General features: G+C 41.1%; 2 protein-coding genes across 11 annotated transcripts in view; both read left to right on the top strand.

The window, feature by feature from the left end:
- The first annotated feature begins 24,873 nt into the window (after nt 1-24,873).
- sema4c (sema domain, immunoglobulin domain (Ig), transmembrane domain (TM) and short cytoplasmic domain, (semaphorin) 4C) lies at nt 24,874-133,785 on the top strand. 3 transcript variants are annotated; one of them, XM_061672963.1, is made up of 17 exons: nt 24,874-24,951; nt 25,068-25,326; nt 82,209-82,417; nt 104,335-104,489; nt 107,445-107,507; nt 109,535-109,633; nt 111,731-111,827; nt 112,199-112,318; nt 114,983-115,134; nt 121,956-122,131; nt 124,650-124,794; nt 125,111-125,324; nt 126,940-127,055; nt 128,099-128,256; nt 130,032-130,123; nt 130,362-132,581; nt 132,682-133,785. In XM_061672963.1, the coding sequence occupies exons 3-16, from the start codon at nt 82,294-82,296 to the stop codon at nt 131,255-131,257; spliced, it is 2,607 nt and encodes an 868-aa protein (XP_061528947.1). In that variant the 5' UTR covers nt 24,874-24,951; nt 25,068-25,326; nt 82,209-82,293; the 3' UTR covers nt 131,258-132,581; nt 132,682-133,785. The 3 variants fall into 3 exon arrangements, with proteins under 3 accessions (XP_061528947.1, XP_061528949.1, XP_061528948.1); XM_061672965.1 differs by lacking the exon at nt 24,874-24,951 and having other exon boundaries at nt 25,049-25,326; nt 128,102-128,256; XM_061672964.1 differs by lacking the exons at nt 24,874-24,951; nt 25,068-25,326 and adding an exon at nt 75,417-75,516.
- An 8,642-nt stretch (nt 133,786-142,427) lies between these two features.
- Nucleotides 142,428-144,179, top strand: part of cdca2 (cell division cycle associated 2) — a 55,487-nt gene continuing 53,735 nt past the window's right edge. For 4 of the 8 annotated variants that reach the window (XM_061672955.1, XM_061672960.1, XM_061672961.1 and 1 more), the window contains exon 1: nt 142,428-142,493. In XM_061672955.1, coding sequence (XP_061528939.1) covers nt 142,482-142,493 — 12 coding nt within the window. In that variant the 5' untranslated portion in view covers nt 142,428-142,481. Of the gene's footprint in view, nt 142,511-142,544; nt 142,840-144,179 lie in introns of those variants that run through there. The other 4 variants (XM_061672958.1, XM_061672959.1, XM_061672957.1 and 1 more) reach the window with 4 other exon arrangements.

Genomic DNA, 144,179 nt, shown 5'->3' with positions numbered 1-144,179 from the left:
TTAACACGTCACCATTTTTCTCATTAAATATATTTCCAAAGGTGCTATTGACATAATAATTTCACCAGATGTCGGGAACAACCCAAGTAATCCATACATACAAAGAACAAATAAGATCAGAAATTAAGTTGTGTGTAATAATGTGAAATGACACAAGGAAAAGGATATTGAACACACCAACTGTATTTATTTAATTCTTTGTACAAAAGCCGTTGTTTGTAATGACAGCTTCAAGACACCGTCTGTATGGAGAAACTAGTCGCATGCATTGCTCTGGTGTGATTTTGGCCCATTCCTTCACACAAGCAGTCTTCAAATCTTGAAGGATCCATGGGCTTCTTTTATGGACCTTGAGTTTCAGTTCTTTCCATAGATTTTCAAGTGTATTCAAGTCAGGTGATTGGCTGGGCCATTCTAGCAGCCTTATTTTCTTATTTGAAATCAATTGAGAATTTACTTGGCAGTATGTTTTGGATTATTATCCTGCTGAAATGTCAAACCTCGTTGCATTCACCTCTTCCTCGTAGATGGCAACAGATTTACGTCAAGAATGTCTCGGTACATTTGCCCATACATCCTTCCGTCAATAAGGTGAAGTTTACCAGTACCATTTGCTGAAAAGCCGTCACACACCATCATGTTCCCACCTCCAAACTTCAGTGTTGGTTTGGTGTTTTTAGGGTGATGTGCAGTGCCATTTCTCCTCCAAACGTGGTGTGTATTATGGCATCCAAAGAGTTCAATTTTGCTCTCATCCGACCAGACTATATTCTCCGAGTAGCTAACTGGCTTGTCCAAATGTTGTTCAGCAAACTTTAAATGAGCTTTGACATGCTTTCTTTTTTCAGCAATGGGGTCTTGCGTGTTGAGCAAGGGGGTGGATTGCTGTTTGATTATTAATAGATTCAAGGCTTAGGTTCTTGGCTTTCCATGCCTTTTGGCACCTCCCTTTCTTCATGTGTTAAGTACTTCTTCCCTGTGTCATTTCACATTTTTACACACAACTTAATTTCTGATCTTATTTTCAAGTTATTGCAAGTGAGGGTTATGCCACCAAATATTAAAGGTTAATCACTTTACTTTTAATAATGTCGGTTCCAATACTTTTGCTCACTTGAAAAGTGAGCGGGTTCAAACAAAAGGTGGTCTGTCCCGAGTTGTTTAACACATTTAGATGTAAATACCATGAAATGAAAGCGAGAATTCTGAACTTTTGTCTCATATTCATCTTTTGATCTGAATCCTAAATGTCTTCAGTATACAACAAAAACAAAGGAATTGACCTTGCCGCTCCAATACATTTGGAGGCGACTGTATATAAATAGATAGATAGATAGATAGATAGATAGATAGATAGATAGATAGATAGATAGATAGATAGATAGACTATATAGTATTGTCTGTATGTATATGTGTATATATATATATATATATATATATGTATCTTCATTCTTCATACAAGTGCATTTTGTAACACATACATTTTGAGACTCACACCAGTCCGTCTGTCAGAGCAGCAGACAACAACCGTGCTACAGTACCGAGTCACACTGTTCACCACGCTCAAGTCAGCAGTGCATTCACATGCTCCTCAGTACAACGGGGGCTCTATGCTGCTGTTTCCCCTGGGACAAGGAGTTCAAAATCTATCCAAAGGGCTGCGGCTGAGACAACAGAGGCCCATGTTATCCTCCTGCTGCTGCTCTGCTCCTGGCCTAGTGGAGGGAGCACAGGGGCTGCTGATGGAGAAGAGTGTTAGGTTTCAAAAGGTGTTTCCCCGCCGCCCCCCTTTCGTACTCCAAATGGATTAGGGCGAGTGTATGTGAGCTGTGTGTTTATTATTGCATTTGGAGTAAAATATAAGCACACAAAAAGAAAAGTGTGTGTCATATGAACATGTTTTCCCGTGTGTACGCAGCATGAAATATGTCTATATTAGGGTGAGGAGAAAGTTACATGGAGTCATTATGTCACAGAGTCAATTCAACTCATATGTGCCTTGTTATCCTGGTTTCTTCTGACTGGGCCACAAAGCTCCATCATAGTGCTTCCATCACATGGTGAAAGTGAAGCCGATATCCAGGGGATATCACCCAAGGGATTGACCGAAGGGATTTGAGATCAGGAAGTGTTTGAGTGAAAGCAGCAGGGTCTTCCCTCCCCCTCCTCTATTGTACTTTCCCTGCCAGCTTAAACACATCTGTCCACTCCATATCACCCTCTCAACCCCCACATCCACACTTTGACTCCAAAACCACTGAAATGTGATTTGATGGAATTGATGTGAGCTCAAACATCAATAAGCATAATTGGACAACATTAAACAGATTGGATATAAAATACTAAAGTAGAATTAGTGAACTAGGACAGGGTCTACTTAAGAGTACTGTGCATAAGTAGAAACCATGGAAATGAGAAATGACACACACAAAAAATAGTCTTTCAAAGAACTAATTGGTCGAAATGGAATGTATCACTGTTTGAATGGTATGGTTAAATAAAAGATGCTAATTAGTATCTGTATCGAAAACATTTCTTGATTTTTAACAAAACCAAAATTTTGTCATTCCGATTTGGCTTGAGAACAGGGTATTCACACCTTTAACACCACAGTAATGAACATTGTACGCAACTTTTAATTGCATTGGCATTAACATTATTTATCATTTGAATCCTTCCAATGTTCATCAGCAAGCACAGCACACAAAATTAAACTGGATGAGCAGCGGCTGCAGGATCAGGACTGTGTCCAAAGGTTGAGGCCAAATTGCATTTTGTTTAGTGTTTTTCTCTGATGTCCCTAATGTTCTCATCCAAATCAGGTAACCCTGTGTAAGTCTTTTGTGAATAACTATCAGACAGAGTTTCACAATACATAGAAACGGTTTGTTGTAAACTTAAAATACCCTTACATCTTAGTGGCAATACGTATTTTCTAGCAAACTATTTTGGTATATTTTTAATATCTTAAATTGTGCAACTTTTTTTTAATTATTATTACTGACAGTACGTGTCATTTCTACAAACTACAGCTTAAGATTTTGGTTATAATTTCCGTGTGCCTTGTTGCCTTTAGTTATTATATTGGTCATCATTGTAGCTTCTAAACTTTTCTTGTGTGGTGCAGATATTCTAGCATTAAATTAAATGACAAAAGATTATTACAATTTACTAGAGTGGCTTGTATGGCACTTTGTTTTAATGATGCACTGTACAGCCTCAGCCACTGTATATCGTTGGTTCGCTGCCCATAAAAGTACTAATTATCACTTTTCTTTTCAGTGATGTATAGATACTCTAGTTTTTTGTTTTTTTTTGTTTTTTTGTGTTTTGTCCTGTTCGGCTCTTAGGTCAAGCAGAATGGAAGATCTGTATCCCTGTTATGCCAGAACAGTTTTATTGTGTCACAGTGGAGTTTTTAAGTTTCCTCTGTGGTTTCTTAGTATTATAATTGAAGTTTATTGAGAATCAGAGTCCAACAGAACAAAGTTTCTAGATGGGAGAGAGAAACGAAGACAAAAGACAAAGCACTAATTGTAAACAGGATGAGAAAAGTAAGTCATTACATTATCAAGAACAATGAAACACTAAATATGAGTGTTGCATGGGGCTATAGTGCTACACCCTGTGAGGAAAGGACAGGACAAGCTAGAACAGGACAAGGACAGGAGAAGAAGCATGTAGGACAAGGGTCGTGAAACCGGCTGTACAACTGAATGGGGTGGGATTGACTATGTACATTATATAAATCTATAGGATGAGAGTATGAGTGCGGGGATACACAAGCAATTTGCATATTCATGAGTGATTTGTCGCAATAAGTGAGTGGCCCCCACACCCAGTGAAAGAGTCCTAGGGGTGTGTGCCTGCGGATACATGCAAGTGAATTGACACCGTTTTACATCCACAAAGACTGACAGAAGTGTCCTGTGATTGCTGTGCCCACACTGCGGAGGCTGAGGACCCCACCCAATCAATCGAGGGGCGGGATCGGGCTCAGGGGTCCATCCGAGAGCATCCCGGTGGACGGGACACGTCCCACATCGAGGAACCCAGGGCGGTCCACCGGCCCCACCGAGGCGCCCCGACAACTGGCCACCCGGTGGGGGCCGCAGGGACCCAATACCAGCTCCCCAGACAACGCCCCTAACTCCACCACTGCTGTTCACTGTCAAGCGGGCTGGCTATCATCTGGCGGCCAACGCTAGCTACTTCTCGGCTAAAGCCTTAGAAGGAGAATGCAGGTCATCTTAAGGCTTCTTTATACTGGCGCGGACGGCGACTGCCCTGACGTCACTGCGGCTTTCCCGCGCGTAGTTTGCCTTTATACCCGAGCGCAATCCACGCGTGCAGTTTTGAAAATGTACTGCAGTTCTCCTCCAAGTCGGTGGTGTCGCTACGGCTGGTATTGGCTAGGACGCCACTGGGTGGACTTTCCTCTGCATTTTTTTGGCCATTTCTGTTTTTACTTTCCTTTCCGTAAAAAGGAACAAAGCAACAACAATGGCGACCATGGAAAATTGTTTGCTTGAATAAATTGACCTAGATGACCAGATGATACGTTTAATTATGCTACAAAATTGATCGAGTAGGCAGCGGCGTAGATGGTACATTTAAATCCTGGCGGCGATGCCAATCAGGTTTCAGGCCAATGTGGACAAAACATGATGGACGTAACATGACGTGAGGGGACAGGTTGGGCAAGAGTGACAGCCTGTGATTGCTGTGGATACCTTACGGCCAGATTTGGAAACTGTCAAAAAAGCTGCCATGGCTGTGACAGTGCAGATGACAAACCTAGTCAGTTGTAATAAAGCAGCAACACAACGAAACGAAGCATACATTTCCCTTGAATCTCACGGTCCTTTCAAGTTCTGTCACATTCTGCCGCATTTTTTGTCATAGTTCTCAAGGCAATTGAGAGCATATGGTAGCCATTTTGTCGCATTAAGTGATGTTGCGTCCCGGCGTATAACAATTTACAGCCATGGCGTCATACAATGCATTGCGTTCTAAAATGGTCTGACACAGAAAGTGCATGCAGGATTGGAGGGTGGGCATGGCAAGGAAGCTTCATTCGACTCTGCCGTGGCCATAAATATACTCCAAAGTTGCCCAGTGTCCTCTCGTCATCTGTAGAAAGTCTTGACAAAACATGAAAAACATGTAAGACCTTGATCAGAATGTGAGACACGAGAGGGACCCCATGAAAGGGGCCAGAAGGGAACAAACTTGCATCCGTAGTGTGCCGTTGAGCCTCCAGGACAGAGTAACCCCTTCTCTCCACAGCCCAAGACTTGAATACGGAGGATGAAATGGCCAAAATCCCATGGTGCACTCCGTCTCGGCCAAATAGGACAGCCGTGGCCACCGGGAACATGGTGTAAACTTAACATTCGGGCATTGCAGAAAAAGCACAAAAATCTGCAGATATGGGTGAGTAGCTGCATTTTACAGAATAATTTTAGTTATGTTCTCCAAAAGAAATTACAAGTAGGTGAGTTTGCGAATGGCAAGTCTCCAATAGGGTTTGCTTTGCACAGTAATCCTTCGCCTATTCACCCAAATTCACATATTGACGATGTTTAACCTATCCTCCGTTGTTTACGAAAAAACTCACTTATGTGCAGTTTTTTGTGCTCTATAACTCTCTTCGATGGCACAAGATTGTGATATACCCTTGTCTGAGTAGGAATTAGTCTCCAGAAAGTATCTTCAAAATAATATTTCTCAACTAAGCGACACGTTTTGTTTGTTGCGGAGGAGCCTGGGCTGTTAGTGGATGTTAGGAGTCTGTGCAGATACACAGTGACTTCAGGTGCATTGCTTAAAAAATCAAATAATCTGTAAATTGTTTATTTTTAAGCATAATGTTGTAATATGAGTTTGAAATGATATTCAACTGTTTGAGATCATAATTTGTGGCATATTTACAGTTTAACCTATATATATAGGGAATTTGGATTTTTTTTTTTCTTTTGGGTGGGGGTCAATAACGTGTTTTTTTTTTTTTCGCTCTGGGCTTTGTTCTTATCCCCCATGAATAACACGTGATTACTGTACAGTCGGCCATGTCTTGTTTGAAATTGAACTATCTCTTTACACACGACTCCCAAGTTGTATTCCTTTTGTAATGGCATTCGATAGATAGAGAGAAGCAATAATTTCAACATTACTTGAAGGCAGCAGGATTACTAGTGGCAATGCCCAGCCCCCACCCGGCTCCCCTTTCCTCTCAGGGTCTTACTGAGAGAGTTGTTAGAGAGCTGGTTGTGTTTTCTTTGTGTGGCCAGGCCTTGCTATCACATTACTGCACACATGCTGATGCAGCAGCTCCACCTCCACCCTGGCCCAACGCCATCCTAGCCTTTTTTTGCACAGAGGCAACCAATAATGGAGGGCATTACTGTGTCAATTTGAGTCATGCAAAATCACAATTTATCATGACAGACAGAAGGCATTACTTTTGTTATCACCAGTTACAAATGTAATCTTAAGCAGGAATTATCCAAGAACCACAACCAACCTCCCAACTGCCCAGCCCCCCTTATTAATTTTTATAGAATTAGTCATTGTCATCTGATGAATCACACACAGTGGCTGAGTCTGCCTTTGCCTGGAGGACTGACTTTTGATACTATTAAGGAAAAAGAAGAGAAAATAAGATGACTTCCACTTTTAAGGAGGATATATTTGATAATCCTATGACTATCATGTAGGGCTATCACTATCAAATCCTTTTAGAATCGATTATCCGATAGATATTTCGTCGAGTACTCGAGTAATCGCCGCCACCCCTCCGCCCCTTTTTTTTTTAGCTACGACTAACATGCGTTTTATTCTTATTTATGAGGGCTGGACTTCTATCCTTAAACTGCATATGCTGGTACTGAGTGTATGGTATAAACGCTGTACAGAAATTGAGACAGCAAAAATAGCCTTTGCTAAACGCTTACCAGTCGCGATTAGTATGAGCACTAGTGATTACCATTTTAGGTAAAAAAAAAAAAAATTCAAATAAAAAATAACACTAACTATCATTCATCTCATTCATACATCATGTTGTATGCGTATTGCACATCTAATAGTGTCTTAAAAATCACTTACAAACACTTCTCTGTTGTCTTTGGAAATGTTTTTCACTTGTCCAACTGTGCAACTGTATGCAACAAAAGTCCGTGCGGTAAACATGGACAGTGCCCAAGTGGTTCCGGGCGACGCGAGTTGGGTCTGGGCTGGTTTTATTAATATTTTTTATTGCCCCGAGGCAGAAATTGTTGCGTCGACCAATTTTTGTAGTCGACTTAGCCGAGTTAGATGATTTTTGTTCACAGTCCTACTATACTGTAATAGCCAGATAACTTTGAATATGTTGCAACACATTAACTCTAGTTTTAAAATCTGCAAAAACTACTTCCTCTATTAAATGTCTCCAATGAAAGGTAAACTAAAGTAGAGTATAAACTTCATGCAGTGTAAAAGTGCCTGTAACAAAGGACAATAATAACAAAAGAAAAAGAATGGGATGGAAACCATGAAGTAAGCTGTGTGTATGCATTGCGGGTTTGCATGATTTGGGTTGAAAATGCCCAGAATGTCCTTTTTCAAACTATTCCAGTTGGTCTTTTTCCCCTGGCATTTGAGACGGCCCAACACAGCACAATTCTGCTTCCGAAATGCTTGGGAGTTTTTCTCCAAATGAATTGAAGCCTTTTATTCATCAGAGTTTTGCAGGTTATGCAAAGCTTTGCACAAGACTCAGCCATTTTTTCTTGAGATGAGTGGGTGTATAGCAGCTCGGAAGTGGGTTGGAACTTGAACAATGAGTAACATTTTACATCACAAACACACGGAAATCTGTTCTGGCCATTTTGCAAGCCTATGACGTTGATTGTCTTTTCCCTTCAATTGACAAAGCGTGTAGATGTCAAACTTAAACCAAGTGACAGACTCATTTTGAACTATGTTATGCATAAAACAGTAGGAAAAATATTTGGATGGAAGGGGACCATTAACAGTGATTAACTTATATTTACACTGGTCTGACAGTTCAAGGTAATGCTCCTGAAAACATTTCCCCTACTGTTACAAAAGGGTTTTGTGACCGCAATGATCTGACTCCTGTAGTGATTATTGCAATTCTAATTGATCTCAATAGAAGAAAAAAAAAAAAACACATTCTAAATTAAAACAAATTGGAAGTCGAACAGTCATTTATCTGACTTCTAATCATAACAACTTTTGACATATAAATGTGAGAGGCCCCAAAGAGGATGTTAATGGACAGTATAGGGCACACATGAAAGTGAAAATCATCAGCTCTGAGATGGTACTGTAGCTACAGTAACGTCTTGTGTAAAACATGGCAGCATAAGAAAATGAAAAGGGATCAGTGAAGCGTGTTTATTTTTGCTCCCTGCAGACAAGGCCTCCGTTGATGGTTTAGGATATGCTGCCCATTTGGAGACACAGAGTGGTTCAGACCTGGCTTTTCTTTCCGTAAAACCAACCCCCCTCTAAATCCCCTCCAAAAGTCATTCAGACGCTTGTAAAAGTCAATAGCCACGCGATGTGTTATAAAATAATCCACACTTTATTGGGATTGCCATGGGAGGGTAGCATGGGGGGAATGAAGGTTAAGTGGTTATACAGCACAATGCACCTCTTTCAAGATAAAGCTTTGGTCAGCCACTGTACTTACTGCCTGATACACGCACGCGCACACACGCACACGCACGCACTGAGAGAAGAGTTTTTGTTAACTGCAGCTTAAAATCAGGGAACACAAAGGTAGAGTGTTGGGGTTTATGTGCGTGTGTTAATGTGCTCCATGTGAAGAGACATTGATGTGATGTGATTCAATGCCTATAAGAACATGCTGGTATTTTAACTTTTGCTGCAACAATGGGTCTTAAGATTGTGGCCAGTACTGCAGTCTGTCTGTTAATGGTACCAGAGGTTTACACGACTGAGGGATTACGTATATCATTTACTGTATTTAGGGTGCTTTCAAACCTTAAATTTGCTTTCTTCGATCACAATCGGTTAATGGTAATGTACATTTGTTCATTTCCACCCTCGTTGTTGTTTTTTTCTCAGATATTTCCGAGCTGCAAGGCACTGACTCTCCTCACCAGTGCATGATTTGCTATTGACGCCTTTACTCTGGCAAAACCAAGTTTATAAGGCAAAAACTCATAAACTTGGCAAAAAAACAAGTTTATGAGACTTGTCGTCAACCCGGATTCCAGTGTCGCACCAATAGCATATGGGCAATGTAAACTCGTCGTTCATTGGTTAGGCACATTCCTCACTGACATTTCATTGCAACATTTGAGGATACAAGTCTAGAAATGGCAAAAATAAAGATATTAAATGACGTGTATTATCCCTGGTCTCCACTTTGCTGCTGTGATCCATGTTCATGTGCTCCTCAATCTAGTATCGAATGAAATGTGTCCCCTTACCATGGCCAAGGCGTGACCAGTACTTCCTGTTTCTCATTTGATTGTTTCATAGAAATTGTTTCAAGTGTTTTTCATTGACAATTTACAACTCACAGTCACGTCACTGCATTAGCGTAAGTTAGTGAATTTGCTCCAAGTTCGGTTTGGAATCACGTCATATACCAAGGACCCCCTGTAATGTGTTTTTTAAAATCAGAATTAAAATACCATACACAGTACATAGTGACGAAACTTAATCCTCTGCTTTTAAATCATCACAGTCATGAATATGTTAAACACACACTGAGTACAACAAATTGGAGCCAATGAAGTACTGTGCAGTGGGAAAGAGTCATACATCATTCTCATAAAGTTACACAAATGCACCATCTTCCTGTAAACATACTATTTTACTTTAGTGACAATATCTGACATTTTTCCAGGAGCCTTGACATTTTGCAACATGGGAGTATGTCAGAATGTCATTTCAGACACAGGAAAGCTCTCAGTCAAGGTGTTTTGACTAAAGGTCATTGAATAAATGTGTCCCAGCAAGTTCAAACATTGTGGAAGGCATTTCCCACATCAGAGCTGAATGCCGCTCTGCCCACGTAGCACTCCGCCCAAAGGACAAAGAGCTTAGGGAAAAATTGATAGATTAGAAAAGGCCGCTGTCAGTCATTTACTATTGGTTTTCCTATCAGAGACCCTCAGTGTTGCTATTTTACTGGGAACAACATAAACATAAAGGTTGTCGTGCTTAAGGGGTTTTATAGCTGGTATAAGTATTGCCTCAGTTTTTCATGGCCGAGTCATCTGCCCTTTAGGATTTCAAAGATGCCATGGAAAGGCATTCATACGCCCAAGCCCTTGAGAATGCAAGATGTGGGGTAAGGCCTGGAGCTCTGGCAGACGGACAGAAGCACAGTGTTTGTCCATCATTGTCCAGACATCCGTGGGGCTGTGCAGGGTCACTGCAACGGAAAATGCCCCAGGAAGTACTGTCAACATCACGCATTTGCCTCATCTCTGACAAGATGAACCTGTAAAATTAGCAGCCAAAAGGGACAGTTGTTTCAGTGGCAGAGGGACCAATTTGACAGGGCTATTTCTCAGGGATTGGATTAAAGCAGATGGCTCCCTGAAACGTCAAACCGGTGTGATTAGATTTCCACCATGGAACACTGATTGAAGAATGATTGCATTAGTTTTGTGGGTGGGGTACAGAATAAGCTAAAAAAATAATAATAATTTTAAAAAAATATAAAAAATAAAAACTGGTGTTGAGCAGTATGCCAGCGTTATAATCCTGGGAACCCTGTTGCTTGCACGTGTATGCCTTTGCCAAGCCAGCGTCCATTGCCATCAAAACTGTTATCTGTTATTACAGTTGGGTGGATGTAATCATGCTAGTCTGGGATGATGATGATGTTGAGCCGATTAATTTATTGAACAAAATGTTTATTTTGGGGATTTTGCAGTATGTGCTTACTGTAGGAAGTATCTGAAACAGCTCTGAGGATGACTACAAAGCAAAATGATAAATATTGTTGCATTAATACTAATGGTCTTTGCAAAAGCAGTCTGACAGAGATTAAGCTCTTTTATGCAAAATAGTTTTCTTTTGGACAATGTTCCAATAGTGTTAAATTGAAAAACTGTGAGCTTTTTTTAATCATTACAGGATGATTTCATTGGGTTTATATCGCAACAACTAATAAGAAGCGGCGGCACGGTCGACGGCTGCCTCACAGTTCTGAGGACCGGGGTTCAAATCCCAGCCTGTGGAGTTTGCATGTTCTCCCCGTGCCTGTGTGGGTTTTCTCCGGGCACTCCGTTTCCTCCCACTTCCCAAAAACATGCAGGGTAGGTTAATTGAAGACTCTAAATTGCCCGTAGGTGTGAATGTGAGTGCGAATGGTTATTTGTTTATATGTGCCCTGCGATTGACTGACAACCGGTTCAGGGTGTACCCCGCCTCTCGCCCGGAGATAGCTGGGATAGTCTCCAGCGCACCCGCGACCCTAGTGAGGATCAGCAGAACGGAAGATGAATGAATGAATAAAAAGAAGCATGCTAACCAAATTGGTACTCCGAGCAGCTTTCGAATGTTGCTGATTTGATGATGATGTACACTGCCATGGAGTTTCAATGTCGATTCTCAAGGACACTACTGATGCTTAGAGAGCTTTGTGTTTTTCAACAATCCCTGTGCATGCAAGTGGCTCGGAACAATGTTCAAAGCCAAGCACCAATAAGCCTTGGCTGGAACACACCCTTTGGAAAGTGCCCCTTTTTGTTAAGCCAAAGATGTAATTTTTTATTCAAAAACTCATCTGAAATAATAATCTAAATGCAGGCATACTAAGATCCAAAAGACAGCAGAAAACAATTTGCATGTGTGCCAAGCTGCAAAAGAAGACAATACATCAGTCTATTTGCTGCAAGGATACTGATGAATCAGAGGAAGAGTAGGGCTGATGTTTATAAGAATTCTCCAGCTCAGGGGCCAAAGGAGAGGGGCGATACAGAGGTCCCAGGGGGGCAAACCGTGCCGACCTAAGGTAAAACTGGTGGACTCCTGCATTTAGCCTACAGTTTCACTGCCATTTAATAACACCCTTGAACTCTTTCTCCTTACATAAGACAGTAAATCACCATGCTATTATCCCATCCAGAGAAAATTAGGAGCAGTAAGGCAATCTGTGAAAACATCTCAATGAAACATACATCCAATACTGATTTATGGGTGAGTGACAGGGTGAAATGAGGCACAAGGAACGTAGCTGTGAACCAGTGGTTTCTCGATCCCACACACACACATTTGATAAAATTAAGATACTTTCTCGTTTCGAAATGAGCTACCTGGACTTGAAAGCAGGCTCCTTCTTCAGTTTCTAATCAAACACCACTATTTCATCAAATAAATGAAGCATCTTGGTGAAGTGGCACTGAGATGTAACTCATTTTCTACCATCTCAAAAAGACTCTGATTAAAACCTTGCTTGTCACTTTCGATCTGGCTTGAATGAATACACAAGTTGGATCCAATTATGGTCTTTGAACTGTAATTTCCTTCTTCCGTTGGGAAAAGGCAGGGGCCACTCATCATACGGGACATGCTTTAATACACTCATTTCAATAGATATGAAGCACCAGTCAGTTGCACGGGCAATGAAACGTTTGGGCCATTCATTCTGGATGAAGCCAGAAAGGTTTACCCATGAAATTACAATAATATTATATATGTGACAGAAATAAGTTTTTGTAATGAATAAATAAATAAATAAATAAATACAATGTTATAAAAATACCTACACTATATAGACTGAATATGACAGCACTGGTTCCCTGACATTTGCATTTGATTCCTCTTCTGTTCACTGATAATGTATTGTATTCATCTATCAAAATGATGGTTCAGTATTGAGTAAAGTGGAAGTTAAATGGTTCTAAATTCGTACAATCTGGTGTCCCAAAACTGCAATAAATATTCATCCATTTACAGACCTGCTTTTTCTTTGGCCTTTTTTTTTTTTTTTAATGTCATGCCACTACCGAAAGGGTACCAGTGATGGTAAAGAGGAAACGTAGGGTGATGACCAGAGAAATGGAAATGAATTGTATTGCAGTGTTTAAAAAGAAGTGGTGCACATGTCTGTGCTGGCAGCTTAGCAGTGTGCAGAAATCTGCTCTCCACAGATGACACATAGTCAATATTTTTGTTGTGTTTATTTTGAACAAAAAACAGATATTATAAGTACACGTGAAAAAGGCAAACAAACAATATACAATCAAAACAATTACCAAAGCAAATAACAAAGAAAGAGAAAAGCAAACTGTAAACATTTAACTCAATCACTAGTGATGATTAACTCACTTTCTCATACATGTCCGAAAGGGTGTAGGAAGAAATATAACTTAACTGTTCCTACCCCTTTAGTCTCCATTCCATTGTCAATATCTGCCATTTTTTTCACATACTACTGCCATAAGACAATATAATATTAAATACAATATACTACATGCAGCGGCACGGGAGTCGACGTTGTTGGGCAGATTACTTTGGAAATGTAGTTTGTTACAATAAAAAGTGAACCTCTTGAAAATGTCATGGTAGTGTAACTATTTCAATTACTTCCTCAAAGTGCAAACCTCAGTTATGTTGCATATACCCATCCCATGGGTGCAAACACACCCCAAACCATTACTGATGATGGCTTTTGAACGTTGCGCTGATAACAATCCAGATGGTCCTTTTCCTCTTTGGCCTGGAGCACACGACATCAATGATTTCCAAAAACAATTTGAAATGTCAGACCACAGCACACTTTTCTACTTTGCGTTAGTCCATCTCAGATGAGTTTCTGGGTGTGGTTGATATCTGGCTTTCGCTTTGCACGGTAGAATTTTAACTTACATTTGTAGGTGTAGCGACAAACTGCGTTAACTAACAATGGTTTTTGGAAGTGTTCCTGAGCAATATCCTTTACACAATGATGCAGCGCCGCTTCGGCAATCGAAGGTTACGGGCATTCAATGTTGGTTTTCAGCCGTGTCCAATACATGCAGAGATTTCTTCAGATTATCTGAATATTTTGATATTACGGACCGTAGATGACGAAATCCCTAAACTCCTTGCAATTGTACATTTAAAAACGTGGTTATTAAACTGTTGGACTATTTTCTCACGCAATTGTTCACCAAGTTGCTTGTAAACAACTGAGCCTTTTGGGCTGCTCCTTTTATACCCTCATTACACTACCTGTTTCCAATTAACCTGTTCACCTGTGGAATGTTCCAAACAGGTGTTTGTTTGTTTTTTCCTCAACTTTCCCTGTCTTTTGTTGCCCCTGTCCCAGCTTTTTGGGAACTTGTTGCACGCATCCGATTAAAAAACGTTCATCAGTTTAAACATTAAACGTCTTGTCTTTGTAGTGTATTCAATTGAACATAGGTTGAAAAGGATTTGCAAATTAGTGTATTCTGTTGTATTCCTGTTTCACACAATGTCCCCCTTTCATAGGAATTGGGGTTTGTAATATAACATTTGATTACATTTGAACTACTTTTGAATGAACGCTCCTATTTGCGAAACATTTCCAGGTTTTAAGACCTCCATCCATCCATCCATTTTCAACACCGCTTATCCTGGTTTTGGGTCACGGGACCCTGGAGCCTATCCCAGCTGACTTCGGGCGAAAGGCGGACTACACCCTGAACTGGCCTGCCCGTCAGTCGCAGGGCGGTTTTAAGACCTGATAGTGTTAAAGCCTTTCAGCAGCACTTAAGACTACACAGACGATATCATAAGACTCCACAAGATTAAACTTCAGTGGCTTTTTTTTTTTTTTTACTGCTAGAGCAGTTGTATGCAGTACACCTACTAGAAAGTTAACAAATCTGTAAGATTTCACAGTCAAGACTTTCAACAGTCAATGCAAATTTGGAGCAGGACTGAAAGCACTTTCTCAGTGTCATTCATTCAACAAGGGGATTAAGAACGTTTCTGCCACCAATATGGCCACCACGCAGGCACATCGCTGCTTTGCCAGGCTGCTACGGCACGCCGGCCTATCTAGTTTTCTAGTCATACATGAGGCCAAATGGCATATGACCAGAGAGAGCCAATCACAAGCGTCGGTTTTAAGAAGACAGATGTTGATGTGGCGACAGGCAAAACCTTGCTACTTCCATGCTTTGTGGCGCCATTTTGCAGTTATACAAGCTAAACGCTGCTCTTTTCTTACATTTTCTCACTTCACTAAGACATCTGGGGACTTACCAACTGTGTAAGATGTTTTTGTGGTCTATCATCTGATTGCTTAATGGAGCTTTTTTATGTCCAAGCTAAAAGAGTCTTCAATTTCTTGTATGTTTGTAGCGAGTTTGTAAATGTAGTTAAATCTCCAAAAGCGAGTGTAATTTAATTACATAATTTCTACCACGAATATAACCCATTACAATTACGGAAATTCTGTATTTAAATTACATAATGTCGTTACATGTAGTTTGTTACTCCCCAACACTGGAAGTCACCCTAGTATCACAGAAAGGATTGTGGTCAAACAGTAATGTACTGTTATCAGGTCAGCTTTTCAATACTTACAGTCAAGGAGAAGAACTTTTAGGATGATATTCATTGGGACAGAAAAGTCTTTAAAATATGTCCTTCCCCTGAGATGGGAAAGCCTGGCTATTTTGGTTGTTTCACAACCAGAGGGTGAGGTAACATTGTAAAAGTGCTTTGAGTACCTCAGAGGTAGAAAGGCATTATAAATGAAGCCCATTTACCAATCGATGTCTCTAAACTATAAGCGCTCACTCAGAATTGGCTCTTTCCCTCAATATCTCCCGGAATAAATTCCGTCCCAAGTAAACCCTGCTTGTGGAAGAGGACAGAAAAAAGTCAAAAAGAGAAAATTATGAAAAGATGATCTTCACAGGAGATGACCTCTGCTCTACCTCATAATACGATGTTACCCCACCTTTCTGGCAGCACATCTGCTTTCTGAATGTGCAACACACTGTTCCTAGTTCAAGTTGACAGTTCATCAACCTTGGCTCCATCATTTGTAGGACAGATGTCTCGAAGTGGAGTAGAAAAATAAATAATATTGCGTAATCTGCATTTTGAGTACACAAGTTGGTGATCTGCTATATGGAAGGAAATATGTTCATGTAATGTATTCTGTTTTTCTTTATGTTTAACACAACGTCCCGTCATTGGAATCGGGGTTGTATTTAGCAGCCGTTGTTAGCTACATAATCGGGAAAATTTCCTCCTCTGTTGTTGCCGGGGAAGATTGACCTGAATCACTCAATTTAATCCCTCCTATGTGTAGTATATAAAGAGCGGCCTCTCCTGAGCCAGCCTGATGAGATCTTTTGGAAAGCCAACAGTGTGGATTAAAAGTCAATGTGCACATGGTTGACATCTGGTGGAAAACAAAAGATGTTTAACAGCTAAGTATCTTCAGCTATAGTCTGAACATGTAGTCTGCAGAATGATGCTTTGTGCTTTGGATCAGCACTTTTGTCTGGGAAGTCACCATCCTGAGCATTAGGTACATCTTGACAATTTGATGTGGTTCTGTATATAGTACAAGTACTAATTTGACAACATGTTTATTGTTGCTGTTGCTGTTTGCAGGCGGGCGCAGCTTGCAGTGTTGTACCTGAACGAGTTCAATGAACGAAAGTTCATGAACTAGTTCGTATTTTGTGCGAACGTGAACTAAACGTAGGGAATTTCTGCCTGATGAAGGAATTGAGAATGCGCTCCTTCTACAGTCAAAGAACGGTTTTCGAATCAAAGTATATTTTCTTTTACGAATGCTAGGTTTTGATAGGACTTCCAGGAAAAGCCGGTCTGAAAAATGAAATCCCAGTATTTTGAGGGGAATAGCCCATCACCAACATAGTGAGGAAAAGAAAAACAAAAAAGAAAAAGAACAAACTTCATTTTTGGAATGGTGAACTGTACTTTGAACTAGTTCGCAAAGAAAACGATCTTTCCCAACGCTGGCAGCGTGATTGTCTAGTGGTTAGCACATCTGCCTCACAGTTCTGACGGTCAGGGTTTTGAATCTTGGCTGCGTTCTTCCTGCATGGAGGTTGCATCTGCTTGAGTGGGATTTCTCTGGGTACTACAGCTCCCTCCCATATTCCAATAGCATGCATGTTTGGTTCAGTGAAGACTCCAAATTGTCCATAGGTGTGAAAGTGAGTGTGAATTGTGTGTGTCTGCCTTGCGATGATTGGCTTGCGATTAGTCCGGGATGTACCCCGCCTCTCGCCTAAAGTCAACTGGAATGACACTCAAAATCGCCCGTGACCTTAATGAGGACAAGCACTGTAGAAAATAGATCAAATGGAAACCTGCTACGTGCTATGTTTTCTGCATTCAGCAGCATTGCAAATGACTGGGTATGCTGGACTATGTTAATGCATCACTGCAAACTGTAACTACAGTCATATTGTAAGATGAACAAATCTCTGGCAAAACTGAGCATTTTAAAAGAGAGCAAACCGTACGATAAGGCTTTTGTCATGGCCTGGTGAGCAGTAAACTCCCTCTGATAATGAGAGGAGGTTGCATTTTAAATTAAAAAAAAAAAAAAAAAAAAACTTTTGGGACGTTTCGACAGTAATTACAGCAGTACAGAAGAAGCTTAGTCAGCTGATTGTGGTGAGGAGGAGCAGAAACAAATGACCTGTTGTTGCTCTCCTTCTACTGGACAGAAGGCACCGCCCTAAGCACAACATAAGTGGTGGGAGGAGCTTCCCATTATGTCTCTTCCTTTATATCATTGGTGACAAACTCAAGGCCCGGGGGCCAGATGCGGCCCGCCACATCATTTTATGTGGCCTGCAAAAGCAAATCATGCTTGTCAACTTCGGTGATTTTTGCTCAAATCTGTACCCAAATTCCAAATTGTCATAATAATAAACAATAATGTTGAGATATTGCATTTTTCTGTTACCAAACCCTTCTTCCACAGTAACTTAAACAATACTTGAACAAACTATTATCCTTGTCTTCTGATTTCAAAACTAGTTATCCCTCAATTTGTTGTGTAATGGTAATCATATGTTTTGGTGATGATTAAACATTTATATAGTTTCGCTGTTCTAACGGCCCTCTGAGGGAAATCATAACTACAATGCGGCCCGAGACAAAAAAGAGTTTGACACCCCTGCTTTATAGGAACGCGTCCTTCCTTGCCATTGTTGAGATGCTGCTGCTCTCAGATCACTTAAATAGTCACACCGATGTTTGACACACATGACCTTTGTCCATATTATGCAAAGGTTAGTCCAGTTCTTTCATCCTGCTTCATGGAGAAAGTTAATCTCTCAAATGTTGTGTATATCGTAACCAAAAGCTGTACGTGAAAGTTAATAGAAAGAGGTTTTGGTGTAAACTCATAAATGACATATTCATGTGGCGCGTCAGTCAATAGCGTTTTGCACTTGTTTTGTTTTGTTTGTTTGTTTTGCGTTGTCTTTAGTTTTGTTCCATGTTTTCCTGTGTTCCATGTTTGTCGTGTGCTCATTTGGTTGTTGTGTCCACCTGTTCTCGTCAACCTTCTACCATCTGTCGACCAATCAGCTCTCTCCATCCACTCGTGTCTTGTCCAGGTGTTCCTCGTGGTCTCGTCAATCTGTTTGTATTTCGTTCCCTGGTTTCTTTCAGTTCTTGTCGGTTCATTGTCGTTGTCAGGTGTCATTGTCACTGTCTGTGTCATGCCATAGTTGCCAGTTGTGTCGTTCAGTTATTTCACCAGTCATGTCTTGTTTCTTGTTTTGGGTTTACTCAAGTGTTTCTTTGTTATTTTGTTTAGATTTTGGACTTTGTTAATTTTGCATTTAGACTTTTCCATGGTCCTTTGGAGTAAAATATATTTTTTTATGTACTCCTGCACTATTGCGTTGTCTCCCTGCTTCCCTGCACTTGGGTCCTCCATGTTTTTGCCTTGCCTTCGACCCCCCCCCAAACGTGACACTCAGTGCTTTAAGCACAAGGCTATGGCTCAAGGTTTTGCCTGTCAGCGTGTTGACATTACTGCACAATGACTCACAAACAGAAAGGCAGATACATTTGAGACTCCTTCAATCAACCTCACTGCAGGTGTTCAAATGAAATAAAACAATTACAAAGCAATGAAAAGCTCCTGTTTGATTAAACAAACATAGCAAGTTGGCATGAAATGTGATACAAGTTGAGATGTATAGGAATTCAACGATGCATCATCAACTAAACACAGAAGCTTCACCTTGGACAAAGACAATGATTTCATGCATAAACATTGCACTGGATGAATTAAAGAAGAAAATATTATCTTGGAGGAAACTGAATAAACAACAACAACACATACAACAAAAGAATAGCAACTCTTCAGTGTATTAAAATCCATTTCAAAATATACTGTATACTGTATTTCCATCATTAGGTCAATGATATGGTGTAGGTTAGCACTAAATACAGCAAATTATAGCTGCTTTGTACCTGCAAAACTTGCAGTTAGAAACTAACCCTTGTGGAAGAGCTGATAGAAACCATTTTGAAAACGGCACACACATTTTGGGGGGGGGTGATTACATGGATGACATGGATGGTGATTAGAGAAAGGTTCTGTCTCCCTTTCGGGGACAATCAGATTAAGAAACAGTAAGTTTGGTGCAGTATGCATTTTATTGTTTATCGATTGTAAAGAATCCCGAAATATCCAACTGGAATTGTTCCATTTTTTTTTAGCATCCCTTCATCGGGATGCCGATCGCAATGGTACGCGTCGATATGTTTGTGGAGGGTGGAGCTAGACGCTGTTCATCAATTGATGGAAAAACAATTGCACTGTGAATACGGTAATACTACTAATATCACTCTTCACATAGCTGACACATCCATCAAGGTTCCTCTTACACACCTGCAGATGGAGACTGGAAATGGATGTCTGATCATGGTTTACCAAGCCAAACCATACCGTAGCAAACTGAACTAAATGTAATGCACCACTTGGTCGAAACCTGCCTTTAGGGATGACAAACTGGCCTTTGATGCTAACATTAACATCTCACAGCACACCCGGGTCCCGCATGTGCTGTTTCATCTGCAAAAAAAAAAAAAAAAGGCAATACGAGTTGTTCCTTTTTTAGAAAGTGCCGTAGATGACATTTACTATCCATAAATCTCATTTAAAAATAGCTTATCCAGTCTTGACTTTTACTTATCTACTGGTAACATGAATAGTCTTCTTGCAAATTTTGTCATTGACTGAATTGAATTATCTTGAGACGTTTACATGCGGCAGCATGGCGAATGAAGGTTTAGCACAACTTTTACAGTTCTGAGATTTGAAGCTCAGCTCTGACTTTCTTGCGTGGTTAGTATGTTCCCCCCATGCTTTGAGTGGGTTTTCTCTGGATAGATTGGCAAACTCATTTCAAAAGCATGCATGTTATGTTAATTCAAATGCTAGATTGTCCATAGGTGTGAATGCTTGTTTGCCCTGCAACTGACTGCCGACCAGTCCGATGTACCATCCCTTACGCCCAAAGTCAGTTGGCATAGGCTGACTATATGTACCTGTGTATATATTAGGGCTGTCAATCGATTAACTTTTTTTTTATCATGACATCGCATGATTTTCAGAATTGACTCACGATTAATCGCAAATTAATTGCACATTTTGCATCTGTTCCAAATATACAACAAAAGGATGTATTTCAAGTCTTTAGTGTTTTTATTAACATATGAGTGGACAAATATATAACTTTATATTTATTATTGCACTATTTAGAATTCAACCCCACCAAAAAACTAAATGGGCATGTACTGTAAAATTAAACACAACAAAAATAATTGCACTCATTGTATAGAGGTATGTACAATACAACACATACTTAAATCTTAATGCTACCACATAATCCATCCATTCCGTGTACCACTTTTCCTCACTATGGTCGTGAGAGTGTTGGAGACTATCCCAGGTGACGTTGGGCGTGAGGCGGGGGTACACCTTGAACTGGTCGCCAGTCAATTGCAGGGCACATACTCTATACAGTAGATAAACAAGCATTCAGACTCCAAATTAACACCTACAGACAATTTAGCAGAGATGTCAAAATGACTGGTATTCAGTACTTAACTAAAAGTACTGATACAACTCTGGTAAAAGTAAAAGTACTGAAGCCACTCCCTTAATTAAGTAAAAGTACAAAGTACACACTTATCAACGTACTTAAGTTAAAAAGTAAAAAGTAATTTGACATTCTTCAGCCCAATAATAAAATAGTGTATCTCTCCAGATGATTGGCATGCTTTCTCTGGGGGCACCAATAGACATTCATTCATTCATTAACGTAATCATTCATTCATCTTCCGTACCACTTCTCCTCACTAGGGTCGCGGGCGTGCGGGAGCCAATCCCAGCTATCTCCGGGCGAGAGGCGGGGTACACGCTGAACTGGTCGCCAGCCAAGAACGCAGGGCACATACAAACAAACACCTACAGGCAATTTAGAGTCTTCAATTAAACTACCATGCATGTTTTGGGTCTATATATCATGATCCCCAAAGTTGGCACCCATCCCTAAGCGAAACCATACCCGTAGCTACCACCTCTGTCACTTCAAAGGATGCTGATCAGTCATTTTTAACTGATCAGAGCCATTCCTCTGCAGTGAGGTTGGTCATGTTTGTTGTAGCTAGTGTCAGTAATGTGGACTCATTTATGTATACAGTAAATGTCATCAGTCAACCAACTGCCTTTACTCATGTGAGACATGTTGAGAGCAATTGCATTTTGGCTTCTGTAAATATACTTCTGTGAGGTTTGCAGAAATTCTAAATGGGCAAATGTTTTGGTGGGAATCCGGCTGCCAGATTAATTTTCATCAGGTCTATTTATTTTTGCGTCAGTCACTGGAATAAACATGGATTTTGTTTCATGGTTTACTTTTGTGTGTTCATTTTCAAAGAGGACCAACGTTAACATGATGCCTAACTTTTTAACATGAATCCCACATTTTGTCAGTGCACTGCTTTTCCTTTTCATCTTTAAGATGCTTTAGAATCCTAGTCAGGCTCCAATGTTCTGCCTTTATTTCAAACTCTTTACCTGTCAAACAAATCTGTGCCAGAACATCTACCACCCGATGTAAATTTGTAATCATGGGTATTGCACAATAATTCTGTGTTTATTATGATGCATTGTTTGCGCTATAATCTGTCTTTGTAAGGATTTGAGTTAGAATCTTCATAGCGTTACTGATAGTCAGACAGAAAATACAGTACATTCAAGCAGCACAGACAATTTACCATTGATGTGATGCATGTGCTAGACTACCCGGACAGGAATAAACACTAGTTAGTTTGCCAAATGTGTTCTTGCAGTTAACGGAATTATAATAGATATCTATGCAGCCTTTGGGAACAGCCTGTGTGCCCGTGTGTTTATTGATTTGGACTGGGGTTAAAAGCGCCCATGATGTCCTGTTCCATACTTACAATGGGACAAAATAAATGCACGTAAGGGATTGTAATTTGTATTTATTTATTTATTTTTAAAGCACAAACCTCCAATGTGTGGATATTATTGTTCCACAGTTGGGAAACTTAATCTTGAGGTCAGGATTATGCAGCTGGTATCATAGATTTAGTCTCTTTCGTGCAGACTGCAGCCATCACGGAAGCAAATCATCAGCAATTCCATTTCTGAGCTTCATCAAAATTCCTGTTGAGATACCGGATTGCAAGTAAACACAATTCAGGAGGCGGGGACCATTGTCTTTGAACTTCCCTCCATTGCAGTCCATGTTATTTTATTTGTGGTGTTGTTGTGTTTTTCCAATGACATTCACTTGGTTGCAAGGAGGTCAGAATTGTCTTGCAACCAATGAACAGATAGTGTGTCTAGTTCCACCTACGTACGATACAATAAAATATCTTACCCTTGTATCCCAACGGAATCATGTCAAATCATATCAAAATGTTGTTTTCCTACCCTCACAACTTTTAGCATGGTGAAAGAATAAAGGTCCGCATATCTGTGTGGGTTTTCTTCAAGTTTTTGGTTTATCTCATTGTCAAGTACATGTCTTGCATGTTAGATTTATTTCCAGCTGATGTTCAGTCGACCCCCTCAACACATGACCTCAGATAAAACTGCACAAATTTTGATTTAAAACTTTAATGAAAGGTACAGCACAGTGTGTGGTAAGCACGTCTTGACCACAGCAAGTAGGTTAGAGTAGCGATTCTCAACCAGTGTGCCGTGGGAAATTATACAATTTAACGTAATTGCTCCAAAAATGATTTATTTACAAGAAACAATGTATCTTTGTTCCTCTATTTATGCCAGTGAGGCATAGTGACAGACAGAGCAAATAAATGCTCTTCTATTAGATGGCAGGAAACACATACAGTACAGTACCTGATGTATCCACTTTTTGTGACATTTTGATTTGTTGGTGTGCCGTGAGATTTTTCAATTGTAAAATATGTGCCTTGGCTCCATAAAGGATGGAAATCACTGGGTTAGAGTCTTTCCTTGGCTGTTTCTGTGTGGAGTTTGCATATTTGCACCTTGCTTGTGTGGGTTTACTCCAGGTACGTTTTCCTCCCACAGACACAAAACATGCACGGTACAGTAGGTTAATTGAAGACTCCAAACAGGGGTGAAACAGTACCAAGGTTATCAGTATGATCATGATACGGCTAAAAGAAATCAAAGAAGTATAGCTAAATGCACCGAAGACATTGAAACTTTTATTTTGAATACACAAATATATATAATCGGCAACCCTATGCGCATTTTGCTCCAGCTACAACCAAAGTACCGGCCTATTTCCATGAATGCAAGACCCCGCAGAATCTAGTTGAAGACAAAAAATGACTAAAGAGAGCACCGTCTAAATTAAACATAACAGATTCCTCGGATGGCGGCACGGTGGCCAACTGGTTAGAGCGTCAGCCTCACAGTTCTGAGGACCCGGGTTCAATCCCAGGCCCCACCTGTGTGGAGTTTGCATGTTCTCCCCGTGCCTGCGTGGGTTTTCTCCGGGCACTCCGGTTTCCTCCCACATCCCGAAAACATGCATTAATTGGAGACTCGAAATTGCCCGTAGGCGTGACTGTGAGTGCGAATGGTTGTTTGTTTCTATGTGCCCTGCGATTGGCTGGCAACCAGTTCAGGGTGTACCCCGCCTCCTGCCCGTTGACAGCTGGGATTGGCTCCAGCACGCCCGCGACCCTAGTGAGGAAAAGCGGCTCAGAAAATGGATGGAGATTCCTTGAAATTTTGCACATTGTAAAATATAATAATAATATTCTAATTGATTTGTGAATGTGTACACACACACACACACACGCAAAATACTTAAAAAAAAAAACACCAATGAAAGTCTAAAAATATGTGTTACTCCAAAACCTAGTCTACAAGATTTCAACCAAAGGTGAGCCAAATAAAAATTCTGAAAATTGTTCTCGGGTGACAGTTACATGGATCATGAGAAAGGGTGTCAGTTTCTTTGCAATCATCTTTTTCAACTGGGGTGGCAACTTTCTACCCGTGCCAATTGCTCATTTAGAACTGTGGCGCGTTCAAATAAAAGGTCTTACTCCAGGTTGGGAGCGCCTCCTGAACAAGCCTTCACTTTCCACACGGTCACACGCACACAAAGGGAAGTGGTCGTCACCGGGCAGCTAATGACCGCTGGGGGCTCCTCTCGCCTGTGTTGGGGTCCTTGTTCGCAGAGGCCAGTGGGCGGGGATCCATTTGTCTGCTTTTGAAAAAAAATAAAAAAAATAAAAAAATACGCCCAAGTCCTGCTGCGATGCGTGTTGCAGAAGCACACGCTGCGCCACGCACACAGACGCACGCGCGCACGCACGCACGCACGCACGCATTCCCACTTGCACGCTCATTTTCAGCGACGCGTGCAACATCACGGCTATACTCCAGTCCGACGTGCGCCTCGCTTCGGCAACTTCGAGAAGGTAGAGGCGGGTTTTTAAACTCCTTCTAGACTCTGGATTATAAAATCACACTCAATTGTCTTCCCTTATTTTTTTTTTTCCCCCTCCTCCTCCTCCTCTGGTTTCCTGTTACAAAGCCTCGGGAGGGGAGTTGCGTGCACAGCCCAGTTCCTCCGTACAAACTCAATGACAGGATCGGAAGCGCTGATTTCTCTCCATCGTCCGGACATTTGATAGCAGAAAAAGAGGGCAGAGAAGACGTTGGGGAGGATGTGCAATGATTTAGAACTCAAATAATCATAATAATAATACGAGAAACCACCGCGGTGCCGAAGAGGAAGAGGAGGAAGGTTCTGTCATCGCCCCTGCCATTGGCGTAGTAATATTCATAATAAGGTAAGTTTTGTTTTCATGTTAACGGTGACGGTGACGGTGACGAGGCGGGCGGCGCGTTCCAACTGTTTCCAATGTGGGCACACGGTACATATTTTTGCTGTTGTATTTGTAAATGGTCTTTTTCTTTTCGGGGTTGGGGATCGGTGTGTGTGTGTGTGGGGGGGGGGGGGGGGGGGGTGAGGGGGGGCGGAATCGGTTGCGGTGCAACTTTTGTCGCCATTCATAGCGCAGTGTAAACAAAACGCACTGCGGTCAGCAGCGGTTGGAGCGGAATCAACTCGGGAGCCTCCATCACTTCGAAATGCAACATAATGGAGCTCTGATGTACCCACCCTGCTCGCTCGCTATCTTTTCTACTGTCACATGATGTTAATCATAGTAAGATTGAATGTCTGCCAACTTTCAGGCGCTTTTGTTGTTGTTGTTGCGTGCGATTACATCAACAGTTTTCTTATCGGGCAGGATGCTTTGCACTTCCAGTCCACACAGCATATCGTTTTCAACTTAACATCACATGAAATCATACATTTCATTTTATGTCAGCCTACATCTTGGACTCTTAAATTAACACTTGAAATTTAACGACCTGTTGTCCTCATGGTGTTTTGCCTTAATAAGGGAAGTATTAGCTTTGCTTGAGTGCATGATTATTGTAATTATTGAGATGGGGGCAGGCGTCCACTCATAAAGTGGTGGCTAGGAGCGGGGGGGGGGGGGGGGGGGGGGGTTCCTTTTACAAGCTGAATGGTGCCATAGCCTGTTAACTAACAGACAGCGTGGTAGAAGTTAGTGTTAAGGGATGGAGGGTGTCTTAATTTCAATACTTTTAAAATGGACACTCTACTTCCTGTGTGACATGAGATTCACATGTTTTTTTTTTTTTTTTTGCTGACTATTGGATTGGAAGGAGCAGAGAATAAGCCATTTGAAATTCTGTGTACTTTTGTAATTTGACAACTCAAGTTCAAAGACCCTTAAAAATAGTCATAATCCTTGTATATGAATAACCACAGTAGACGATGTTTGCTTGAGGAAGGATGGAAATCAGTTCCCCGTCATCCGCATGATTCCCAGTTTGGGAGGAAAGCCTTCAAAATCAGTTTTCGTTCAGGACAAAGACACACACACGGACGGCCATTGGCCCCAGATGTTAATGAGTCCATTGCGAGCGCTATAGGACTCCTGCCGACTCGATATCTTCATTGTCGCACAGACAATGGACTCCACATCCTGACAATCAGCCTTCTTCCCATGTTGCCTCACATACCCTTCGTGTTCCTCCCTCTCTCTCTGTCTCTCTCTCTCTCTCACACACACACACACACACACACACACACTTGCCCCATATATACAGTACACGCACAGTATACAGTATATCCACTAGTTGAAACAAATTTCCACATGCAACATACGCACATGTAAGTGAGCCTGTTCTTGTGGCTCTGTATTGTATACATTATGTGCTAGTATTGGGAACGCATTATACTTGAATATCCTTCCACCATCCATTTTATATACCCCTTATCCTCATGAGGGTCGCAGGTCAACAAGCTTGACTTTGGGCGAGAGGCAGGTACACCCTGGACTGCTTGCCAGCCAATGGCAGTATAATCGATTAATTGATCATTAAGCGTTTGGACAACTCTGTGGATTTGATTGTTAATGAATTGTGTTAAATGAAGTCAAATTGACTGCATAATATCATTGTTGTAAACAACAGAGGTTCTGTTGTCTCAACGAGTTTGCAGTCTATAGAAGGACCACATGACGTCAGCTAAGGGGAGTTGAGCTACCGAACGACATTGCAAACCTCCTCTGTGTCAATCCACGGGGAAAAGAATTCTGCTTGATACGACACTGATGTCATTCACTGAAAGTTGCTTTCATCCCATTCAAATTGATATCGAAAAAAAATAACAACTCGTCAGCTGAACGCCCATTGCTAATATAGAAACGGCCCCGCCGAGTCGCTCGATCTGTTTCTGCATGCACACCATCCAGCTGCCTTCGCCTCTGTTGATTTTATATGTTCCGCATGTGTACACATACTGTATGTGACAGAAACTGTGTGTTTTGACACCAAAGGGTCAACATTGCATCATGTCCGCTACATCGTCACTGTGCCAGATGTCTCCTGCCTGCTCTATATTTAATTGTCATCAGTGTGTCACATGCATCACGTCAACGCAAGAGATACTGGAGGCCACATGGCGAGCAGATGAATGCACAGTTAACTCCCGTGATAATGGGATGATTCCAGGTTATGTAACTTGAAACGATTCACATACAAGATCACACACACACAGGGCATTCAGTCATTGTTCATGCCTGATATGTCTCGGTGCGAGCAAGATGCATCGGAATTCGCTAACGAATGGTTGGAAAGGCTTTTTTTGCGCTCATCCTTTGCTGAGCAAGCGCGCCATCTCCCACAGACAAAACAACAGGTCTTGATGCTTTGATTCATCCTCTGTCTGCATTTCTTTACCTTTAAAAAGCTTGTTTAAAAGGCAAATTCGATTTTATTTTAGCTGTTGTGTGTTTTCTGCTTGCTGCCATGCGCACATCAACTCTGGCACCGCCTCAACAGTGTAACTCGACGCAGTTTGCTGTGACACTTCACAGTGTGTGCGTGCGTTTACGTACCAAGTTATGGTTCATGTCAGGCAAGATGCAAGGCCTGGGGAGTTGAACAGATGGGTCATGTGCGTGTGTGTGTGTGTGTGCACGTGCGTAGGTGCGTGCGTTTGTGTGTGTGTGTGGGTGTGCCAGAGGGTAACAACAGGATGCAAGGCCGGGCTGGACGGCCTGATGTTTAGAGATGAAGGAGAACGAGCAGTTTGTATATATGTTTATATGTTATATGTTATATGTTTGTATATATGAATATTGTGATAATGGGACTTGTCAAGATGTACTTGAACATGCCAGCTTTATTAGTGCGATGGATTCGTTCATTATGATGGCGCATACACTCGCCGGACACCTCATTAGGTACCCCTGCACACATCTTGTGAAATGCAGTACTTAAATCTGTATCAAACATGTTGATTTTGCTTCATTGAATAATGCTCCAGTTTAACTGACATTGTCAGAGAGGTGTTGGTTTGAGAGTGTGTGTATAGTCTGCAGTGGTCTTAAACTGCAATACAGCGTCATACGAAGACCTGTTTGACATTTCTATTTAAACATGTATTTGACCGAGTTACTGCATGTTAAAACTTGAAATAGAATATACAGTACAACAAACTAGTAAATTTAAAAGATGTTTTACCCTCACTCACAGCACACTGCACAAACTGTCGTCCGCTCTGAGCACTTAAACGCCTGTTGAGACATTTCTGTCAGGCCGCTGGATGAATCCGGAGGGTTTTGGCAGGGGCTGTGATTGCAGTTGTTCCGAGACAAGAAGCTTTTGCTCCTCATGCAACTTACCCTTCCCTTTGATCTCTCTCTCTCCCTCTCTCTCTCTCTCTCTCTCTCTCTCTCTCTCACTAATGCCAGCATATGCCTCCATCTTTCCTCCTTGTTGCTTGTTTTAGCTCACTCCCGGTAGCGTACTGGGGTCCTTTTTGCATTGCCAAAGAGTGAGCACTTAGCACTTATAGAGCGCAAATTGAACTGATCAGACAAGTGTGTGGTCAGCGTATTTTTGAAGTGAATGTGCCTAAGGAAAGCTGTGTAATAATCCATATGGTGTCTCTAATTTCACTACTTGTGCTTTAAATGTCCCATCAGAAGCAAATCAATTCAGTTAAATTAAATAAATTCTTGTCTTTATCATCTTCCAAAAGGCTTTTGTAAACTCACATTATAGGGCATCTGGCTGTAATAAACATTTGTCACGCTCTATGAATGATGCAGCCAACCCACCCGCCCCCCTCCCGACCCTTCAGCAGTAATCAATAAATGAATAAACCTTGAGGGCGGACTGTTTTCCAGTAAAGTCATACTGGTGGAAAATTCAATATGGTCCACACTCATGTTCCTGGAGGCAAATCAGAAGAGCAAGTACATTTGGACGAACAAAATCTTTGGTCAGAATGAAAGCACCTGACCCATAATTTCCTCTGCTATCAGGCTGATAGGTGTAATTTCCAAAATTGTCTCAACACTATGGGTAGGAGTATCACAATCCAACTACTGTTGTCAGACACATTTGAATGGTTATATGAAGCGAAATAAGCTTGGTGGGGCACCTCTACACTTCTGCATAATGTATAAATGGTTGGATGGAACTAGGAGAGGCCGGAGCTCCTTGTTTTTTACCAGCTGACCACTGTTGGCCATCTGCTCCCCACCCGCCCCACTCTATTTTTGTCTCTCAAGCTAGACCACATCACTATTTAATTTTCTGTATAATAATGGACCTCTGCACCTGCAGTATCACACTTTAGGGTCTTCCAAGACTGATTTAAAATAGAATATAGAGCATCGTAATGTTTGCGTTTTGCTCACCGAAGGAAGAGCACAAAAGACAGCGACCTTTAAGATGAGCGTACCCATAAATGTTCCAATTTATGTCTTATCTGAATATTCACTATAGATGTGAGAAGTTCTAAGGTTGGTGCCAGGAGGTCACTTTATCATCGTTTGCAAAGAGACATTGACGTTACAGGACTTACCTTGTCTTCAGGGCACTGCACTGTTCACTGTGTATAGGAATTGAATCTGTAAGTCCTCCCTTTACTATCAACAGTCATATAAAGAAGTGACTGAGGGGTACAATTACTAGAACATTTATCTGGCCAGGTCTCTAGGCTGTCTGCTCTAGTTTTTAACCAAAAACAGACTTTAGAAGAAACAAACAAAAAAATAATGTAGTAGTACAACTTGGAAAACATATGAGCTAAAAATGGTGGTGCCCTCATTTGGAGAGGTAGGACGGCTTACACGGTCCTACCAACATAAACAAAAAACCTGGCTGATAGCATTTTTTTGTGTAGGAATAGTGATTTTTTTTGGGAGGTGGGCAACATTGAATGAACAACAATTTACTGAGAGGATATTGCGATATGGAATAGCTGTATGGCAATATCCATGCAGACCTGAGCCATCCCTTTTCTATACCACTTATCCTTATTGGAACCTTTCCGAGCTGACTTTGGGCAAGAAGCGGGGTACACATTGGACTGATCACCAGTCAGTCACATAGCGCATAGACAGTGTTGGGGAGGAACCAGTGTTTCCACAGTTACCATGAAAAAGAAACTTAGTTCGTCAGATTAGTAGTAAGTTTATTAGTTACATTCAGCAGATGCCGACAACACCGCCTCAACATAAAAATGACAATCGGTTCTGCCAATACTTTATTGGGAGTGCATTTTTAACAGTAATGTTTAAGTATAACGTTTTGATTTAAAAAAATAAATATAGGCAGCCTTTTTTGACTTAACACAAAAACTTGTTTTTATATAGAAAATAATAATAATGACAGTCAGTCATATATATAAAATGCTAAGTGAAATCCAGTAAGGCTGTCCTGCATCGGAGACGCATAAAAGAGACAGGACTCTAGAGTGCTTCTAATTTGGTCGCATATCCACCCTAATTTCTGAATGGTGCAGCAAAAATAAAAGAGGGCGCGTACAGGTGCCCAGTCATTTGAGGAAGGAAAAAACATTTCCGCGACTTGAAAGCACACACATGAAACCCATCGTGGTCTCTAAACCAGAGATAGTGAAGGGTGGGGACCCTCCATCTAATTGCCCGTGTGCGGCTCTGTGTGCATGTGCGCGCGGGTGTGTGCGTGCGTTTGAAATGCAGGCGTTCGTGTACACAAAGCTTGGTTTTCTGACGGCAAGCCAGTAGCTGCACTGTTACAGAAAATGGAGCGGCATTAATCACTATCGTCACTATGTTTGTCGTGATAGTTTTAGGGAAAATATATCGTCTTAAAAAATTTGCTATCGTGACAGTCCTAAACATATATAATATATTGAGAGGGAGAAAGAGCAATGGATAACAGAATAAAAAAATAGAGTAACAACTGTCATAAAAATCTGCAATTTTGCAGGGCCACGAAGCAAGAACTGTGATATAGTGGCGGATTACTGAATCTATGTTCCATGATGATAAATTGCAGGGACTCATTGTGTCCAGGTTGGGACTCATTGTTTCCGTGACATGTGCATTCCAGGACTCACATAGTCTCAAGTGTAAAATTATCTATGATATATATATATGTGAAATTATGTTTTTTACTTCTTAGATCTGAATCGTATGCGTAAGAGGTCAAGAGTGAGAATGCAATTGTTTTGTTGCTAGATTCACAGAGAGACTGTGGGGAGGTTACAGGCATGCCTGAAAATCAGTTGAGACTGAGTAGACAGACAGTGTTGTGACAGAGGAAGACAAAAACAATATTTTGAAGCAGATTTTGTATAGCATACATTTGTTTTGAGTGGTTGGTGCATGGCCTTTTGTAAAGCTTTTTGACCTCATCATTTAGTTTTTGCGTTTTTGAAGTTATCATTTATTACTTTAATAGCTATGGGATGGTGACACAGATGTAATACACAAAAATAATGTCCTGTTTTTTATTAAAGGGATATAGTTTTTTTTGTTTTTTTATCGGCTTCATCGATTAATCGGCAGATTAATCGGAATTTAAAATTAAAATTATATATATATACAAAACCCCAATTCCAATGAAGTTGGGATGTTGTGTTAAACATAAATACAAACAGAATACAATTATTTTAAAATCATGTTCAACCTATATTTAATTGAATACACGACAAAGACAAGCTATTTAATGTTCAAACTGATAAACTTTATTGTTTTTAGCAAATAATCATTAACTTTGAATTTCATGGCTGCAACACGTTCCAAAAAAGCTGGGACAGGTGGCAAAAAAGATTGAGAAAGTTGAGGAATGCTCATCAAACACCTGTTTGGAACATCCCACGGGTGAACAGGCTAATTGGGAGGTGCCATGATTGGGTATAAAAGGAGCTTCCCTGAATTGCTCAGTCATTCACAAGCAAAGAAGGGGCGAGGTTCACCTCTTTGTGAACAAGTGCGTGAGAAAATAGTCGAACAGTTGAAGGACAATGTTCCTCGACGTACAATTGCAAGGAATTTAGTGATTTCATCATCTACGTTCCATAATATCATCAAAAGGTTCAGAGAATCTGGAGAAATCACTGCATATAAGCGGCAAGGCCGAAAACAACATTGAATGCCCGTGACCTTCGATCCCTCAGGCGCAGGCACTGCATCAAAAACCGACATCAACGTGTAAAGGATATCACCAGCTGGGCTCAGGAACACTTCAGAAAACCAATGTCAGTAAATACAGTTCGATGCTACATCCGTAAGTGCAACTTAAAAATATATTATGCAAAGCAAAAGCCATTTATCAACAACACCCAGAAACGACGCCGGCTTCTCTGGGCCCGAGCTCATCTATGATGGACTGATACAAAGTGGAAAAGTGTTCAGTGGTCTGACGAGTCCACATTTTGAATTGTTTTTGGAAATTGTAGACGTCGTGTCCAAAGAGGCCAAAGAGGAAAAGAACTATCCGGACTGTTATGGACGCAAAGTTCAAAAGCCAGCATCTGTCATGGTATAGGGCTGTGTTAGTGCCAATGGCATGGGTGACATACACATCTGTGAAGGGACCATTAATGCTGAAGGTACATACAGGTTTTGGAGAAACATATGCTGCCATCCAAGCAATGTCTTTTTCATGGATGACCCTTCTTATTTCAGCAAAACAATGCCAAACCACATTCTGCACGTGTTACAACAGCGTGGCTTCGTAGTAAAAGAGTGCGGGTACTAGACTGGCCTGCTTGCAGTCCAGACCTGTCTCCCATTGAAAATATGTGGCTCATTATGAAGCATAAAATATGACAACGGAGACCCCGGACTGTTGAGCAGCCATAAAATTCAAAGTTAATGATTATTTGCTAAAAACAATAAAGTTTATCAGTTTGAACATTTAATATATTGCCTTTTAAGTGTATTCAATTAAATATAGGTTGAACATGATTTTCAAATCATTGTATTCTGTTTGTATTGATGTTTAACACAACATCCCAACCTCATTGGAATTGGGGTTGTATATATATATATATATATATATATATATATATTAGACTTTACACCGATCTGATCGGTCTGATCGGTATCGGCCGATAATTAGCATTTTATGCTGATCAGCTTTAATGTCATAATTCACCGATTGATCGGCTCTGCAAAAGACATTTACTCCACGTCGCCGTTGTGTACAGTATATTCGAATCCAAAAGCTAGCTTATTTTTAGCCTTGTCGTGTGTCTTTTGACATAGTACAGTAAATATCTGATCACCAATAAAGTTATTTTTAAAAAAACATGTCGGCGGTGTGAGACAGACAATACGTAATGCCCGGATCAGACTATAAGACAAATTTGGTCTTTCACGATTGCACTACTGAAATAAAATATTGTATTCCCATACCACCGCATCCCGTATTTTATGATCACTGGGCTTTATCTTGTCCACTCAAATGCGACCAGTTACACTCGTTATTATTGCGACAACAACAACAATGGATCGCGTCCTGTGTATTACAAGAACCAAATGGGGAAAAACGTGTGCTGTGGTCACCGGTGCTCGGGAAAGCATTTCACTTCAATGATTGCTTGAGGTATGTTCCCGTACTTTTAATACGATACGGCTCGCAAGCAGGCAACAAAACGTTATGTAGCATAGCAAGCTAGTGCTAGCACTAACAGTTGTTCGTAAACATTCCCGGCGTTATGTTGAATCATGCTCTAAAGCTTCGGTGTGTGTGAAGTAATTTAATTACAATAAAGTAATTTAATTACAGTAGGTTAGCACCTATTATTTCTGTCATGTTGTAATGTTGGTTTGACCTGACTGATTAGACAACATGACCTGAATAGAGAATACTTTTGAAGATACTCAATATATAGTACACAAGTATATACAGTAAATGAGCAAGTCATTTAAATCGACACATTGCGCCATCTTGTGATCAGATCGGTGATTGGTTATCATTTTTTTAAACTTGCTGATCGGCCCCAAAAATCCTCATATATATATATAATATAAAATAACTATATACTATATATATATGTATCAACCGATTGCAATGTGCAGGCATCCTTGTTATTTTGATTTGATTTTCGTGCCTTCCACAAACATGGAATGCGCTTGTGAATGACTTTTACTGCAAAAAGTAATTTTTCTACTGGAATAGTACAATCTGATGATAACCCTTATCTCTTTACCCATTTTACTGTACTGTATTGGCTTTTCATCTTTCTTGTTTTATTGGTTTTCCTTGGTCTATCCATCGTGGCTGTGATTGAACACTTAAAGCCCGATTGGAGAGATGGTCAAATTCTCAGCGAGAAATGTTGTACATGAGCCAACTGTATTTCAGGGGCACTGTGTAAGCTATTTATTCTGTTTTCAGAGCCCAGTTACTGCAAGTTTTATTTGCACTGACTCAGCATCTGTTTTGAGGCCTAGTATGTTCTATTTTTTTTTATTCTTATCCTATTATTTTGTTTGTGGTGCCATGTCAAAACTATTTGAACTCTCAATGAATGCTGAGGTGCCTATTGTTTAAAGTCAGTGCCACTATTTGTCTCTGTGTCTGTACTCTTGTATGTTTTTGCATATTCAGCCTATGCATTGTTTCCTAGATAATGTGTCCAACAGATACAGTCAACCAGTGTGTGTGTTTGTGTGTGTGTGTGTGTTTTCATGGTGGTATCAAGAGCATGGTATTTTGTGTTCATGACAGCCTTTTTTGGCATTGTTCTGGTCCAAAAGAGCACATAGTCCCTACTGTGGAACTGCCCGTTAGTGGGCAGGAAGTGCCGGTAGCATGCTGCTTGAGCGCACCCACATACTGTAATGCAGACTCTATTCTGCGTATGGAAGCCCCTCCCATGCTATCGCCTCGTAAAGTTTTAAGAAGACAATAAAAAGTTGCCCTGTGGCTCGCAGGCTGGTAAGCTGCAGCTTATCCAGGAAGGAGCTGCAGGCAGGCTAATGGCCTCTCTCCAGGGTGGGTACTGCACAGGGGCCAGTGCAGGCTTATCAGTTGCAGGAAGGCCCCTGCAAGGCAGCTCTATTAGAGCTTCCCTGAGCCCTGTGGGTGTAGCGTAGCTCTGGGAAAGTGCAAGCAACTTTTGCCTTTCCAAGCTGTGATTTTTGTGTTGTCCTTGCGTACAGAATGTTTAAACACCCTTAAATCTAAATACACATTTGGCTGTGTTTCAAGCTTAAGATACACCATGACCTATCTAACGTGTCTCCAAACTCAGTCTCGAGCCTTCTTAACAATTGAAAAACTGATAACAGACAAGTGTGGCTCTTTCTAACTTTCTCGTGAATCCCCGTTTAACGTGGGCAATACAATACGTTCCAGACCCACCTGCGATACATAAAAAAACGTAACATAGACTGACCATCTAGTTTCACTCTTCCCACACTCTTTAAACACATTTAAACTTATTAAAGCACATGTTTTAAAGTATTCCTTAGTAGTATTCGTAATAATATAAGTACTGTAGTACTTTTTAAGTAATTCCTTTGTTCTCATTCTCTTGCTCACACAGTTCTCCAAAATTCAAGAAGCAAAGCGGGCTTGCTTCAAGCTGTTTATTCGTTAATCCCAGTTGGAGTTTACTGTAAAATGGACACATGAAACAAAAGATAATTAAACATTGTAGATTTAATAACCAAAATATTTGCTTACTCATGACATGTAATTCAAAACACCACAGACAGGCTAACAGAAATGATCATAGCTGTTACAGTAATCATAAACCTTTAAACAACTCCTAATCTGTAATATGCATTAAGTCACTTAAATATGCATGGAGTCACTTAAATTAAAAGAGAATTTTACATGATACATTTAAATACCAAAATGTTCAACCAAACCATACAGTACAACATTACTCATGGGCATATATTCTCTCTGCTTCATAGGAGACCTCTGCTTTTCTTTTATAATTACACTGCATTTACATCCTGTAGAACTTAGTTCTTCCCGGCATGCAGCGGCCCAATGTGGTACCGGATTGAAGGCACCCATCTATCCATCCATTTTCTTCACCGCTTATCCTCCCAAGGGTCGCGGGCTGTTGGAGCCTATCTTAGTTATCTTCGGGGAGGAGGCGGGGTTCACCCTGAACCGGTTGACAGCGAATCGCAGGGGACATAGAAACAAACAACCATTCGCACTCACATTCACACCTACGGGCAATTTAGAGTCTTCAATCAACCTACCACGCACGTTTTTGGGATGTGGGAGGAAACCGTAGTACCCGGAGAAAACCCACCCAGGCACGGGTAGAACATGCAAACTCCACACAGGTGGGGCCGGGATTTGAACCCCTGTCCCTAGAACTGTGAGGCAGATGTGCTCACCAGTCGCCCACCGTGCCGGCGCATTGAAGGCATGCGACTGTAAATTTGGACTTACCTCTGTAGTGTAGGAAAAATAAACAATTGCTGGAAAATCTGAGACATTGTGGTTGTGCAAAAGATAAACCATGATATAGTGGATGTTCACTGTACTTTATTCTGGTATGACACCGCTTTGGGTAGCGTCAATAAATAGTGACATTGTGTGAGATCCTGAGGTTTGTTTCTTCTGCAGAATTCATTTTTTTATGAGTATCTCTATAAACATATCCAAAGTCAGGAGAAACAATGTCTAGTATGGTGTGCGGAAGGTGAGGAAAGGTGCATTCCCTCTGATTGACTAATTAGATTCCACCTCATTTATGCCAGTATGACAAGTCTGGAAACATCGAGACCCACAAGCCACTGCTGCTTTTCTTCATTAACCAATAAGCGATACAGTGCTCACAGCATCTGCTGACGCCAATCCTGTCGCTGCCTCTGTGTCCTTACAAAGATTTATGAAACACTGCTCCCTTTTGTTCCAAAAAATAGAACTTGTTGAACTAAACTTGTTGTTGGTTTTTGTTGACGATGCAGCACTCTCACCGGGACTATCTCCCTTTCACTATATTAGCTTTTTCATTTCTGGAGGGAAAGTATGGGTGGGAATCACATTATTTATACAAATTTATACTTATCCTGTACAATAAACATATTTATATTTGTTTGATAAGCGATACACTGGAACAAATTATTTGCAATAAATCATTATTTCACGTGTAATGATACCATTATGTCATTGAAGAATGGAAACCTTGTAGAAACACACAAATCACATGACACTTAAATCATTGAAATGAGTGGATCTGATAATAGAATTTATCTCATAATATTACCATAAAAGCTGAAAGTCTACATACAGTTGCAATACCTTATGCTGGTGTACCAATACTGTATCAACATAACAAATACTGTATCATAATCTCTATATTTTGTTTCAACTTTAAGGGAAAGTGGTCTGCCTACGTGAGACAATGTGCATCAGTCAGTCATTTTCTTTGTTTCCAAGTACATTATGGACAAATGTAGCACAGCTGTGAATTGCAAAAACAATTTACAATTACAAATTTAAATGTGAGTTGGGCGGCACAGTGTGACAGGTCGTTAGCATATGACCGAAGTTCCGAGGTTGAATCTTGGCAGGGATGGTTCAGTTCCCTATTCCTATTTGTACTCTGCCTCTCACCTGTGACCCTGAACAGGATAAACAGTAGAATATGGATAAATTGATATACTGATGGGTCCTTTAACTGTCCTGACAATATCCATACCTTCTCTTTCTCTCTTTCATCGGAGCATATCTGTAATTATTGATATACAGTATTCAATGTCCTCCCAAGTTAGCAATATCCTTCTTCATACCATCAACAATTGTCATCAGTTCAGCGTCATACGGTGAACCCTCTCCATTTTGTATATATTTAAAAATGCTTCAAACTCGAACTAGTTTTAGGCTGACTTTGAAAAATGAACAGTTCTTCCATTTTAAAGCATCTTTAACCCATGGGTTAATAAGGCTATCACAGGTTTACATCTTATTGGCCCCTCCCTGACTCCAGCGCCTGCATCCCCCCTGAGCCCAGCTGTATCAGCAGCTGCAGCTATAAAAGTGCTATTGTTGAGGTGTTAGTCTGGATTGTGTGTTGGGGAGGGGGAAAGTGGCTGGAAGAGAGACATAGTCTTTCAGCCCTGATTCCACTGCAGACTCACCTTTGACCCTAGGTGGTTGCTCTGCTCTAGTGCTGCTCTTTTTTTCCAGTCCACTGCCCTTAGCTAGATGACAGACTGTCTGAGGAGTCAGATAGATAGAGCTAAATAAACAGAGTGACACGGGACATTCACTGGGACGAAGCCACAGTGATGACGGTGGAGATATAACAGTGGAGAAAGGCAGAAATAATATGCAGGCAGGTGGGAGAGAAAACAAGATTTGGTTCAGTTGCCAGGTTAGTTGTAGCATGCCCAGACAGGCGCTCTGACGAAACAAGATAAAAGACGGCCCAGGTCATTTATTGTTTCTTGGTCTTTTGATTTCTCCCCTTTATACCGGTACTGCTCCTTGTGCATTTCAGACTGTAATCTCATCCATTCAATTTATCCACTATATGGACAAAAGTAGTAAAACAAACCTCCTTATCTAATAATTAATCAATCAGATGTTCAGCAAGACCACCTCATTCCTCCTAAATCTTAATGCTTGAGCATATCAAGATATTTTACAACTGGATTTCTTCAGTGCCAAATCAAAGCCTGGCTAAATGGAAGGAAGGGAGGGAGGTTAAGAACGGAGCCACAAAAAAAAAAAAGAAAATCACACAAGTTAAATGCATGACTTGCTGTGGTATCACTCACGAGGGGAGACAGACATTTTGGACAATTCTATGTTTGCAACTTTGTGGCAACAGTTGGGGGAAGGCCCTTTACTGTTCTAGCATGACTGTGCCCCAGCGCACAAAGCAAAGTCTAAAAAGGCATGCTTGGATGAGTTTGCTATGGAATGACCAGATAGACTTGGCCTCAACCCCATCAAACACCCTCCCCTGGTGTTATTGGTCCTGTTCATATTTTATGTTGCATTTCAAAGCTCTGTCTTTATGCACATTATCTATTTTTTCAGTATTACACTGGACCCTCGCATACTCGCTTGGCACCCGCAGATTCACCTATTTGTGTATTTTTTTCAATTTTTTCTTCTTATCGGAGGCTTATCCTTGCTTATTCAACCATTTTTGGGCTGAACATTTTTTTTTAATGCAATTATAATGGGCATCCAATATCAGTGGATTTTCGCAATTCGAGGTCAATTCCTTTCCCCTGTGAATAGAGGCGGTCCACTATATTCAATAGTGCACTAATTTTGGATCAGTTGCATCTCTTGGTTATCTGGTTCTCTGTACATTGGTACTCAAGTTTTTTTCTGCATCAGGTCTATACTTGTTTCCAAAGCTTCAGTGACTAGTTTATGATTTTTCGTAAACTACCCTATTTTCATAAGGCGCACCAGATTGTAAGGCGCAGTCTCAATTACGGGGCCTATTTCTGTACTTAAGCCACACATAAGTCGCACCGTATTATTCGGCGCATACTAAAACAAGGTAACGGAAGCAAAACGGTGAGTTTGGTTGAACTTTATTCTACTATGTATTTAAAAATACACTCACATTATTTTTTCATCAATCTTTTGTCACAAATCCATCAAAGTCCTCATCTTCTGTATCTGAATTGAACAGCTGGGCAATTTCGCCATCATACATGCCGGGTTTCCTCTCACACTCGTTGGAGTCAGTCTCGTTGTCGGCTGGCTGTTCATCCATGATGCCGGCTTTCAATCTTTAATCAGAATCAGCTTTATTGGCCAAGTATATTACAAGACATACAAGGAATTTGTCTCTGGTAGTCGGAGCCACTCTAGTATGACAACGAACAGCCACTATGACAAAATATACATTTAGGACATAAAAAAACACAAGTCAGTAGAGTCATTAAGCAATGAAAGTGCTTAATGCTGATATAATGGCATTGTGCAAATGATGCAGAGTCCTCAAGTAATTTAGAACAATTTAAAGTGACTAATAGTGTGATGATCTGGTAGAGTGACGATTGTGCAGAAGGGTTTAAATCCCTCTGTCATGTGTAGTATGGTCATCCTCACTTTATTGCCATTGTAACAATTTTGTTAATTTGTTACCATTTGGATTCACTTCATCCCCTTGATTGTACTTAATATTTTACCGTGCCATGGTTTTGTACCTATTACTGTAGATGGTTTAAAAAAAAAAACAACAGGGAGGAGAGAAAGGCACTCTCTTTAGTTTAACTTTTAGCCTGAAGCCAGACAAGCTGCAATCAACGCACAATGACACACACACATTCAACTCATCTCTGCGTGTTGTCAAATAATCAATAGCATGCCTCTTAAAAAAAAAAAAAACAAATAAAAGGCTTTAAACTAATAGAAAGCGACAATGAGGAAGAAATGGGGAGGAATCTCTATTAAATCCACACAAAGCCATCTTGCATTGTCTGTGCCCGATCAGTTCCTCCCCTCTTCCTACAGCAATGACTATTTTAGTATTAAGAGTTAAAGGAGGTAGAATCTTATCAAATTACATCAACTGAGTTAAATCTATTCCTTTTTAAGATTCATATACTGCCAGTCTTCCACTGCTCTGCCTCTATTCATCTCACTTGTTTATATTTCTACTACATAACATATTTGATTTGTGTACCAGGGTTAGCGTTCTTAAATAATTAGTTTAACTCCCTCTGGGACATGGCCTAGCTTTTTAATTAATTAATTTTGAAATTCAGTTAGCTGCTGTGCGTGTGTGTGTGTGTCTGTGTGTCTGTGTGTATGTGTTGGTGTGTATGTTTTGGATAAGGGAGATGTGGTTGATTTTATATATTCTTTACCAGGTGTTCCCCTGACACACTGATGGATAACCAGAGTGGAGGTGTGTGTTTCTCTGAGGGTGTGTCTAGGTACACATGTAACTGACTACAGTTTGCAGTAAATATAAACACAATGGACATTTTTAGACCAGATTGCACAGTACAGTCATACTAAGTAGCAGCCACTTATTTGTAAATGCTGGTTGGGCCTTGTGTGCTGAATTAGTTAGTAAAATTCTGTGTGTGTTCAGAATTGAAAGGGGACATATTAGAGACAATTTACTTTTTAAATACTTGTCTGCGAATAGTTGGGTCTTTGGAGGTTTGCCCACCCATCAAGTGCAAAATTAAAGTAGCACTAAACAGGCCCAAAAAATGTAATTTCAATTTGACACACCACAGAGAAGGGTAATGTTAACAAGCCTGCCAAATTTGAATGAATATTTTTTTTATGTAAAAGTATGTAAAATCAGGCTTCAAAACTTGAATAATAAGTGCCACCCCTTTGCTCTCAGACACTCTGTGCGTGTCGAATAGATGCGCTAAAAGGAATCAAACATAATGAGGGGATGATATAAGACGTCAGAAGGCTCAACTTCAAAATCAAATGATGATTGTGGACTACAATCATAAAAATAAGCACACAAGTCAACTCACCCTCGTTGTTAGTGACATAATGTCACAGCCGAACACAGCACCTGACGACAGCGGGGCGGTAGAAGGAAGCCCAGGTAGTTAGACAGTGGGCACGACCCATTTACTCGTATCAAGCCATGTTGTCTTTGGTGAAAGTTTACAAAACTATGCATCTTAACATGAGCACTGCAGAAAAAAACACCTGAAGGACTCCAAGATGGTGAGAAATACAATTCTCTGGTCTGATGAGACCAAGATAGAACTTTTTGGCCTCAATTCTAAGCGGTATGTGTGGGGAAAACCAGGCAACGCTCATCACCTGTTCAATACAGTCCCAACAGTGAAGCATGGTGGTAGCATCATCATGCTGTGGGGGTGTTTTTCAGCTCCAGGGACAGGACAACTGGTTGCAATCAAAGGAATAATGAATGCGGCCAAGTACAGGGATATCCTGGACAAAAACGTTCTCCAGAGTGCTCGGGACCTTAGACTGGGTCACCTTCAAACAAGACAATGACCCTAAGCACACAGCTAAAATAACGAAGGAGTGGCTTCAGAACAACTCCGTGATTGTTCTTGAATAGTCCAGCCAGAGCCCTGACTTAAACCCAATTGAGCATCTCTGGAGAGTCCTGAAAATGGCTGGCCACCAACGTTCATCATCCAACCTGACAGAACTGGAGAGGATCTGCAAGGAGGAATGACAGATCCCCAAATCCAGGTGTGAAAAACTTGTTGCATCATTCCCAAAAAGACTCATGGCTGTATTAGCTCAAAAGGGTGTTTCTACTAAATACTGAGCAAACGGTCTGAATACTTACGGCTGTGTGATATTTCAGTTTTTCTTTTTTAATAAATCTGCAAAAATTTCAACAATTCCGTTTTTTTCTCTCAATATGGGGTGCTGTGTGTACATTAATGAGGAAAAAAATAACTTAAATTAGATTTTAGCAAATGGCTGCAATATAACAAAGAGTGAAAAATTTAAGGGGGTCTCAAAAAGCACAGCTTTTTCATAACCACTACATGGCGGCATACATTTGAAAAAGGGGAACGTGTATTTTGTTTTCCCCTATACCTATGTGTAATGCGCACTATTGACTTTTGACAATTTTTGGGGGGGTTGCGAATGTGTATTATACACGAGAAATTACGGTACTTCTATAAAAAATGCTTTAGTAAAAGTTGAAGTGCTGATTCAACTGCTTATGTAAAAAGTACAGACTCTGAAATAGAATTAAGTACAAAAGTAAAAATTCATGTTTACCCATTTTGATAACTTAGAACAACCCCCAAAAAGTTCTGGACACAGCCTAGACAATCAAAAACAAAACAGAATAACAAAAAATGCAAAATTAGCTTAAAAAAAAAAACATTACCGATTTGTGTTTTTTCAGATTAGACTGAGAATTTCTGAATGCCAGAAGCTGGTGATTTTTAGGCCAGTACAAGACACAACATATTCACTACCAATAATTCTCGAGGCCGACAACATATAATAATTCTCTCAACAAAGTCCATCCATCCATCTTCTGAGCCACTTCTCCGCACAAGGGTCGCGGGCGTGCTGGAGCCTATCCCAGCTGTCATCTGGCAGGAGGCGGGGTACACCCTGAACTGGTTGCCAGCCAATCGCAGGGCACATAGAAACAAACAACCATTCGCACTCTCAGTCACGCCTATGGGCAATTTAGAGTCTCCAATGAATGCATGTTTTTGGGATGTGGGAGGAAACCGGAGTGCCCGGAGAAAACCCACGCAGGCACAAGGAGAACATGCAAACTCCACACAGGGGGGGGGGGACGGGGATTGAACCCTGCACCTCAGAACTGTGAGGCTGATGCTCTAACCAGTTGGCCACCGTGCCGCCTCAACAAAGTCCATTGATGGATAATCATCTCCGAATCATCGCTGCTCTCTGGTTCACATTTCTCTGTCGCTGCTGGCCCTTTTTTTTTAATCTACTTTATAAATTCCTACTTTATAAGGTCAATCAATCAATCAAGACTGCAATTGTCATTAACTTTACCTCTCAATCCTTACATTTTTTTAATACATTGGTTCATCGTCCACTAAGGTTGATAAAAGCAACGAACCTAATTTTAAAAAGTAAGAAGTAGAACGTACAGATATGTATTTTCAAATGTAGTGATTAGATATAAAAAGCCATCAGAAAAATAACTATTCAAATGAAGCACACATACTGGAAAATACCTACCTACATACAATAATGAATTATTTGTTCTTCGTTACTTCTGTTAGCACAGATAAGCGTTAGCCTGCGTTCGAAAGCCATACTTGTCATTTGCACGAGACAAACCCCCCCTATACCACCCACCCCCCAAAAAAAAAGATTTCAATCAGAGTGTGACAAGTGGATGATAAGTGTGATGCAACTCTTCATCCTTTGTGTATGCGGACAGAAGAATGTCAGACACCTTTTAGTGAGAAACCTGGGACCTGTTTTAAATTGTGAACAAATATTGCATAGTATGTCTCCTTTTACTTGTGTCTCTAAGTGAGTACGTAGTACCTGAGCTTTTAGCTACGTGTCCATGTGTGTAATTTGTCTTTTGCTTCTGCTGCATTTGTGTTGTTCTCCATCTGCTGTGCCGCGTTATTGAACGCCTCATGTATTATGCAGAATCAACATTGTCCATTTGTAAGCTGCATTCACTGTGGAGTATTGCATGAGGTTTAGGCTTCATGAAGATTGTATTTGTATTTGTTGGACCACTTGAACTGATTGTGGTGCTTTGATGCGTGCTGCCAGGTCCACAGCGTCTGTCACACTGTTTCTTTCTCTGTTGTAATATGTATGCATTCGCTTTGTGTCTGTGCGTGCTCCTGCCTTTGTTTCACTGAGCCTGCATGACTCTTTCTTTGTGGCTGTAATGGGAATGGGAATTAGTGTGCGTGCGTCCTAATGTATTTGTTCCTCTGTTGATAAATAGTTCTACCTCTGTGTGTGTGTGTGTGTGTGTGTGTGTGTGTGTGTGTGTGTGTGTGAGTGTGTGTGTGTGTGTGCACAACAGAAAATATCCAGTGAAACATTCTGACACAAAACCGTGTTCACATATATTCTCACGCTACATCACACACACAAATACATGCACATGCAAATGTCAAGTATAAAGTGCATGTTGTAATAGTTTATGGTGATGATTTATATGCCTGTCACACAAAAGTAGACCAGGTGTTTTCTCCTGATTATAATGTTAACCTAAAATGACTTTGGTTAATAACTTTATATGAAACTGCTACTTGTCGCTTTTAATCACCTTATTCTTCTTCTTTCATTCCAGGAAAATGTTGTCCATGGGGTTGGGGGGGGGGTTGTTTAACGGTGTGGACCTTGGATAAGCAAAAATGCGCACTAGCGCTTTCCACAAAATGTATTAAGTCGTTCAAACTCACTTTTAGTTTCATTTTTTTTTTTTTTAATTCAGGCACCGCTGACCAAACAGGACATCTCAAACGCAGGTGAAAAAAACACTATCAATGAATTAAGCCAACAGCAAAATTCCACCAAATGGCGCCAAAGTAATACTTTGCCCTGAGCACAAAATAAATGAATAACGGAGAATATGTTCCCCCCACAAAAATCCATGAATGTGCGGATTTGCAAATGCCGAACTGCGAAAATGCAAGGGTTCACTGTACTTAAAAAAAAAAAAAAAAAAAAGCAGCATAAAACAAAATCTCTCTGGACCAGCAAATTACCCACCCAAAAGAAACAGAAACAGAAGTGTAAAAAGGAAACAGCCCCTTCAATAGTATATTTTCCAATGATAGATACAGTAATGTATAATCTATAATGTTCTCATTGGTACATAAGGGAAGCATCAATCTTCTCGGCAGGATGTATTGTTGATGTGTACAATTGAAAAAACAATTTGAGTACCGTATTTTCACGACCATAAGGCCGTGGTCGTGAAAAAATTAAAAGGCGCAGCCTCAGTTACGGGGTCTATTTCTGTATTTAACACACACATAAGGCACACCGTATTATTGGGCGCAGGCATGGTAAAACATACACTAGCTTAAAAGATACGGTAGCATGCATGTACACTAAAACAATGTTTTTAAAAAGGCAGCGGGATCAAAACTGAGTTCGGTTGTACTTTATTGAAGTATTTAACAATGTACTCACGTTATTTTTTGATCAATCCTCATCTACAAATCCATCAAAGTCCTCATGTTCTGTAGCCGAAATGAACAGCTGGGCAAGTTCTCAATCAAACACGGCAAGTTCGAGTCAGTCTCATTGCCGTGCGAAAGCTCGAACAACAGTGCAAGCAGACATGTTAGCCCAAGCATCCACAATTCATTCACTAATTGTGGCGTAACTCGCCCGGCTCTGCCTCCTAGTCTTAGTAAAGCTGTGTTCGCCATCTGTCATCCATGGCTCCCACGCCGCTCACTTCACTTTGAACGCCCTGTTTACACAGATGTCCAGCGGTTCGTCAAGCATCCCGGAATGATTGCAAGCCCCGAGTTATTGCACTCAGTCGAATGGTGACTGTAGAGACGCTTCTCCCGGCTGTTCTTTGCTCATTAATCCATTGCTCGTGTTGGTCTTCCAACTCGGGCCACCTCGCCTTGGTTCCGCGTTTTGTTTTTCTTTTTTTTCCGCGGAAACTCAGGTTCGTCTTGTTGACTTTGGTGAAGCTCGTTTTCCTGCTTCCTCCACTTGCGAACCATGGATTCGTTGATCTTGTGGCTTTAGCGTCCTACTTCACGCACCCTTCCCCTGTCCTCAGCCACGTCCGCTTTTCCTCTGTGTAAACAGCGTGACGGCAGGAAATGCCAAAAAAAAAAAAAAAAAAAAAAAAAGTCAAGCGGACCGCTCATCACACAACATTTATAGATGTTGGAACTCAGTGCACACATAAGGCGCACCGCATTATAAGCCGCCCCGTCCATTTTGGATAAAATTTAAGACTTTTAAGTGTGCCTTATGGTCATGAAAATACGGTATGTACAGTAAATAAAGCAAAGCATGGAAGTACAAGAACATTTATGAAATGCCTTGTACCGAAAACTGCAATAAATTGTATAGAAGGGGGAAGATAGTCATTTAAAAAATGTGAGAGCGAAAAAAATTAAATGTGAAATGATAGCGTTGGAGACTAATTGACTTGGTTGGATTCTGCATACCTACTGCAGGCTTTCTCTAAACGGTGCATGCATGAACACTCACACACACGCTACCATAAACTGCAACTTTTTCCACCGCATTAACATAATGTCCTACTTTTACCCCATGAAGCTCATTCAGTCATTCTGGTGGGCAACCATATACAGGAGTTTGTTTTTTTAGCTTTATTGTTAGAGCGTTTTTAAATGTTGTTTTTCTTTGAACACATTCAGTATCTCTTAATTACAGTCTAATAAAAGGAAAAATAACAGATGGTTTTTATTGATGCCAATTTGTATCTGAAAGCTGCCAACATTTCTGTGTCGTTAGCCCACCACTGGTTTGGGCTGTGTGCTGCTGATGTGGCTTCCATTAAGCAGACCGAAGACAATTTTCCATCTCCAACCGACTGCTGAGCTTTTATTTTTAGTGTTGACAGCATGTGAGGGCTCAAAGTGTGGATCACTTTTATTCAGAGGCAGGTTTGCAAATACAAGGGTACCTTCCCTTACAAATGGCATTATTTGTGACAGGTTTTTAATAAATAACAATAATACTGTGTAATATACAACAACAAAAACTGTAATACAATATAATAAAAGAGAATGTGAAGTGAATGATGTCTGGAGCTGCAGTAAGTCACCTTGGCAGTGAATCACGCAATTAGTTCAGGTTTAGCGTCTGCTCCATGCCCCTTGCGAATGTTTTCATTTTGTATTTGTTTGTCCCATTCAATAAATGGCTGAAAGTGAATATACGACTGTGGCTCTATTTCACTTTATTTCACTTCACTTGGCGTATCTAAATAAGTCAAGGTACCAGTGCACTGTTATTTTCCCACAGATTGTATGTTGATCTGTGAATCTGCCAAGTTGACTTTCACGTTACAGGTTTTGCCTGTCAAAAAAGTTACCAAAGAAAATTAAAATCTGCGCCAAAGGGGCAATAATGATTAGACAGTCAGAATTAATCTCACCCCCGATACACGGCAGTATGTGGTGTTGAACTGTTGGATATTTTGTCTCAACATCAAAAGAGTGGAAACCTGAATTATCAATGTGTCAATAGTAATAGACTTTTACTTTCATGACATTTCTAATTCATCATCATCACACTTGTTTAGAAAGTGTTTACCACCAGAAAGGTTACTGAGCTTGCAGAAATGTTGAATTGCCACTCACTTTCTAAAAGGCATCAGTATTGCCAGAATTTATTTTTACTCCTGTGTTCTAAATGTACATATCGTAAAACAATGACCACCTTCCAAACAGAAGACGATTTGAGTGGATGTCAGGTCAGAGGATGGAAAATAAATTAAATGAGGTAAGTCTATACCAAACTATTTGTGACAAAAAGCTAGATAAATAAACAAAAATAATAGCTTCATAACAAAGCTCCTTGTAATGACATCTTTCATGAACAGCACATCTTATTCGTAATATTTTAGTAGAATTCTATAAAGCTGATATTCATATAGCCAACTGTGACTGAGATGTACAGTACAGTATATGAAGCAACTATATTTGTAAGCAGCACCTCAGTGGTGAAAGCTGCCAGCTCGTCTGCAAGAATTTTGCTTGTTGTTTTTTTTTTTTTATATATATTGGATGTCACAAGTTGGTGTAAATGTTGCTTCAGATTTTCCATTCTGACAAGAATAAACTGCAAGGAGGGAGAAAACAAACATTTGTTCATTTCAATGACAAAATCAGGAATTGTTGTAAAACCTCTGAACACCTTCAGGTACTCCTACAATATGTACTTCAATATATTCCCATTGTGTGTCCGACACAGACACACAAACACACATACATATTATACATATCAATATATTACTGTAATGTATTTTTAAAATCTCACTTTGTGCAAATGGGCACATTGGATATGGCTACAATGTAACAGCATGATCACGTTTCAGCATCTCATCTTTACAAGTCTTGACACTTTGTAGCATTGGCTACAGGCCTGCTGTGCGAAGTCATGACAAGATATACTGTAACCCTTGTTGGTCATGGTGCTTGTGTTGACAGTTGTTTACCAGTTGGTATGCAGCAGAACATGGTGCTGAATGTTAATGCTGGCATCGGTTCTCTGTTTTTCGAGGAGCCATCAAACCTACAAACACATGTATGTAATTACTCATTGAGTCATGAGAAAACACTGAAACACTGTAGAAAAAAGTGTTTTGGATGGTTCCAGTTGCATAATTCATAGCACCAACAGTGTGCTCAGTCAGCTGATTTGGGTTTGTCTCCTTTCCAACTTCCCCCTGCCATCCAAAGCAAGCAGAAATGCTATAAAACAACCTTGGTTTGGTGAAATAATAATTTCTTTGTCACTGTCATGTTAGTTGCTGCTAACATTTTCTAGACACTTTGCATCACTTCAAAACAATGATCCATTGTTGCTACAATGCAGCACATGCAATGTTAAGGAAGATCTCTTTGGAAAATCTGATTTAACATAACTATTGACAGTACAGTATCTTCCTTATGTAACATACAGGCATACAGATACTTCTGTAACATGATGGGAGTCACATGATGAGATGCTGCATCATTGTACAACCCCAATTCCAATGAAGTTGGAATGTTGTGTTAAACATAAATAAAAACAGAATGCAATGATTTGCAAATCATGTTCCACCTATATTTAATTGAATACACTACAAAGACAAGATATTAAAACTTTATTGTTTTTAGCAAATAATCATTAACTTAGAATTTTATGGCTGCAACACGTTCCAAAAAAGCTGGGACAGAGTCATGTTTACCACTGTGTTGCATCACCTTTTCTTTTAACAACATTCAATAAACGTTTGGGAAGTGAGGACACTAATTGTTGAAGCTTTGTAGGTGGGATTCTTTCACTTTCTTGCTTGATGTACAGCTCCAGCTGTTCAACAGTCCGGGATCTCCGTTGTCGTATTTTACGCTTCATAATGCGCCACACATTTTCAATGGGAGACAGGTCTGGACTGCAGGCAGGCCAGTCTAGTACTCCCACTCTTTTACTACGGACCCACGCTGTTGTAACACGTGCAGAATGTGGTTTGGCATTGTCTTGCTGAAACAAGCATGGGCGTCCATGAAAGAGACATTGCTTGGATGGCAGCATATGTTTCTCCAAAACCTGTATGTACCTTTCAGCATTAATGGTTCAGTCACAGATGTGTAAGTTACCCATGCCATTGGCACTAACACAGCCCCATACCATCACAGATGCTGGCTTTTGAACTTTGCGTTCATAACAGTCTGGATGGTTCTTTTCCTCTTTGGCCTGGGGGACACGACGTCCACCATTTCCAAAAACAATTTGAACTGTGGACTCGTCGGACCACGGAACACTTTCCCACTTTGCATCAGTCCATCTTAGATGAGCTCGGGCCCAGAGAAGATGGCGGCGTTTCTGGGTTTTGTTGATAAATGGCTTTTGCTTTGCATAGGAGAGTTTTAAGTTACACTTACGGATGTAGCGCCGAACTGTATTGACTGATATTGGTTTTCTGAAGTGTTCCTGAGCCCATCTGGTGATATCCTTTACACATTGATGTCGGTTTTTGATGCAGTGCCTGCGCCTGAGGGATCAAAGGTCACGGGCATTCAATGTTGGTTTTCGGCCTTGCCGCTTCCATGCAGTGATTTCTCCAGATTCTCTGAACCTTTTGATGATATTATGGACCGTAGATGATGAAATCCCTAAATTCCTTGCACTTATACGTTGAGAAACATTGTCCTTAAACTGTTCGACTATTTTCTCACGCACTTGTTCACAAAGAGGTGAACCTCGCCCCATCTTTGCATGTGAATGCCTGCGCAATTCAGGGAAGCTCCTTTTATACCCAATCATGGCACCCACCTGTTCCCAATTAGCCTGTTCACCTGTGGGATGTTCCAAACAGGTGTTTGATGAGCATTCCTCAACTTTCTCAGTCTTTTTTGCCACCTGTCCCAGCTTTTTTGGTATGTGTTGCAGCCATAAAATTCTAAGTTAATGATTATTTGCAAAAAACAATAAAGTCTTTGTCGTGTATTCAATTAAATATAGGTTGAACATGATTTGCAAATCATTGTATTCTGTTTTTATTTATGTTTAACACAACGTCCCAACTTCATTGGAATTGGGGTTGTACAAGTAATCCAAGTTAACCTATTTAGTAATCTGTCACATGGGCTACTCATGTTTGCAGCAAGAAGAAGAACAACAACAACAAAACTGTCTCTTTGGAAGTTTAGTTGCCTCCATTGTTCGTCTAAAGCCCCTTTTTTCACCAAGGTCAGTTTGGGGGGTAATAACTGAGCCACTCTTTCCATTTTTGGTACCCTTTAATTGGGGAATTAAGCGTCATAAGTATATACATAATAGACTGCATCCCTACACATTTCCTAGCTCTTTGTTTTTCTCGACCCTGCTATGAATGCTATTATTTTAAGTTTGAGCTATTTTTTAAAATCTATGTTTTATAATGGGTACACATTGAGGTTACCAACAGGCGGAACATACTTTATTTACAGCACTTGGAGACGTCCTTATCAGTTTTCAGCCTCAAATTATCACAGTTGAGCTTACAGTCTTATGGAAGTCAACAAGTAGCATCACGGGATGTCATGTGTCTTGTGTTTGCAGCGGTTCCTTCTTTGGAATGGTCAGAGGACACTTTTAATAAGCCACCAAAGAAAAAAATCTGACTTAAACCAAAATCATGCGATGATTTGAATGAATTAATCACAGGAAAACCCTGGCATACAAGATGTTGGTGAACCAGAACATTCGGCTAACAACATGATGAAAGAAGTAAGACCGTGTTGCTTGCCTTCTGGATGGAAAGTTGTTTGTTTTTTTACCTGCCAAAGAGCACGGTTGGGTCTAAAATATGCAAAAAACACTTAACACTAAAGCCTGTGATATTACCTTAATATAAAACATGTTGCAGGGAGTACAAACACCTGAGCTAACGATAGCACTAATAGTTCTAACACGAGCAATCAAGACTTTTTACTTGCAAGTCATCAAATGCTAGCATGTCAGTCCAATCAATATAATATAAGATCTCTTTTGCACATGCTATTAGTTGTTTTTATGGCCTCAGTGGTAAAATATACACAGCTGTACAGTTTCAGCTAACACATGGATAATTCAAACATCCTGATTGGAGTTCACATCACTTCACCAGACCCTGCAGTCACACATTGTGAAAAACAGCCCGTTGTATGGTTTTAAATAAAGTTTTCTGTCTGAGCCCTGCTTGCGAACAAAATAATCTCTGTTGCACAGAGGGGCTTTTCACAGTGAATGATCAAGTGTGTGTGAGATAGCTCAGGGGCACTTGATGGGTGCCTCAAGGATCCTGGGTCAAGCTTTAATGTGCCAGAATAACCTCTGCAGAGCACACATAAAGCACTCTCCACCACACCATGACTTGAAAACATTGTACACTCTTGCTCATTTGCAGAGGTACAATATAAGCAGAGTCAATCATTCCCATTATTTCATGCAAATTTTAGTTGCCTATATCTCCCTCACACACACACATCGACACACACACGTACAAACACACACACCTGTCATCCTCCCTCAGCCTCATCTTGTAGCGATTCTCTCCTCTGCTGTCAGTGGGAACAAATGAGCCAGGGCATATTTCTTAGAGCTTCTTAGTGCACGTGTGCAGGCCAAACTTCCTGTCTCTCAAACCTTTCTCTCTTCTTCTTCACTGAAACACACATACACACACACACACACACTATCACCTGCTCCGCTCTGTTACCCACAGACACAGATCACTGACACAACGTCTCCTGGCCATGTTGCATTGTGTGTGTGCGTGCGTGTGTGTGTGTGAGTGTGTATGTGTTTACAGACCTCCCACCCCTACTGTGTCAGTCTGGCAAGTGCCATTTCACAAGGAGCTGAGGAGGGGATGGGATGGAGGGAAAATGAGGGCCTTGATATGACTGTGTTTGTTGTCAGAGGGTTTATTAATAAAGATGACCTCAGCTGCTCGGAGGGGGCGTCGCTTTCTTCAGTTTATTATTATTGTATTCATGAATACATGAGTATTAGTCTATCATGTCTCTTTTTTCATCTTTGATTTTGTTGCAAGTCTGAGAATGCTGCACTCCTGCTTGTGTGGACAAACATCTTTGCGTGCATGAAATCTGGGTCTACGTGAATGTAACAGGGATAATCCTTTAGGATATGACTCCTTTTTGTCTCATGATCCATGGATGTGATTATGTGCATCATTATGTTGGGCTAAGTAGGTTGAATCCTTGCAGTTACCTGCGTACATTGGAAAAAGCAGAAAGTCTTCACACAAATATGAAATAAGTTATTCTGTTTGTGTCAAGACATTTTTTAATAACATCCCTGTGGCAGTCTCATTTTTTTCCCGCTGGAAGCTGAAGCGTGTAAAGTTGCTGTTTATTTAGTATGGACAAACATTGTGTAATATTTTTTACAATTCCAGTGCTGTCACAATGGCAGTCTCCAATAGTCAGCCTAGTTCTAAGACTCCAAGGCGATAAATCTACTCTTCACTAACTCCAACCAGGTGGTCAATACTGAAGGGAAAATGTCAAAAATATAACTTTAACCAAAGCCTTCATGTTTTCTAAACGCCTAGCAGGTGTTTTGGTGCAAAATCCTGCATAGACTTGCGACATTTATAATTTTTAAGACAAATTTATATATTTTAGGAAGGTGACAGCAAACGTTTTCGGCCTTTAACGCAGAAGGGTCAATATGGGTCCAGGATTATACCCTTAAGAGATGATTATAGCTCAGTCCACATAGATTTAGCATGGAAGCAAGATTCAAGGCCCACTATGGACCCAAAAAATATACAGTAGGTGCGTGGGAGCTGGATGGTGTCTCCTGAGCTCTGTCTTGATGCTGTTGAGCATGACACTAAGCTGCCCTCGAAGTCTGACATTGTTCCGCATTCCTGGTAGTCTGTACTAACTAGTTATGAAATTCTACATTGAATTGGACCTGAAAATATTTTTTTATTAGACTCCACATCAGAATCAGAATCAGAATCATCTTTATTTGCCAAGTATGTCCAAAACGCACAAGGAATTTGTCTCCGGTAGTTGGAGCCGCTCTAGTACAACAGACAGTCAATTTACAGAACACTTTGGAGACATAAAGACATTGACAAAAAACAATTGTGCAAAAAGATGCAGAGTCCTCTAGCACTTAGAGCAGTTCGAATGACTAATATTGCAATAGTCCGGAGCAATGACCATTGTGCAAAGGGCGCTGAGACTTCAAGGAGTGTATGCGGTTTAAAGTGACGAGTAGTGCGATCATCTGGGACAATGTTGGTTGTGCAAATGTTACAGATACTCCTCAATCAGTGTGCAAATGGAGCAGATGCTAATCTGGCATGAGTGGCCAGTATATGCAAATAGTGCAGCATGGCGAGACAACTACAGTGAGTGCACGAGTAATACATAATTGGCCCCACAGAAATGTGACAACGGACTCAAGTCAAAAAATTGTCAGCTTGTTGTAATGGAATTATAGGTTAGGTGTTTAAGAAGTTGATCGCAAGAGGGAAGAAGCTGTTGGAATGTCTACTAGTTCTAGTGACGCGTTGATCGGTAGCGCCTACCTAAGGGAAATAGCTGGAAGAGCTGGTGACCGGGGTGCGTAGGTTCCGAGAGGATTTTGCACGCCCTTGTCTTAGTTCTGGCAGCGTGCAAGTCCTCAATGGTGGGTACTGCATGCATGTAAAGTCAGATAGGGTTGAGGGATACATAGCAGGTTGTTGGAGGTGATCTAATTTGTTTTGTTTGCCAAGCCGGGGCATCGGTCCCTGTGGACTGTAGCTGAAGCTTGAAGCAGATCTCAGAGGGCACAGCAGTTACCATGGAGGGACAGGGCAAGTTTCAGTGGGACTCCACACAGGCCAATAAAAAATGTGTCAACAGAGAGTCATATAAAGAGGGGGATTCATGTCACTATTATTTACATACAGTTCACACACATGCCAGGACAAATCCAAATAAATTATCACCAACACTCAATCTATATACAAGTTGTATCACAAAAGTTAGCAGGACTGGTGAAGGAAAAGATATTTTCATCTTTGAAGTAATCCCTTTGGGCACACTAACACACTTTCCCAGCCTTTTCTGCCACACGTTTTAGTGATGGGCACAGACAGCAGTTCTTTTGAGTGCACTGAATCATTCGAATCAGTTCTTTAAAAGGATTTGTTCAAAAGATTTGTTCACTGAATCGTTCAGTTCTTTTTCACAAAATTATTCAAGTGCTTCCTCATTCCGTTAATGATCCATCCGTGAGGTTCACGTTCATTGAAGGACTATGCGTTGTTGTCACGTATTCTGAACTAGGCTCCTTAGCGGATCACAAACGAAGAAGTTCAACGAACAAATCACTCTTCAGTTACTCAGTACACTGAACGAATCACTCAGTTCACTTAAGTCCCTCCCCCGCCTGCACGGCACTGCCTGACGCTGGCTGCTCATTGGTCATTCGCCGAAGTGAGTGACAACGCTGGGGAATCCCAAATCCCAAACCAGGTCAGGTGAGTACGGAGGTTGCTCCAGCACAGCAATGTTCATCTCGGCCAGGAACTCTCAGATGCTCAGAGCGCTGTGAACAAGCCACGAGTTGTCCCGCCACAACTCTCGCCTCTTCGTGCACAGAATGAAGCAAACTCCACAGGATCACTTTGTAGACGTTCTGGTTCCCACAAAGAAGGGGAAAACTCGTTTGTAATTTGGATTTGACATACTTTGTCCGACACACCTTGTATGCATGTTGTCCACATACAATATAAACACTCATACAGGACAGCAATTATTATATGCATGAATAGATTTATAACACTCTTCCTTAGTAAAAAATACTCCGCCCATGTACAGTGAATATTTGCTATTTCAGCTGAAGTTCCTCAGGTGTTGGAAAAAGGTAGACTATGGTGCTATGGTGAAGTGGCAAGCGAGTGAAATGGGATGGCTGCCTGGTTATTTCAAATAAGTGAATATTAATTTTAACCTTAGTGATTTAATCAGTAGCTTTACACAATTTATAGATTTGGAATAATGCTTTACTTGGGAAATTATACACCTTTATCACACATCCCACTCTTGATTATTGACATTTTCCAGTTGAAAATATGTTGTTCATAGAAAAAAAGAACACTCAATGTAAAACTCAAATAATTATCCAACTGAGGACTGGTTTCAGAATCATACTTAAAATGGAAAATTTCAATCACAGACTGATGAAACATCTGTGAATTCATGACCATGTCACGTGTACTGAATTTTGACCCCCAAAGCAGAGCCAACACCGTAATAAGAGCAAGTAAACTATTTATTCAACCAAGGGTGCACTAACAACATGACGAAAGATAATACAAAAATGAAAACTATGTCGCAACAGGCTGACCTGAACTACAATAAACAAAAACATACCAGAGATGGATAGGCGGAGCGCAATGGAAGCTAGTCGCCGATACAACAAAGCAGTAATAAAACAACTAAGGGAGCAGTTCCTGGACTATGCAAGTCCAGAGAACTGGGCAGAGACAAGATAGCAAAGTCTAATCTATACAAGAAAACATAATACTAGGACTAAGGAAAAACAGAAATGCTTAGAGTTGAAAACAAGTGCAAGACAAAACACAAAATCAAACAGGCAACAACTACGAGCAATAATATTCCAGCAACTAGGTTCCATCTATCTGTCGCTTAAGAACCTAACTAAGCATGATGCCAGGCAGGGGTGCGTCGGAGGCTCCGCCCATCCACCATTGCCAGGGAATGGAAAAATACTGAGGGTCAGCGGGCCCAGAGCCTGGAAAAACATCACACAGGATCATGACAGAATGAATGTTTGAATGCAACTGATGAGATAACAAACCCACGAGGGGTCATTTTGGTACGCTCGATTATTAAGTTTATTATATCTTCCCTTTACTTTATGAGCAATGTACTTTCTGGCCAGTTTTCCTTTCGAGCTGCTGCAATAATTGAAATGTTTAAATGTTCTGCTTAGCCTCAGCATCCGAACCCCAATGGGAAATGCTTATTCATAAAAATAAATACATTTATTAATAAATAAAATGCAGTTTACACTATATTGTTGAAATATAGCAGACCAAGTCCTCGTAATAACTGATAGTGTTAAGTTGTTGATTGTGATAGATCATCAATGAGAAAAAGAGACAGAAATTGAAGTGCTCCAGTGAAAGATGCAGGAGTGCTGGATTTGTTCGCCTTTCTTCCTTTATGAGACAACTATTGGAAAGTTGTTATGGTTATTGTTAAGGTCTGGGTTAGACCCAGTGCTTTACCATCACATCCTTCCACTTATATAAACACAGGCCAGGCCGCAAACACGCACAAACACGCGCACGGAGGCATGTGCACATGCATGCACACAGAGCCCTTTCTATCTACGCCTTCACTGCTCTCATATAATTGAGTTTCTTCTAACTATCAAGTATTTTAACCTTGTGATGACAGTAAAGTATCTTCCTTTATGTAACATACCATGCATACAAAAACCTCTGGAACATACTGCCTCTTTTTTTTTTTTTCTTTAACTGTTTAGTTGGAAAATGTTTAACATATAACAGATTGTTAAAACAATTTTTACCACTGGCAGGTGGTTTTTATGACAGTTACTGTACATACGAATAAATTACACTTTACAAATTTACAACAAAGGGGGTAACCCTGCAGCGAAAAACAATCCAAGCACTTCTAGCTTTTGCTTTAAACAGCTCTTTCCCACTGCTAAAAATCCGGTCACTACATCCTGGCTGTAATACCAGAGGCTTTGATAACATCTGTGCTGCGGGCTGCACTTACAAAATTTGGAGTTGGCAAAGTGTGTGTTTTCTTGTGGCGATGGTAATGTAAGGTCATTTATCAAAAAAGCAAACAGCTCACTACCAATTTTCAGCAGCAATTTTACATTTCTGAATCAAATGCGGCACGGTGACCGACTGGTTAGCGCATCTGCCTCGCAGTTCTGAGGACCGGGGTTCAAATCCCGGCCCCGCCTGTGTGGAGTTTGCATGTTCTCCTGCTGCCTGCGTGGGTTTTCTCCGGGTACATGTGTGGTAGGTTGATTGAAGACTAAATTACCCATAAGTGTGAATGTGAGTGCGAATGGTTGTTTGTTTATATGTGCCCTGCGATTGGCTGGCGACCAGTTCAGGGTGTACCCTGCCTCTCGCCCGAAGATAGCTTTGATAGGCTCCAACACGCCAGCGACCCTTGTGAGGATAAAGCGGTACAGAAAATGGATGGATGGATGAATCAAATGCATGAAGTGAGAGGATTTACCTTGTTTTCAAACGGATGCAGAAAAATAAATAATAGTCAATACTGTTTTAACATTGTGATTAATGCTGGAATCATATATGTATCCATTTTATATTATTCACTGTTGCTAACATAACTTGGGGTTTCTGTATTTAGGATGTTGATATAATGCTTATAATTCCATAATATGTGTTCATTTTTGCATTTCAGAAGTGGACCCATCATTTAAAATATAGTGAGAACAAAAAGACACTATCTTTGCTAGTTAAAATGCTTCTTGTACATACTTGGCAAATAAAGATGATTCTGATCAACACCGATCTTGAAAACCCTACATCCTATTAATTCTACGTTATAACACAGTGTAGAGGCGGTATTCATATGCCTAGGAAGACAAATTTGTACACATTTTCAGCTTTATATCGGTCGTGCCATGCAACACTGACTAATCGATCCATTACTTGAATCTGGATTGACGACTCTCATGAGAAATCTTGGTGGGGATTGACTTTGTCGGGCTGCGGCACTGATAATGGCCTGTGCAAATGGAGACATCCTCACTTTTGGCTTGTTACTCACAACCTGCAGTAATGAGCTTTACTTAAAAGGGTCAAAGTTTATGACTAAATCACACCCAAGGACAAAGACTCACTACAGGTGGTGGGAGGTGGGAGTACACTGTGATCCAGCTCTGCCCTTGACCAGATGTTCACCAAACAGGGAGTGTGAGTGTGTGTCATCAGGCAGGTTTTGGGAGAGTGCTCAGCTCTAACTGATACTGGCAGATCATTTTGTTGGACTTTTATTGCCACATGCCTCTTCCAGTCCTATCACTTATTATAGTTGTCATTACGACCATACGGATGTGCAGTTACGTGCACATACTCCACACGCAGACACACACTTTTGCACATGCTCAAATCTTGGGCCTCTGCATCCGATTAGCATCCCATTGCATTGTCTTGTGGAGAGATCAAACTGAGCACAGCATTGGGCTCCTGTCGGGGCTCATTGGAGGACATGACGGGTACATATTCGCTCCATTTTCACTCAGCTCATCAGGGGGCTGTCAGCTCTGACAATATCAAATTAGGCACAATGCAATTAAAGATCCTAGCTGTCACAAGTGAGCCTGATGGGCAAGGCTTATATAGTATCAGCATTGTAGCTCACACATATGAACAGACTTTAAGGCTTTGTTAGAATTGTACACTTAGCATGCTCACACACATGAAAGCATGTCCTCCCCCACCTGCAAGTACACACGATTAGCCCTGAAAGTGCGGGTTTAAACTGTTACTCATTGCTGATTCACAAGTCTCTGGCTGCTTGCCACACTGTCCCTCATGGCGCTGACTGTCAAACACACAGACAGGCAGAAAGAAGGTGGAGGTGTGTGCATGTGTTTGGTGTTCTTAAAATCCTGTTTTTTTTACTTAACCAACTTAGCTCCGCTGTTATTTTTGGCCGACTAGCTTGGTGTGAATAAGTCGATCTGCGTGTGGATGCACGCATATATAAGTGTCACTGTGCACAAGTATTTATGCAGAGCCTTGCAGTATTTTGGCTGCTGGGTTCTCCTGGTTGAAGCAAGTGGAAAGCTGACATCTGGATGACTTAGATAGTTAGGAAAACTCCACCAGTGATGCCCAATTTGCTGCTATGCAGTCAGATAATGCTGGTCAACAAAAAATTTATTGTCTAAGATTTCTGATTTAAGACAATTTTAATGCACTGAATTCAAATAGCACATTGGGTGTAGTCAATGGGAGCCAGAGACGGAAGATTTTGCAAAAGGTCATATTAATAAAATTTTGCCAGGTCATGCAGAAAGTTTTAACATATCTATGACAGAGGTGCGTTTTTTTTTAACTACAAACTCTACCTTGTAAAATGATGAACAGTTTATTGAGGAAAGGTAATGGTGGTGGTGGCGCAGGTGGTGGCGTGGACAGGCGGCTGGCTCGGCGGTAGGAATGACGTGGATCAGGAAAACGGGGGAAAACACTGAGAATAAGGAGACACAGGAGTAAAAAAAGGGAACGATGAATAGAGTGACTTACGTGAGGTAAATAGGCCGTGGTACCGCTGGTACCGCAAAGCACCCTCCCGGCTCCAATAATGGAACAGCAGGGCAGTATATGACAGTTCGGTTGTTTATAGGTGTGAATGTGAGTGTGAATGGTTATTTGTTCATGTGCCCTACCATTGGCTGGCGACCATTCCAGAGTATACGTTGGCTCTAGGTCACACATGACCCTGACAACCGGTATATAAAATCAATGGATAGGGATCTGTAGATCTGAGCCAATTGAATATAAAGGAAAGAGATTTGACAGGACAAATGTCCACATGTTCATAAAGGTAGATGCATAAGTGTAACAAAAGAATACAATAAATATTTTCAGTCCTTATTATGTATTTCCTTAACATTCCTTCAAACACTAAGAATATAGTAACAACATAGCAACAAAATGCAATATTTGTGATTTTTTTTTTTCATTGAAGGGGAGCGTCCGTCCATCCATCCATCCATTTTCTGAGCCGCTTCTCCTCACGAGGGTCGCGAACGTGCTGGAGCCTATCCCAGCTATCATCGGGCAGGAGGCGGGGTACACCCTGAACTGGTTGCCAGCCAATCGCAGGGCACATACAAACAAACAACCATTCGCACTCAAATTCACACCTACGGGCAATTTAGAGTTGTCAATTAACCTACCACGCATGTTTTGGGGATGTGGGAGGAAACCGGAGTGCCCGGAGAAAACTCACGCAGGCACGGGGAGAACATGCAAACTCCACACAGGCGGGGCCGGGGATTGAACCCCGGTCCTGAGAACTGTGAGGCAGACGCTCTAACCAGTCGTCCACCGTGCCGCCGGAGTGTAGCGTATATTAGTTAAATAAAAAAATTTAATTAATACTTAATACGTTTAGCGTCATTTTAAATTACAGCGGTATAAATCAAGCTATTTTATCTAGAAAGGGGCACCACGTCACTTTTTAGAAAAAAAAGTAAAACTTCAGGACAAAGTGACGACAAACCTTTTTTCCTCAGTCTCGTAATTTGAAAGTTTCTACATGAATTAGATAAGAGTTCTAGACGACCAGAGTTTTTTTTTCTCTAATCCAAACACACACAACAATGCAGGTAGTGAATTTTATGGAAAATTTAATGATCTAACATGGGGTATCTACAGGGAAGCAATACAGAAAAAATCAAAACAAAAAACAAACGAAGGACAGACGAACATTGGCAAAGGAAACTGACTTGTGATGTGAAGGTGGGATGAGCCTGTAGTGACAATGCATATAGCTGGGGATTCCTGTTAATTTTCGTTAATTTGAACCCAAGTATGCACCAATCTGTACTTTTAGTAGACCGCAATGTTGGACTTAGGTGTCTTGAACACGATTGAGGCAGGCAGGTGAAGCTCCCGGGTGTTCGGCAGGTCCGCACGGAGAACAGGTGGATTTGCCGGAAAGGAGGAAGACAAAGAAAAGGAGCACAAAAAGTTCCCAGGCAGGATGGCCGGAGCCGGGTGTCTCTGCTCGCAAGACATTCAGAGCGGACATGTGGTGCCCGCTTCTGTCCCCAAGGAGTGTGCCCAGGCCCCCAAGAAGGGTAGCTCGGCGCGCTGGCAGAATGCCCTGCAGTGGGGAAGTGTCCGATGTGTCCTCGTAACCTCGTGGTGAGGTGGGGCGCCCTGGCTGGGCCAGTCTTTGGCACATTGGTCAGACGAGACAAGAGCCCGTGAGTAGCTCCGGCTAGTTCTGACAATATTATATCACATTCAAGTCCAGTGAAGACGGTTAATCCGGAGTTGCAGTAGCTTTCCACCACCGGTGGGTGTCGCTAGTACCCCGTCCATTGTCCCAACCCAGCTGGGCAGTTGTCACGACACACAGAAGGAAGGAGACGTCTTTGTTGGTGAGCCTCTTCAGGCTGGTTGGTGGTAGAAGTTAATTAATTTAGCGTTCTGGTGCGAAACCAGATGGGCTTGTAATTCACTTATCGTTCGGATTCTAAGCAATTGTCTATGTCTCTGCTTTGATGCTTAGGCTTGTAATTCACTTAGCGTCTGTGTGTGAAGTTGAATCTGCCGTGCTCCGTAGTCGTCCACCGAGGCGGGTATGCGGAACTGCACGAGACTGGTAGTGCTGGGTGTCATCTTTAGTGGCGTGTCCGTTACAGGAGTTTACAATTTTCCACACAAAAAAAAATCACATTTTGTCATATTTGTCAAAACAGATAGATATGATTTGTGAAAAAAAATCCGCCATTTCTGACCTCAGCTTTTATCTCTAATTTGATAAACAAGAAACCCCCAAGCCCAAGAAGAAACAACCAATCGAAGACGGAAGGTGTGACTTATGAGATGCCAGTCATTTATGGGCTTATTTATCCCCCCCCAAAAAAATGGCGAACAAACTTCCCCTTTAAAAGATACAGTTTTCATTGTAATTGGAGTTATGACAAGGTTTTCAGCACAATTGACATTTTCTTGCATTCTCTCTAGACCACCTGCACATTTGTTTTTAAGTCAATGTAGCACAATGCTATGAAGCTGAACTCCCAGAGGCTTGTTTATTGACTTCGGTGACTGAAGTATGATGGTTTCAGAGGTTTTGGTCCTTCCTTTGTTCACAGCCTCTGTGTAACCCAAGCCAGCCCATACAGTATGTTGCTGACAGTATCTGCATGGCCTGTGGCACTCTCATTGTGACTAGTGAGGTAGTGAGCCATAGATGTTGACATGATGCTGATCCTGGTCCCCGCTCATGAGTACACATGCATTTACAAAACCACTCTAGGACATGGTTATTTGAGCTGCATTCTGAACATTAGGATCCACTGTATGTGAGCCTTGAGGGCTGAGGCTTGTGTGTAGCTGTGTGTGTGCATAGAGAATGTGTTCAAGTAAAACTTTTGTCAACCCGCATCCATCCATTTTCTATACCGCTTATCCTGTTCAGCGTCATGTGAAGCTGGAGCCTATCATATCTGGCTTTGGGTGAGAAGCTGACTATACTCTGGACTGGCCGCCGTCAATCACATAAAGAGACGGACAGCAATTCCCACTAACATTCACACTGTCTCTTTGTGGGAAAGGACAACTGAACCACTAATACCATCAGTGACACTTGAGTCAACTTTCAAGTGCAAATTTCTGGTATTTTCTTCAAGTTTTGAAAGCTGGGAGCTCCCGATGTCTCCTTATTCCTAATATCTGTAAGACTTTGTTAGTATATTGTTCCCAGACAGTTGGTGGGGTTAGCCAAATGTGTGACTTGGCTTTCAACTTGCTTTTTAACACGCCGCCGTAAGTCTGTCTGCGTGTGTGTTTTTGTGAGTATATACACACAACTTGTGGATAAGACAAGATGTATACATGCAGGTTTATGGAAAATAAAAGATTAAAGCACCTATGCCAACCTGAAATGGGGCTACATCCCCTAACTTTACTTACTGCCCCTATGTTTGTGTCCTCTCTTTTAAATTTTTCAAATGTGACCTTCGTCTGAATAGAGTCTCCCTGTTGGACGTATAGGAAGGAAGTTTACAGATGCATGGAAGAGGAGAAGAAAAACAAGTAAGGGAGTGCAGACAGAGTAAAGGGTGAAGAATAACAAATATCAACATCTGTGCTGTTCAGAAATCCAAGTGAAAATTTCAGAAAGCAAGGAGGTAGTGTGTGTGTGTGTGTGTGTGTGTGTGTGTGTATGTGTGTGTGCATGCGTGCGTGCATGTGTGTGTGTGTGTGCGCCTTGGGGGTGTAAAATAAGCCACGAATGAAGAGAAGTAAGAAAGTCCACAGGGAAAGGAAATCCATGGTGTAAGGTTGATGGTGGTACTTGTCAAAACAGGACATGGAAATTACAGGCAATTTCACGTATGCCCGTAAAGAAATAATTTTGATGCAAAACAAAGAGAAAGTAAAGAGTGGGCCATCAGATGGGAGATAAGAAAGACGCAAACAAAAAGATGAGAGAGACAGAGAGGGGGGAAATGATTTTTGGTAAGGTATTGGATGTCAGCTCTGAAAGAATTTCATTTAAGAACATTCTGAAGGTTGTGTGTGTGAGCTTGTGCTTGCATGCGTTTCTGTGTTTGTAAAACTGGTGGTGCGCTATTTCGGATAGAGCACAAAAATAGAAGGTGAAAATGGAAATATCTGAAAACAGTTTATGGACTTTGGCACTGCCATTAGCCACTATGAATTTCCTTTTTGTGATAATTTTTTGCATCCTTAGGGAGCTACAACTGGTTGCTTGTGAGACAACGACCACCAACACAAATAGTCATAAATTAAACACAAAATAAGCAGTACTCAAGAAAAAAAAACAGGCTTTCAGTTTTTGATAGGTCCAACTCAAAAAATTGTGGATCTTAAATGTCCACTAATGTGACCCAGTAACATGTTTTTAAGCAGAGCTCAATGCCTCAGGCTCTCACCTATTGAAAGGAAAATGGCTTTCCTAATGATAATTCTTATCCCCACTACTTTTCACATACAAAAGACAATGATGCAATTAACTGCAACCAGGGGTGCTATTAATAGTTTATTTGTCACCGAAAGCTGGGGTTTGACTTTTATCATTTTCTAAACCGCGAGTTGCGCGTGAGCTGGGGCATATCCCAAATGATGTTGGCCAAGAGGCGAGGTACACCCTGGACTGGTCGCCATTCAATCTCAGGGGACATACTGTATAGCCAAACACACTACCCTGCGATGGACTGGTGACCAGTTCAGGGTGTAGTCCGCCTTTCGCTCGAAGTCAGCTGGGATAGGCTCCAGCACCCCGTGACCATGAACAGGATAAGCGGTATTGAGAATGGATGGACAGAGTTCACATATGTCTCCATGCAACACTGTCATTCCGCCAAATTTAAAGGGAATGAGAGGATCCACTTTGTTTGGACATGGTTTTAATGTGTGTTCACTCCCACTGTGCTTCAGGTAGTTTTTCAGCAATCAATATTTTTACTAAAAGTTGGCGTTTGCCTCTCTTTCTGAATCCCAATGCGCTTATTCAACGTCCATTCTAATAACTGTGTATCTGTCTCTGTCTGTCACAGTTTGTGAGGATATTGGTTGTCCAGGTTTTCTCTGACAGGATGCCATCACAGATCTTGAGTGAGGAAAACAGGCTTGGATGGGGAGAGTACAAGGGAAAGGAGGGGGCTCTGACAGGGAAATAAGGGAGGAAATGGAGGGTGAAGGGAATGCAGGAAAGATGGTGGAGGTTATATACATCACGACAACCTGATATTTGTCAGGTAGAAGCAGATTAAATGTTTCACTTAACAGCGTACCCTCTTACACATCTTGTTACAACCACCAAATACTGACAAAACCTTGTAGACACATGCAATTCAACACCATTATTATCCAAGTTCTTTAGCGCTTGTCCTCATTAGGGTAGTGGGTGAACTGGAGCCTATCCCCAGTTGACTTTGGGTTAGAGGCAGGGTACACTTTGGACTGGTTGACAATGAATCACAGGGCATCTTTTAATCACTACAAACTCTTTATTTTCGATTGTCAGTGATTGTATTAAAACAAATACGCATTTTAGGCATGGTTTAGATCAGATTCACACTCTGGGCTCTATTTTCTGGTCCTTCACCTAGGACCTGTTTTACATGGGTGACCCTACCAGGGGCGTAAAGCCCCACAACCCTATGATCATCGGGACACACAAACCCCTCCGCCACGATAAGGTGATGGCTCAGGGAGGGGGGGGGGGGGGGGGGGGGGGGGGTGATGTGTTTGCGCTGCTGCAGTTACATCAACCTTCATTGATTTTTCATACACTGTAAGGTGTATGGGCATCGAAAGTCACTCATCGAAAGTCACTCACAACCACAATGCACTTCTTGCCTCTGACATCACAAGACATAAAAGTATCCACCTATTTGCAGGCTTGTGGAAAGTTGTTGCAAGGTACCATGACGTGAGCAGCAGGGTACACCTTGGACCAGTCTATCACAAAGAGACATTTGTTGCAATACCAGAAAAAACCCTACATAGTCACTGGAAAGGCTCCATAGAGAAAGGTCTGCCAAGCAAGAGATAATGCCAACCAAAGACAAGCACACCACATGTTTCTCTCCATGAAGTTTGATGATGTAGGCAAGTGTAAACTCTGCCTGGCATTCTTCCATCCTCTTTCCCCCTTGTATCAGAGGTTTTTGTCTTTCTATCGATTCAACCTGCAACACGTTTCCCTCATATTTGCCTGTCAATCCCAGACACTCCTCTCCTACCACCATATTGCTATTGATCGTTTTGTGTGTTCAAGAGAGCAGGTAGTCGTTAATGTAAAGCGGAGTCTTGAAGAGAGCTGCTTGTGGTTCACATATCGCCCTTCCCTCCTAATGGACACAGTCAAGCTCAAATAGACCCTTGGTTTTAACACCAAAGCATAGCACTTGGCTTCTTTATTCCCTCGCCTTCCTTCCAAACATACTGTATCTCTGCAATGGCGGCTTCGGCTATTCATACAAGTAGTTCTTATTTATGAAAGAAAAGATCTGCTGAATTGACTTGCTTTGCATTATGTGCATCTTTTCTGCCCAATATAACCAAAGTCGTCTCATTCCGGACTCATGTAAATGCTGACTTTTCACAACTGTCATTGTCTCTTTTTAGTGCCTTGCTAAAGGGCAGTTTCAGTATTTGTTGAGTCAGCAGCTGTGACGTGAGTGTGTAAGGAGTGAGTGTTTTGTTAAAATTAAGATGGTAAAATAATACCTCTGTAATTTAAAATCAGTTCTAGTTATATCTCTGTTTATGCATTTTGAATTATGAGCTTGCAAGCTGCATGCTAGTAATTAGATGGGGTTTTAAAAAATGATGATATCATTATCAGCACATCCACAGCAAATCATCTGACCCTGGTTGTCATCAAAATGTTGCGATGCCAAGTTTTGATCATGATTTTTTTCTTCTTCAGTAAACTGTAGCCTCTTGCACAGCTGTTATTGCTTTTCAGCTTGACCAGGTGCCGAACAAAGCAAAGGTAAGATTACTACCAAATCGTTGAACATTACCACACTTTCCTTATTAGTCTAATTTTATCTCAACATGGAAATAAAACAATTTGTACTGTCCATGTATTTCTTTGGGTAAGACTAAAAGTAATTCACAAATCATTAATGGTGAGGTTTATTACAAGCATCTTAGTCAGTCCGGTTTAATTGTTATAAAAAGATTGCCTATGGCAGGGTTTTTCCACACTTACAAAAATATATAATATACATTATATTGCGGTGGTCCGCACAGTTCTGAGGACCCGGGTTCAAATCTGGCCTTGGCTGTGTAGAGTTTGCATGTTCTCCGTGTGCCTCCATGCGTTTTTCTCTGGGTACTCCGGTTTCCTCCCACATCCCAAAAACATGCGTGTTAGGTTGATTGAAGACTCTAAATTGCCCGTAGGTGTGAATGTGAGTGTGAATGGTTGTTTGTTTATATGTGCCCTGCGATTGGCTGGCTACCAGTTCGGGGTGTACCCTACCTCTCGCCCGAAGATAGCTGGGATAGGCTCCTGCACGCCCGCGACCCTATGAGGATAAAGGGGTACAGACAATGGATGGATGGATAAGAGGAAAACCCGACATGCATAAAATCCCAAATATTGGGGAAATCGTTCTGATATTTTCAAAGGTTGAAGTGGACATAGGTAGAGATGCCCATATACATTTTGGTGCCGATTACTCATAACATTAAGCTATTTTAATTTTTTTCTCGATAGTGAGCATATGAGGAGTCGCCAAAAGGTCTCCAATGAAATCGAACATTCGATTTCACCGTGACTCCCTGGAAAGCTGGCTAGAACACCAGGAGACTCCAGGTGATGTCACGGAGACGTCTCCGCAACCAGGGGACACTTGAGTCGCCATCAGGTTGCCAACTAGTCTCCACGCCAGTGAGATAGGGGTCTAATCAATCATTACAGCATTTATTTTTAAATAATGCTGATTTAGGACCCAACAAAACCACAAATGTTTGGGAAAATCAACTTTATGGTGCTGCATTACTATGAAAAGAAATCTTATTTATGCTCATTAATGCTGCAGCAATTCCTGAGATATACAAACTAAAGTAAACCCTTTGAGAGAAACATTCCGAATTCATATGCATCTCCATGCTAATACGGCGGGCATCTGCAGAAGTGAGGTTAAGTGTGCTGTTATTGGTGCCGCAGCAGTAATGCAGCAGTCAGTGTGGATGAAGAGCATATTCAAAGTCCATAGTAGTCGTGTATTTGTACAGTAGATGGAAGAGGACCTAAGAGTTACTTACCCAAGCAACCATTGCGAAACAATTGAGCTGATAAAGAAGACATGATATAATTCATTTCGACATTTACTGTGTTCCATTTCATGTTTATTCAACCTAGGAATTTAACTGTGCTTGTGTGGTATTCTATCTTCTACTGCATTCCAAAATCCTGTACAAAAACGTGTATTGAAGACTAAATTACGCTTTTGTGTGAATCCGTTTGTGAAGTGTATACCCTACAGGTATGCTGTAAGGACTATTTCACCACCACCCGGCACAGGACGCGGGACAGATAATAGATGGTTGAATTTCAAACCTTTGAATGGAAAAATGTAACAGTATAAGGCCACAAATTCCCTTCAAATCCCCTTAAACACAACACTGTAGTTGGTCCTGTCATTCACTTTCAGTTTTTAATGGCTTCTATTTGTAATCATCCTGTTGTTGAGGTATGTTTCCGTCCTTTCTGTAGGAGTCCAGCCTAGTCCAGTTCTGACCGCCTCTTACTGGGCTCCAGGGCTCCTGGCTCAGCATGATCTCCTGATCTCTTGTGAAAGTAAATGCTCAAAGAAAGAAGCTAAGGAGATCTTGAGGACAGGGAATGCTGGCGTGAGAGTAAAAGTACACTAGTGGACAACTATCCCCCTTAGGAGAACAGTGAGTGGCTTCGCTAAGCCAGAACGCAAGGTAACTGACGGCCAGAGAGATGGACATGCTGTGGATGCGTTCTGTATTCATACCCTACAGTTGCTCCATATCGAGAGACTAAATTGACCAACAGGCATCAACACAACAGTTTATATACAGTTGTTCAGAGTTGATTACAGCAGTAAAACATACAGCAGAGAATATGATACAGTGAGTGCTGAAATACAATGTAGAGAGACATTTGTTTGTTTGTTTGCCTGAACCTGGCCTGGAGGAAGTTATTTGATTAGAGTATTTGTGAGGGCAGGTTCCAACATCCAATAAATGGACCAACGTATTAAAAAACCTGGGGCCTCATGTACAAAGACTTCCGTGGATTTCCTACTAAAACATGGCGTACGCTCAAATCCAGAAAACATCGTACGCACAAAAATATCCAAATGTATGAAATTCTGCGTACTCATGAATCCAAGCATATTTCCTTCTTACATTCCAATCAACGTGGAAATGAGCCCATGTTGGAGTAGCTGACTCCTCCCTGTCCACGCCCACATTTGAATATGCAAATCACATTTAAATGAACCCTGCACCTGAGATGCCGATCTCTGCATGATCAGAAAAAAAGGAAAATGAGCAAGGTAATGAAGAAAAATAATTGTTCTGAATGTGAAATTGCTCAATGAAGTGGAGGTGTGCAAGACAATCCTCTTTGGCACGCTGTCCTACGGCGTTAACAACATGCGAAAGAGGAGTGAATGGGACAGCGTGTGTGCGGCTGTCAATGCTGTGGAGACAGAATAGTGTGCACACGCTGAACTAAAAAAGACGTGGTCAGACATTAAGGTGGATGTGAAGCAGAGGACAGCTGCCCACCGCCAAAGTGTGGGCAAAGAAAGTCGGAAGAACCGGCCTCACGCCGTTTGAGGAGAGAATCGCTGTGATCATGGGTGACGCTGCTCTCTCAGGGGTGCTGGGAGCACATGCGGCTGACGATGATCACCCCACAAAGGTTAATACTATGTATTTTTAGAACTCATAACAAATTTGTTCATACAGTAACCTCCACTCAGCCCTGTGAGATAAGGGTTCATGCGTAAATATTGTATGTGTGGTATTTGTAATAAATCTTTTGAATTCAAATAGAAGCACATCAGCATATCAAAGAAGATATCAAAAACTTTGACTCCTTTTTGATTACTCAATTTATTATTTTAATACACAGGAGTGGACACGCACACTGAAAAAAAATCATGTTTTTTTTTTTTTAGGAGAAGAGGGGTAAATTATGTCACGTTTTTGTGCGTACGCACTTTTTGTACATGAGGCCCCTGGTCTTTACCCACACTAAAAATGGAAGAAAATATACAAAAGATTTCTAGATTTTGGAGTTCATCTGTGAGATTTGTTGTTGAATGCATCAAGAAGAACGTGAATGAGAGGGCATGACTCTGTTCGAGTTCATCTTCAAGGTGATTGAAGGAGTTGAGGTCAGGACTCACAAGTTCTTAAAGCCCAAACTCCTCGAACCATGACTTAATGGACCCTGTTGTCTGCATCGGGACAGAAAAGGTATTTTCCCTCTTTTTTCACTGTTCCAAAGCTTGAAGAAAAACGATACAAAATGTTGAGGATGAACAATTAGGATTCGGGGGGAACTAAGGAGTCAAGTCCAACCCCTGATAGATAATGTGTTGTGTTGTGTGTGTGTGCGCGCGTGCGTGCATGTGTGGGAATCCATACATGTGGCAGTGGTGCATATGACAATTCCATGTGCAGTCTATATGTAAGAATGAACCGTACCATTGTATCATATACAGTAAGGTTGATAGACCTGTAACTGCACCATGAGCAAAGGCTCGTACGAACACAAAGATACACACACGCACACACACGTTCGCACGCACGCACACACATATGGTCTATAGATACATGTGCATTGATGTAGGGGGTAGAGCGCTCCTCCAGCCCAGCATCCCTGGGGCCTCCACTCAGTGCTGGCAGGTTGAGTGCACAGGGCTGTTACCTCCTCTCACTGCACTCACGTGTGCTCATCAACAACGTGGCTGAACTGTCAAACACAAGGTCGAGCAGAAAAAGGGGATGACAGTGGCAGACACATACTTTGTCAAGTTAAAAACAGGACAGTCTACCTTCCCAGATTTCTAGTGTATCTTATAATTGTGTTTTTCCTTGTTGTTGTTTTTTTTTTTTTTGTTTGTTTCCCATCCAGGAAGGTCAGATACTCATATTTATTAATCAAATCTTGACAGGCTAAAACCAACTCAAAATAATGCCGTATCTGATCTTGAAAAGCAAATATATTTATGATTACTTAATTGCCTGTGATATCAATATTAGAAGCAGCAGCTCAAATTATAATATGTACTGTTAACTAGATCAATATACAGTTAGTATAGCTCCATAAGTCGATTTTCTTTGAGACCAACTCTTCAGGTTAGGGCTGTTGTGCTTCCGCTTAGCTTCAGTGGTCTATATAAAAGGTTGAAAAGGCACAACTGAGTGAATCGCTAAGGCGATTATCGAGGTACTAACACACATCCCTGATATAGAACACCGCACAAATTCACATGCTGAGGTAACATTTTGCTTTTTACAAGTTGTGTATTAACAAGGGAGGCAGCTTGACAGTGCACTTACTTTTAAAGCAATATTGTTCAATCTCTGCACAAGTGAGAGGCTTCCATAAGATCCTGATCAGCACTTTCCAGCAGCGAGACCTGGGAGATGCTCTGAGTGAGATTAGTTCCCGCAGTGATTGGAGAAAATGGACCTCCAGCAGAATAGATGAGATCCATTGATTAAAGCTGTCCATGAACACTAAAATGTCTTCACTCAAACTGAAAATAAGGACAAAGAATGACTTTCATTGTTTGAATTTTGTTAAAATTGCATTAATTGATTTTCTAGGCCCGTCATGGTACAAAACACTGAACTGATAACAGTGACATATTATCACCTCATAAAGATAGTAAACAGTCTGTCTTGTCTTGTTACTAGATAGGCATTAGCATTCTCTTGAATTTGAGTTCCTGTCACTCTGAGGAATCCAAGACGATTATCCACATTCCTCTCCTATGTTCTGGTTCTTTAAAAGTCCCGAGGGAAATTTGTGACTCTTTATGTTCACAAGCTAATTGCTGACATTGTCTGCCTGCTTTTAAGTGTTAGCTAGAGAGACTAATCAGAGTGCAGCTATACACAGTTCTGAGGTTTTTGTTAGAAACAGTTGCCACAGTGAACAAGGCTGCACAGACAGCCCAAAATAGTTTCACACTTTGACGTAATTTTCGCTTGTCAGCTGGGAAGAAAACATACCCAAACACCAACCACATTAGCAACAATTTTGCATTGACAGTTTGGTCTATAGCAGTGGTCCCCAACCACTGGTCCGCGGACCAGTACCGGGCCGCAGAGAAAGAATGACCAATGTATATAATTTCTCTTTGCAATTCACGTGTCAATGTGTTTTATTCTGAAAATTGACCGGATCTTCTCCGCCGCAACAGCTGCGCGTCTCAATTGACACATCGAGACTGCACAGAACGCTTCCGTTTCCGGTCCCAGCCGGCCGAACGCTTTTGTTTCCGGTCCTGGGGGGCTGGCTAACGGCGGCCTATATCAGGAGTCCTACTTTAGAATAGGGGTTTATCGCAACAGTCCGCGGTGCAAAGAAGGTTGGGGAACACTGGTCTATAGCACTAGATCAAGCTCTGTAATGACTGATGATAACAAGTACTTAACAATAAAATGAAGTCTCAACTCAACTTTATTTTTAAAGCACTTAAAAAAAAAAACTGCAGTCGTAAAAGTATTGTGCATATTAAAGAGCAAACATAAAATACCCAATAAATAACAGAATAATACATACATACATACATAAAACCAAGCTAAAAGCTGAAAGTCATAGGCACAGTATCCAAGTCAGAAGATGGACTTTTTCCAAATTATAGCTGTCACTAAATTGCATGATCTGCAAAACTAAAATCATAGCAAACCTTTATCCACGGAGCTCACTTCAGCCCAGTGAATAAATCAAATTTATCATTTGGAACTGCTGCATAATTTAGTTAAGAGTTCCATTACATATACGGGATGAATTCAACACTGGTCACTTTCTCCATCATATGACACAAAGTTTACTTTCATTTATTGGCGTTGTTTAAAAATACAGAATTTAAGAAAGGAGTGAAGCCCAATTCAGTGTTTAAATAATTAAGAAGTGTGTGACAAGACTTTAGACAATTGTGCGGTACTCCCATTAAAATACATTGTACAATGGGCAGTTTGAGCCAGCTAAGTCTGTCAAATCACCTGTCTTATTTATAATGTAGCACATGGTGTTAAGCATTTATATCTGATGAGAAGCTTTGCCGATTATATTCTCTGTTATAAATGAATTCAGGTTTGTGGTGATGGAGGATTTTATTTTAGAACGTGATAGAAATCCATATCTCCATCCCGCAGCATACATTGTGAATAAGATGTACTTCAATCACAGACCTGTTTGTAGGGGAAGTCGACCGGACTGGTTTCATCCCGACTGTACATCGCTTTTTATCACTTTGTCAGGTCTGAGCAGGTGTTTGGCCTGTGGTCAGGGCCCAAATCAGATCCATTTAATCTGTAATCAGATGGTGCCCCTGGCAATGATGGAGGAGATCAGAGAGGTGATCAAAGAATCATAAGCCGGCCACGCCTGACCAGCCGACCATGACATAGACAAGGCAGCGAGCAGGAGAGAGAATGTCCGTTGAGCATCAGCTACAACAGGGATGAAAGGAGGGAATCTTTGAAGGCCCGAGTCTCTCGAGGGGGAAACATGAAAGCTGGTTACAGGGAGACAGTAACTGCAGCACGATGCAGTCCCATAGGATATGTTCTCTGACATTCATCAAGTAGAAATGGGTTGTCTTCAAAGGCGGGGCTAGGTTTTGCTTCACTTTGATGTAATTAGAATGGCAAGTGAATGCAACTTATCCGTTAATTGGAAATTCAGTGACATTTACTTGCAATGGATTTGAATGGGTGGATGCTTCTGCGGCGGTTTAAAACAATCATTAATTGTATGCAACTAACGCAAATATGCTTTGGTGCATGAATATTAATGGGTGGCTCGCTGACTGGTGATTATTTAATTTCTGAGATTTCATTCACAAGTGTTAGTACATGTCGGGCAGCTGATCAAAACTATGTTTGATAGATTAACACATTGCAGCGTACCAGCACACCACCCAATTTAAAAACATAAAACTTTTTAAAGTTCATTAAACTCTCTAGTTTTGTGTTTCTCAAAGGCACCCATTTTTACTTTACAAAAATCTAACACCATGACTGAACAAAAATGTCACCAAAAGTATTAATACTGAAATGAGGCGATCTTGTCTCAATCTACGCACAAATTTCTCAGTGTGAAATCTGGGCCCATTTTAATTGAACACAAGGCCGATTTGGTCGCAGGAAGCCAGGACTTATTCCGTTGTATGAATGGCAACAGGTGGATACATGATGTATTATACTTTCTGCTATCTAATGGAAGAACCATTTAATTGTTCTGCCTGGCACTATACGTCTCTGGCATAGGTAGGTGAACAAATATATATTTGTATTTAATACATAATTTTCTGACAAATGAAATCAGATAATTTTACATTGTTATCTTAGATGTAGTCTTACTATCATGCAACCTGTTAATCACAATCAAAATAAAGACTGATTTATGATGATTAAAAATACAATAAAATGTATTAACATATTTTTAATCAACACCTGTTTTATTGGCAATATTTAACAAAGTATGAATATATTTAGGATTACAGTTTCAATAATTGTTATAATGCTTCGTTCAATTTCCCTCGGTAATCACGGACTTTAAGATAGAAATGATATGAAAAACAAATCTGAAAAAACATGTTGGCTGGCCAGATGGTTCACCTTTTGAATAAACTGTTACAGCATTTATACAAGCGAATTATTTGACCAACGATGCGTCGGTTACTATATGATTATTGTTATTATTGTTTCACAAAAATCAACAGATGGTCCAAAGAATTATAAAGGTTATGAAAGAAGTAGTCAGGCTATGCAGAGGAGAACTCTTCTGAGGGTCCGCAAACACATCAATGTTCACAACTAAAAACACACACACACAGTGACGTGACTGACTTCAAAGAGAGCTAACGGTTGTGTCTTAGCATAAAGCATAAAAGGCAGACAAGTTTAGTCGTTGAAAGAACTACAGGAGGCCAAAGGGAACGCACGGCGAATTTTGACGTCTCTTCACGTTCACCGTCACCTGCAACAACGAGCAGCGGTATGTTTATTACTTTCTATTACAGTATTTCACCCCGTAGTAACGTAACACCTTTGCGTATTGTTAGCAATGCCATTCGACAATTATATGATCGATTTGCGCGCCATTTTGTAGTGAAAACGTTTGCATTTACGGACGTGTTTCATCGTTGTCTGTCGATGGGTACGCACGGTTGTTAACGCCATCGCCAAAGCTTACATTTACGTGTTACTATGAGTAGTCATCTTACAGTTGACACCGTTAGTTAAGACTATTTCGATGTGGCCATTCCGGTTGCTCCTTCTGACGGTCAACTCCCAAATCAATTGTATTTTTTTAGTTGCAACAATATGATTTGGTGCTTCCTTTTCGCGTTCTTGTTTGCAGATTTGTGTGTGCAATGCTGAGAGTTTCCTAGTCATACTTATGATCTTGATTATTCTTGATAATTTTCGGACTTTTTTAAATGACCCAATACTGAAACTCATCAGCTTTAGAATCTATGTAGCAATTGCTCAATAGATGTCAGGATGTCAGGAGGAACATTGCATAGCAATTCTAGGTCACAAATTGTGAAACTGTTTGATTCCCCCTTTTTATTTTTGCCAAAAAGTCTTTGTGAGTTTGTTCTTGTTTGTGTGTGTGTGTGTGTGTGTGTGCATTTTAAATGCTGGAAAGCAGTAAAAGATGTCCGACTGGGAGCGGAAGGGGTAGCAGGAAGGAAGGAAGAGAGCTGATGCTCGATGAAGTGTTTGTTTTCCAAGGAGGCGAGAGAGGAAGGAAGAGGGTGGGAGTTGCCGTTTAGTGTGTGTTTGTGTGTGTGTGTGTGTGTGTGCACATTCACGGCTTAATGGACAATACACTGTGTGATAGTCAGGTGTAGACCAACCCTGCAACCCACAGATAGGTCAGAGGTTAAAAGTCAGAGAATGGCTGGGCAATCAGCTAGGAGTTTGTTGGCGGAGAAGAGGAAGGAAACAGCTGTCAGGAGAACTCTTGGATAAAATAAAGGTGATGTGGAGGGCAGTGTAAAACTGAGTTATTCACTGACAAAGAAAAAGGACACAGAATGTAGTTGAAAACGTCCCTCATCTTTTTTTCCCCCTGAAATCCACCCGTGCATTGAGGAAATTCCCCCACTTTGCTTCTCCCTATAGGGAATCGTCTTACCCCAAGTACACGTGTGTGTGTGTGTGTGCGTGTGCGTGCGTGCGTGCATGCAAGCTCGACCAAAACACACACAGGGGCTCAGAAACCCAATCAGACCATGTGGCCTATTTGTCTCAATGTTTTAATGAGCTCTCTTATTGTGGAGTGGTGACTGATATTATTTAGGCTGCCATGTCGCAGCTCATTAGCTAAACCAGGCTCACCAACAGGACCAGCCTCTAAAAGATGATTTGAATGAGGTAACACTGCAGGATCTCATAGAGGCAGCAGGGACAGACACAATGCAATTGCTTTAATGTGGTAATAATGGGAGACCTGGGATGTATGTCATTAGCTGTAGCATCATTAGGAGATGATAAGAGTTGGCTTGATTCAAAGAATAACTGTTGTGTTTGTAAAGTTCTCTACTTGCAGCTAAATGACAAATGATGACATTTTAGTAGTACATTTTACTAGTACATCAGGATTGAGATTAAATTAGTCAAAAAAAGCCACACGGCAAGTTGTTAAAATAGTCTTTTTTTTTAATTGCCATAAATTATTTCCCTTCTGCACCATACAGCATTGAAAGAGCAGCATAGCAATTAGAAGTCGAGTCCATTATATGTTTGTAGTTTGTAAAAGACCACTTAAGGCAAACTATCAATGTATTTGTGGTATTTCCCCCAAAGTGATCCAAGGCTTTTATTAAATAGTTGTTTGCAATTAATTGTAAAGATTTTACAGATTAGTTTTTATCGAGAATCATTTGTTGTAGAATTTCTATCAATAAATTCTCCCAAAAATGATTCTCGATAAAAACACCCCCACAATAAATAATAATAATTAAAATTTTAAACTTACCATTTATTCTAGTTGCTGTACAGTGGATCCTCGATAGATCGGACTAATATGGGCGGGGGCGTTGTTCGATATAGCCAATTGTCTGTTACATTGAGGCACTTATTTTTTTGAGGCCATATGCACCCATATTACTGTACAGTACAAAATTATTGTTTTGTAGTTTTTTTTCGTGGCCTAAAACGCCCAGTACAGTTATTGTAAATAAATATAAAAAAAACCTTGAAAATGTTTGGAAGTTTCACATTTTATCCAAACTTACCACGCCGGTGTGCTTGGTCATGGTGTAATTGTTGACGTACAGTACTCAGCATAGGCAAGTCGTTCTCATGAGTCGCAAGGAATTAGTATGCTTACTAGTTCCAAATCTGTTGCCAAAGGTAAATGGCTTAACAAACAAAACAAAAAATACTGTATCAAAAATAGCATGTTGCAGACTCCAAAGACTTGTTTTGTATTCCTTAGAGTTAACACAGCAGCCATGCTGCTCTCTTTGCTGCACTCTACGCACAATAGACAATAGATATAACCATCATCACATTGCCACCACGTCGGCATTTTAAGTGACAAATGGAAATTTTTGGACACATTGTTCAGTCCGTTTTATCAAGGTTCCACTGTATTCTGAAATTTTATGTTTTTTTGGGAAACAACTTCATCTCTATTTCACACAAGGGAGAAGAATCTCCACTGGGCCTTCTGCCACAATCTTCCCCCAGTCCTCTGCTTGAGTCTTTGCAGTGCCTCTTCCCTTAATCTGGCCTTCAGGATGCCCACTTCACTCTGTTACGTCTTTGCATAGTTATAGATAGTGAAAATGCCTCTTGCAACATATCTAAATATGATTTTTATGTCGCTCTCCCACGTCTTCTCAAAAATGTTTGTCTGTTCTACCCTGCCTCCAAATTCCCTACCCCTACCCCCATCTCAACGTCTTCTTGGCTCACTCAAGCGTTGGCCGCTAAGGCCGCCAGCATCGATCCAATAAAGTAGGTAGTGTGTATTGTGAGACTTGGCACTTTCACCCAAATGTAGCATTTGAGCACGGTCGTTTAATAACATGTCACCATCATCTGATATGGGGGGATTTTTCTTCCCCTCTCATTTTCTTCTAAAGCATGGAATCAATAACAGCTATTTTGTTTCGATTTTTGCACACAAGAGCATGCAAACAAACACACATCTTCAGATTTCATTTACCTGCACCACCAGTCAAACAAATTAACCATATTTGTTTGCTCGGGATGAAACGTCATATAGCCTATTGTACATGTGGTAGTTTATATAAGGATACGGAGGTAGGACACATAAATAGTTAGAGCTCTTTGCATTCAGTTAATCATATTATCCAATTCAATTTATTAATAAAGCACATTTAAAAACAAGGCGTCATGGTGGCCAACTGGTTGCACATCTGCCTCACAGTTCTGAGCCGCCGACTGGTTAGCACATCTGCCTCACAGTTCTGAGGACTGGGGTTCAAATCTGGCCTCACCTGTTTGGAGTTGGCATGTTTCTCCAGGCACTCCGGTTTCCTCCCACATCCCAAAAACATGCACGGTAGGTTAATTGAAGACTCTAAATTGCCCATAGGTGTGAATGTGAGTGCAAATGGTTGTTTGTTTATATGTGCCCTGCGATCGGCTGGCAACCAGTTCTTCGGGGTGTACCCCGCCTCTCACATGAAGGTAGCTCGGATAGGCTCCACCACGCCCACAACCCTAGTGAGGATAAGTGGTATATCAGAGGATATAAAATATGACACTATTTACAAAAACAAAATAAAATCACAAAACAACACCACACGCTTCCATCTCTCATACAGTGTCTGAGAAAACCAGGGAGAACAAATGGGTTTTTGTTGATAGCTTGCATAGGCTCCAGCAGGCCCGCGACCCAAGTAAGGAGAAGCGGCTCAGAAAATGGATGGAGGATGTAGTAATGATGAGTCAAGTCACAAAGACCCCTCTGCGGGGAGATCTATATATTGGTGTCATTTAGTGGTGTTGGACCACACCTCCTAATAATTCAATTCAGGAGCTTCATTGAGTCTCATTGCCACAGGCGTACTTAACCAGTTTTTACAAACCCTACAAAGAATGGCTGTCCTGAAGAGCCCACTGCATTCGATCGTGGATATTTAATAGAGAGTGACTGTTGCTACTGGGGACAGGCATCATGTATTGGTGATCGATTAATTGTTTTGCTATCATTCATCAGCTAAGCTATGTTATTGGCCTTCGAAAACTACATTCTGTTTACATTTATGTGGTGAGGTTTTGGGATATCATGCCTTGTGATTTAATTTATAGTTGTGGCTCTCATTGTAATAGAAATTACATATCAATTAAAGAGTGTCGTCTCTCTCCAGAAATGTCCTCCGTGCTGCAGAGTAAGTTCTATCCAACAAACAGTCTCCATGCAAAAACTGTGACAGAATGTTTTACACATTTCACTCTTCAAACCATGTCCTTTTTTGAAGATCAGTACTAACTTCATACTGATAACATTTGAAAACAACATATTAGGATGGTGGCACGGTGACCGACTGGTTAGAATATCTGCCTCACAGTTCTGAGGACCGTGGTTCAAATTCCGGTCCCGCCTGTGTGGAGTTTGCATGTTCTCTCCGTCCCTGCGTGGGTTTTCTCCAGGTACTCCGGTTTCCTCCCACATCACAAAAACATGCATGGTAGATTAATTGAAAAACTCTAAATTGCCCGTAGGTGTGAATGTAAGTGTGAATGGTTGTTTGTTTATATGTGCCCTGCGATTGGCTGATGACCAGTTTGGGATGTACCCCGCCTCTCGGCCGAAGATAGCTGGGATAGGCTCCAGCACCCCTGCGACCCTAGTGAGTATAAGTGTATAGTATAACAGTGCATTATAAATATGCACTAAACACGTGAAATATTTCATGTTTTTTGTAAATATGTATAATGATGATGATTATAACTTGCAGCAAACGAATCCACAAAATTCAGTATCTCTAGAAACTAGAATATTATGTGAAAGACATTCAAGAAAGAATGGAAATAATTTTTATTGTGGAAATTAGGTAGGAAGTTGCCCTCTGAAAAATATTTTCCTACATTTAATGACTCTATATAATCTGTGACTCCTGAAATAAATGAACTTTTCTACCATTATTCTAATTTATTGAGATGTACCTGTATTTTGACATTCAAGCAACGACAATATGCAATAAGAGCAACAGTAGACCTTGCCAAATGTTTCAAAGAAATATACCACATTTCACTACTAGTTACAAAGATATCCTTTCTTTCCCTTCTCTAGATATTTACTTATTTTATTGGTAAGTATATTGATAGTTTGTCATTTTTTAAAAATGTCGATAAAATATTTTCACACAATACTTAATGACAACAGTTTTGACTGTTCATAGCTGTTGCAAGATTTTCTTTCTTGAGTTTCATTTCACTTTTACAATTTATGTCATTGCAAATACGATGCCATTGGGACTCCTATCATTGGCTTCTAATGCCACACTGTAGCTTTACACTTGACATGTTCATTAGGTATAAAGCTGTCTGCTATCGTCCTTGCCTCAACATTCATTTCCTAGCACATTGGCGTCTGAGGCATTGCCAGCACAATTAACTTTGATAACGTAGCCTCAGTTTAATATACTGCTGCTGAATTGGCTCAACAAGAGTGTGGCGATAAGCAGTTTCACAGCTTTTTGAGTGGCAATAACCTTTATTATCAGTGAGAGTAAAGGAGGGACACAAAACTTTCCTCCACAAACCTCCAGCCAGAGGTCATTTAATTGTACTGTTTGTTATTGTTAGCGGACACTTTCACAGGCACAAATTCAAATTATGTACTGTTTTTGTTTGTCTTAGTGATTTTTTTTTTCAATCGTGTGATGGCCAAGTGGTGAGCTTGTCTTCCTGCTTGCGTGTTTTTCTTCGCACACGCCGGCCTCATGCCACATTTCAAAAGCATGAATGGTTGGTTTATTGAAGACTTTAAACTGTTCATAGGTGTGAATGTGTGTGCAAATGGTTGTTTGTCTGTAGTGTGTGTGCTTCAGGATGACTGGTGACCAGTTCAGCGTATACCATGCCTCCTGCCCAAAATCAGCCGCGATAGGGTCCAGCTCACCTTCGACCCTAATACAGTGGACCCTCGCATACTTGCGGTTTGCACCTGTGGAGTCATCTAACCACTGATTTTTTTTTTTCCAATTTTTTTTTTTTCTTTGGTCATTTTTTTTCAAAATATTTTCCAATTTTGTATTTTTGTTTGGTTGTTTATCTTTTTTTTTTTTTTTTTTTTTTTTTTAGAGGGAATCAATGCCAAAAACGCGTATTGGTTGTTTATCCACGCTTATTCAAGAATTTTTGGGGTTTAAAACAACAAAACTGCTATAATAATGGCCGTCAATTAATTATCCATGGATTTTAGCTATTCGCTGTCTGGCCTGTCCCTATCCGCAGCGAATAATACTGGGGTTGCACTGTTAAGTGCTATAGAATATGAATGTATTTTCATGACCAATTTAAGTCTTACAGAATACTGTATGTCTGAAGTGGAGGTAATCAAAAACAGGTTGATGTGTGGCTTCTTGATAATGTGCAGGTTCTGTCACAATAGTTTGTAATACACAACTGAGTCACTAAAGAGAGTGTCTTTCTGCCTCCAGCTGACGTGGTGTTTTTTTTTCTTCCTTTTGGCAGGTTGCCAGGACCCTGTCAGCTCTCCTGAGTCTTTCTTGGTTATCTGAGTGAGGTCTCAATCCATCACTCGCACCATTTCCACCACATGGTAGTTCACATCAGAGAAATGGCCTGGGTGAAGGTCTTGCTCTTGTTGTCCCTATTTGGATGGGAAAAGTCTCTGGGACTCAACTGGAACCCAATCCCACGCAAGACCGTGCGGTATCAGGGTAAGTGAGCTGTGCAATACTGTGACTGTATTAGACTTCGATGAGTATTGAAACGTTGCGTTGAAAGGTACGAAATATCCACAAGCCTTCTTTGGAGCAGCACAGCAAAATACCACTGTATGTCTGGGCTTGGACTTTCGATCATCTTGTAACCTGGTGAGAAAATGGAAAAATGTCTCTTTATCATCATAAAACCATGCGAGACTTTAACCACAGTCTCTCCTTTCTTCATGCCCTTTCCTTTTTTGGTATATAGTAACAGCAGCCAGGGTAATCTGCTCTTTTCTTGACAATCGCGCCATGCTGTTGTTTGTGGTTTCCCAAAAAGAACAGTTCAGTCGCTGAGTAATTTTTTTCCACAATCATCCAGTTCTAGTCTACTTAAGCCATGTCACTCAGTTTACGGCTCGCCTAAGAAGACTTTCTACGAGATCAGGGATGGGCAACTGCTGGTCCCTGGGCCGTACACTCGGAGTGGCCTGTCGATTAATTTTAGGGGAATGTTTTTAAAAAGCATTTTAAAAACATTTGATAGAGGAAATGTGGCCTGCCCACACGGCGTGGCCCCTTGCTGATTATTATTATTATTTTTTATGATAAATAAGCTTTCTTTACCGTAACAGAGCAGTTTTAAGTTGTAATAGCCATTCACCACCACTAGATAGTAGCCATCGCTTAGTATAGCGCTAGATCTTCTCCATCAGAGAAAAAGTGGTGACGCCATGATGAAAATCATCAGGAATAGAGAGTAGTGACGCAGTGGCAAAAAGCTGTGGAAAGATAAAACTGGACCAACCGGTCCCATGTGGCCCCCTGATAGCGCTGACAAAAAATTGTGGCCCCTGCCATCATTTAAGTTGCCCATCCCTGGACAAGATATTGAATTGTGACCGTGGTATTGTTTTTCCTACCTCTGATTGATTTATTTATTAAGAAGCGTGTCACAAACAAACAATAGTCCCAGAAAACTTGACCTCCTTGGTGGTGTCACAAATTGTATTCTGTTTGGACATCCAAGGAGGCTTTTCTGTTATCAGGAATGGCTCGTGTCAGATTAAAATTAAGGCTCTGATGTTGACCCTTAGTCAAATAAAATTTACGCCAATCTAATCCTGGTGCTAAACTGCATTTGCACTCTTTATCTCGTCTTCCACTGCAGCCATGCCTGGCTTTCTTCACTGAACAATGCCAATTGTTGCAGGCGGTCTTAGAAATAATGTCTGTTTTAATCCATCAAAGGGGAAGTGCAGCATTTTCTTACTTGGGGATTTTGCAAATACTATTTTTCTAACCTCTCAGTATCATCTATCGCACCTTTCATCTCATTTATCTATCTTTCTGGCTCCTCGCTCTCCTTTTTGCCTTTTATCCTTCCCCTCCCATTTTGCTTTGTAGGCTTATTGAATAACCCGAAATGCTCCTATGACGTTTTCACAGAGAGCTCAGATTTCCTCAACTCTCCAGAAGAACGGCACACTTGTGGTGGTGTTGGAGCTATTTCAAAAAGGTTGTTTTGTACATACAGGTACCCACTGTCCCTTTCTCTTTTTATCCCGTTATGTCCCTCTCACTCTTCTTATTCTACAAAGCTCACTTCACAAAATCATGGAATTGAAAGAAGAAACAATAGTTAGGCTATCAATAGTTTATGAAATTGTGAAATTCTCAGAGTAACAAATTAAGTGTCTGGTGTACAAAGTCACCCAAATCTTCCTGTTCTTTGTCAGCACTCACCTATTCCAATGGTGCACCGATGTTGACAAACAGGGATAGAGGCAAGTTATTCTTCAGAACTCACCCTTCCTTCCTGTCTTCCGCACTTCCTTACGTCTGAAACAAGTGGGTGAAATTAGAGGGTATTGTCGCTCCCATTACTTCTAGTGCAGCCTTGAGTCCTGAAACCTGAGAGAAGGCAGATCACGTCACCTCATATTGCCTATCCTACGTGATTTGACACTTGAGTCCAGAAAGATTCTCAGCACAAATTGATTTATATTGGAAACAAGTAGGATTACCTTACTCAATGAGAGATTTCTCCACTTGGTTAAAGAAAAATGAGATTTTCAGGCTCAATACTAAAGTAAATGACTGATATGGATGAACGAGAAAGGACCCAGTGAAATGGAAAAACAAAGCTGCAGAAAAAAGAAACAGAGGGGGGTTACAGATGGTGATGGAGAAGAAATATAATGGCAAGAAAGCATGAAAGTGAGATAGGTAGATAGAGAGGGAGAGGGGTCAGTCACTCACTGCCTTAAAAGGACAAAAAGCTCTGCCTATCTGTCCAGATAGCTATCTAAGAATACATCTTTGCACAGACATGCAAAACCCATTCTGTTTGTGTGTGTAGCTGTTCAATAATCCTTTGTTTATATGTGTGTAGTGTTTAGGCTGGCAGTATGTAAGATTTGGAGCTCTTAGGCAGAGCAGAAGGGGTGTATGTCTGTTATTATGTGTATGTGAGGGTTGGGAGCGTGATATTGAAGTCTAAGCAAAGACGAATGCAGAGATAATATTTACCCCCTCCTGTTCCTACCAACACTCATCACCCCTCCCTGCAATTACAAAAGGCATACATGCAGATGCAGAACAAGGAAAATAAACATCCTCTGTGAGTGTCCTGTTGCCACGCAATCTACCGTGCCTTTTTTTCACTCTTTAAAAGTCAAATTTTGGCATTTTAAATGTTACCATTATACTGTTGTCCTTAAAAGCTGTTCGTCACATTATAGACAAACAAAATTCACAATAATCACTGCATTTTATGCATAAAAAATATGTCCATCCATCTCTTTACCGTACCACTCATCCTCACTAGGGTCGCGGGCGTGCTGGCGCCTATCCCAGCTGACTCTGGACATGAGGCAGGGTACACCCAGAACTGGTCGGCGGCCAATCGCAGGGCGGACACAGACAAACAAACATTCACACTCACATCCATACCTACGGACAATTTTGAGTCTTCAATTAACCTACCATGCATGATTTTGGAATGTGGGAGGAAACCGGAGTACCTGGAGAAAACCCACAGAGACACGAGGAGAAAATGCTACCACCACCCAGGCGAGGCCGGATTTGAACTCGCCACCTCAGTACTGAGGCAGATATGCTAACCATTTGGCCGTATGCCATATGTTTTTCAATTGTCCATTATATTCTTTACTGACAGAGCATACGTGCGCATTTTATCGTGAGCTTTATGATGTCTTTTAAGTAAATGGATTGTCCTACTCATCGTTCTCACCCTGTCTATCTAGTCACCAAAGATCAAGGCTAAACAGAACATGAACTGACAAGATTTTCATAAGAAGTCATCCAAAAGCTGTATTTCGTTGTAATTGGGCTCCATGTGCCCATGTAAATCCTGCAGCATGACAAATATGCCACTTTTCCATTGTACCGGTTCTACCCCAACTAGTCTGGTTCCGCCATGTGTGGTCGCTTTTCCATTACACTTTTTTGAGGCCGGGCGGTGACAATGGCATCGTTCCTCAGACCCTCCTCCGACCTAGTTCTGAAACGCAGGCCGAGGAGGGCCGTGATGTCCAACAGATGTAGGAGTTTCTTTTAACGCGGTGACGTGTCACTTTCACAATCATGGCGTCTAAAGGCTGCCGCACACCGAGCAACGGCGCTGAACCCGACTGAACTGTCCCACAGTTTGCATAGTTTGTCGACTGTCTTTATGAGCGGCCGATCAGTCTGCCACTGGTTTTGTTGCGATTAAAATTTTGAATCACCGTCTTAACGTCGCAGCTTACACCAATCAAAACGCAGATAAGTTTTCCCTCACAGGGAAAACACATTTCAGTGTTTCGCGAGCCACGCCGCCTCAAGCCATATAAATTGTATATAAAGCATAACATTTCGTTTTTTACATCAATGCTTTACTATATTCATTAATAATTCATTCATAAGTATTGAATCACCCACCAATTGTGCAATTTCCCCCACTTAAAAAGATGAGAGAGGCCTGTAATTTTCATCATGGGTATACCTCACCTATGAGAGACAAAATGAGAAAGAATATCCAGAAAAAAAACATTGTCTGATTTTTCAAAAATGTATTAGCAAATTATGGTGGAAAATAAGTATTTGGTCACATACAAACAAGCAATATTTCTGGCTCTCACAGACCTGTAACTTCTTCCTTAACAGGCTCCTCTGTCCTCCTCTCCTTACCTGTATTAATGGCACCTGTTTGAATTTGTTATCAGACACCTGTCCACAACCTCAAACAGTCACACTCCAAACTCCACTATGGCCAAGACCAAAGAGCTGTCAAAGGACACCATAAACAAAATTGTAGACCTGCACCAGGCTGGGAAAACTGAATCTGCAATAGTCAAGCAGCTTGGTGTGAAGAAATCAACTGCATTCATCCATCCATCCATTTTATGTACCGCTTCATCCTCACTAGGGTCACGGGCGTGCTGGAGCCTATCCCAGCTATCTCCGGGCGGGAGGCGGGGTACACCCTGAACTGGTCACCAGCCAATCGCAGGGCACATATAAACAAACAACCATTCGCGCACACATTCACGCCTAAGGGAAATTCAGAGTCTTCAATCAACCTACCATGCATGTTTTTGGGATGTGGGAGGAAACCGGAGTGCCTGGAGAAAACCCACACAGGGACTGGGAGAACCTGCAAACTCCACACAGGCGGGGCCGGGATTTGAACCCCGGTCCTCAAAACTGTGAGGCAGATGTGCTAAACAGTCGTCCACTGTGCCTCCATTGTGGGAGCAATTATTAAAAAATGAAAGACATGCAAGACCACTGATACTGTACCTCGATCTGGCGTTCCACGCAAGATCTCACTCCGTGGGTTCAAAATGATCTCAAGAATGGTGAGCAAAATCCCAGCACCACACGGGGGGACCTAGTGAATGACCTGCAGAGAGCTGGGACCAAAGTAACAAAGGCTACCATCAGTAACGCACGACGCCTCCAGTGACTCAAATCCTGCAGTCCCCCTGCTTAAGCCAGTACATGGCCAGGCCCGTCTGAAGTTTGCTATAGCGCATTTGGATGATCCAGAAGAGGATTGGGAGAATGTCATATGGTCAGATGAAACCAAAATATAACATTTTGGTAAAAAACTCAACTTGTCGTGTTTGGAGGAGAAAGAATACTGAGTTGCATCCAAAGAACACCATACCTACTGTGAAGCATGGGGGTGGAAACATCATGCTTTGGGGCTGTTTTTCTGCAAGGGGACCAAGGATGACTGATCCGTGTAAAGGAAAGAATGAATGGGGCCATGTATCATGAAATTTTGAGTGAAAACATCCTTCCATCAGCAAGGTCTTTCAGCACAACAATGATCCCAAACACACTGCCCGGACAGCGAAGGAGTTGCTTTGTAAGAAGCATTTCAAGGTCCTGGAGTGGCCTAGCCAGTCTCCAGATCTCAACCCCATAGAAAATCTTTGGAGGGAGTTGAAAGTCTGTGTTGCCCAGCGACAGCCCCAAAACATCACTGCTCCTCTGCATGGAAGAATGGGCCAAAATACCAGTAACAGTGTGTGAAAACCTTGTGAAGACTTACAGATAACATTTGACCTCTGTCATTGCCAACAAAGGGCATATAACAGAGTATTGAGATTAACTTTTGTTATTGATACTTTCCACCATAGTTTCCTAATACATTCTTCAAAAATCAGACAATGTTTTTTTTCTGGATTTTTTGTTCTCATTTTGTCTCTCATAGATGAGGTATACCTATGATGAAAATTACAGGCCTCTCTCATCTTTTTAAGTGGGACTACCTGCACAATTGGTGGCTGACTAAATACTTTTTTGCCCTACTCTATCTTTTTATGGTTTAAGAAATGTTTTAAAGTACAATATACTGAATACACAGCATCAAACGCCTATACAGGCTCGCTGTTCAGGGCGTCCACTTGTGCAGTCGTTTATGTGCTGGGGTACGTCAGCAACTCTATTCGATGGTCCGGTCCAGTTGGGTTCGACCACGTCGCACAGTGTGCTGCAGCCTTAGAGCAGCTTTTGTTCGGTGGTCGACTGAGGAGGTGCTGCTGGCATTTTAGTCCATATTGGCAGAAGATGAAATACAGCGAAAGATGAAAGGCGCAACAAGAAACAAGCATGTCACCTTCTTCTTGATCCGAACCCAATCTCTCCCACTTTTGATTGGTGGCTGTTGTAATGGAAACGCGACGGAGGCCAGGCAGGCCGAGCGAGGTCGGGGCAGACCGGGGGCCAGGCCGCGCTGGAACTTGTAATGGAAATGCGCCAGAGTCTTGCCATAACTGAGTCTGCAACCATGGCAGAAATGCTCAGTAACCCCAAACACAACTCATGCATTACTTTTTGTCCAAAATGTAGCTCCTGAACGCAAGAGACACACTCAAAGTGTCTTTCAGAGTTTGCGTTGAGCATTGTGACCACAGTCTTGTCTTTATTACAAAACATGGGAGATACAGGACTCTAAACTTGAACTACATTTTCTTTATATGCTTGATGCTGTCAGATAAACACATATTGTCAGTGGACACAAGTAACACAGGAGAGCTATGTGTAGATACTTGTACTTTTATTATGTCGAGGCTTGAAGCAATATTGTCCAAGATGTGCACCTGTAATGAATCAGCCTGGCGTATGAACTTCAAGTCAACTTTACTGAGTCAAGTAAAGCTTGTTTGTGTCTGAATATTATGGGGTCATCTTTTTTCTCCATGTCCCACAGACTTTGCAGTCTTGGTTTTCCTGTTGATTTCTGAGACACGCACACACACACGCATGCATGCACGCACACACACAATTCCACGGCATAGTGACAAAGACCAGTAAGCCAAAACTATGCCAAAATACAGCAGCTGAGGTTAAACAAAGAACAGAGGGAAAGAAAGCAAATAAGGATGGGGAAAAGAAATTGAGCCCAAAGAAATGTAATGTTTGGAAATTGAGCCCCTTTGATGCAGTAAATGAACCCTGCAATTTGTAAAGGAAAGCCAAAGCCAAAACCTGCCTCTTGTTATTAAAAAAAGAGAGTGAGAGAGAGAGTTGATTTAGAAATGCTGTGAGATACAAATGGCAAAGGAAGGGTGTGGAAAAGGGCCAGGCCTCTGACCTCCAGAGAACTCTCTCTCTCTCTCTCTCTCTCTCTCTCTCTCTCTCTCTCTCTCTCTCTCTCTGTCATGCTTGCTCTTTCTCTCAACCTGTCTTTTCTTGCATTCTGTCTGTGCCATATCTTCTCAAAGCCTCCAATTACAGTAATGAGTAGTTGAGAGCGATGCAGAGGAGGCAGAGCAAGGTTGTGTGTGACTGGCAGGACAGATGTGGGAGGAGGAGAAGGAAGGGGAAGATTCATCACTGCTTCTCTATCTGCGTTGAGTGTCACTCATTCGCCGCCCCTGAGCTGATTGGTCGGTAGAGATTAACAGCCTGGACCAGATGTCACGACCTAAACTGTGCCCTGTTGTCACACTGACTCTTGGAGAGCTGATGTGTGACCAAGTGGGCATTTGGATGAAAGTGAAAATGCCACTCCAGGCTGCTCTTATGCAAAGCACTTCATTGCAGCAGTGTTAAAAGGGTTGTAGTGATATACTGATTTAACACAATTGGCTTAATGTGCAGAAACAGCATAGTCCATTATATGTAGCCTTAAAAGAGTGAGAGGAGTGCACGCCAAAGGGCAAAAGTGAGATTTTATATCTCAAAGTGAATTAAGCATACGGTGTATGAATCTCACACACTGATGCGCATATACGAAAAGACATTTACACTGCGTCGCCATCGTACACATTATATTTGAATCCAAAAGTTTGTTTATTTTTAGCCTTGTCGCGTGTCTTTTGGCATAGTCCTGTAAATATCTAACGGCCAATAAAGTGATTAAAAAAAAAAAAACATGTCGGCGGTGTGGAACAGACAACACGTAAAAATCAGACTACAAGACAAATTTGCTCTTTCACGATTGCACTTTGTCAGACTACTGCAATAAAATCTTGCATTCCGATACCACTGTATCCCATTTTTTACGATCATTGGGCTTCATCTTGTCAACTCAAATGTGACCGGATACACTCGTTACCGTGGCGACGACAACAAGAGTGTATCGCGCCGACTATATTATGAGGACAAAATGGCGAAAAACCTGTGTTGGTGGTCACCGTTGCTTAGAACAGGAGAGGAGTTCGTTCAAGGCTTGCTTGAGGTATGTTCACGTACTTTTAACACGATACGGCTCGCAAGCAGGCAACAAAAACGTTATGTAGCCTAGCAAGTGAGTGGTAGCACGAACGGTTGGACGTAAACATGCTGCCGTTCTGTCGAATCATGCTCTAAAGTTTTGGTGTGTGTGAAGTAATTTAATTAAAAATGAAGTAATTTAATTACAGTAAGTTAGCACCCATTATTTCTGTCATGTAATGTTGGTTTGACCTGACTGATTAGAATACCCGATCTGACTAGAGCAGTGATTTCCAACCTTTATGGAGCCAAGAAACATATTTTACAATTGAAAAATCTCACGGCACACCAACAAACAAAAATGTCACAAAAGGTGGATACATGAATTGTATTTACTTCCTGCCATCTAATAGAAGACCATTCATTTGTTCTGTCTGTCACTATGCCTCACTGGTATAAATAGAGGAACAAAGATACATTATTTATTGTAAATATAATTTTTGGAGCAATTAATATGTACACAAGTATGTACAGTAAATGAACAGGTCATTTAAATAGACACATTCCTCCATCTTGTGATCAGATTGGTGAACGGCTTATCGGTTTTTTATACTCGCTGATCGGTGTGTACCAGTTCAGGGTGTACCCCGCGTCCTGCCTGATGATAGCTGGGATAGGCTCCAGCACGCCCACGACCCTAGTGAGGAGAAGCGGCACAGAAAATGGATGGATGGATGGAATCATTTCTATAGGAAAATATGTCAAATACACACATTTCCCCCTGAGGTTTATGTGACGTCCATTTATGGGAAAAGGATTCTGTCTGCTTTGACACATTCTACAATGTTTTTGCTCTACTTGACGGTGTACCTCAGGAGGTTGGTGAGCTAAGGTCCTTATTCCATCATTAAAACAGAAGTCAAATGTTCACATGAATTGGTTGTGTTGATAAAGTCTTACTAAAAGTCTCTGTTATTTTGAGAAGCTTTGAGCATTTTGTTTGAAGTTCATTATAAGAAAAAACAACGTTATGCTGGATTGCAGTGGAGGGTTCTGTTATGTGTTACAGAACTCCTTGGAGGGTTCTGTTATGTGTTACAGAACTCCTTGACACGCCAGTGCCACGCGTAAAAGCATCCCCTTGTATCTTAGGCCCACTACAGTATGGGAGCATTTTTGCTACCCGGTTTAGAACAGAGATGGAAATCACGCAATCGACGAGACCTAGACTATTTTCCATAAATGCTTCAAAAATATCCCCAAGTCATAAAGACCATGTTAATGGACTTTCAAAGACACCATCTCGAAATTAATTTAAGTGGGGCACGGAAGAAAACACAGGCACAGTCTCATCTGACAAATTTGTTCATTATATTAATAAATTATGTTATAATCATATACAATAAATGTAATAGTGTTGGGAATAAATTAATGTAATACATATAATTGTATTATTTATATATATATATATATATATATAATCTCACATTATATTTATATTAATTTATTTGTGCAATATATTTATTATTTTATGTTGTGTATACAGCGCTTTGTTACAGCTGCAGCTGTTGTGAAAGCCCTATATAAATGAAGTTCAGATGAGTTGAGATATAAACATTGGGTCAGAAATTGAGTTTAAGATAAAGTATACACTGTACGGTATAATACTGTATTGCTATGGCTTGGTCGTGCTGCAGCGGATGCTGGCCGAGACTGGGTCTTGCTTACACATAAAACCCGAAAATGTTTTTTTTGTGTGTGAAAGCTCATTGTGCATTCTTGATTGGCTGTTACGTACATCTGCGTCGTTGCGATGTTGTTACCTAGCAAGATAAATGTTTTATCGCAGCAAGAACAGAGGCTGATCATCATCTTCTCGTGAAAAGTAGGTCGTAGGCTTTACACGATCAGGATTTTTGGAGCCGATCACCGATCAGCGAGTTTTAAAAAACGATCACCGATCCGATCACAAGATGGAGCAATGTGTCTATCTAAATGACCTGTTCATTTACTGTATATAGTTGTGTAATTAATTGCTCAACCAGCATCATTAATTGGCATCAACCAGCCCATTATCTTGTTATATTGGTATTGTGGGCCATGTTTATGTGTTGATTCATTTAAAACATAAATTCTGCAATATATTCCCTACTGCACAGATTTTATTAGAGAAATCTGATTGAATGACAAAGTGTTTTGAGATGATGCCATGACACTGTTGATTTTCAGTCCATGACATTGTTTTTTCTCCACAGAGAATGTCAAACACTGTGTCACAGATGTGTGTTCTGGCTAAGAAAAAAAATTACAATTTGAACCACCTTAAACAAAATGCTGCTGCTATTAATTATGATTAAAAACGTAAAGAATAATGTGGTGGAAATAAAAATAACACTAGCATTAGAGTCAATTGTTTTTCTGCATTTAGACAAAACGTTACCTGAATGCAGACAACTAGACTGTTGGTCTTGTGAAAATCCAATCAGTAAAAGTGAGAACATGTCTAGCTTCCCCATTTTTTCTCCTCATGCTCTCATTCTGTCTGCCACCTGGCGCTCTTGTGAACTCTCTCTATGGAACAGAGAACTGTGTTCCATCCCTGTGTCTATCTGTGTGCGTGCATTTATTATTTAAATTTTGGGGGAGTTTACTTTCAAAGACGGTATCCTCTTAGAAGAGGGTTTGTCAGCGCTGCAAGTGCATTCGTCTTAAGGGTCGTGGCACTGTCCTACACAGTGTCTCTCCCTCCTGTCTGTCTGTTTCTGTTTCCCATTCAGTTTTTGTTACTGCTTCAAAGCTCCCTAAAATAGGCCTTTAATCATAGTTTGGTGTGTGTGGCTGGGCGGTTGGAAGCTATAAGCAGAGGCTGTATATATTTATAGCAGAGAAGGGAGCTCTGCTGCAAGGCTCATGAAGGCAGATCACAAAGTCAAAGGTCTGATTAGACCTTTTCAGACGACAATGAAGCAACGTGGAGCCCCTAGCTTCCTTCTCCGTCTGCACCTTCAATGTTCGTAATAATTTGGCTTTGACAAGGATGCATTATTTATTTCTTTTGACCATATTCCCAAAATGTCATACAATTGATTTCCTACCGTCGGGCAGCTTCTGGTTTCTGTTCATATGAAAATGAGCTTTTTTATCTTTTAAATTGAGCCTATTATGTCCAGTTGAAATAAATATTTCATAGTTGCAGCCTTTAAGGACAACATAATATGAGAGACATCTGTGTAGAATTGCAATTTCTGTTGCAGTGAACATGAAAATATTTATTCTAATAGAGTATACTTGAAGAGATGAAAACCGGAATTTTTCCTTCTTTAAAATAGTGATTCAAAAATTCATTGTAAATGTAGCATTACAGTACTCTACTGATACTTCCTATTTGATTGTTTTTTTAAGGTGGTACTGTCCTAACAAACCCATTTATAATTTGTACAGATCAAAAGCCTGTATTTCTTTTTAATATGTTAATTTCTAATACTTCAATGAATTGGATGAGCTTCTGTTGTGGATACATGCAATAATGCAACAAAAAACAGAGGAGGTGATTCAATTTGCCCACAACCCTCCTAAGTTTATAAAAGGCAGAGTCCGACATTAATGGTGGCCTGGGGCTGTTGTAAGCTACAACCCCAATTCCAATGAAGTTGGGACGTTGTGTTAAACGTAAATAAAAACAGAATACAATGATTTGCAAAACATGTTCGACCTTCCTATAATTTAATACACTACAAAGACAAGATATTTAATGTTCAAACTGATCAACTATTGTTTTTAGCAAATAATCATTAACTTAGAATTTTATGGCTGCAACACGTTCCAAACATTACATCTCGCCACATCTTTACACATTGACACTAAAACAGGCCACTTTTTTGGGTGGTTCAAATCAGTGACGAGGTACTCCAGATAACTGCTAAACTGATGACTGTGTGTGTGTATGTGTGTGTAGCACAGCAGCAGATGTGTTCAGTCCTCCCCCGAGGATGCCGCATCTCTCCTCATTCGCTCTCGCTCATTTGTACGTCTCCCCCAATGTTTATACGCTCCTGCTCCTCAGATACTAAGCTGACTTCACTACTTATCTGCCACTTCCTTTCGTTAAGCACTTTTACTCTTCTCATCTCTCTGCTGTCAAGCTTCTGTCCCTAGTTCTAATTTTCCCCTACCTTGTCCATATTTCACTGCCATGTTTCCAATGATATTTGCTGCAAAGAATGTTTACATAGGAAGACCACTGGTTGACTTAAAGTAATTTCTCATGTATAATGCGCACCCCCAAAGTTGACCTCAAAATCTTCTTCTACCTATGTAGAATGCATTTTTACAATCAAAACATGAAGTATTATCTGTATTTTGTTAGTTTTTTTTTCAAATAATTATTCTGAAGTATTACATGTGTAATACTTTATTTTTATTTACTTGCTCTTATTTTGAAATTCACAGCCCTACTGTTATTTAGAAAATGAGAAAACACACAGTTGTTCTCATATGTTTGATTACCCAGGCAGAATTTGTAAAATATAGGTACAATTCCTGAAAGAAAACATGAAGGGCCAGGCGAAACACATTTGAATTTAAACTGTCAAGCATTTCAGAAAAGCATCATTAAAAAAAACATAAAGAAATTAATGATGATGGTTGTTCAGTCATCAATCGTATTTAAAAAAAAAAAAACGTTTCACAAATTCTGCCAGGGTATGAAAGTGTATGCTAGACCTTTATCATAGCCTCTAGGTGCCAGTGGCATATTGGAATGATAGTGTACAACTTTTCCATAACCTCTAGGTGGCGATGGCATATTAGAATAAAAGTGTACAGCTTTTTTATAACCTCTAGATGGCGGCATGCATTGATAAAATGACTTTTTTTTTCAACAATTCTGTTTTTTTCTGTCAATATGGGGTGCTGTGTGTACATTAATGAGGAAAAATATTAACTTAAATGATTTGAGCAAATGGCTGCAATATAACAAAGAGTGAAAACTTTAAGGGGGTCTGAATAATTTCCATACCCACTGTGTGTGTGTGTGTGTGTGTGTGTGTGTGTGTGTGTGTATATATATACCTTTAACATGTCCTGTGTTTAAATCTCAGTTTACTTTTGGGCCACTAGCCAATATTTTGTGTGCTTGAGTGGGACTCAACCCTCAATTTGAGCTTACATGCACTCCCTTCCAATTAAGGATATAATGAAGTATTGGAACAGTGAGGCCAATTTATTTTTGCTGTCGAAGAGGGTTGGGCAATCCAATTTTCCAAAGAAGCAATGTGAGACACTGGAACGGTTGTAAGGAGCCATACCAACATGCTAATAAATTGTTTTCCAGATTAATGTAATGTATTTATATAAAGCATTATATTGTTTTAATAATTGGCTACTTATTTAGATATGTGATATGTTGTTATAATTAGTGCTGCTCATGACATAAGCAGGCAAAGTTGCATCTGTATACATAGAGCACAGTTCTCAAACTCAAAGCCTGGGGGCCACATCCGGCCCGCCAAATTAATTTATTTGGCCCGCGAAAGCAAATCAAGTGCGTCGTTGTCATGTTTCTTGCTAAAATAACAACATTGCAAATCGTCTTCCCATTGATTGCAAACATTTGTGTTAGATTAGATTAGATTAGACAATCACCATTTCAAAATAAACTGAGTTAACAACTTTTTACTGGCTTCTGGTTTCAAATAGAGTTATTCATTGATGTTTTATTTTTTTGGGTGTAAATGTAATAATATGAGGCAATTGTACATTTACTGTATATGTGTTCATGCTCATGATGGCCCTCCGACGGAAACCATAACTACGATGTGGCCCGCAGCAAAAATGAGTTTGACACCCCTGACCCCTGAGTATTAACATTAAATCACTAATTAAGTAGTGTGCATCATTTATTTTTTAAATATTTTTAAAGTCTGATGACATCAGCATAAACCACCCACTCATATTAGCTGTACTTAATTGGTCAACTCCACTATAAATTAGGCTTTACACGATCAGGATTTTTGGGACCGATCAGCGAGTTTAAAAAAACAATGACCGATCACCGATCCGATCACAAGATGGAGCAATGTGTCTATTTAAATTACCTGTTCATTTACTGTATATACTGTACTTAATTGCTCAAAAAATATATTTACAATAAATAATGTATCTTTGTTCATCTATTTATGCCAGTGAGGCACAGTAACAGACAGAACTATTAGATGGCAGGAAGTACGTACAGTAATTAATGTATCCACTTTTTGTGACATTTGTGTTTGTTGGTGTTCTGTGAGATTTTTCAATTGTAAAATATGTTCCTTGGCTCCATAAAGGTTGGAAATCACTGCTCTAGTCAGGTCATGTATTCTCATCAGTCAGGTCAAACCAACATTACATGATATGACATACAATAATGGGTGTGAACTTACTGTAATTAAATTACTTTATTGTAATTAAATTACTTCACCCACACCGAAACCTTAGAGCATGATTCGACAGAACAGCAGCATGTTTACGTTCAACCGTTCGTGCTACCACTCACTTGCTAGGCTACATAACGTTTTTGCCGCAAGCAGGCAACAAAAACGTATTAAAAGTACGTGAATACACCTCAAGCAAGCCTTAAACGAACGTCCTCTCCTGTTCTGAGCACCGGTGACCACCAACACAGGTTTTTCGCCATTTTGTCCTCATAATATAGTCGGCGCGATCCACTCTTGTTGTCGTCGCCACGGTAACGAGTGTATCCGGTCACATTTGAGTTGACAAGATGAAGCCCAATTATCGTAAAAAATGGGATACAGTGGTGTTGGAATCCAATATTTTATTGCAGTAGTCTGACATAGTGCAATCGTGAAAGAGCAAATTTGTCTTGTAGTCTGATTTTTACGTGTCTGTTCCACACCTTTTCCTATCGAAAAAAAAAGTGAAACCCGAAGAAAAAAAAACATCGAAGAATTGCTGCAAACCAACAAAGAAGAAGTGTGAAGTGGAGTTCGAAAGTGTGTCTTGACTTGGTTGAAATAAATGACCAGTTGGCTCAGTGCACCACTTGCAAACAGGGTGCCATCTTTGACATCCCCCCACCCGCTCAGAGCCTCAGCCTAAAGCTCAAATTAAAATTAAAATTCATATTCGTATTTCAGATAATTTAATTAGGATTGGGCGATATGGCAATCACAATATATTTTTTTTCCACATCAGTTGATATCGATATACTGTATATCACCATATAAAACAACTCACTATTTTTTTCAATCTTAAATAATCCCTATTAATATTAACCTTTTAAATTTACATATTTATTTTGTCAAAAGTTGAACATGACATGGTTGGTACATTATACAACTGTGTCAGACAAACCCATCCATCCATCCATTCTCTAAACCGCTTTTATCCTCACTCGGGTCCCGGGTGTTGCGCCTATCCCAGCTGGCTTTGGGCGAGAGGCGGCTGAACTGGCCACCAACCAATCGCGGGGCAAATATAAACTAACAACCATTCACACTCACATTCAAACCTATGGGCAATTTAGAGTCTTCATTTAACCTACCATGCATGTTTTGGAAATGTGGGAGGAAACCCGAAGAAAACCCACACAGGCACTGGGAGAACATGCAAATTCAAACACATAGGAAGGCTAGATTTGAACCCAGGACCACAGAACTGTGAGGCAGATGTGCTAATCAGTCATCACCGTGCCGTGTGTCATACAACTTATAAATTTATAAACATGTATAATCCAGCCATGCAAAAGCTTTCAAGTCTTCCGATTCCAATTTGCGAACATGGAATTGGTAACGAGGGTCCATTACTTTAGTCATCCACTTGAATCCCTTGCTTACTGGTAACATGTCTTTTGTGATACAATTTGTTCTTTTTGTAAGGGTTAGTCCTTGGGATTGTAAAGTCTTGCATTGAGTGTGCGCTAGCAGGTGAAATTGCTTCAGATAACGGCACACTGCCCAACTTTTCGGGTCTTTCATGTCAATGATGTCATCCATTGAGGCTTGGACTGTGTCTCCTGTCGTTTGTTCTGAGGGAGCACTTTTTTATTTTGCAATGGCGGTAGGCTACGAACATTAGCAACTTACGTGTCGCTGCTAATGTGCTGTGCGTGTGAACCCAACTTGGCATGATTCGACTCACGTCACGATTGCTTCAGTGCGGAGCAACTCACATTATTATTGGCTCTTTGTATTGTCTGTGGCGGCACGGTGTCCGACTGGTTAGAGCGTCAGCCTCACAGTTCTGAGGAGTGGGGTTCAATCCCCGGCCCCGCCTGTGTGGAGTTTGCATGTTCTCCCTGTGCCTTCGGGGGTTTTCTCCGGGCACTCCGGTTTCCCTCCCACATCCTAAAAACATGCACGTTAATTGAACACTCTAAATTGCCCGTAGGTGTGAATGTGAGTGCGAATGGTTGTTTGTTTGTATGTGTCCTGCGATTGGCTGGCAACCAGTTCAGGGTGTACCCCGCCTCCTGCCCGATGATAGATGGGATAGGCTCCAGCATGCCCGTGACCCTAGTGAGGAGAAGCGGCTCAGAAAATGGATGGATGGATGGATGGATGGATTGTCTGTCAAAACATGGACATAACCAAACTTGTTTAGCTGGGCCATGATCTGTCGAGAGGCTGAAGCCACCCGCAAAATGGCGCCTGTTTTTTTTTTCATTTTTGGTTATTTATACCATAGAGATAAATAACCAAGTTTTTACGATATCTATGATTCACACATGTCACCGCCATTCAGTGGTCGGGGCTGCCGCTTGTGTGAATGTTTGTTTTTTACTGATGTTTCAAGTTTTCGCAATGGTATCGTTTCAGTACAGTTATCCAAGGTACTTCAAGTAGGTATATTGAAGTCAAAATTGACAACACTATTTGGGACAGTTTAATTTGATACAAAGATGATGTACTCGCTGGAAGCCATGCTTATTCTGTTATATGAATGGAAACAGGTGGATACACAGGTTTATTGTATCTTCTGGTATCCAGTGGAAGAGCATTTAATAGTTCTGCTTGTCAAAATATGTCACTGGTATAGATAAGTAAACAAAGATATATTTGTATTTAATAAATGATTTTCAGACAAATGAAGTGAAATTGAATCATTTACCGCGTCACCGTTGATAACCTTTCACAGCACACTTGTGTGCCGCGGCACACTGGTTGGGAATCACTTTGGAAGGTGGGTGATTTGCAGAGTCCATGTGCATTAGAGTAAATGCATTTTGTAATTGACTCTTAATCTTCTTATTGTTATTTGTGAGAAGTTAGGTCACAACAAAACACAACCTTCAATCAGCAGAAGGACATTTGCATCACAGTAATTACAAGACTAGCATACTACTAAAGTTCTGAATCATAGCTAATTAGATTAAGAAGCCTCAGTTAGGCCTTGCATTAAAATGCGCTCGTCATCTGAATCTCAGATGAAGAACAGTCTAATCATACCCACATTACACCCATTATTATTGTGCCTTCATAAGTTTTCGTATGTTATATATTTGGACCATTCTACCTTTTAGCATTTAGAAATCCCACTCTACACCAGGGTCACAATAGTTATGGATTTTCCATTGGAGTTAGTTTTTATTTTGTTTTGACTTTCCTTTTTCCAAATTCAGTTAGTTTTTAGAGCAGATTTGTTAGTTTTTTATTTGTTCAAAAAATGCTTTAGTTTAATTTAGTTTTTATTAGTGTCAGTATTATTATTTTTTTTTATTATTCAGAGGAATTGTCAAGTTTGACATTAAAAAAGGATCACAATAAGTATTGTGTAATAAAAACTCAACCAAAAAAAAACATTTGAAACGAAAAAAGTATTAACTTAGTAACAGATGAACAACCATCCACAAATCAATTACAGGTACTGTATAACAGTCCACAGAATTTGAAGTGCAATAAGTGCAGTGTACAGTATAATACTGATTCGAAGGTTAGATCAGATGCATCACAACGTACAGTAAAACGATTCATGAGAACACATGCTGTAGTATGGCTTTTTAAAAAATATGTTTGTTTAATTTACAAAAAAACAAGTCCTTATTTGCATGTTTTCCTTCCCTTGTTGCTACATTGGAAACTTCTCAAGTGGACTTTCAGATTTGTGATTAGACATATAAATAGAAAGTAAGGTTGATTTTACCTCCTGCATTTCGAGTGAAAGTGCATCCAGTCTGTTTTCTTGTTGAGTCTATGATTATTGTGACAAAGCTTTTCAAGTTTTCCTGCTGTTGCTTAAGTAGTCCTGTGAAAATGTCCCGTTGTTGCAATAGTTCAAACACCTGCTCTGCGTCAGAGAGACAAACTCCTTGTCTGCTTTCGAAAATGTTTTTTTCAATTTTAGTTTTAGTTATTTTGTTCAAAAGTTTACTATAATAACCTTGCTCTACACTGATATATAATATGTTTGGGGTTTCTTAAAAAGTCATTCATCCCATACATCTATAAATAATTATTTACAGGAGCAGTTTCACGTTAAAAATGATCATTGATGCTTGCTAAATGGTATGTTAAAATTGCACAGATATTCTACAACTTCTTGATGATTTTCTCCTTGCTGTTCCTTCAAAATATGGTGCTTTTTATTTTCAGACTCCATGAAAACAAGGGTGGATTTTAAAAAAAAAAAGTAATTTAATGTTGTTTGTTTGCCCAACCTTGGTAAATGGGAGCGCCTTATCTCACTTCTGACATACAGATCTGGAAGAAAATTGCTGAACTAAGCTGTTGAAAGTAATGAACATCACCAGTAATAAGGCTTTTCTGTTATGCTCTCTTCCCATGATATTAGTTTTGAGGTCTACGTTAATTGCTACACCAATAAAACTTTTGAAAAGGCTACCTATTTTCACTGAAAGAGCAAAATATTAACGGTGATTGAATAATGCCTTTTCCTACCATCACGTAGCTGTAGGTCTTTTTCTCTTTTGATAACATTTAAATTCTGAAGTTATGTGATTCCAAAGATCCGTGACAAATTATACCACAACTCTGAAACATTGTTTTCTGTGGAAAGGCTCTGTGTTCCTTAATTGCAGGGTCAAGCCCAGGCATGGCAGTCAGTGTGAGTCCTGTGTACCATTATTCTTGCTCCATGTTCTAATACATTGCATTTGATGCGAGACAGAGTTGGGGATATAATCTTTTCAATGCTCATTAAGTTAAAGACTCCGTTCATATGCTGGAGTCTCGCTAGATATGCGAAGGTCTTGCGTGATGGCATGCACAGAGATTCGCACGTTTCAAATGTTTTCAGGGGTCGAGATTGGTCACATTTGCGACCTTTTGTTTCAGCTTCTGCGATTAAAAATTTAATCTTGTCACACTTGCATGAGTCTATCCTTTTTTCCACTGCAAACTCCTCCTGCACGCTTTTCTGAGAGAGAGATAGCGATCGCCGTCTCGATCATTGTTTTGAACGCCATTTGAGTTAAAACCGACCCACTGCAATATGATTGTCTGCCTGATGCCTGCTTCTTTCAGCTTCTTTCAGTCAGGCACACAGGCTATTTTCCACAGCACCGTCGCGTACAATCACACCACATACAGTATGCGCGTCACAGATGTGCCAGTATGCGGTTGTGTCTGGCCAGTGGCCACCACATACCTATATTGATTCTGGCCGGGCCACTACTTATTTATTTTAAATGACAAGTGTGCACTGTCCACTCATCTGGACTGCTGGAGAGCAAGCTAGCTAGCCAGCACATACCTTTTAAAGTCCGGTAAGCCAGTAAACTCTTCCCGCCGCAAGTCACCCACAGCTTTTCTTTTTACGCACAACTGCTTAATTTGTCTATTGTTTTCATTTCACTTGTACACAGTCATGTGACAAGGTTTTAATTACTTTATCAAGCTGGAACATCTTTCTTTCTTTCTTTCTTTCTTTCTTTCTTTCTTTCTACATATAAAGATTTGTACAAAATTAAAAAGCCCAGACTCCTTGAAAGGGGATTGCATTGAGGTAAAAAAACAACTATCGTTAAAATAATGTGCAATACTTGCATTCATAATGATTTATCCATGTTCTATGATTTTAAAAGGTAAATGGTCTGTTTTGCTAGTAAATAATTTGCAAAATAGTGTGAATAATTATAAAGGATATTTTTATATGGTGGTGGTAGATATTTTTATATGGTGGTGGTACACATGCAATCGTTTTTAAATGTATGTCAATCATATGGTCAAAATTAAGTGGTTTCCCCAGGGGAGGATGGTTAGCAGACCTCACTAGAAGAACTGGCTGTTGGCCCCTCGAGTCGGAACAAATGATCAGATATGAGTAAAGCCTTTTTTTTTTTAAACTAATTGACCTGTTTTGTCTGGCACTGCCTGTTGCAGACAAATTTCTTGTTCACAGTAAAAAAAAAAATTCAAATATCATATCTCGAGTCAGTTTCAATCTTTACCTAATACGAAACTATGGAATGCCCTGGTCATGCTGTACCTCCTCAAAAAGGGTGCACCCAAATCATGTGCTGGTCGCACCAGTGCTACTACTACAAAGGTTAGTGTATAGCCCTGCTTTTTGTCTGCCTTTACAAGCATATTTTATGCCTTTTTTTCTATTCCCAAAGGCATTCATGCAACCCTGAATTGTACAACTTCAGAGGGATTTATCCTTAGACTAGACATGCAACTAGCAATTATTTTAATAATCGATTATTCTGTCAGCCGGCACGGTGAACGACTGGTTAGAGCATCCGCCTCACAGTTCTGAGATCAGGGGTTAAATTCCTGGCCCCGCCTGTGTGGAGTATGCATGTTCTCCCAGTGCCTGCGTGGGTTTTCTCCGGGAACTCCGGTTTCCTCCCACATCCCCAAAACATGCATGATAGGTTGATTGACAACTCTAAATTGCCCGTAGGTGTGAATGTGAGTGTGAATGGTTGTTTGTTTATATGTGCCCTGCGATTGGCTGGCAACCACTTCAGGTTGTACCCCGTCTTCTGCCCGATGATAGCTGGGATAGGGTCCAGCACTCCCGCGACCCTTGTGAGGATAAGCTGCTCAGAAAATGAATGGATGGATGGATGGATGGATGGATGGATGGACAAAGGTAATAAGTCTGCTTTCATGGACAACTACAGAAATCTAAGAATATTTACTGTTGAACGGCTGAAATTCCGAGGATTTGGACAATTTTAAGCTAAACGATGTCTCTAAAACAATAATCAATTATCAAAATAGTTGTCACACTTAATTTGATAATCAATTAGTTGTCAATGAATCTATTAGTTGTTGCACCTCCACTTTAGACTTTATAATTTTTTGTGTATAAGTAGATTATGCAAATTGCTTTCTTCTGCTGATTATGGTGTCAGTATACTGTACAAACTGAAAGTGAAGAAACACTGAATGTGTTTACTGAAACTGTGAGAACAGTCTTTTTTTATTGTTGATATAAAAATGATGATGATTGCAGCGTAGGTTGAATGTAGGTGGAGGATGATATGGGCTGAATTTGAAAAGCAGAATTACTGTCCATCTGTGTGTTACATAAGAACCAAGTAATGTGTGTGAACTGGAGTTAGGTGGATAACATTAAGTTGGGGTTGTGTGTGTGTGTGTGTGTGGAGGGGGGTTGATGCGAGGCTCATAATAATAATAATAAACTGGGACATGGACACATTTTTAACAATTACAGTGTGAAATGTTCTCTTCTATCCTGTCATTTGTGAGCATACAGTATGTGGTAGCAAATGTGCCGAGTAATATAGCGTAATGTTAAATGTTACTTCTTTTGTCTTCATCCAGATGTTTTGGACAGCATGGCCAGGTTCAGCATTCAGGGAGTGTTCAACTACAGCATGCTGACACTGTCGGACCATGAGAGAGTTTTGTACGTTGGAGCACGTGAAACACTGTTTGCCTTGGACCCCAATGATATTAGCAGACAGCTCCGGCCACAGGTAACACACAAGCCCATACCCATACAGCTACACAGACATACTGCTTAAAAGCTTTGTTGTAGTTCCTGCAAAAACGACATGACCTCATAGGATTTGGCCTAGTCTGTAGCATCCATCCAGGTACATTGTCAGGGCACTAAGGATCACAACTCTCAAATTGTCCCTCTTCAGTTTTTTTTTTTTTTTTTTTTTTTATGTTTGTTTTGTTTTGTTTTGTTTTGTTTTGTTTTGTTTTTTGGCATTATTCCACTTTCTTAGAAAAGAGTCCGACTGATAACTGGCTGCAGGTAACTTGAGTCAAAAGCCATGTAGATGCATGTTTTTGTCATCATTTTACAGGTTACAATTATGAAACAATTTTCTCCACAATCCTTGACATGGACTATGCTGTCCACTGTTCTCTGCAACATTAACTTATCATCAAAGCAAGAACCGTGCAAAGGTGTTGCATGTATTAGAATGGAAATAATAAAAACAAATACATCCATACTGCCTAATGCATGATCCATGATTTGGATGCAGAGGATGATGTAATTTATTTTTAAATGATATAATACTAAAACTGTAGAATTGAGTTAAACTCAATATAAATAATTATTATCAAATGATTTCTATTATCAAATGATTAAATGAGGCATAGTACGGTATTAAATGTAATGATTAAATGAGCCATGTTATAGCTGTTGGGCCTTTTATTAGTCAGACCTGTTCTAATTTTATTGAAGCTTAGATTTGTAGAAGCTATTGAGATACAAACTGTCAACCATTTTAATGCATTCTCAGAATGTGTTAAAGTACCATCCTTGAAGGGTCTTAATAATAGTAAATTATATTAACTGCTGTTGTTGGCTAAATGGAGAATGGATATCTGTATGCCACTTAGATCAACTCAAAATTAGCATTTGGTTTAAGATGTCTCTTATTAAATGAAAAAAAAAAACATTGATAATGATGAAATTGTAAGTAATGTAAATGAAGGGTCATAAAGTAGTCAAGATTTTGATACTACCTATAGGTTTGTTAAATATATGCGGATGTGGTGGTAAAGTACAATTTCTAGTGCCTTAGTGTTAATAGAAAGTAGGGGAGCCAAATCTCATGACACGGTTGGTGAGACAAAGACAACTGTTGTCTCTTTTTCTTAAGTTGTTTGAAAAAAAAAAAATTTAATGTCAAACTGAAGCTTCTTAAGTGTTTGGTAGAATTGTACTGTATGTAGACACCAAGGCACCAAACCTCAATACTCATTGTTGACTAAATATCTGCTTCGTGCAAGTTAATACATTTTCTGGCGTTACATAAAGAAAATGGTCTTTTTAAGTATCTATAGAGAGAAAAGTACTCTTAACATACACAGTTTAAGTTTTACTAACCAGGAAAGACTGACAGTTTATGTAATTTTGTCAGATTATTGCTTTATTTTATATGTATTTTTGCTTAGCCTGTGCTTAAGCCTCGTACAGTAATAGTCTTAGAGAGCTGCCGAATGTTAAAATTATAATGTATGCTACTTTTGGCTGAAAAAAACACAAATAATGCAAATTGCTTACATTTTGGTTCTGTTTCTCATGCGCTTATTCTGTCCTGTCGTATTGGCCAGATTTTAATATCTGCATCTCGTTTTGCACTTTGTGGGAAGTTGTTTTTGTTTTTTTTGCCTCAAAATGGACACTCACATATTCAGAGAGATGATGACGCCATGGACAACCAATCTGGTTTGGCATTGGGCTGTCAATAATTGACCTGCATTGTGAGCAATACAATTACAGCAGGTGAGTGAAGGCATACTGAGCGGCCTGCAGCGGTTTATGGATTATGATCTGATTAACTGTAATGAGAAGTTATTACATGCTCACACAGACATACGCACACAAATAGAGTCACATCATGCAAGCGCAGGCTGTTGTGGTTTATGAGTCTTGCAGTGAAGATAAGACCACCTGTTAACATCCCCCCAAGTGTGGAATGTTGAGGAAAGATGCCAGAATTTCAAAGTTTTGCCCTCCAGTGCCATCTGCTTATCACTCATAATTTAAGACATTGTTTTGCAATATAAAACACCCTTTATGGATTTTAGTTATTCAGTCATGTTGTTCGGTTGATTTGGTTAAATGTTTGATGGAGCTCAGTTGTCGTTCGTTTTGTTTCCTCTGCTGCTATAGCTTTGACCAAACGTGCAGCAATTATGAAGCTTGGCATTGCCACATGTTCCTGGAGAGAGAGAAAAAAAACTCAACTCCCAAGAAAGATATGATACACACAACGGATAAATAAATGACCCAACTCACACAATGTCGATGCTAAATCTCAACTCTTATTACATTTACTTGGTACACATTGTTTAAACAGATATTTTCAAGTAAGGGATATATTTTTTTAAATTCTTTTCAAGTCCATCTGTTCTTGACTCTTTGACTTTCAATAATGTAACTCACACATTCTATAATGTTTGCAAGTAAAAAAAAAAGAGCATTGTTTTATGCTCATTGTCCCACACTGCCCCATCACCATTTGTAAAAGTTATTAATGCAGCTACAGGTGGTGTCAATGGTTGTGTATTTAAGCACACATTTTGCGAATGTTATTTTTCAACACATGATCCATGTTACAATTAGAGGTGTTTTAAGATAGCCTACATCGACATACCTAAAACAATGTAATGCGAGATACTTTGACTGTATTGATAGGCATTTTATCTCCACTTGAAGCACTTTTAAATAAAAAAAAAAACTGTTTTTAAATGAAATGCATTTGCTAATTATGCAGCTGTCTTAATACATCATGTTGAAAGCATTGCCTAATATTTTAGCATTCTTATGTTTCTAAAATAATAACCAAAATGCTTGAGAAAGAAAACTCAATTGTGGTATATTTGTGACTTTACAATCAAAATAAGAGAACATACATTGTACTATATCTTGGTGGCAATATGTGGTTTCTTAAACTTCCATGCAGATTGACTGGCCAGCTCCATTGGACAAGAAGAGGGAGTGTGTCATCAAGGGGAAGAGCAACCAGGTAGGCTGACAGAGAAGCGTAGTAAGCGCAGACACCACTACTGTTATACAAGAACAGTTTTTTCTCTTTCTCTTTCTTTTTCTTTTTATTACCGAAGTGCTGCATTTCAAACTTGAAACTGTTCTGTCATTACATTAGCCTACATTGTGGTTCATTCTTCTAACAAGCTTGAAGCAACAATTCTTTGAGTGGTTTGATGCAGGAAGCATTTATTTTGATCCCCAAAAACAGTACAGTATAGTGATTCAAGGTGAGAGTACATTTGAAATTTGTTACCGTAATTTCTCGTGTATAATGCAGGGTGCTGGCACGGTGGACGACTGGTTAGCACATCTGCCTCACAGTTCTGAGGACCGGGGTTCAAATGCTGGCCCCGCCTGTGTGGAGTTTGCATGTTCTCCCCGTGCCTGGGTGGGTTTTCTCCGGGCACTCCGCTTTCCTCCCACATCCCAAAAACATGCATGGTAGGTTGATTGAGGACTCTAAATTGCCCATAGGTGTGAATGTGATCACGAATGGTTGTTTGTTTCTATGTGCCCCGCGAGTGGCTGGCAACCGGTTCAGGGTGTACACCGCCTCTCACCCGAAGATAGCTGGGATAGGCTCCAGCAGCCCGTGACCCTAGTGAGGATAAGCGGTAAAGATAATGGATGGATGGATGGATGGATAATGCTGGGTGCGTATTATACATGGGTGTGTATTATACACGAGAAATTACGGTATTAACTACATAGTCCTTTCCATTCAGTTTTAGTCTCATAAAGAATTGATTTAATATTAATTCATTTTCACTTGTTTATATACATATAGTGGTGGTTTCGGGTTTTTTTCACCTAAGATGACTGCAAGTTTTTTTTGCTAATTTCTATTTAAGACGATGTAGTCTTGTATCCATCCATCCATCCATCCATTTTCTGAGCCGCTTCTCCTCACTAGGGTCGCGGGCGTGCTGGAGCCTATCCCAGCTCTCATCTGGCAGGAGGCGGGGTACACCCTGAACTGGTTGCCAGCCAATCGCAGGGCACATACAAACAAACAACCATTCGCACTCACATTTACACCTGCGGGCAATTTAGAGTCTCCAATTAATGCATGTTTTTGGGATGTGGGAGGAAACCGGAGTGCCCGGAGAAAACCCACGCAGGCACGGGGAGAACATGCAAACTCCACACAGGCGGGGCCGGGGATTGAACCCCGGTCCTCAGAACTGCTAGGCTGACACTCTAACCAGTCGGCCACCGTGCCGCCTGTAGTCTTGCAATGCTACTAAATAGGACTGCGTTGTACTAACAGAGTATTGTCAATGAAGCCCAAAAAACTAACAGCAACAAAAATAACACTCCAAATTCCACCTGTTTTCGTGTGCATCTGTGATTATCACATCTGCAGAATGATGAGTAAAAGTATATAACCTATACTGGAATGACCATAAGTTGCTTATACTGTATGTTGTCCTTCATCTGCCAGACATATTTCAGTCTGATTATCCTCACTGATTGCAGAAGTTGTAAAAAGAAATACAAAATCATGAGAATGCACCAGTTCCTTAAGATAACAACTTAACTGCGTTTATGATGTTTACACTTCCACAAACACATTTAAGCATCTGTTGCATTTTTGTTCACCACTGCACAGAAAGCATTGCATCATAAAACCCAGCAGATTTCCGCAGTTCACATATTTGTTTCTTATTTGTTTATTTATTTATAGTATTCCCGGCCTTTTTATCCCTTTCCCTGCCTTTACAAAGATAATAATGCTCTGATTTGATTGATATTGTGAGGAAAGTATTATCTGTTAGTATTTTGTAAGTAGTTTGCAGTGCTGTAGTACACTGCATCCTACTGAAAGGTGTTTCTTATTAGGTCCTTCTTATTTTGCTAAATAAGGTAACCCCCAAACATTTTGATGCACCTCTCAAAAAAATGCTGTTGTACCGTTATGCATCTGATGTCCACTTTGCCGGGAAGGCAGTGTGAGATGGCCTAGGGCAAATCAGTTCTAACAATTCCTCCTTTGTCTCTCAGACCGAGTGCTTCAACTACATCCGCTTCCTGCAGAGCTATAACCATACACACCTCTACACGTGTGGCACCTACGCCTTTCAACCCAAATGCACCTATGTGGTAAGAAAGTGATACAGACATCTCCCGAAATAGAAAACCTTGTCAGACAGAACTTTAAACTTTTGATTGGACAATGCCACTGTGTAGATGAATTCAAAGTATCTTCACGCTGGGCAAGCTGAATGTATGTTTCTGTACGTGTCCATATGGGATTGTGTCACTTAGATTGTCATAAAAAAAACAATGCATACATGCAAATCAGTCACATTTCGGTGAAATTCACCATTTTGAACTCAAAATAGGCTATTTACGTGAATCGTATAGATCCGATGAGTTTTTCCTGGTGGGGGTCGCCTTCGCCGACGTCATAGGCTGTTTCGTCCTCCTTGAACGGTGGTAGCTAGATCCATTCTACACATCCACACACACATGTAATTGTGAATGTTACTCCGAGGTGGACTAATATGGGATTGCATTGGCCTGAGGTTCCGCCTATGCGCTCGTGAACTGCGCTTTGGATAAATCACAGGAGGTGACAAGACCAGAAAAAAACTTCCGCCGCTTCTGCTGTTAAGAAGTAACAGTACTTTTACTCCATTACAATAATGTAACTGTCGCTCGCTACTTTTATTTATCAATTATTGCTTATTTACAAACTGCATTGTGCGTGAGACTGACTTCCGCATTGGGCGGTGTTTGCGCTAATCCCATTTTAGTGCTAGTGACGTTTAAGTCTAGTTCACCAATCAAACGACACAAGAAAGTCACATAACCTCACACATATTCTATTGGGGTTCCCGGGCGTAGGTATTAACACTAAATAAGCCAGAGTCTGTGATCTTCGTGCCCAAGTGGTGGCTATGTTGGGAAGGTCATCGTCACTATGAAGGCAACAGCGCGTGACTCGTTTTCGTTGAGACGAACAAAAACAACAGCTTTCATGTATTGTAGTATTTTACTGGCACTGTCTGCCCAAACGTGGATATTTCAGCCAACTTATAACTTGAGAAAACACCGTGCAGTAAATTGCCTACACACATACACGCGCACACAGCAACATTAGAATTTGCACATTCACCTTTTATTTTGTAATTTAAAAAAAACATTTTTTTTATTGATGTTCATTCTGTGGTTACAAAAATCTGAAGTTACTCACTATTTACTCAGTACTTGAGTAATTATTTCACTGTGTACTTTTTACACTTAAATAATTTTTTGGAGGACTACTTTTTACTTTTACTTGAGTCACATTATTGTCAAGTAACAGTACTGTTACTTGAGTACAATATTTGGCTACTCTACCCACCTCTGGAGCGGACATCCTCTATTTCTACTCTTACGTTCAAGCAAAAATTTTTGCTCATCAGGTCAGCCAGTGTCGTATTTGTTGCACTGGTCTTTTGTATTTTCGCGTTGAGGTGCTGCGGGTCGTGGCCCAGGTTGTGGTCTCAGCATAACCGCGAAGCACACCTAACATCGGCGACAAGAGTTGATGCGCTTAGTACATCTTGCATTAATTAGGAAACGCGCCTACAATTATCTAATTAGTTTACCAATGTTAATGTTAAATCTATTAAGCGACAGAGCGATGTTAGGGATTATGTCACAACACAGAATGAAGTAACTTCAAATTCAGAAATGGCCAATAAAAACAGAAAAATATTATATTTAATATTTTCCTGGAGGATGCATTTGGGATTAGCCGTTGAAGTTGGTAATAGTGAAAAATGAGTGAAACAGACAATAATTTTACTCAATTCTTTTCCAGAATGAGAGTGCTTAAAGAGGAGGATGCCATTCATATAGCACAGCTTGAAACAGGCATCAGGTCCAGGTGTTGGAGGCCAAAACAAAAAAGCAAAGAAATGAGGCAAATTTAATGTTAATCTTAAATTTGTACATCAACATGTACTTCAGCGGTGTAAATAAATGTTTTTCTGCCTGAAGAATTTTTTTAATGTTGCCTTATTGTACTATTCAGAGTCTTCCAGATTGCTTAATTAATGGTCAAATGAAAAAAATTCTCTTCGGGGTCCGGGGCATCCCCCCAAACCCCCCCTTCAATGTTTTTTTTGGTCTCCTTTTTCATGCCTTTGGTGTTTGCATGTCTGACAATGAACCACCTATGCTTATAACTGGGTGTTTTTGTATTTGCAGAATGCAGATTATTTCAGTCTCAGCACTGTTGTCCTGGAAGATGGGAAGGGCAAATGTCCATATGACCCCGCAAAGGGCCACACTGGCCTCATAGTAGGTGAGTCTGTGTGTGTGTGTGCGTGTGTACGCGTGTGTGTGTTTTTAGGTGTGCGTGCATGTGTGCGGTGTTCCATCACAGCTGCATTTTGAATTGAGGAACAAATGATTTACAGCACGAACAGAGGCATAAAACGTACATAAAATCGCTACAAAGTACTCCTGGAGGCTTTCCATTTTGTTTTGTTGTCATGCAGTTGCACGGAGGGTCTAGGAGTCGAATGTAACTTTGCATTCTGCATTCAATTCAGTGTGCATGATTTAACTGGACCTACAGACACCCATTCTTCATTTGTGTTCCCCCCATGAACTGTTGACCTTCGTTGTTTTAGCTTGAGTTTGATTTAAACCAAGGATTTTTTATTGGTGCAGACAAGGAGCTGTACTCCGCCACGCTCAACAACTTCTTGGGAACTGAGCCAGTCATACAAAGGAACTTGGGCCAACAGCACTATAGTATGAAGAGTGAATACTTGCCTGCCTGGCTCAATGGTAAGTATGTTCGGAGAAAAACATTAGAAATACCTGTACTGTACTAATAAAATACAATGAGAATTGACTTGCAAAGTGGTAGTGCAGATAATGACAGAGGAAATTAATGTCAGTGTTAAATATTTCTGGATAAAAGCATCACATTTACCAGCATTGAGATCTGTACCTTAATAGAATGGAGCCGTAAAAATAGGTAATGTAAAAGTAATTTTCCATTTTAGAGCATGAGTAATTGCAGTCAGTCAAACCTTTTGTTGCAGTATAAGAAGTTGATTCATGTGTTTATTCGTGTATTCATGAAGTTGTAGTCACACTTATTACTCGAAACTTACTCTATTTTTTTAGTCACTGAAGGTGTAATGGTACACTCGCCTGACTTTGGTGCGGGCGGCGTGGGTTCAGTTCCCACTCAGTGAGGGTATGAATGTGAGTGCGAATGGTTGTCTGTGTCTATATGTGCCCTGCGACAGACTGGCGACCAGTTCAGGGTGTAGTCCCCCTTTTGCCCAAAGTCAGCTGGGATAGGCGTCCCGCGACCCTAACCAGGATAAGCGGTGTTGAAAATAGATGGAAATGGATACTCTATTTTTGCAGTTTCATAAAAGGTTTCAGCGCTCATTCAGATAAAATACCGTATTTTCACGACCATCAGGTGCACCGTATTAAAAGGCGCATTCTCATTTCTGTATTTAACACATACATGAAGCGCACCGTATTATTGGGCGCAGGCATGGTAAAACATACGCTAGCTTAAAATATACGGTAGCATGTATGCATGCTAAAACAATGTTTTTAAAAAGGCAGCGGGAGCAAAACTGAGTTCGGTTTTACTTTATTGAAGTATTTAACAATGTACTTACGTTATTTTTTTGATCAATCCTCATCCACAAATCCATCAAAGTACTCATCTTCTGTATCCAAAATGAACAGCTGGAGAAGTTCTCAATCAAACACGCCAGGTTCCCTCTCGTCAGTCTCATTGCCGTGCGGCTCCTCAGAAATGATGCCGGCTTTTACGAAAGCTCGAATAACAGTGCAAGCAGACACGTTAGCTCAAGCATCCACAATCCACTCACAAATTGTGCCGTAACTCGCCCCGCGCTGCCTCCTAGTCTTAGTAAAGCTGTGTTTGCCATCTGTCATCCATGGTTCCCACGCTGCTCGCAACTTCACTTTGAACACCCTGTTTACACCGATGTGCAGCGGTTGAAGTTCCTTCATCAAGCTCCGAGTTATTGCACTCAGTCGAATGGTGACTGTAGAGACGCTTCTCCCGGCTGTTCTTTGCTCATTAATCCATTGCTCAAGTTGGTCTTCCAACTTTGGGCACCTCGCCTTGTTTCCGCGGAAACTCAGCTTCGTCTTCTTGACTTGGCGAAGCTTGTTTTCCTGCTTCCTCCACTTGCGAACCATGGATTCGTTGATCTTGAATTCTCTCGCGGCTGCTCGATTCCCATGTTCCTCCGCATAACTAATAGCTTGCAGTTTAAACTGTGCTTCGCAAGCGTGTCTCTTCATAGTTGCCATTTTCGGGGGTCTTTAGCCAAAACCATGCACATCACGGAACTATATACCTACTGGGGACGTGCCTTTAGTGTCCTCTGTCACACGCACCCATCCTCCTTTAACGTCCGCATGCTGTTCTCAGTCACGTCCGCCTTCCTCTATATAAGCAGCATGTCGGCTCCCAGTCAGTCAAGCAGAGTGCTCATTAAAGTCACACAACAACATTTACAGATTTTGGAACTCGGTGCACAGATAAGGTGCGCCGCATTATAAGGCGCCCAGTCCATTATGGAGAAAATGTAAGACTTTTAAGTGCGCCTTATGGTTGTGAAAATACGGTAGTTAAACTTCCATAAATAATGTAGTTCTAAAGTCCCTAGTTCAGTTATCACTAGACTAGATGCATAAGCACTAGTCCTCGTTAGTGCAGCAATTTTAAAACACTTTGACTAAAATATCATCCATAGGAAAGGTACATGAACAAACAAATAAATAAAGACAACACCATACCTCTGAATTTCTCAAATATATTTTTTTCAGCAGTACAAGCGTAAGTCAGCGCTGACACATAATTAGTTAATCATGAAAAATAAATTACATCGACAATGGCCCCAGTTTATTTCAACAGATTTTAATTTAAAAAAAAAGGTTCAGGAAATAAAGCATAGCACTTGGCCGCCAGTATGTATTGTTATCTTTTGAAGTAAAGAAATGAGGAAAGAAAAAAATGAAGGGAAAAGATGATGAGTTCACAGCAATTGGAATTGATGAGGAAAGGGAAGACATTACGGTTGGCTAAGCACCAATAGAGGGACAGGTAAAAAGAAATGGTGAGTGAGGGGCCATACAGATGAGGCCAGAAACTAATCTAAATGTATTACATTAGCTAGGGTTTCATCATAGTGATTTTAGTGTCACGTTGTGGCTTAACGGACTACTGTAGAGGTATACAGAATGTGTTAAAAATAATGGAATCAGGATTGTAGTCATGTTATGAATGGTATGCAATATAATGTCAAGATCATTCACAACATGAAGAGAATTGCATGAAAAGTGAATCTGCAAAAGACATGAGACTCAATGCATAGCTATGCAAACAGAAGCAATAGGACAGTATACATAACAATCTATCTATTAATGCTGTTTGTGTGTGTGCAGAACCAGACTTTGTGGGCTCAGCTTTGGTTCGAGAAAGCAGCAACAGTAAGGAGGGAGACGACGACAAAATCTACTTCTTCTTTAGTGAGCGAGCGTTGGAGCTGGACTGTGACACTGAGCTCAATGTGGCGAGAGTGGCTCGTGTCTGCAAGGTATTCCTTACACCACAGAAAAGATGAAGCCAAATCTCACATTTTGTCATTTGGGTTATAAAACTCATGAGAGTTTAAGGGCCACATAGAGCCTAATTTGATGTCAGGTGGACCAGACCAGTAAAATCATAGCATAATTTAAATAAACGATGATAAATTGGTGTTTTTCCCTCTTTTAATACAAAGCAATACACACGTACAGTAGGAAAATTGTTATATTTAATTAACTACCCTTTTACAAAACATTAAGAACAATCTCAGATTTATTTATTATAATTTTTTTTTTAGATTTGAAATTTGCTTCACCCCTCCTTGAGCCGTCACCTTGTCGTGGTGGAGGGATTTGTGTGTCCCAGTGATCCTAGGAGCTAAGTTGTCTGGGGCTTTATGCCCCTGGCAGGGTCACCCATGACAAACAGGTCCTCGGTGAGGGACTAGACAAAGCACGGCTCAAAGACCCTAATGATGACGACAAACAATGGACTTCGTTTTCCCTTGCCCAGACGCGGGTCACCGGGGCCCCCCACCGGAGCCAGGCCTAGTGGTGGGGCTCGAAGGCGAGCGCCTGGTGGCCGGGCCGGGCACAGCCGAAAGGGTAACGTGGGTCCCCCTTCCCATGGGCTCACCACCTGTGGGAGGGGCCATATGGGTCGGGGGCGGGGGCAGTGTGAACTGGGCGGTGGCCGAAGGCGGGGACCTTGGCGATCCGATCCCCGGCTACAGAAGCTGGCTCTAGGGACGTGGAATGTCACCTCTCTGGCAGGGAAGGAGCCGAGTTGGTGTGTGAGGTCGAGAAGTTCCGACTAGATATACTCGGACTCTCCTCCACACACAGCTTGGGCTCTGGTACCAGTCCTCTCGAGAGGGGTTGGACTCTCTTCCACTCTGGAGTTGCCCACGGTGAGAGGCGCCGAGCAGGTGTGGGTATACTTATTGCCCCCCGGCTCGGCGCCTGTACGTTGGGGTTCACCCCGGTGGACGAGAGGGTAGCCTCCCTCCACCTTCGGGTGGGGTACGGGTCCTGACTGTTGTTTGTGCCTATGCACCAAACACCTGTCGATCTCCCGTTCCATTCTTCCCTCACTTGTGAACCCCAAGACAAGACCCCAAGATACTTGAACTTGCAGGCCCGGCCACTAGGCGCTCGCCTTCGAGCCCCACCTCCAGGTCTGGCTCCAGAGGGGGGCCCCGGTGACCCGGATCTGGGCAAGGGAAACCTAAATCCATTAATAGTTTTCATCATAGGGGTCGTTTAGCCGTGCTTTGTCTGGTCCCTCAACTAGGACCTGTTTGCCATGGGTGACCCTACCATGGGTGTGAAGCCCCAGACAACTTAGCTCCTTGGATCATTGGGACACACAAACCCCTCCACCACAATAAGGTGACGGCTTCCAGAAGGGGAACAAATACAGTGTTGCACTTTAAAATTCAAATCTTATCAAGATATATGAATTATTTTAACTTCATTTTCTACATGTGCAAACTATAATAAGAACCATTAAATTAATGCATATGAAAGCCCTATAAATGTGTAATCTTTATACATTAAACATGCATAAAAAACACATACATAAAATAATGGCACTGCATGAGCAATAGGATTTCACCAAACCAAACTATTTTGGAGTGAAGCTGTTGGGTAGCATTTAATTGCATTTTTTTTTTAAAGGGACACTGTGTAACATTTTCAATTGTTTACTGGCCAAAATTGATGTCTTTGTTTATATATGTGTTATCATTGGTGTATTATGACCTCTGCTAATAATCTGATACATTCTCGTTAGCAAAGAATTTTAGATTTATTTATACATGAGTGGTGATCCAGTAGGGTAGCGCCATGATAGTCTGGCATCTTGAAACTACAGTGCCGTATGGAACAAAGCAGCGTCATACACCGAATAATATGCTGTTCCTTGCGATTCAGCGCAGATTGAGACGCCAAAGGAGAAGATCATCTTATTACCATACCCCGGCAAATCTGTACTACTGCAGCAGCATAATGCAGGATCATGGATATGCAATGGAGGGAAACAGTTACACCATCGACGAGAAAGCGAAAAAGGCAATTTAAGCAGCAGAGCGTTCAAAAGAGGATAAACAACAGGCTAGCTTTCCCCAAGTGGAAGAAGGAGAGAAAAAGAATTGAAAAGGGACGGTGAAGTTGCCAGCTTTCTCCTCGATAAATAAGGGCTTGGAAACGTCGCCATGCCGCATTGCATCGCCATTTCCGGCACTACGGGGCTCTTGTTTACAATTTAAGACGTGCTCGGTCGTGGTGTTGCCTCATTGTTAACTTCACATTTTGTCATTCGGATTGAAGTATGGTGAGACGTTGCTGTGTTACATGGAGCAGCACCTCATCACATGATCGCAAAGGGGGGGGGTGGACAACCGACTACGTTTTTACAGCTTTCCTGCTTGGCGGCGGTGGCAAGAAAGAGGGTATTCCTAGAAGTTTCCGATTACAGCTGTAAAACGGAAAAAGAAAATCTAACTGACAATATCGCAACAATGACAAGTATGTTATCCGTACGTTTTCATTAAAATCAGTAAAATAATTACATAAAAGGCATCCTGTTTTTTACATGCAACAAAGCATGTGGGATGTCATTATCTGACAGCTGCCTTTATTGAAATCCTTATATCATAGTTATTATATACAACCCCAATTCCAATGAAGTTGGGACGTTGTGTTAAACATAAATAAAAACAGAATACAATGATTTGCAAATCATGTTCAACCTATATTTAATTGAATACACGGTGGCCAACTGGTTAGAGCGTCAGCCTCACAGTTCTGAGGACCAGGGTTCAATCCCCGGGCCCGCCTGTGTGGAGTTTGCATGTTCTCCCCGTGCCTGCGTGGGTTTTCTCCGGGCACTCCGGTTTCCTCCCACATCCCAAAAACATGCATTAATTGGAGACTCTAAATTGCCCGTAGGTGTGACTGTGAGTACGAATGGTTGTTTGTTTGTATGTGCCCTGCGATTGCCTGGCAACCAGTGCAGGGTGTACCCCGCCTCCTGCCCGATGATAGCTGGGATAGGCTCCAGCACGCCCGTGACCTTAGTGAGGAGAAGCGGCACAGAAAATGGATGGATGGATGGACACTACAAAGACAAGATATTTAATGTTAAAAGTGATAAACTTTATTGTTTTGAGCAAATAATCATTAACTTAGAATTTTATGGCTGCAACACGTTCCAAAAAAGCTGGGACATGGTCATGTTTACCACTGTGTTACATCACCTTTTCTTTTATCAACATTCAATAAGCATTTGGGAACTGAGTACACTAATTGTTGAAGCTTTGTAGATGGAATTATTTCCCATTCTCGCTTGATGTACAGCTTCAGCTGTTCAACAGTCTGTCACATGCAGTGATTTCTCCAGATTCTCTTAACCTTTTGATGATATTATGGACCGTACATGATGAAATCCCTAAATTCCTTGCAATTGTACGTTGAGGAGCATTGTCCTTAAACTAACTATTTTCTCACGCACTTGTTCACAAAGAGGTGAACCTCGCCTCATCTTTGCTTGGGAATGACTGAGCAATTCAGGGAAGCTCCTTTTATACCCAATCATGGCACCCACCTGTTCCCAATTAGCCTGTTCACCTGTAGGATGTTCCAAACAGGTGTTTGATGAGCATTCCTCAACTTTCTCAGTCTTTTTTGCCACCTGTCCCAGCTTGTTTGGAACGTGTTGCAGCCATAAAATTCTAAGTTAATGATTATTTGCTAAAAACAATCAAGTTTATCAGTTTGAACATTAAATATCTTATCTGTGGTGTATTAAATTAAATATAGATCGAACATGATTTGCAAATCATTGTATTCTGTTTTTATTTATGTTTAACACAACATCCCAACTTCATTGGAATGGGGTTGTAATATAATACACTGTATACACACATTGCATTTTCATGCAAGCTTGAGGTTTGCTGCGCGTGTTTGCCAATTTGGCAGCCCGGTCAGCGCCAAGCTAGACGTTCCAGGGTGTGTCCTTGGAGATGTCCTTGGAGATACAATTTGGTGGCAGAAAGTTGGTCTTACCTGCTGAAACCATGTCGAAATGTTGCTGCAAGTTAGGTACTCCACAGCCTTGCTCCATGTGCAGCCCATAGATTCAAACAGCAGAGACACTTAAGGGAAAATTAACTAGCTAGCCTGCGAGTTAACAAGCTAGCGAGTTAAGAAGCTAAACAACTCGCTCCACCTAAGCGAAGTCGTTTAAAACATCAGTGCCTCTCCGAGTTGTTGTGTGTTACTCCTCAAATCACACAAACATGAAAAAGATAACTTTTTATAAATCATAACCTCAGCGGCACACATTATTCAACCAGTAGTTGACTACAACGAACATCAATGTGTATTTGATTGACAGGTGAAGGGCTCGTCTTCAGTGGGCCAACCACACAGTAGTTGGGTGTAATGGAGTGTTGTAATGGAGTGTGTAATGGGGTGTAATGGGTCTCATGGAGAGCTTTTTGTCATTCCGATTGAAGATCTCTGGTCAACTGTTTACATGTGATGGCAATCTATTCTGATCGGGCGTGTCCATGATGTGCACTACATTTAATCGGAACAGCCGTGAGACATGCGCACGTCGATGTGGGCGTCACATCATTTATCAAGATGGAGGCCTGTTGTCTATTCAGCACAGTTGTTTGGATTGTTTTTAAACGTTTATTTTAAAGAATGGTTGATTAAAGCAATTTATAAGTACAGGAAGTCCTCAAGACGTTTCGACTTTACGACGCCCGTGCTTCGTCCGCCATTTTGTCCCCAGCACCATAGTGTTTCTGCTTAGCTAGTGCTTTGTGCTCGTCTGTGTTTGTGCGCCGGGAGTGTCTTTGCCTTTTTCGCCCTCTTTTTTTCACACTCTGCAGTAATGGTAAGTACAGCATCTTATTTTTTTATTTCAATGTATTTTAGTTGCTTTATACAAAGTGTTAACCTTTCCTGCTACGGTCACCTGACCGTGGTCAGGAGACGCATTCTCCAGTGCCGAGGTTGTCCTCCTCGAGCTTAACTGCCTTCTCTCGTTGTACAGCTGAGCTGGGTGGCGGCAACAATAAAGGCACGAAGCACCGATTTGCTGCTTTCTTAGCTCCTCTGCACATTCAACGTTAACGGGTCCTCCTCTAATCGCTACTCTTCCCCGGTCGCCGTCACTACACTTGCTACTGTACACACTCGCACCGGCGCGCACTCCTTCCTCCTTCACAGTCCCGCCGGACGACGCCTGCGCAGTCCCGTCTCACTCACCCATCGACACACACGCCCACACACACTGAGCTTGCTTTCACAATCACGTGGGACAATACCTGTAACAGAAGTATTTCGCCGTAAATTTCGACTTTAACGGTGAAATCCAACTTAAGTGGAAATTTGTGTTAAGTCGCCAGCGTAGGAACGGAACTCGTTCGTAAATCGAGGACTTCCTGTCGTCAAGTACAAGATCTCCAACGCATACAAGCTCTGTCAGGAACCGCCATATTTATGCCGTGTGGAAACGATGAGGTCGCTGTGGATTTACGTTGAGACGAAGCATGCGCAGACAGAGCCGACTATTCTGAATGGCATTATACATGGCAAACATTTACTTTTGATCGGTTTGGCAAAAGGAATATTCCACCCCTGTGAAATTAAATGAAATTGCATTTGGATTCAGCCCGTTTATTCCGATTGCTGTGTTTATATGGAGTATATTCATTCGGTTTGGGCTTCTGAACCGGTTATAATCGGAATACAAGGCTCCAGGTAAACCATTCTCGTCTTGCCGCCCTTTATTCTTTATTTCAGATCCAGAAGGATCCATATCACAGAGTAAAGAGTAATAGAGAAACGAAAAAGGAAATTGCTTTAAAAGCAAAAAATAAAATATACTAAATAATAATATTCTTATTATTATTATTTCAGATGCATTAAAACACAACTGTTATCGTTTATTGTGATAGTTTTGGGGAAAATGTATTGTCTTGGAAAAATTGTTATCGTGACAGGCGAATGAAGTCGGTTGTAAACACACACCCACAGTAGCACAGTCCGCCCACCTTCAGATCCACCAGCTGCAGCTTGTCTATGAAATTACGAACACCACTCTAACCCGCCTCTAGCGCACACTTGCGCCACCTGCAGCGCAGGATTTATGCTGTTCACGAAAATAGGTCCCTAAGTGTTAACAGGTTGAAGATGTATGTAATTAACCACACTGTATATGCCTTTTAATGTCTGCTCTGTGAAGAACAATAAACCTCTTTGAACGAAATTATAAACAGATGCCCCACACATGATGAATGCTGGAGCAATGAATAATTCATTGCATCCTGGCACTACTGGTTTTGCACCAATGTGCTATGTCTCATTCTAACGGCTATAATATGACCATTACCATTAACATCTACTGTATGTCTTCCTTGAGCACACACAATCACTGAGGACATTGAGAATGACATTATTTGGCACAATGGCTTTTCTAAAGGTGTTATATCAAAATAAAGACAATTGTTTTGTTTGCTAATGAAATGTCACAATAGCATCTTTAGCTGCTGATCAAAGCAGCTGATATGACTCCTAAGCAGCCTGTGCCACACTCAAGTCCCGTAGACACTCAAAAATATTTTTGGGGTTTACGATTTTCCCTCGGTGTGAATGTGAGTTGAGTGAGTGAATGGTTGTTTGTCTATTTGTGCTCTAAGATTGGCTGGTGACCAGTCCGGGGTATAACCTGCCTCTGAGCCCAAAGGTACATAAAACCTCAAATTTGGAAGGGCTCTTTTGTAACTGTAAATGACCTGGCATGTCTCTTCTTCAGGGTGATCTTGGTGGTAGCCGGACGCTGCAGAAAAAATGGACCACCTTCCAAAAGGCCCGTCTGGACTGCTCCCTCCCCGAGCGTCATGTCTCCTTCAACAACCTCCGGGCTGTCTTCACGCTGCCGGGGCAAGACTGGAGAGGGACTACTTTCTTTGGCATCTTTCATGCTCAATGGTGAGTCAAACACAAATTGCACCAGTGCTGAAAATCACTGAAACAAATCTTTAATGTCATAACCTGTTAAAATATGCCATTCGCTGGTTCTCAATAATAAATTATTACTATTATTTACATCTGATATAGGGAAATACAATGCAATGCTTTGCCAACATGTTTGATCCTAACGGCCTTTGATAAAATCCTCCTGGTTTCAGAAATAACAACTCTAATAGATAACACCGGGTTACAAAAAAAAATAAATTGTAAGTTGTCTATGTTTTCTCAACTCATTTAGGACAATTTTGCATAGATTAATCTGAAAATGATATCCGTTTCTCTTATTCAGGTCAGGTTTTTAAGACAATCATCAAATCAAGTTGTTAACAGTTTATTAATCAAATGTTACAAACTTTGCTTTCTGTAAATTGAATAGTACACATTAATAAAAGTAAGTGCCTGTAAATTGAATGGTAGATCATCATTGTTCAAAATTCAGGACATGAACCCCCGTTTAGTTGAACAGCTAAAGCAAAAATACATGTACATGTAAACAAAGACTTGTGGCCATATTTTAAAAAGTTGAACTGATTGAGCAAAACCGATGTGATATTTGGATTCAGCACATTAAAATTGTCCTAAAACAGCAAAAAAATAATCTTAAACAATATTTTTTTGTTGCCCACTGTAATTTACTGTATATGATTTGGTATTCAAGCCATAATTGGGCATTGTATACACTGGTCAAATCACATTAGTAATTATTTGATACATTACTTTTCCAACATGTTTGATTCTAATGGCCACAATAGGTATTTGCAATGTACAACACTAGTTTCTGCTTGGATGGAGAAGGGAGGGAGGAATGGAGGGAAGGGTGTCTGTCTTACCATTAAAGAAATTCAAATATAATTTTTGGGCGTGTCATGTGTCGATGACTTGTTTGACAACAAAGAAAAAAGGAGCAAGGGCAGGGGGGTTTCTTTTTCCAAATTGAGACGTCACCTGTCCCAAGGCAGTGTTCTTTGACTGGAGACTTGTATTCCTCGTAGCGATATTACGTGGCAAAGTGAACTTAAAGCTTTGTTTCTTCATTCAGTGCAATGAATCTTAAAAAAGATAACATTAAGATAATTTAATATTATTCTAATAATGACTTACAGTGTGGCACGGTAACCGACTGGTTAGATAGAGCGTCTACCTCACAGTTCTGAGGTCCGGGGTTCTGTGTGGAGTTGGCATGTTCTCCCCGTGCCTGCGTGGGTTTTCTCCAGGCACTCCGGTTTCCTCCCACATCCCAAATACATGCATGGTAGGTTAACAATTGACAACTCTAAATTGCCCGTAGGTGTGAATGCGAGTGTGAATGGTTGTTTGTTTATATGTGTCCTGCGATTGGCTGGCAACCAGTTCAGGGCCCGCCTCCTGCCCGATGATAGCTGGGATAGGCTCCAGCACGCCCGCGACCCTTGTGAGGATAAGCGGCTCAGAAAATAGATGGATGGAAGGATGGATGGATGGATGGATGACTTACAGTTTAAACCATTATTTGAATGAATCTGCTAGTGTTTTGACATGCTGAGATACCAGTGCTGTTTTATGATGGAATTCATCATATTAAACCCAGGAGCTGTGCTTTCCGAATTATAAAAACACGTACCTCTTAATACAAGTCCTACATATCCAGGGTCCATTTTGAAAAATCACTTAGGTTACTACCAAATATGGTTCCATGTACGATCGAGGAATACGTAACTGTGACACTGCAATGACAAAGTGTCAACCCATCTACTGACTTATAAATTGAAGTCTTTGTTGTCACATTGGTTCAATATTTGGACAATTGTATTAAGGCACACATTGTAGTCAAGTTAACAATAGTCATTATTTAAGGATAACTCTTATCGTTATTCTGAAATCCTCGTTGTGTAAGTATAACTGTTATCTTTATCCTTAAATAAAGACAGTTTATTTTATTCCCTCTTTCCTATTTCCCTGTCTGGTATTACTCCCGGCGGCACGGTGGCCGACTGATTAGCACATCTGCCTCACAGTTCTGAGCAGGGAGGGTTTAAATCAAGTCCTCGCCTGTGTGGAGTTGGCATGTTCTCCCCGTGCCTGCGTGGGTTTTCTCCGGGCACTCGGGTTTCCTCCCACATCCCAAAAACATGCATGGTAGGTTAATTGAAGACTCTAAATTGCCCGTAGCTTTGAATGTGAGTGTGAATGGTTGTTTTTATGTGTCCTGGGATTGGCTGCCAACCAGTTCAGGGTGTACCCCGCCTCTTGCCCGAAGATAGCTGGGATAGGCTCCAGCACGCCCGTGACCCTAGTGAGGATAAGCGGTACAGAAAATGGATGGATGGATGGGTGGTATTACTCCCACTCTTCTTTTGCCATGCTGGGCGTGCAGCAGCACAGAAGCTACTTGCAAGCGAAACATCACATTTCTCACAACAGGATGACAGCTAATCCGTCTCTCTCCTTTTATGCCACTGCACATCACTAACTTCTTGCCTTGCCTGCAATGTTTCAGGGGTGACGTGGACGTGTCGGCGGTATGTCAGTACCAGATCAGTGATGTGAAGAAGGTGTTTGAAGGCTCCTACAAGGAATACAGGGAGACATCCCAAAGGTGGGGGCGCTACACTGGACCTGTTCCCAACCCACGGCCTGGATCGGTAAGAAACAGATATAGTGAACGAAGGAAATATGGTTATACTGTTGTGGTGTGATGTGATGATGGTGGAAAACAGATGAGAAGACATGAAAAGCTATTGTAGTGTAATGATCCAGGATGACAGTGGAAATGCACAGAAAATTGTGTCATGGGAGGGTGTGGGAGTGAAAGAAAAAGAAAGGGATGCTAAAAAGTTTTCTCTTCTTCTGTTTCCTTGTCCCTTTCATTCTGGCCTCTGCCAACTTTCGTTTCTTACGATCCTCTTCTCCTCTTAAATTTCTCTTATGTCCGTGCCTTTTTTTCTGTCTGTGCTTCAGTGTATAACGAACTCAGACAGGGAAAGCGGCTACAACAGCTCTCTGCAGCTACCTGATGCAACACTCAACTTTGCCAAGAAGCACCCGCTGATGGAGGACAAAGCGCTTGCTCGCCCCCTGCTTCTCACCAAGGGTGTGAACTTCACAAGGCTGGTCGTGGATCGGGTTACTGGTCTAGACCAAAGAGCCTACAATGTTCTCTTCCTTGGCACAGGTACAAACTACATCATGTTTCTGGTTTATCGGTTTCCACCAAGCAATGTAGTTTTGTATGACTTAAATGCAAAAAAGTTGTACATGATACCAAATACTGTACAATTTATGGGGTACAATTGGTGATGTACGGGATTGGTGGGGTGGCGCTAGATACACTTCACTTCATTGAGTGCTCAGCAGAGAATCATGACTTCCATAGGTTTCAAATATATTTGCATGTCTTGTTTACGGGTGGTGTCAATTCACAGAACGGTACATTGTCAACTTGCTTAATTCTAAACTGTGCCATGGTAAGTCTAACTGAAACGTACCGCTTAATGTTATGATTATGTTATTTTTACACAGCTTCTGGTGTAAAATACTGTATTGTGTCCTGGTAGTGAAAATACATCCAGTACAGAGAACATCCTATTTTCCCAGATCCTGCTAAATGTAAGAGTGTATGTTGTTTAGATGAGCAGCACATAATATTTGTTGAAGAGATGAGCATTTTCCGCCTGTGGCATTATACTTGGACAGGTACTTGTATCAAGCAAGATGGCAGAAAACAACACGCCATCTGGCCACATTTCAGCTGGGTTTAAATTAAGTGCTTGATTTGCATGCCGAGATTCATCTTCATGCATCAAAGGAAATGTCAGCGTATGTGCGACATAATTAATATCTCTTGTGAATGGCCATCGGGCCCATGTGCAGGTGTCCTGTTTTGGCTTAAATCAAAAACCATCAGCAGGTATCTTAATCACGAGCAAAACAAATCAGATAGACATCTCTTTGTGATGTGTCTCATAAATGAAAGGGCAACTATTTAACATTCAGTTAGCTGCAGTGGTCAACTGACTACTGTATGGCAGGTGACTGTTTAGAAGCAGCGGACACATGGTGGTTCTGTGGGCAACGCATGAGGCCAATGTGCGCACACATTGGTACACACACACACACAGGCGCTATAATACATGTTCGCTTTTCCTGAGCCAAGTGCAGATCCCCCCTCGTTGTGCTTCACAGCACAAACTCAACAGGGACCTTGGCAGACGTGCGCTCATTGTGCCAATTGGGCTGTCGGCTTGATTAGCTATTAGCTGCAACATAGCAACAGCTGATGGAAAACATGAGAGGGGGGAGTGCTTGTCCAGTGATTTTTATTTTTTTTTACAACGCTACGCCATACAAGTTTGCAATTGGCCAAGACTAGTCCCTATGCTGCAATAGAGTTGTGTGATCATACAGTATGTCCCACTACACCACCAGTACTTGACAGTAGGACATTATGCTGTGACTGACAACTTCAAAGTTGCATTTTTTTTAATGTGGCATTTTGTCATTCGTAATTAAATGAAATTTCACAGTCATCTGGTATCTTCCCTAATGGTGTTAATAATATGTAAAGATATTATAAAATTGAATAGCATATTATTTACATTATTAAGTCAAACACTGTACAATGTTCTAACTCCAATGCATATTTTAACTGGCTGTATACATATTCTAAGGTGAGTCTAATTGACGGACCGGTTATATCATGAATTCAATGTTTCATCTTGTTTCTTAACGATCAGATAAAACTTTATTTACATAAATCCACTTTGCTTTTCCTCTTTTGTGTGTTACAGCTGAGGGATGGCTGCAGAGGGTGGTTATCCTGGGCTCTGAAGCCCATGTGATAGAAGAAATCCAGCTGTTTGACATAGCCCAGCCAGTAGACAGCCTGACCATTTCCCACTCCAAGGTAAATACAGTTATTGGCTGTTTCCCAGAGTCTACTACATGTAATAAGTTCTAATGTGGCAGTAGTGAAGCTACTACTACTGTATGTCTCAGAATGTTCCCAGAATAATATCACAATGATGATATATAGCATATATATATACACACACACACACTGTATATATATTGAGAGAGAGAGAGAGAGAGAGAGAAAGATCATCATGGATCACTAAGGCTGTTACTCAGCAGTTCAAATTAAATTAAATTTTTCAAATGCTCGGCAGTCTAAAAATCAGAACAATAGACTGTTCCGAAATGCATTCCTAGTTTTTCGTACATAAACTGTTTTTGTATTTCAGTTGATTTGTCTTTATATGTCAACACTTCGGTTGAAAGTATTATTTGTCTAAATCTGTAATTCAGCAAATTTATAAGTAGTTTTTTTTTTTTTAGATAACTGTCATCTGCAGCTTCCGATAAACTTTCAAAAACATCTGAGACACAATACCAGAGCGTTATCAAGAGTCCTGTGCCATTGCCATCACATCACATTGCCATTGAGCAGTTGTTATTTTTTTTTACCTTGTCATCAAGCTGCCCTTTGTCGCCTCATGAATCCCAAAACCCACTTTACAATACCAGTAATTACAATCCTCGGCCGCTGTGGTAAATTGAACCTGTGCCGTGCCCCTGCTGTTTTCTCAGTCTGCCTGGTCTGCTTTGACACTTTCTTTCCCTGAGGCTCCACATTGCCTTGTCCCCCTGTATCAATGTGTTTTTTGTTGTTCTTGTTTTTTGTAGGCAGCCCTTGAAATCCACTGTTTATCTCATTGATGTTGACTTAGCCACACCAGACATTTTATTGCAGCTTTTCTGAAAAGAGTGCAGCCCAGATTGCACTGGAAAGAGTGTCGTAGGGTAAATGTTATTGTAATTGAGAGTGATTATCCCATTATCTCCTCCAACCCCGAAATGAGTCTGTTTCTCTGTCTGTATCTTTCTTCTTTCCTTTCAACTGTCTCTGATCTGCTTTTCTCTTTTCTCTCTCTCATTGTTTCTCGTTAGAAGTATGTCTACATCGGCTCTCGTTCAGAGGTTCTCCAGTTGCCCTTAGCCAACTGCAGCCGCTATCAGTCTCAGCCAGACTGTCTGCTCGCCAGAGACCCCTACTGCGCTTGGGACAGTGAGGGTCGAGCTTGTGTTCGCATTGACCTCCACCGAGGGTAAGAATATACGCTAAATTATTCATTTTTAAATTGTAGTCTATCGTTGATACTTTAAGTGTTGATAACAAACATTTCAAAGTCTACGAAAGCCTAAACAATTTATATTAGAAATCCATATTGAACTCTGCTAATGAGTGTCATACTCATCAACACTTAGCATTAAGCTCTTTATAGAAACAAACCAGCAATAGATTATAGAGTTGGATCACATGCATAGATAGGGTTAAAACATCAGGATGTATAAATGTTTGATTCCACATACTGTGCACATACAGCAGTGGTCACTGTCTGGGGGATGGCAGTCCGGGTCCAGACCCAGAAGCAGTACCATACGGACCCACACCATAGCCAAAAAAAAGAAAGGTTATGATTCAAGACATACAGAGTGCTTCTAATTTAAACAGCGCAGCATGCATGACAGGCTTTATGGTGGTGACGAACCTAACCGACCAATCACATGTGAGTTCAGCCCCCTTTCAGCCAATCAAATCAGATCTCAGGCGGTGATCACTGAATGCTCACAGCCCAGACAGAGATGAGGAGAAACGTAGCAGGGGAGAGAGAAAGAGACTCGGCGTGGAAGTTAAGTAAAGATGGAGAAACGCCATTATAAAACAAAACATAAAGGTTTTGAACAATCTATCCATCCATTTTCTGAGCCGCGTCTCCTCAGTAGGGTCGCGGGCGTGCTGGAGTCCATCCCAGCTATCATCGGGCAGGAGGCGGGATACACCCAGAACTGGTTGCCAGGAAAATCGCAGGGCACATACAAACAAACAACCATTCGCAGTCACATTCACACCTACGGGCAATTTAGAGTTCTCAATTAACCTACCATGCATGTTTTTGGGATGTGGGAGGAAACCGGAGTGTCCAGAGAAAACCCTCGCAGGCACGGGGAGAACATGCAAACTCCACACAGGCGGGGACGGGGATTGAACCCCGCACCTCAGAACTGCGAGGCTGATGCTCTAACCAGTCGGTCACCGTGCCACCTTGAACAATCTAAATCGGCTCAATTGTTAAGATTTGTTCAATTAAAATATGTAAAATTATTTTCGACTTCTCTGTTGTGTCAGTTAAGATGCCAGAAAAGGGGAAGCTCAAACTTTTTTTTGTTTTATGAAGTTAAGCACTTTATTTGTACGTGTATAAATGTATGTATTGTTTCTCTTTTTATTTACTTGCTCTTATTTTGAAATTTGCAGCCCTAATTTTAGTAAATGAGAGAACACTTAGTTGTGCTCATGTTTGATTACCCGGGAAGAATTTGTAAGATGTGTACAATTCTTTGAAGAAAACATGAAGGACCAGGCAAAATGCATTTCATTTTATTTTTAATGGAATTCAAATTAAACTGTCAGGCATTTCAGAAAAGCACAATCATTAAACAAAACATAACCATAAAGCAATAATGATGGTCCTTGTTCAGTCATCAGTCATATTTAAAATACATATATATTTCACAAAGTCTGTCAGGGTATGTAAATCAGCAGTCATACGTATTTGATTAGTTCTCTAATAATAAATGTTTTTGTATTTGACTGCGGTGTTGATTACAAGCAAATGCAGATGACTAGGCAGGCTACTTAAATATATATCACAATAAATAGACACAAGATGATCTTCCGGACCTCTGCTTCAAGAAATGTTCTCGTATTGGACCTTTTCAAATTTTAGTTGGATACCCCTGACATACAGAATCCAATGCTGTCTATAGTACAATCTGGCAAAAGACTATGCTTCAACTCAAGCTGTGTTCTCCTCTTCAGATCCACGACTTCTCTGTCACAAGACCTCATGCTGGAAAGGTTCAGCCGAGGAAAAGCAAAGTTTGACAAGTCTGTCTCCATCCCTAGCCCTGGTGAGTGAGGGGATGTGCCTCAGCAGTGGCCCCTTGTGGGGGTTGAATGTTAGCGCGTGAACAAGTTGGAAAATCAAGTGGATGTACTTGATGTAATGAGGGAATGCATTTAGTTCGAGCTGGGTAAATTGTGTGGACGAGAGATTGCTAATACCGAATATAAATTTGAATAATTGTGTTTGACACTAAAACCATCTCTCCTGTCTCCATCCCTACTCCCTTGCCCATTCCTCTCTAGAACACTCTCGCCTTCGGAATGTCACAGTGGTGGTGGGCTCAGACATGGTGCTACCATGCCAGTTGATCTCCAACCTGGCTCAGTCCTTATGGGTTGTCAACGACCGGGAGCTCCTTCTCGGTGACCCCGAGGGCGGAGGGCCACGCTTCGACCGGACCCTCAAGGCCCTCGTTGTCCCTGAAGCGGGCCAGATCCAAGCAGGACGCTACATCTGCTATTCCGAGGAGCAGGGTGTGAAGTTTCAAACCGAGCGCTACCAAGTGGCTGTAGTCGCAAGTGCGCCTGTCTTCATGGAAGCCCGTGCTCCAGACAGCAGCATGGGGCTCTTCTGGGTGCTGGTCATCACCCTTGGTGCAGTGTGCCTCCTGCTCCTGGTTGCAGCTCTCTACCTGCGCCGGCGACTCAAGCTGGCTCTTGGAAAGGGAGCTGAGATGAAGCCTCTTGAAAGTACCCTGGTCTATCCCATCACCCTTCCGAAGGAGCCACCCACGTTTGTGCCTAGCAAAATGTCCAACGACGAGGACCGCTTCTGGGAAACGGGTGCCAATTATTACTACTCAGACGGCTCACTTAAAATTGTTCCCGGTCACGCCCTTGGGCCCAACAGCGTCAGCAGCACGGCGTCACCCAGTGCCATTCCAGGCCAGCCCATCCACTCCCCCAGCCGTCTCAGTCTTACCAACATCCGAGGCTCTGGTAGCAACGGCTACATTCGCCTGAACCTGAGCACAACAGGGGAGGAGAGGGCTAGCGGGGCTTGCGCTGGTGGCGGCGGGCTGGGCGGCCTGGGCGTGGGTGGGAATGACTACTCGAGCCCATTCAAAGAAGAGCTAAGACGCACTCTGCAGCAGAGGAGCGTGCTGCCCGACGCTAATCCAGAGGAGTCGTCGGTCTAGGCGTTTCCTCCGCCGTCATTCCGCCATTCCCTTGAGTTGGAAAAAACAAAACAACCAACCTACCTCCCTCCTTTTGAGGATGCCTGCTCGCTCTCTTTTTCAGTGACACGTTGCCACCTACAAATGCTCTTTCCCTCGCCCTGCCAATGCCTGTTTGGCTCACTGTAGACATTTATAGCATGTTAAATATAGACTCTCACCCATGGTTCACCAACACATACTCAGATAATTATTGTGTCAGAGCACACAATAATTACCAAGTCTTGGACTTTCTCTGCTTCTACTGTGGAATGGCCATTCGTCTAAACTGTGTATTTATACAGGAGTACACCGTAGGCATGGTAATGTTGTCTGAAGAGCACATTTACCAGCATTTGTGCTGGGAACAGTTGATGGTTGGCAAGAAAGAAATTACTACTCTACCGAGACTTCATTTTTCAGCTTGTACTGCACTTAAACCTGGAAGCTAGTCTTCCCTTATTTGTAATGGTGAGCCAAGAGGAGGCTAATTAATGTTGAAGCAAGACAACAATCATTTTTGTGTATGAGGAGCCCCGTGAAAAGGCAAGAGACAAGGAGAGAGCTACATAGGTGACATAAAATGAAGACACAAGGGAGTTTCTCAATGAAGGACAATCTCTGTAAATGTTTTGGCCCAATTTCTTTTTGTCTGCTTTGTGAATCCCAGCCTAGTTGTGATGGTTGGTTTGAATTAAGACATTTCTCCAGGATTTTTTTTTATTATTATTACTTTTCTTGAGGACCACTGCAGTCTTCAAGTTGTTGTCAAGTGACTTGAGTCGACCTTTTGTGAAGAAAAATAAGTGCTTACATTCCTGGCCGTACCCTGCACGGTGACCTACTCAAAGTGCGTGAGAACCACATATTGATGAAAATGTGTGTTTCAATTGAACTCTTTTGGATATTTGCTCATTCCCTTGGAAAAGAAAATGCTGTTGGCATTCAGCAATAAGACAAAGACTGCACACTTTTCAACAACACAAAGACAACAAGCGTGGAGAATGTAGTTTGAAACCTCACTGTTGCGACTGCTGTGGATGTTTCAAAATGTGCTTAATGTTTTGTATAGTGACAGTGTTAACTTGCCCTGCAACGAAGGAAACTGCGACGCTCATTCACACGCCCAATGCTTTGAATGTCTACAAGCCTGGACTATAGTGTGTGACAGGATGCCTTGAATCCCCTCCCTTACCGATGCCCAGAGACCAAGTTTGGGGTGGCCGTGTTGTGGATTGGTCAGACAGAAATTATTACTTCCCCGCTGACAGGCTGCAGTAAGACAGCACCTTTGAATCTGTTACAGGTATTGTTTCAACTCATTTGTTTCAAACTAAATAAGTGCCATTTTTGGGGATACTGTTACTCAATTTTCCACATTTTCTCTCTATCTTTTGTCCAAACAGGGGTATTTTTGGGACATGCCTGGATGGCCGAGGAGAGCCAAGCAAGAAGTTAATATTCTGTTGTGAAACACACTGTGGACAAGGGTCTCAAATGTTGCGTATCCCAAATGACCCCATGATAAAAGAGGTACTCGGCCGTCAGACCAACATGTTGCATGACCAACAGCGAAAGGACTGTACATTTCGATCATCCTTGTACAAAAGCATTTTTTGGATTCAGCATTTTTGGAGTTTTGAATATGATACATTATTGTAAAACACAAATGCTCTCTTTGGGGGAAAAAAGTCTTGATTTTATGGTTCAAGGAAAGGATTTTGTTTCTTGGCTGTGTTCCATGTGTCACGTCACCTTTGGGTAAGCCAAAGTAGACTGCAGATTTTTTTTCTGTTGTATTTTTCCTAAATTATTTTTCAGAAACAGATCAATATTCAGCTGTCCGTCCACTTTGCAACCCTAATCTGATGTCTGCAAGCTTTCTGAATATTTTGACTGCAGCAAAATGTTCCCTCAAGGGGAAAAAAATGCCTTAAGGCTAATGGATTTTCTGTTTGTTTCCTGTTAACTTGTCAGCTGTGATCAGCTGGACCTGATTCTTGTTCCTCTTAATGAAGGCTTACCAATGTACCAAAATCATTATTTAATTTGTTAGCTGCCAAAAACCAAATATGAAGCTTCTGATTTCAAGCAGATCAGTGGTAGAATGTGTGCACTTGATAGTATTCAATACTTTGACAAAGTTAAAACATCTCTGAATACTCTGGTACTTGGTCTTGTTATCTAGAGTTTTTCTTCTGTTATCAGGCTTTGCTTTACTTTGCATTTTGCAAAAAAAAAAAAAAAAAATCAAAAGAATGATTGAACAAGTAGAGGTCTTTTGCTGGAGTAAAATGCATGTGTTTTAAGTCTTAATCTTTTCACATTTTTTTTCAATCACTCCAGTGCAGTATTTTCATTTGTGTTCATCCCGGTTTTCATATGACATAGTTTTACTTTACAATCTTATTGATCTTTTATGTTTGTTCTTAAAGTAATGTTAAGTAACTTATTTCTTGTACAAACACGTTGATATTTATTATCATTGTACATATGCCCTTATTTTTTTATATGTGTGTATATACATACTATATACACAAATAAAAAAAAGAGATCTACTTAATTTGTGTGTGTTTTGTTGGAGTGGGCCTTATTTTTATTTTTTATTTTGTTTTTACAAATTATCACTGTGGAGGTGTGTTTATCATTGAGATGCGTGTTATTCTCCTAGCTGTCCAATCAAGTAACCCTAAATAAAAATTTAAGAGAACTGAGGATGTGGTACAGAGAATGGATGAAAATAGTGGTAATGGTAAATTTCAATTAAATGTGTGTTTTTTTTATTCTACAAGCAAGATAATCTCTGATTGTCTTATCAGAAATGGCCAACCAGTAGGCTGATATTTAACAACAACAAAAAAAACAAAAATAAACAAAACAAAATAAAATAATAACTTAGCAATATATTGTGGTGCCTTGAGATAAGTGTGCCTTGACTTACAGCTATGGCTTTTTCGAGACAGGAACCATCGTTAAGCCGATTTATAGCTTTGACTTGAGAGCAAAGTGTTTAAATATAAGATCTGTATGGTGGCAGTGAACACAACTCACTTCACAACAAGAAGCAGCTTGGCAGATAGTGAAAAATTATTTAAAAAAGAGACTTTAAGCTGTTCATTGCCACACCGAGCTGAAGGTTACCGTCAAGTTGAACACAAAGCTAAGAGAATTATACGTTGTGTATTTAAAACAAACACGTTGCGTTGCCTTCGGTAGGTCTGTTTAGCTTAGCTAACAAACAATGCAAATCGCCATAAACTGGGTAATAAATATCATCGGTGTTGGAGTGTGAAAAACCCTTGAGGCAATAACTATTTGAACACAAATGGTGCAGCAACACGTTGGCAGACAATAGAGGCATATAGTCTTTATCCTGTCTGAATACGACTACGACTATCTACATCACAGGTGTCAAACTCAAGATCCAGCCCGCGAAAACAAATCGTCTGTCAACTTCCATGATTCTAGCTAAAGTCTGAACCAAAATTTCCAACTAAGCGTTGAGCTATTGCAAAAGCTTTTGTGTGTGTGTGTTACCTAACCTCCTTTTACATTAACTTAAACAATAGTTGAATAAACTATTATGATTTCAAAACTTGGTTATCCATGAATTTGTTGAGTACATGTAATAATATGATAAGGCAATTTCACAGTCCTAATGGCCCAATGAGGGAAATCGGATCTACGTGGCCTGTGATAAGAATTTGACACCCCTGGTCTACATGTAACACTTTGTCTGTATTATACTGCCCCCAAGTGGCCAAGGAGGGCACACCAGAAGAAGCAGCACACTCTCCGTTGAGTTAAAGCAGAAAATGTTCCCGTGTCACTGTTTCAGGCGCTTGTGTGATAGGTATTAACACTAGATAAGACATGCTGGCTGATGGTCGTGCGTACGTGACGGCCATGTTGGGAAGGTCGTCGTTACCATAAAGGCAACGGCGAGCTACTCGTGTTTACATTTAGACGAACAAAGACAACAGTTTTCAAGTATTGTAGTATTTGTCTGGCACTGTCTGCCCAAACGTGGATATTTCACCTCACTTATGACTTGAGAAAACACCGTGCAGTAAATTGCAGATGTTTTGTTGTAGTTTTGACTGTACATAAACACATGCCCACACACAGCAACATCAGAATTTGCATTTTATTTTGTATTTTTCAAAATTACTATTATGGATGTTCATGCTGTGGTTAAAAAAATCAGAAGTTACTCACTCTTTACTCAGTACTTGAGTAATTATTTCACTATTTAGTGACAAGCCATTTTTTTTTCTACCACTTATCCTGTTCAGGGTTATGGTTGAGAAGGATTTAGTTAGCCAGTCAATCACGGGGCACATATACAAACATTCCATCCATTCAACCATTCACACTAACAGATACGTTAGTCTCTAATTAACTTAAAATGCTTCTACTGTATTTAGCATTTGTGAGGAAGCCAGATAAGATTTCAAAACATAAGAAGTTGAGCAACGTGTTTAGTCATGTGGTATATAACAGCATTCCTTCCAATTTTAAGTAAAGAGGCTCGTCTGTAAGCACTGTGCCCGGCGCCCACACACTAGCTGTTACTCATAAGAGATTCAGGTTAATCCATCAGAAAGCATTTGCATTCTACCTATTTATCTTTTAGCACACAATCATTCTTTGGGTATTTTATTGGTAAATGACCGACGTTTTCGCCAATGACCAACAACTGCCCTTCCCTTTACATACCGTAAGTGCTTTCTGACGTCTCACTGACTGACGAGCCAGAAGGTAGCAAACGTGTTCTAATTTTTAATATGACCATACCAATCCCAGTCTTTCTGAAACTTTGTTATTCTACAATTTGCAATTTGCATGACGTTATCTGTGACGCTAGTTAACATTATACCACTTCCTGGTCCACCACACTTGCCTCTTCTACTCTCCCTTCGCTCTCATTTTCTTCATTCATCAACTACTCCAAGTATTCTTTCCGTCTATTTTGCACACTACTGGCACCAGTCAACATATTTCCATCTCTATCCTTAAGCACCCTAACCTGCTGCACATCCTTCCCATCTCTATCCCTATGTCTGGCCAACCTGTATAGATACTTTTCTCCTTCTTTAGTGTCCAACCTGGCATACACGTCATCATATGCCTGTTGTTTGGCCTTTGCCACCTCTACCTTTGCCCTATGTCGCATCTCAATGTATTCCTTTCACCTCTCCTCAGTCCTCTCAGTGTCCCACTTATTCTTAGCCAACCTCTTTCCTTGTATGATTTCCTGTACTGTGAGGTTCTCCTTCTCTCCTTTCCTGCCAGAAGATACACCAAGTACTCTCCTGCCTGACTCTCTGATCACCTTGGCTGTAGTGGTCCAGTCTTCTGGAAGCTTCTCCTGTCCACCGAGAGCCTGTCTTACCTCTTCCGGAAAGCCACACAACACTCTTCCTTTCTCAGCTTCCACCACATGGTTCTGTGCTCTGCCTTTGTATTCCTAATATTCCTCCCCACCACCAGAGTCATCTTACACACCACGATACTATGCTGTCTAGCCACACTCTCCCCTACCACTACCTTACAGTCGGGAACCTCTTTCAGATTACATCGTCTGCACAAGATGTAATCCACCTGCGTGCTTCTACCTCCGCTCTTGTAGGTCACTCTATGTTCCTGCCTCTTCTGGAAAATGTGTTCACGACAGCCATTTGCATCCTTTTTGCAAAGTCTACCACCATCTGTCCCTCCACGTTCCTTTCCTGGATGCCGTACTTACTCATCACTTCTTCATCACCCCTATTTCCTTCACCAACATGTCCATTACAATCTGCACCAATCACGACTTTCTCTCTGTCTGGGATGCTCAGAACTACTCCGTCTAGCTCCTTCCAGAATTTCTCTTTCATCTCTAGGTCACGTCCTACCTGTGGGGCATAGCCACTAATCACATTATACATAACACCCTCAATTTCAAGTTTCACCCTCATCACTCGATCTGATACTCTTTTCACCTCCAAGACATTCTTAGCCAACTCTTCTTTTAAAATAACCCCGACTCCATTTCTCTTCCCATCTCCACCATGGTAAAATAATTTAAACCCTGCCCCTAAACTTCTAGCCTTACTGCCTTTCCACCTGCTCCCCTGGACACACAATTTATCAACCTTTCTCTTTATCATCATGTCAACCAACTCCCGAGATTTTCCTGTCATAGACACAACATTCAAAGTCCCCACATTCAGCTCTAGGCTCTGTGCTTTCCTCTTCTCTTTCTGCCGAAGAACCCTCTTTCCACCACTTCTTCTTCGACTTCGACACACAGTAGCTGAATTTACACCGGCACCCTGCAGGTTGCCCGCACCTGTGGTGGACGTTGTTAACCCGGGCAACGACCGATCCGGTATGGAATTCTTTGGATGAAGGCTCATATTTGTTTGGCAAAGTTTTCAGCATTGCGAATGTACTATGTATTGTACAGTTGTTGAGTAGAGAAAAATGGAGGAGGTAATTGTTGCAGTTTGTGGGCACTGGGCACCCTGAACTGTATGACACCACGTGTTACCAGTAAGAGCAAGAAAGGAGCAGGCTTGGAAAGAAAAATGTTGCTTCCATTTCTTACAATGCGAGAGGAAATGTAAAAGGAGCGGAGGAATTGAGGAGATTAAGGAGCATCTTCATCTTCTGAAGGAGCATACAAACTTTATTCTTTAATTGCTTTGTTCTCGATCAGGGATGGGCAAATTACGGCTCGCGGGCAACATCCGGCCCGCCAAAGATTGGTACAGAATCGCCCAGGTCATTGCAAAAATCTACATTCATTTGACCTTGTCCTATAATGCCGAGTGGTTCCACCAGGTTGTGTTGTAATGCCCAGTGGTCCCACCAGGTAGCGCAGTAGGTACAGTGATACATTGACTCAACTTTGGCTGTTCTGTTTTTACTCTGTTACTGCTCTGAACCCTTCTTCAACCATGAGTGGGCCAAAGAAAAGAAAAGTTGACAAGTGAGTGCCGAGTGTTTAATATAGAATGGACTACTAAATACCTTTTCATTGAATGTCTAATTTGTTAAGAAACCATTGCGGTTTTAGAGGAATATAACATCAGCCATCAGTTTTCTTCCAAGCATGCTGATTATGCTAACAACCAATCAACGCAGGAACTGATGGCTACGGCTCAGCGGTGAAATGAGCTTGCAGGCTCAGCAAAACACCTTTATCTGACAAACTGGCATCAGAGATTCAGTCACACAAGACCCTGAAACAGCGCCACGGGAGCTGCAGATGGAACCTATTGAGTTCTAATGTAATACTGTCTTAAAAGAAAAGTTCAACTCTCAAACTGGATGAGTTTTATGCTTCATTGAGCGCAGACAAATTTCCAAAAATCCGGAAGATGGCGCAGAGGATGCTGGTGGTGTTTGGCTCTACATATGTGTGGGGAGAGACTTTTCGTGTGATGAACACCAACAAAACATCCTGCAGATCCCAGCTGAGTGATGAACACCTCGGATGTGTTCCGAGAATTGCCACAACAAAACTAACACCAGACTTTGATGCACTGGCAAAATGCCCTTGTTCACGAGTGAGGGAAGAACGGAACGGGAGATCAACAGGCGGATCAGTGCAGCGTCTGCAGTGGTACGGACTTTGTATCGGTCCGTTGTGGTAAAGAAGGAGCTAAGCCGAAAGGCGAAGCTCTCAATTTACCGGTCGATCTACGTTCGTACCCTCACCTATGGCCAAGAGCTGTGGGTCATGACCGAAAGAACAAGATCCAGGATACAAGCGGCCGAAATGAGTTTCCTCCGAAGGGTGTCCGGGCTCTCCCTTAGAGATAGGGTGAGAAGCTCGGTCATTCGGGAGGATCTCAGAGTAGAGCCGCTGCTCCCTCACATCGAGAGGAGCCAGATGAGGTGGGCTGGGGCATCTGATTCGGATGCCTCCCAGACGCCTCCTCGGTGAGGTGTTCCGGGCATGTCCACCGGGAGGAGACCCCGGGGAAGACCCAGGACACGCTGGAGAGACTATGTCTTTCGGCTGGCCTGGGAACGCCTCGGGATCCCCCCGGAAAAGCTGGATGAAGTGCCTGGGGAGAGGGAAGTCTGGCACTTTCAGAGGCACTTTAAATGGGGGCAGGTGAGTGCTGACTCCCATTTAACATGAGTTTTAATATGATTGGTTAATTCTAAACACAGCCACATCCCCAGTAATAAAAGGGTGTGAATGTCACGGTTTGTACCAAACGGTATTGGACGGGACCCAAAAGCCGACTGAGACAGAGGAAGCAGTTGGAAGGGGTTTATTTGGGTGAAGCGCGAGGTCAAGAATTCCAAGGCGTGATGGTGGTCCGTAGGAAGAGGGACCATGCGGGAGACTGGAGCATGAGCGGGTGAGTGAACTTTGCAATGCGGCTGGAGCGAGCGTCGTGGCAGGATACACAGGAGGGCACTGGAGGAGGAGGAACAACAGGGAGTAAGTTCAAGCACGGGTATCAGAGAATCTATTCTTACTATCAAGAGCAATGTGTTGGCCGGTGTACCACGTTGGAGCGAGAATACTCTGGCGCTGGAACGCAGGAACAGGCAGGCTTAAGAGCAGGCAGTGATGAGTGCTGATTGGAACCAGGTGCGCAGGCGAGGAGGTGATTAGTGCTGGGGAGAGAGAGGGAAAAAAGAAGCACAAGGCGCCAACCCACGCCTCGCAGAGGAACGGCAGGGCACAGATCATGACAGTGGACACTTATGCAACCACATCTCAGTTGTTTCTCTCTGATTCCACTCTTGAAAAGATTTATTTTTCTTTCTTTTTTCCCCAACTTGCTTTGTACGGGATATAGGTCACGTTAATGGTGAAAAAAAAGTTTTGAAATGATTTATCTTGGCCTCATTTGTTTTGTATCACAAAAACCTGGCATTTGAACAGGGGTGTGTAGACTTTCTATCTACTGTTGGGAATAATCATAGGCCTGGCAAATATCCATCGCCAATATTACCACTAAATTGGTATTTGACTTGTTTACTTTCCATTATGTATTTTCATTTTGTTATGTAGAAAAACTGAGCTGCATTCCTAAAAATATCTGTTAGTTTTTGTGACATGAACAATCTTTCCGTGCCTTCCAGAGAGCCTAATGGATGTGGATGAGAGGTAGGTCTGTTATCCAATGCCAAGTCAGGATGACAACGCTGGAGGATGTATCAGGACAAAAGATTATCTGTCTGGTAAATCATTGCCACAGGATTAAAAATTTAATTCCTCAACAAGGGTCAGTCACTAGGTTTCCACATGTCTGGAGGCACCAAACAAAAACAGTGTATTAATTAACAGCGTAAACTCACTTCTAACAACATGTAATGGGGTCCCTTCTCCCTTTAGGCTGCGGTGTGACACATTTGAGATTCAAATTATGAAAATTAAATAATGCCAGTAAAATTCATGCGCACACAGACTAGAAATATATTTTAAAACCCCATATGTTCGTTTGTTTCTATGTCCCCTGCGATTGGCTGGCGACCTGTTCAGGGTGTACCCCGCCTCTTGCCCGAAGATACAGTAGCTGGTATAGATTCCAGCATGCCAGGATAAGCGGTTTGACAAATGAATGAATGAATATGTTCTTCCCTCAGTACTGGTGTAGCTTCTGTTTTTAATTTCCCATTTTTTCTTCACGTTAAATTTGTTTGGGTATTTTTTGGTGACTGCAGAGGAAAATCCAACAGTTTAGGTTCATGTTGCGTTCATCCATCCATTTTCTATTTCTACCAATTGTCCTCATTATGGTCATGGCTAAATGGAGCCTTTCCCCGCTGACTTTGGGTGAGAGGCTGGGTACACCATGGAGCAGGACTCATTAGTCCCAGTGCACATATAGACAAACAACCATTCAGATTCAACAAATATGGGGCAAGTCTCTAATTAATGTTTTTTGAATGTCGGAGGACGCTGGAGTACCAGTAAAAAAAAGCTTACGCAAGCATGGGGAGAATGTGCAAACACTACACAAACATGCTCCAACAGAGATTCAAGATCCTCAAATCAATATATTTAAGATACTCACAAAGCTCAAGCATCCTTTGAGCTTTGTGAGTATCTTAAATGTATTGATTTGACTTGATACTCTGTTTCCACAGGTACTGTACTTCTCAATAAATTACAATATGGTAGAAAAGTCCATTTATTTCAGTACCCATGCATTATATAGATTCATTAAAGACTTGGGGAAAACTTCAGAGGGCAAATTCCTGTTCTAATTTCCACATAAAAAATCATTTTCCTTGTTTCTTGATTGTTTGTTATGTAATATTCTAGTTTCCAAAGTTGATGAATTTTTGTTTTTCGTTTACTGTAAGGTATAATCATCAAAATTAAACATATATATACATGCATTTTCCGTACCGCTGCTCTTCACTTGGGTCGGGGGCGTGCCGGAGCCTATCGCATCTGTCTTCGGGCGAGAGGCGGGATACACCCTGAACTGGTCGCCAGCCAATCGCAGGGCACATAGAAACAAACTACCATTCGCACTCACATTCACATTCACACCTACAGGCAATTTAGAGTCGTCAATTAACCTACCACGCATGTTTTTGGGATGTGGGAGGAAACCGGAATGCCCGGAGGAAACCTACACAGGCACGGGGAGAACATGCAAACTCCACACAGGCGTGTCGGGATTTGAACCCTGGTCCTCAGAACTGTGAAGCAGATGTGCTAACCAGTCGGCCACCGTTTATATCAATAAAGTCAGTTCAATAAGGGGCATCAATATGTATTATCAAGAGAAGAGTGAGGACAGCACAGTTGGATAATCCAGACACCTACTTTACAAATAAAATCGGAAATTAAGTTCTCGGTGTAGGTTTAACAGATACCGGGAACCAAACCACTGACCACACTAAAATGAACACGACAGTACTTTCTTTCACGAGCAGGACAACCTGTGCATTACAATCAGCGCCATCTATTGTACAATTTAATAACACCGGAATGATCCTGTCCTGCTACGTGATATAAATCATTGTACATTTTGGGAATTTATGGATTATTCATTATCGTATAGAACACGATAATGAATAACGTACTTGCTACACCAGGCAATAATTAATGGCAATTTATGCTCTTAACTTTGACAGGAAAACAGGAAACGAAGCTGTTGGAGTGGAGGTCACGTGAGACATCTCGTATTCCTATTGGGCAATTCATATTAAACTAGTTCCTGTCCGGTTTGGCCCAATGCGCTTAAAGGTTAGTACCGATAAAATGTAAGTGTTATATCTTTATCTTGAGTAATTTTTAACAAACTAAAGTTGTGGTATTATTGCTGAGCATCTTTACGTTTTCTAGCAAAACGAGACTGATTTCTTTTAAGTGTTAAGAGTGTTTGAGATTATGTTTTTTTGTGTGGAATGATTCGAATGCAACCCGTGATGTTGTGGTGGAGCGTAATTTGAAACTCGGAGTTCTAGATACATTTAATGTAGTAGACATTAGTGTCACATTATTTTTTTGTTCCCGTTGGTATATATATATATATATATATATATAATTTTTCTTGGTGACAGACGCCAGTCTTTTTGGGGGTATTTGTGAGGTGAGTAGACCACTTGCTATGTTGCACTTTACAACTCTAGCTAATCGCTAACGTCCCGAGGTTAACATAAATCAACGAGATTCCGGTGTAATTGGATTTAAACAGCGAGAATTCCGTGATGCTCGTAACTGTTTCCGAAACGTCTTCAATTGTGTAAGAAACTATTTCTGACGTTCTGAGTAGCGTATCTGCTTTTGCTAAATGTGTTCATATCTGCATTGTTACCACCTCTTATGCCCTATGTTTAGGATAATTTATTTTCACCATGCCCACTCGTGAGCAACAGTTTTGAATTCATAGTTGACTACTATACTGAAAAATCTTCTTTTCCTTTCGGCTTGTCTCCTGCATCCTCCTCTCGAACACCAACTGCCCTCGCGACGTCCATCAACCTTCTCTTTGGTCTTCCTCTCTGAGCTCTCTTGCCTGGCAGCTCCATCCTCATCCTCCTCCTACCAATATACTCACTATTTCTCTTCTGGACGTGTCCAAACCATTGAAGTCTGCTCTATCTAACTTTGTTTCCAAAACATCTAACCTTGGCTGTCCCTGTGATTAACTCATTTCTCATCCTATCCAAGCTGCTCACTCCTCGAGAGAACTTCACCATCTTCATTTCCGCCACCTCCACCTCTGCTTCCTGTTGTCTCTTCAGTGCCACTGTCTCTAATCCATAAATCATGGTTGGCCTCACCACTGATTTATAAACTTTGCCCTTCATCCTAGCAGAGACTCTTCTGTCACATAACACACCTGAGACCTTCCTCCACCTGTTCCAAGCTGCTTGGACCTGTTTCTGCACTTCCTGACCACACTCACCATTGCTCTGGCGGGTTGACCCCAAGTATTTCATGTCTTGCCTCCCCTACTCTTTCCCATAATTTTGTGTGGCTTATCAACTTTATTCCTCTATCGTCCACAGATCTGCACGTCACCCTTGTTCTTGAAAATGGGCACCAGCACACTTTTCCTTAATTCCTCAGGCAACTTCTGACCTGCTAGAATTTTGTTGAACAAGCTGGTAAAAAAAACTCCACAGCCACCTCTCCTAGATGCTTCCATACCTCCACCGATATGTCATTAGAACCGACTGCCTTTCCATTTTTCATCTTCTTTAATGCCTTCTAACTTCCCCCTTACTAATCATTGCCACTTCCTGGTCAACCGCACTTGCCTCTTCTACTCTTCCTTCACTCTCATTTTCCTCATTCATCAACTCCTCAAAGTATTCTTTCCATCTATCCAGCAGACTACTGGCACCAGTCAACACATTTCCAAAAACAATTGTTTTTTTGTCAATGTCTTTATGTCCCCAAAGTGTTCTGTAAATTGACTGTCTG

The sequence above is a fragment of the Phycodurus eques genome, chromosome 3 (assembly GCF_024500275.1).
Source record: "Phycodurus eques isolate BA_2022a chromosome 3, UOR_Pequ_1.1, whole genome shotgun sequence".
Lineage (NCBI taxonomy): Eukaryota > Metazoa > Chordata > Actinopteri > Syngnathiformes > Syngnathidae > Phycodurus > Phycodurus eques.
The sequence above is the reverse complement of the archived record's forward strand: the minus strand, read 5'-3'. Positions and strand labels throughout refer to the sequence as shown.

What these genes read in the sequence shown, in the direction of transcription:
- sema4c (XM_061672963.1), top strand. Translation starts at nt 82,294, where the DNA reads ATGGTAGTTCACATCAGAGAAATGGCCTGGGTGAAGGTCTTGCTCTTG. An exon ending in GAGTGGCTCGTGTCTGCAAG is followed by an intron (nt 115,135 to 121,955) that starts GTATTCCTTACA and finishes TCTCTTCTTCAG; the next exon opens with GGTGATCTTGGTGGTAGCCG. An exon ending in TGTCTCCATCCCTAGCCCTG is followed by an intron (nt 130,124 to 130,361) that starts GTGAGTGAGGGG and finishes ATTCCTCTCTAG; the next exon opens with AACACTCTCGCCTTCGGAAT.